This window comes from Kogia breviceps, chromosome 18, assembly GCF_026419965.1.
Source record: "Kogia breviceps isolate mKogBre1 chromosome 18, mKogBre1 haplotype 1, whole genome shotgun sequence".
In the NCBI taxonomy this organism is placed as follows: Eukaryota; Metazoa; Chordata; class Mammalia; order Artiodactyla; family Physeteridae; genus Kogia; species Kogia breviceps.
This window is the reverse complement of record NC_081327.1, coordinates 30,279,014-30,386,042: the sequence shown is the minus strand read 5'-3', so window position 1 is coordinate 30,386,042 and position 107,029 is coordinate 30,279,014. Positions and strand designations below refer to the sequence as shown.

At 38.6% G+C, this 107,029-nt stretch overlaps 2 protein-coding genes across 2 annotated transcripts; one reads left to right on the top strand and one right to left on the bottom strand.

The window, feature by feature from the left end:
• Positions 1-722: 722 nt before the first annotated feature.
• Positions 723-18,458, bottom strand: NUDT21 (nudix hydrolase 21). Its single transcript, XM_059045714.2, has 7 exons — positions 18,180-18,458; positions 14,183-14,383; positions 13,257-13,320; positions 10,823-10,912; positions 6,406-6,481; positions 5,630-5,744; positions 723-4,403 (listed from the first exon to the last, which is right to left on the bottom strand). The coding sequence occupies exons 1-7, from the start codon at positions 18,293-18,295 to the stop codon at positions 4,382-4,384; spliced, it is 684 nt and encodes a 227-aa protein (XP_058901697.1). The 5' UTR covers positions 18,296-18,458; the 3' UTR covers positions 723-4,381.
• Positions 18,459-18,613: 155 nt separating this feature from the next.
• Positions 18,614-106,389, top strand: OGFOD1 (2-oxoglutarate and iron dependent oxygenase domain containing 1). The gene is made up of 13 exons (XM_059045709.2): positions 18,614-18,860; positions 20,376-20,521; positions 24,547-24,593; positions 27,524-27,624; positions 99,024-99,140; positions 99,734-99,825; positions 100,015-100,143; positions 100,662-100,775; positions 102,694-102,773; positions 103,053-103,363; positions 104,479-104,601; positions 105,035-105,093; positions 106,001-106,389. The coding sequence occupies exons 1-13, from the start codon at positions 18,707-18,709 to the stop codon at positions 106,160-106,162; spliced, it is 1,635 nt and encodes a 544-aa protein (XP_058901692.1). The 5' UTR covers positions 18,614-18,706; the 3' UTR covers positions 106,163-106,389.
• Positions 106,390-107,029: the final 640 nt, after the last annotated feature.

Below are 107,029 nucleotides of genomic sequence, written 5' to 3'. Positions count from 1 at the left end.
GTTTTTAGCTTTTCTTTCATAATTTTTCATAGCTCTTTGGTGCTATGAACTAGTAAAATTTTCAGAAAAACTACAATAACTGTATCAAGTTTTGTTCAACTTTTGTTCAGATATAAAGTCTTAAGTCTATGGTTTTATTACACATATATTCTCACGTTTTGAGTAAACTGTTTCTATTACAATAATGAAATTAAATAGCAAAGTATTGGGTTGGCCAAAAAATTCATTCGGTTAACGAATACATCGTTCAATAAAGTTCTTGGTGAAAATGAAAAATGTTTTTTATTTTTACTTAAAACCAAGTGAACCTTTTGGCCAACCCAATATTACAAAAGTAGCAAGCATGGTGTCACAGTACATCATGACCTCCAAGCAAGTTTGATTAAAAAAAACAAAACTAAAGTCAATACTCTCTTTGGAAACTGAGTCCTCAATGATATAACACAGTTAACAAAATTGCATGGCAACTTCTAAATGCCAGTGTTCAGGTTCCAAATCCAATGACCCTTTCACATTGCAGGAAACCGAATCTGCCTAAGACAACTGCCAACACACAATGGAGGAATGCAAGGGGAGGGCAACATGGATGTCCCAGGTCTTCCAGACCTTGCTGTTATGCAAGTTGTCTCTTACCTAATGTAACGGCCTCTGGCCAATGACACTGAAAAAGAACCGTGCAGGATTTCTAATGGCACGCTAAGATTAGTAGCCACACACAAAATCACAGAGTCATTCTAATTTTTTTTATTGAAATGACAATAAAATAAAAAAAGAACAGTGACCATTTTAATCAAACTTTTACTTTACAAATATAAAAATATAACCAAAACTTCAGTTTCTTTTATACATTTTTCTATAAACTTAATGCCAGAGAAATTCTCAAAGCCAAACTATAAATGATGCTTGTACGTTATGATGTGAACACAGCAACCAAAGTTTAAGTTTTTAAATGTGTTGATCTTTCCCTTAACAGAACATAATACATTTTCTCAATTTAGCTCTAGTCTTATGATACGATCCATCACTAAAATACAAATTACATCTAAACTGGCTTAATCTAGATTTACTTAGGTTTTAGACAGTTTTTTCACAAAAACAAGCTAGATAAATATAAGCTAATATTAAAATGTGTTTTATGGCTCAAGTCAAATTACAGTATTATGATTCTCATTACATATTTAGCAAAGGCAAACTGCTTCAAATGAGTCCAGTTTAACCCAAATAATGAGTAATGTAAAACGTGTGGAATAATTATAGGAAATCAAACCTCATGCTTATATAAGCTGACTTGTATTACAGTCAAAACCCACTAAGCCTTCTCTGACAATGGGACATACAAAATTTTGCACTTTGAACCAGTCTTAGTGATGGGCACATACTGTTCCAAACACTATGAACTAGTGAAAACATCAAGTTTGAGGAACTCCAACATGGAAGAGGTACTCCAAGAATTTCATCTCAAAAAATGAAGTCATTAAAAACCTGAGAGTGTAAGAGTCGCACCATTTAAGAAAGGGAATTTTAAGCTGATTGCCTGCTGGCCTGCTGAATTTGGAGGACCTCTACCTCTCACTTCTAATTAACCATGTAAGAAAACATACTGCCTAGTTTGGGTATGTTTTATCCAAATAAAATGCTAACTTAACAGAACCCTTAAATATAAAAAACAATAACTGAACCATACAATGCTAATTACAAGGGAAGACAATGATAAAAAGTAAAAAGTCTTAACTACTGTTAAAAGTATAAATTCATACACAGAATTATCATAATGCTATTTTAAGTATTATCTACTTCTAAAAAATCACAAGTCTTCATCACATAGAAAAAAATAGATTTCACTTTTCTTCAAAGGGATGTCAATCCTAAATATGATTTAAAACATTTGAGTAAAACTTTTTAGTTTTTCCCTCAACCTACTGAATATCTTCCAATGCCATTTAGTAGTCTTATATAGAATATTCACTACTTAATTACTCAGGGAAAAGAACACAGCATATATTGTAATTATACAATGCAAAAGTGGGCTCTCATTTACAAACAAACCTGGAACATAGAAGGCATTCAAAGATATAAGTTAATCAAGAACTCATTTAAAAACTAGTATTTATTATGTAGAGAATTGGAATGCACATTTTAAGACTGTTGGTTCTTGAAGAAGTGTGATAAGAACTTACCTAACCAAAGTGTTAAACAGTACCCTTGTACCCTCTTTCTAATGGAATACATCAAATTTGAACTTCCCTAGTTCTACTATTTTCATCAGGAAATTTAACAAGAGAGCATTGGGATACAACTATAACTAACCAGTTCAAATACAAGTTTTAAAAATTTGTGTTTGTGTTATGAATTTTACCCTCAAAACCAGATCTATTATATTCCAAAGTTACTAACTCAGCCAACTTACTGTTTTTCTCACTTAAGCCCCAGGGTATGGATGACTGACTAAAGCACTTATACAACTGGGAAGTAATGCTCAAGAAAGAATTTCCAGGTCAAAGCTTAAGTTATAAAAGGACACAAGTGGCCTCGAATCAGATGACTCTTCAACTCAAACACTCCTTACTGACAGCACTTTATAAATCACACCAAGAAAAAGTCTGCCTCTCCTCACTCTCCCCAAATGGCAGGAGCTAACACACCTCCAAGTCATCACTGCAGCTTTTCACTTGGATTCCAGAAACAATCATGGAAGGTGGGCTAGATCGAGCCATCTCCATCTCTGCCTTCCCCAATCTTGTAGGATTCATCAGTGAGCTCACCAGTAAAATTACAGTTAAGTTAGAAACAAGTGAATGTAAACCAGAAAGGCAGGACTGTTACCCTTGAAGGAGGACGACTATCCACAAAACTATGGGCTTTTTCAAAGGAGAACTCTGGTCATTTTTGGTCCTGGAGACCAGTGCTCACCTACTACTAAGCATGGGCACAGTTACAGTCGCTATTAGATACGTAATTGTGTGAAGATTTGACGGGACCTCTACTAAATAAACTTGAATGTTTATAAATATAATTGCTCAATTGCTCTTGGTCTGATTTTCTCAAGTCTAAATAGGGAAGAATGTATGATGTATCTTTCACATCACCCAATATTCAGGAGAACAGCCCTGTGGTCAGTACCAGAAAGACATACAACTAACCAAAAAGTCATTTCTATCTATTAAAAACATTAACTGTGTCAATCTCTTTTAATTAGCTGCATCTTATAAGATTTCCTCTACATTAAACCTACAGTCAATCATTTGTAATAAGACATACACAATATACCATTAAGCAATAACACAACCAGCAAACTCTTTTGCCTTAAGATTTTTTTTTAATTCCATCAAATTTGATCCTAATTTAGCAGTGTTTTTAAAAGATTTTTAAATTTGGTATTTTTCTCTTAGGCTGACAAAATCTAATTCTGATTCAGATCATTCCAAAATATTTTTGAAAAGGCTTTGTGTCACTTGTTAAAACCAAATTTTCATCTCTTTCACTGTAACTTCACGTCAATTGAAATAACTTTACAATCCAAGAGTTCAAAACGTAACAGACCCACTTTTAGAAACTTCTTTCAACCTTCACAGATCACCATTTTACCACGGTTGTAAGAATAACTAAGATACATAAATGCCAACAGCACAAATGTTGGAATTTGTGCATTATGGGGGAAGGCTCTAATGAGTGCTGGATCTCTTTTTATACCAATGCCCAAAACTTTCCCCAGCCTAGTCAATTTTAATAATTTCCCGTCTGTTTAATTAGGATCTGTTGTTTGTGAAGTAAGATCTGGTGATACCGGTATAAAATGTACTAGTCAGTAATACACTGGGAGTTCTGCTGTAATACAACTCATTAAGCGTGTACAACTGGTACAGAAGTTGCACCTTGGACTCACTCAAGCAAATCTAGCTCCCAAAAGTAACAGAAGATCCTCATCACAATGATCTATAACACGGTCTTGGAGTATACCCACAAGAATGGTATCGGAGCAAGGGTCCCACAAACTTTATTGACCTAAACCTGCCATTGTCTCTTAACATTCACCTGCCTAGTGGGGGAAAAGCAATCCTTGCCTGTAAGAATTTTACAAGTTTAATGTGAAATTAAAAAACAAAACAACAAGAAAAAAACAAATAGAAAGAAGTCCACTTTCTTTAATGTTGTACAAAAAAGTATGAGTAGAACCAAAAGTAAATTAAACATTATCACATTTGCTTACACCACAATCGAGTTTTTCACATTAACTTTACTATTCAAACAACAGAAAGCAGGTGGTAATTTAGGGACTGGGGAAGAGATAAAACCAAAAGAACTTTTCTAGCATGTTTATTCTACACTGTGTATAGCTGTGCTCACAGAGACGGCTTCCCTTACTTCTCTGCTGCGCAGGAATTCAGTTGTATATAAAATTGAACCTGAATTTTAAAAAGAACAATATCTTTATTAAAAACAGTATTATTTACATAGTTTCTACCTTAGTTGATAAAGAAACTTATTTGGACATTTCAACCCTCCCCTGACATTTTGGGCATTTTCTACACAGAGACACCCTTTTCTTCCACCTGTCACATCTTACACATTAAATAACAGTATCCCTGAATACTTAAAATTTATAAAACTTTTAAGAGTGTAAATTTGATTAATTATCCACTTTCCTTGAGGGAAGGAAAAGTTTTTATACCTCATTGTATTCTGACCACTCAGCACAATTCCTGTTACCTGATAGGTAGTGTTTAAATAAATGAATAATATGACTTTTTTCATATCCCATACTTCAACGTGTAACCCATCAGCAGACCAAAGCAGAGGAGCAAAAGATGAAGTCTGATTTCTGTGCCAAAATAGAAAGACCAATTTCATACTAAACAAGCTTTCATAGAAGGCCAAAATCACTACTGAAATTGTTTTTAAACTAACATTTATTAAGCACTTACCAGGTGCCTGGCATTATTCTAAGCACTTTATATGTGTTATTTCATTTAGTCCTCACAATTCTATGAAGCTGGGACTACCATCCCCATTTACAGATCAAGAAAACAGGTAAAATAATTTGTCAAAGGTCACATTGCCAGGAGGCAATGAAGATGGAATTCAAATCCAAACCCTGACTGTAGAATGCATATTATTAACCACTATGTTATTCTGATTGACTCAAGGACCTCAACCAGTACAAGTCAATTTAAAAAACAAAACAACACACATTTTTCATCACTCCATCTGCCTTAAAAAATATATAAAAGTAAAAATAAAATTCCATGTAAAAATTCAGGACGACTTAATCCCACATGCCCCAATTTGGGCCTGAATAGATTTCCAAATTTTATCCTCATTTTTATTATACATTGCTGACTATTATTTTACCATCTCTTCTTTGAATGAAGACTTCAAAGTTAACTGTAGAGAATATCAGATTTGGGGAAGAACAGATGCACAAATACCAGAATGTCATGCTGCAACTTAGGGTCTGAGGACACAGTCATACTTAATCTTTGGCTTAATCTGCACAACACCTGAGGATCCATCTACTGTCTTAGTGTCCTTGAAGACCAAAATTTATGAAGTGTCCCTCCTCAAGTGGCTTGGATTATTTTAAATCTGGCAGTTTAGACTAATCAACCACAAAACATCCAACTTTCCATACCTGCTCAAAAGCTGGGGGAGACTAGAAATGATGGGTCCATATCCAGGTGCATTGTCATACAGTTCAAACAGTGGTGCAGCTACCAGCTTGTAATTTTTAGGGACTGCAAACAAGGCTAAAATAAGATAAAACAGTATTCATTTTCTATATTTTCTTATATAATCACTGCTTCTACTTCACTAGTAAAGTAATAACCAATTTTACATTTGAGAAACTTGTGAGGAAAAAGATAACTCCCATTAACACACTTTGGTTGTGTCTTTTAAGCAAAGTTCATAGTCACAGCTTTGAAACTGACTCTCTAAAGAGATCTATGCTGTTAACAACCAAGAGCACCTTATGAGTGCTGGCCCTGGGAGAAGGGGAAGAAGACCCCTGAGCTTCTAATTTATTTTGAATTCCATTTTAAAAGTATCCAAAAAATGAATTATTTGTTAATATGCACAACAGAGCTAAAGACTATGTTAAAAAAAAGTCAATTCATCTGTCTCCTAAAATTATCAGTTTATCACAATGTGAAAATCAATACAAGCAGCTAAACAGTTATTAAAAATACTATAATCTGGTATTTTAGGCTCTAGTTACTTACTTTTCCCTGTAACATGACTGGCAGATCCAAGAAAAACTAGGTAATTCTGTATAAAAATGGTATGTGCTTTTAGTTTAACGATAAATCGCCAAGTTCAAGGAACTTGGGAAAAACACAAATAGAAGTATCCTTGAAATTACACTGCAGAAGTTTTTAGATGGCTGCCTTCAAAAACAAAATAACTTACCCTTCTCTTGAAGCTGAACCAAAAACAACTTCTTATGTTCCTTAGGTTTTGTAATATGTGCAGGAATATATGGATACTAAAATAACAAGAAAACAGTATGTAGTTTCCAAGACATCCCTGATACCTCCCATGCCTCCACTGACCAACTTCCCCTGTTTCAGACATTAAGCTCAAATATCAGCCCTCTGAGACCAAGTTCCTCATAACCCCAACACAATATTAACAGGTATACCATGGCTTCATTTATTTCTTACATGTTTACTCCCCAATATACTGTAAACTGCTTGGAGAAGAATAATCCTTTCTAGTCTTCCCTTTACCAGGATCTGGTACCTAACAGATGTACTAATAAATAAATGCTTTAATAAATATAAAATATCAAGTAGTAAACCATTCAACTGTTCAAGACAATTAAATGTGTACACATAGGATTTATTGCTTGAGAAGTTTAAACACAATGAAGTCTGATATTGATTTTCTAATAAAAGTTGTCTTTTAAAAATATATCACTAAGTTAAATTTTCTAGAATCTTGACGTGGACATGTTTACTATATTAAAAGTTTAAATACAGCCCGTGAGGTATTTAACAGGACATTCCTCCCCACAACAGCCACAAACGCACATGGGACACATGCTGCAGGAACACCAGGTGAGCCTTCTTTGTCAGCTGGACAAAGTCAAATTGCTTGTGAAAAATGAGAAAATATTTTGAAGAATTTAAAGGGATGAAGAGAATCAGAGAGAGAAGGTTGTTACCTGAGAAAGAAGAATTTTAACACAGAGAATTTTAAAAGTCTAAGATAGAGACTTCTTTTTGTTCTACTGTGTGCGTATAATGAAAACCTCTCCTACATCTCCCCATAATACATTCAGAAAAATCTACTTTTCTTTTGGAGTACTGAAGGGCAGGGGAATTAAAAAGTGCTGAAAATAGGCGTAATGCGAAAGGAGGATAAAAACAGTGGCTGCCAAAAGGAGGTATTATCACCCCCATTTTATGTAAGGAACTTGTGCAGAGAGGCTAAGTATCTTTCCCATGATGACACAGCTAAGCAGTGATGCCAGGATTCAATTGAATCTATCCAACTCTCATCTAACTATAAAAGCCTATGTTATTTCCCACTATGCTGTCCCAATGGCACCCAACCAGTACTCTGGCTAGAATAATTATGTACCAGAGCCATCCCTAGGGTATAATGAATCAAGACAGTTATCCTAGACTTTGGAGGTACCCTACACTATCATGAAAACCAGGCACATTGGCAGCAACAAAGGGACAAAGAAGTGAGAAGAGCCTGAACAGCACAGTGAGACCTGTGGTTCACATACAACAAAAGTTTCCAAACCATGGCCAAACCAGTGACCAGCATTACCCCAATTTTCTTCTACTCGAGGCTATATGTTCCTTTTCATTTAAGCCTTTCTTTTCCGTTCCTCATCTTGGTGTTTAAGCCAACTGCACTTTATACAAAAAGACAAGGGACATGCTGTGATGCTCTTTTCCCACTGACACCTAACCAATACCCTAAATTTACTAAATAAACACACAATCCTTATGTCATATCTTATGCTAACAGAGCCAAGCTTAGGGTTCAGTGAATTAAGAGAACTGTCCTAGAACCGTGGTAGGGGAGGTGAATGAGGGTATTCAGAAAAGTAGCCTGAAAAATGTTGGTATTATTACTGAGCATTTTCCAGTTAGATCAAGGAATGTTCAAGAAACCGAAAAAAGTTTATAATAATTGTTCTATCTATCTTTGGACCAGGAACGTCACTATTTCCAGAAGAAATTATACTTTCCTAACGCCAAGACAATCCTCGGGGGGTGAGCACGAGCACCAGCTTCCACAGCGCCCGCAGCTGCACCAGAGTCAGAAAACAACAAACACAAGAGTCTTCTGCTTGGCTAATATTCTGTTCAATTCTTGACCTGGAACATCTTATCATGCAAAGAAGTTATCAAAGGCATAGAGCCTTGTCAGAAGAATTCAGGATCCAACTTACAAAGGCTTCCATTAGTCAAAGATAGGAAAATTTGAGCATTAGTAACATTATCAGTCATTACAATGGATTAAAACACATCAAATATATTGAAACCCATTAGGTCAAACGACACTTCAAAAAGGTCACCAAAAGACATGCTTTTTGTGCTTCTCATCAGTTTCTCATCCCACCTCAAATTTCAGGGAGGCTATGCTTTAAAGTGTCAAAAAGCTCCCTTGCTTGCTTCCAACGTCCCACTCTTGCTTTTCAGCCTCAAAGCATTTCCAAAGCCCTGGAAATTCTCTCAACCAGTGATAAGTCTCAACATGAAAGTGCAAGGGAGTTACTACAACCCTCATCCAATGGGGGATGGAAGTCCCTGGCCTTCCATCCTTCCAACAGACAATTCTGAGGTGCATCCCACATGGTTCCTCATGGTCCTTAGCAGGATCAATCCAGTTACCCACACCTGTAATAAGATCAATTATGTACCCTTAAAAAAAAAAAAAACTTCTGCTGCTTCTGGTCTCCCTTTCCCTGCACTCTGCTGCTTCCTGGGATCACATCCCAAACAAACTACCTGCACCCAAGTCTTTGTCTTAGTCTCTTTTTGAATAAAGTCATGACTTTGGAGGATGCTAAGAAATTAACTCATTCTTCTGAACACCGGTAAGTAGAGGAAAAGAAGCATCTATTTTTTCCTACACAAACTATACCTCAGGGTAACAAATAATTGGTAAGTTTTTCTTTACATAAGGAACACAATCCTGATGAATTAATAGATCTAGGAAACTATTACCCATGAGATACTAACATTACAAAAAGAAACAACCAGACATTAGAAAATTCCTGATGGAAGTAAACAATACCACCTGTGGTAGCCAGGCTCCAAGATCACCCTCAATGATCCCTGTCTCATGGTATCTCCTCCCACAATGTACTATGTTGGTCTGTGTGACCAATAGCATACAGCAGAAGTGATGGTATGTCACTGCGAAGATAAGGTTATAACAGACTGGGATGCCAGCTGTCTTACTTGGAGTTGCCCTATGGAGATGCTCTCACAAAAACTGAGGGAGGCCTTCAGTCAGCAGCCAACAAGGAACTGAAGCCTTCAATCCAACAGCCCAGGAGGAACTGGGGGTATGCTGACAAATACATGTGTGAGCTTGGGATCAGATAATTCAGCTTCAGTCCAGCCTTGAGATAATGCAATCCCGGCCAAGAACTTGACCATAACTTAGCTGGGTGACAGAACCACCCAGCTAAGCAGCTCCCAGATGCCTTACCCTGAGAAACTAAGATAATAAAGTCTGTTGTTTTAGGCTGCTAAGTTTTGGGAAAATACATATACAGCAATAGATAAATAATATACCACCTATGACAAGCCTTGTACCCCCTTCACAAAAAAACTGAACCCAAATCCAGTCTCGTGATATAACTAACCAATTTATATAGGACATGGAGGAGAAAGCTATGTGCTCAATAATAACAGGGGAATGCAATCAGCAATGGAAACACTAAGGACTTTAAATGGCCTGTCTCCATCAACAAATAAATTACAAGGAAAAAAAGAAAGACAGGGAGCCAACCTACAGAAGAAAAAGAGACTTAAGAGACTATCCTAGGGACTCCCCTGGTGGTGCAGTGGTTAACAATCCACCTGCCAATGCAGGTTTCGGAACACAGGTTCGAACCCTGGTCCAGGAAGATCCCACATGCTGCAGAGTAACTAAGCCTGTGCGCCACAACTACTGAAGCCAGTGCACCCTAGAGTCCGTGAGCCACAACTACCGTGTGCTACAACTACTGAAGCCCACGCGCCTAGAGCCCATGCTCCGCAACAAGAGAAGCACAATGAAGACCCAACGCAGCCAAAAATAAATAAATAAATAAATAATTTTTTTGAAAAGAGACTATCCTAATTCAAACAAATTATAAAAATAAAATTTGAAACTATCAGGGATATGTGAACAGTGACTACACATTTAATGATATTATGAAATTATTTATTTTTAGTATGATAATGGTAGTACTGTGGTTATGTTTTTAAAAAGATCCTTACTTTTTAGAGATGCACATTAAAATATTTACAACTGAAATTATATCTAGAATTTGCTCCAACATAACCCAAGATGAGGGAAGCAGGAATAGAGCAGTCAGGGGAGGGATAGGGTTGGTGAAGTCTGACCATGAGTTGTTAACTGCTGAGGGTGGATGATAGGTAATAAGGTTTGTTTACTTTTACTATTATACTTTTATATATATTTGAAATTTTCCTTTAAGAGAAAAAATGCTTGACTTCTTAAATTTAAATTAAGGAGGGAAGAAAGGAAATTTCAAGTCAAATTCTACTATGATCTTTTTAAATGGCTGGAATTAAATCAGCTTCCTACTTCCCCAAATGCCCAGAAAATGTAACTGAACACTAACCTGAGGAGGTTCAAAATTTGGTCTCCACCAGTTACCAATGCAGTCATCAATAACCCAGTCTTGCAGGACTCCATCTTGACGACCCAATATCTGTCAAAAAGAAATGATAGAGCCAGTAAACAACTAAATATACATAGCCATGAATATCCTTCTTCAGTGAAGAAAATATCTTTGGCAGCACTCCTAATGGAGACTAACGGCTAATATGCCTCCCACATGGATTTCCTTTCTATAATTTGTTTATTATTTATTATCTGTGTTACTCTGCCCAAGACAAACTATTAGTTCAAAATTTGCAGTCTAGCATCAATATAACCATGGAGGACCAACACATCTGTTCTAAAGGTGATCAATTACCTACACCAGCCAACGGCATACAAGTTTTTTCTAGAATCAACTGTAGCTTTTGTAAATCACCTATCTAACCAACCTATAGAAATAAGTGCGCAAAATTCACAATTTTCTTTTCTATAAATATGTATAACGTAAGATTAAGGTTATTTTAATCAAAGCTATATTCTATATGTTTTAATTGGTCAAAAATTCATAATGAGAAAGAATAGTTCCTTGTCCCACTTCACCATTCCGACTGGCTATAACTTTTAACTCTTAGCTGTTTTCCCCCAATATTTGCCTCTATTTTTAAAAGCATTCTTCTTGTTTTTAAATAGACAGTTTATCTCAGTTTTACATTTACAGAAAAGTTGAAAAGATTGCACAGAGACTTTCCATATATCCCATACCCGGTTTTCCCTATTTTTAACATCTTACATGAGGATAGGACATTTGCCACAACTGATGAACTAATACTGATACCTCCTTATTAACTGAAGTTTGTATTTTAATCAGATGACCTTAGTTTTTACCTAATGTCCTTTTTTCAGTTCCAGAATCCCATCTAGGATATCACATTATATTTGCATTTCTCCTCAGGCTCCTCTAGACTGTGAGTTTCTCAAACTTTCCTTATGTTTTATAACCTTGACAGTTGTGAGGAGTACAAGTTAGGTATTTTGTACAATGTCCCTCCATTAAACTGGTAGAAGTCTGTAAGTCTCCCTATTCAGGATGTAAACTTTCATGTATTCTCCCTACCTCAACTTTTTCATTGTTCAGTGTTTTCTGATTCAATCTCTACAGAGAATTAATCAGCAGCCAGTCTTTGCCTAAATGTACAGAGTGGGGAAGACGATCTAGGTATATAAATAATCCTATACAGACTGCCAGTCAATTCAGTTTTCAGTCCATGCATGCCCCCTCTTTCACTGGCACTAGGCACCTCCAATTCCTTGGCCTTTCTGGTGTTCTACAGTGCTGGGTCCTAGACTTGCCCTTCTGCTGGGCTGAGGTTTTGGCTAAGTCAGTTATGATTTGCTCATCTGCTTTCTAGCAGATGAAAGCTCATCTGCTTTCTAGCTTCTAACAGTTTTTTCTTGCTGCTATCTCATTTTGCACTCCCTCAATCCTACTGGATTTTTATCTTTCTAAAACCCCTTTACTACTTGTCGGTAGAGTTATGAGAAAAAGCTGAGGTAAGCAGGTAGGTTCAATCTACCATATGTAAATGGAAGTCCAAACACAGCACAGTATTTAAGAGTTGTAATGCATTTAAAAAATAAGAAAAAGACAAACCAATAGGTCAAAGTGGTAAAATTACAGGTGATTTTAGTTTTCTCTCTCCTACTTTCTGTATTTGCCAGGGCTGTTGTACAGAATATGTATTAGTTTTGTAACTAAGGGGGTGGGGGGATTGCATGCTAAAAAAGAAAAATATTTAATAGAAAACAGCTTACAATCTCAAAAACCTCCAACATCTATACGCATTTGGCCCCAAGTCTTTAGAGGCAGACATTAGAACAACTTCTAAGAAGTAGCACAACTTGGGCAAAGCCAAAAAGATATGGGCAAAAATGAAAACAGGTATATAACAGGAATCATTCCCTTGTCAAAATTCTATTGACACCTACTCTGGAATAAAACTACCTGCATTCAAATCTCCAGCTTCATGACATACTAGTTGTATAACATCAAGCAAGTTACTTGAACTCTCTGTGCTCTAATTTCCTTATCGGTAAAACAGAATTAATAATAGTACCCATTTCCTAGTGCTGTTATGATGAGTAAAGGAATTAGCGCATGTAAAGCACTTAAAGTGCTTAGCAGTCAGTACTCAGTAAATGTTGTTTTATTAACCATTATTGCTGTATCTACAATATCACTGTAAAATAATGTTAAGATAAAGTAAGTATAAGTTCAACTTGCAGAAAATAAACATTGTACTAATACTCTCAGGTTTAAGTTTTATTTATTGAAAACTAAATAGTTAAAATAAACTCATCCTTTTCAAGATATAAAAAAACCTGACTATGCATTAAGTTGATGGTATTTAAATGAGCATTAATGAAACCGTCAAAGTGGTTAAATAGAAAAATACCTCCGTCATTAAGCGTTTTAGTCCTTCAACTTCATCTTCTCCTGGGTTAAGCTCACCACCAGGTCTGTATAAAGGTTAAGAATTTCAGCTTTCAACTTAATACAATTTGGGGATAACAGAAAGAACCCAATATAATTATTTCTATCAAGTAACTGCATAACACATTTCAGTATCACATGATAAGGCAATCAAAGCAAACAAATGTCAAATGGAGGGGGAGAATGTGCTAGAAAACTGAATTCATAACGTTAAGTCACCAGACTAACAGTACACAAACCCTAGTTTTAAATAGACAAAATAGGTACCACAACATAAACATCACATAATTTCTGGAAACCAGTCCATCCCAATCTTTTCTCTCTGGAAGTTATCTGGTGATAATGGAGTCGAGAAACGCCCAGAGAGCAGTGGACCCACATTCTCTAGATCTGAAGAATGGGGCATTTTCCAAGATTTCCAAACTATGTATTTGGGAACTCTCTTTTTGGTACAATCTGGTCAAATAGTTGTGGACTAAACACGTATTGAGAGATTTATGAGCTTAAATGAGAAAACTAAACAATTATCTATAAAAATGTAACCCATTTTAAGAATAGGAAACACTATTCATCCTAAGCAGGAAATAATATCAATTGTTCTTAGTAATGCTACAAAGACACCTAGAAATTGAACTTAGACTCATTTGTTTCATAGGGCTCCTATCAAGCTCAGTCACTAACATCAACAATACACAGAAACATGCAGATTTGTACTTAGGCAATAAATGAGCACTACACTGGAGAAAAAAAAGCTTTTGAGTTTCTCTTTCTAAAGACTCCATTAACAGCAGTGTTTGTTGAGATAAATGACTAAAAGCTAAAACTGTATTCCAAAGCTGCAGAGAACAGCAATCCTATTAAAAGTTGTTAATTTCCAATGACACTTACAGTTTAAAGAAAGTTGTTCCCAGCTGTAGCAGTAACACATGGGGTAGCCGGTGCTCATGGACAATCAAAACCCCTTCTACAGTCCTCCTCATGCCAATTTTATCAAATTCCTCCCTCATGCGCTGAAATCTGGCTGCAACGGAGCTGTCCTTCTCATAGAGGGGCTCTTTTGTACCAAAAGTGTAATTGGTAAGAGGGTACCTGTGATCCAAAGACAAACATCAGAGAACTGTAGAACATAATTTACCAGGACAGATACCAATCACATATAAGGAAACCATGGTAAAAAGCTTATATATTACACTCAGAGACAATAGGATATGTCCAAAGTTAAACAACTAGTTAATAAGACAGTGGAGACTAGAATCTAGCTCTTTGGACTCTAAGGCCAGAGTTTTCATTAGATCAAGCTGCTACTTCATACTTGAACTTCCAAGCACAGATGACAGTATCCTTAAAGCCCTTAAATGCTTAGAGGAGTGGCTATCTGAATAACTGGTAATCCTCTGGTTTTAGATCATAGATGCTACACTAACACTGCCAACCTGGCTAATGCGCCCTTGGGTTCCTCTACTAATCTAATCATAAATTCTATTAACTATGGGTGCTAATGGCTAATCTCTTTTTTTCTACAAGCTGAGCCACCACTTTCCATCATCTCCTCAGTTATTTTCTATCTCTCCCAGTCAAGTATCTTGAGACTTTTCTCATACCTTTCTTCTTCAGATGAACTTTTCTTTCCCTTCTAAGCCTTATAGCCTTTTGCATTTATTCTATTCAGTATCCTTATTCTTCCTTTCCCCTCATTTGAATCTTTTGCCCACTAGATGTAATCTGAATAGTCTCTCCTCCTTTATCAATAATTCAAAATACGACTTATATTGAAGACAGTTTTCTTCTTGCCTAGTAAGATTTTTTCCTTAAAGATAGTTTAAAAACTCATATTTGTATTTCATCACAGGTACTACCTTGTAACCCCTCAATCATAAGACTTACAATAAGAAGTAAGCATTTGATTAAGAATGCTTTGGCCACACCTGTCTGTCCCCAATGCATTTAGTCTACCAAAACACCTTGCATTAGAAATCAACAACCGCATAACTAATCCACTTAGTTATTCTTGAAAGGGGAACAAATCAAGGTTGCCAAAACTTAAAAAATTACTTTAATCCCAGAAGCCAAATTCTAGGCATAAATGAAGCAGCTCTAAAATAACTAAAATGAACTATTTCCAAGATGCTTTAAAGATTTTAAGAATTTCCCCAGTAGACTCAATGCTAAATCTAACATCTTCATCACTAGCAGCAGCAATCCCACACAGCACTGTGTGCCCTGCAATTAAAAAAAAATGCTTTATATATATTAACATTTAGTTCTCACAACCTGAGTTAGAAAGAATTAAAGACAGCTATAACACATCTCTACTGTAAAAGCCAGCTCTCCCATCAAGAGATGCCATCAAGATGAAATGTAAGAATTTTCAGCTATGAAATGAGAATGCCAGCCCAGACGAATCTGTAGTATTCCCATCATACTGTGAGCTTTGTAAAGAAGGGACTACACGTTACTTCCTCACCACTGTATACCCAGTATTATTCCCGGTGCCGACTACAAAGTAAGCATTCATGCAATATCTCATACAATACTTCCTAATAAAATATATTGGAGAGAGAACTTGTTTTCAATTCAGACCATTACTCACCCACATGAACTGAGTTCACAACACAATCATTTCTGAATATGTGTTTATATAGGAGAGGAAAAGTACTGCAAATCCATTAACCCATAACTTCAATGGAGCAAACATTAAAACATTTTCACCGTTAGTTCCATATGATGGCTTGATGCAAATTGATCCAATAATCAAGGTAAATCAAGGGAAAATTGTGAGTCCTAATTCTAATTACCAGTGAAAGTAATCCAAAAGCTGTGCTTTCCATCAAAAACTCTAGAAACAATAAATGCTGGAGAGGGTGTGGAGAAAAGAAAACCCTCTTGCACTGCTGGTGGGAATGTAAAATGATACAGCCACTATGGAGAACAGTATGGCGGTTCCTTAAAAAACTACAACTAGAACTACCATATGACCCAGCAATCCCACTACTGGGCATATACCCTGAGAAAACCATAATTCAAAAAGACTCATGTACCAAAATGTTTCTTGCAGCTCTATTTACGATAGCCAGGACATGGAAGCAACCTAAGTGTCCATCAACAGATGAATGGATAAGGAAGATGTGGCACATATATACAATGGAATATTACTCAGCCATAAAAAGAAATGAAACTGAGTCATTTATAATGAGGTGGATAGACCTGGAATCTGCCATACAGAGTGAAGTAAGTCAGAAGGATAAAAACAAATACCGTATGCTAACACATATACATGGAATCTAAAAAAAAAAAAAAAAAATGTCATGAAGAGATTAGTGGTAGGATGGGAATAAAACACAGACCTACTAGAGCATGGACTTGAGGATATGGGGAGGGGGAAGGGTAAGCTGTGACGATGTGAGAGAGTGGCAGGGACATATACACACTACCAAATGTAAATTAGATAGCTAGTGGGAAGCTGCAGCATAGCACAGGGAGTTCACCTCTGTGCTTTGTGACCACCTAGAGGGGTGGGATAGGGAGGGTGGGAGGGAGGGTGACACAAGAGGGAAGAGTTATGGGAACATATGTATATGTATAACTGATTCACTTTGTTGTAAAGGAGAAACTAACACACTATTGTAAAACAGTTATACTCAAATAAAGATGTTAAAAAAAAAAAAAAAAGCTGTGCTTTCACATTTTTTAAAGAACATTTACCCTTTCCCATTTCATGGGAATATTATGAGGATTTTTCTAAAGACATCATAGGAAATTAAAATGCTATTATGTTAGTGTAATAGCTAAAGATATTAACTTGTATACTATCTACTAGTTCCAGATTTCATAAACCCAACATTTTTATTTCCTAAATTTCCAGTACCTGCTTTGTCAAATAAAACAACAATAACCATCTTTTCAATTTTAAATCGCTTTTGAGGAAAGACAGTTCATTTATTTGAATATAAAATAGAGAAATTCCTAAAGTGTCCTACCAAAACACCAGTATCAGTAAATCCTTGCACCCTTTAAATACTGACCAGCATAAACTGGCCGTTTTCTTCCATTAGGGTCAGCACCACGGTGCCTCACAAACTTTCATAAGTGATTAAAAAAAAAGCACACTGATAATTTCTTGAGCAAGACACAGCCCGAATGTCAATTCCCTGTCACAGCGAGGTTACTTTTGAGAGTGGCTTCGAAATGCAATGGCTTTAAGAGCTTAAACAGAAAGATGCTGAAAATAAACACAGCCCGCAATGGGATCTCTGGAGCTACATTTTGGTCCTCGCCACGGTCTGAAAGCCCAAACACAATGAAAGCACCAGCCCCCTCTCAAGCTGGGCCCTCCTGGGCGCTTGGATGCTGTCGCTGCGGCAGGGAAGACACGTGAACGCATAGGGGGAAGCCAGATAGTCCTGAGCAGACGAATAAAATGTGTATTCAGGAGCTGAAACGCAATAAAGCAACAGAGGAAAAAAACTAAACCTGAGCGTTATAGCTAGATCTCGAAAGCTTACTATTAGAGCAAAGCGAAAACTGCAAAAGCGATGCTACATTATACCACTCATGCCAAATAAAAACACACAAAACGATGCCATACACGCGATGTTGAAGGATAAACACCACGGTTTGCGGCCGCTTATCTCCGGGGAGGTAAGGAAAGAATGAATTTAGAGCAAACAGGGTTTTCCTACAATGACTGAATGCAGGGGCATGGGAACAAGCCATCTTTCCAGAAAGGGAAAACCCTCTCAACTAGGACTCTAGCCCCGTGGTGCTGGAGGTCGAAGAAGCGGAGTCCCCCGATGGCGCGCCAGAAGGAGAGGACTGGAGTCTTTAGGGGCGCTCACGACGAAGGGGATGCCGACAGGACAGCGCGCGAGGGCCAGGCCGCACTTACAGGTTGATGGTGCGCTCCAGGGTGAGGGGCTTAGTCTGCTGGATGTACTTGTTGCCGAACTGGTTGACCCCGCGGGGCCAGCCGGTCTGCGAGCGATTGGGCGGCACCACGGACATGCTGGCGAGCTCGGGCACTAGTGGCGAGGGGAAAAGGAGAGGCAGGGAGACGTTCCGTGTGCGGGTAGCCGTTATCTGCGTCCCACTCAGCAGCCACCACCCGCCATTAACAAGAAACCGCCCGAGGAGGCGTACTCACGCCGGAAGTGCAACCGGAGCCTCTGGCGGCAGGAAGTAGAGAGGCGGTGGCCTGCCCGACCGAGCAAAATCGATCCAATCGCCGCTGGGATGGCCACAATATCTGGAGCTCCCATTGGTAATTTGGGTATGGGTTCCGCCTCCTTTTACTTTGGTACTTCCTATTAGATAGCGGTGGAGAAACACGGGAAATGAGGCATTCTGGGAATTGCAGTTTCCGTAGGAAAAGAGCCGCTAGATTAGCGTGACGTGGGTCTTGCAGCTTGCGAGGAGATGAGTGGTAAGCGGCCTGCTGAGCCCGTTCCGGGCCGGGCTGGGAAAAAGGGAAAGAAGGAGGTGGTGGCGAAGTTTTCGGATGCTGTCACGGAGGAAACCTTGAAAAAGCAGGTGGCTGAGGCCTGGAGTCGCAGGACGCCATTCCGCCACGGTAAGAGGGTGCTGTGAAGGGGGAGGCGCAGCGCCGGGTCGGGGGCCTCTGAAAAAGTCCTGGCTCTGTAGCCGGTTCCTGAGCAGCGAAGCCACAGGGGAAGAGGCTCTTGGAGAAAGCGTGACTTTGCCACGCTCCGACTCTCCTGCCTGGCCTGCTGTCCCTTTTCCAAGTTCAGTTTGGATTTAGAAACCCGTAAGAGGAAGAAATGAAGGCCAGGGAGTTTCGGGAAGTACAGGGCATGCAAGTTCATGGAAATTCTGGAATTAGAGGTGAGGTAGAATCTTCTTCACTGATTGTGCTTCGTTGGGCAATGGGTTCAGCTCCTTACTATGTAAAGTAGGATAACTAATAGTATTTCCCTCGGAAAGATGTTGACTGTGATTAATAAGCTAATGTATGTATGCATCAATACATATTTTTCTGAGTAAGGACCAGTAAATATTTGGACACATAGTCGAGTGGCTTTTGCGGTTTTCCTCCGAAGGCAACGCTCGTTTGTCCCGTGATAGCGTAGCCAGAGCTCTTGTTGGGAGCTGCCAGATAGTAGGCACCTGAGCTTACTCAGTTTTGCCGGCCTGTAGTTCAACAACGTGACCCATGAAGGTAAACATGGTTTTGACCAAAGGAAGGAACCTTCATGAAATGATTCCAGCCTCAGCTTCAAATATCACCTTATAGGATAAGAACTCTGCTTAATGCATCATGCTTTCCCTTTTAAAGTTTGCCATGATTTTTGTTTCAGTGGTCGAGTGCTTTAAGAGATGAGTCCTTGGTGTCCCAGATGCACATAGAAAGTGGTAGCTTAGTGTTTGGAGTGTAAGCTCTGGACACTCAGGGACTTTTCAGTTTCCTTATGTGTGGGATGGAGATAGTGATGACGTCTACCTTAGAACTGTTGAGAAGATTAAATGAGATAATGCATGTTAAAGTACCACTGTGCCTGGCAGCTGGTGGGAGGTGGTGGTGGTTTGTATTAGAGGGGTACATAATCTATCACACCAGAAGCAGTGGGTAAAACGTTGAGGTAAAACTCAAAGAGTTAAGAGGAGGTTATGCCTGACCTGATTTTTTTTTAAGAAGTATGTATTTTATAACTTCCTCTAGCAGTAACTTAGGCAAAGAAAAAGGGTTGAAGAAAAACTGGCTGCCAGTACTGTTATTCTCGTTTTTAATTTGCTACTCTAATTTGAAGTTTTGGGGGAAACGAATTAAGACTCTAAAATACATTCAGTTGAATAAGCAATCGCTGAACTAAAAAACCCCAAAAAGAGCAGAAATCTTAATTTAGTGACATCGTTTGTACTTATCTTAAGGACTAATATTTTTAAGCACAGTACCTTTAAAAAGTAGTATTAAGTGGGGGGGGGGAAGAGCTTATAATTCTTCCCCAAAATCTTAAATTTTAGGTGCTAGATTTCTGAAAATTCACGACCATCCCTTTTGTATTCTCTCTACTGCGCTGCTCACAGGTCAAAAATACAAAAGTCATAGATAATGCTTTCCTCCCCACAGAAGCCATTGTCATGGACATGGACCCCTTTCTTCACTGTGTGATCCCAAACTTCATCCAAAGCGAAAACTTCTTGGAAGGACTTCAGAAGGAACTTTTGAACTTGGACTTCCATGAAAAGTATAATGATTTATATAAGTTCCAGCAGGTATTTATGGCCCTTTCACATTAGCTTTTCCACTTCAGAAATTCATTTTCTATAAAATCATTGAATACCTTTAGACTTGAGGTTTTAGTTTGGGTTTGCCACTGAGGGTCCTTGCCTTGACGTTGTTAAAAGCATTCATTTATTTAACATAAGCTGAGTGTTAACTTTGTGTTTGGTGCTTTAATTATTATATGGAAGTCTTTGCCAGTTCCTGCCCTGAAAGCCTTTAAAATCTAAAATAATAGAGGTGATAGTGATAGTGAAAGATAGTCAGAAAATACAATAAGCCGGTAAGTAAATACATTATAAACAAAAAGGATAAGTACATTTTGGGGAGTGGTATAATGTTGGAAGGTAATAACCATTTAAATTTTTGAGTTCATGTCTTTGTTTTAGGTGGCTTGCTATATTGCAGTATGTCCTGCAGAGAGTTAGATCTATTCTTTTTAAATCGGTGGACAGTTGAATTTGGCAGAAAAGACTGTTTCAAAGTCAAGGCTGGTTTTCCTACTCTTAGAAGACAGGCCCAGTCTAGGTATAAAAACACACAGGTTATTGGTTTCCCCAGTTTGGGGGATATCTTTTAGTACATAGCATACATCACTCTTAGAAATTGTTTTAGAACCTCAAGGACATCAGCCTTTAAAATCACAAAAAATAAAATAAAAGTGAAGATTAAGAACTATTTTGTTTTCTTTCCATTTCCCACTGATTCTTTTTATCTGGGATAAAAGAGTAACAAATTTCTGTGTCTTGCATTTATTCTTTTACACTAGAGCTGGTTGTGTCCCCCAGTCTGTCTGTCTTTAGGCCTTATACATGATTGAATTAACCAAGTTAGGTTAAATACACAAATGTTGTTACTCTTAACAATTCAGAAAATCTAATGAAAAATAACTTTTATCCATAGTAAAGTTGTATAGGTTAATTAAAAACCATAGTTGTGTGCCTTTGTAATTATATCAGCTTTGATAACACTAGGCCTCTTTTGTTGATTTGGGGCTGTATGCATCTCTGATTACTGAAATTGAGAAATCAAAGTGGTTTTTACTTAATGCAATTTGGTAGATGAAAATACTTCTAATTGTGAAGTCAGTGAGAGGCAAAATAATAGAAAGGGCCCTGGGTAATGAGAGGAAAAAGAAGCAGCTGTTACTTTAGATCCCCATGGGTGCTTGATGAAACTCTGCTGTGAATAATTTTTACTATGCTCACTTTGGGACTGAACTTCTTCATCCTAAGACAGTAAATATAAAACCTGATTTCAGTCTCCTGTCCCATAAAACTTCACTTATATCCCTTTTTCTTTGTTTGTGCTGTGAATTGACTTGATAATTGGGTCTATAACAACTTCCAGTCCTCCTAACCAAGTTTGTCATTAGGAATAGCCTGATACTCTGTATTTTAAAGCAAGCATTACTGAGTGCATGCTTTATGCCATGCTAAGTGCTTTATATTTATTAATTCATTAAATCCTTATAATGATACATTACTGTTCCTGTTTCACAGATAAACTACATCAGGTTTTCCTTCTCTTCTGGATCATTCCCTTCAACATACCAAAAAAAAGAAAGAAAGAAAGCTGTTAGTTCTTTTTCTCTTAAGGAAAAAAATGCTGTTGACCTAACTTTCCCCTTCAGCTATCACCCCATTCCTCTGCTCCTCTTGACAGTAGCATTCCTTCTGAGTTGTCTGTAGTGTCTCAAATTCCTCTTCTGTTTTCTGTTAAGCCCACTTTATTAGGCTTTCACCTGTTACCACTGAAACTACTTGTCAAGGTCACTCACAACTTCCACATTAGTAAATCCAGTCATCAGTCTTCAGGCCTGGTTTTACCTGACTCTCGGCAACATTTGACCTACTTTGTTACTCCTCCTTCCTGGAGACTCTCCCCTGACCCCCGCTTACTTTCAGGAAACCATGCTGTCTTCATTTTCCTTCTACCTCACCGGTGAGTCCTTCTTAGTTCCCTTCGGTAGGTCTTCCTTTTGTACCTGGCTTCTTAATGACAGAGTACTCTGCGGCTCAGCCTTTGGATCACTTCCAAACAGATTGCAGAGTCTCATGGCTTTTCCTCTACTCTAGGATATTGATGAAGTATCTCACACTTTCCAAAACTAAACTCCTGATCTTCTCCCCCTAAATCTGCTCCACCTGCAATTTTCCCCATCTCAGTTCACGACAATCTTTCCAGTGGCTGAGGCCAAAAACCTTGAGGTTATCCTTGATTCCTCTCTCACACCTCATCTCGAGTCCATTGGGAAATCCTGTGGGCTCTACCTTCAGAATATATTCAGAAAAGCCCACTTCTTTCCACTTCCACTGCCAACACCTGATCCAAGCCATCTTTTTCTCTCACCAGGATTATTCTCTTAGCATATTAACCAGTCTCCTTGCTTCCACCCTTGCCCACCTACAGCCATTGTGTTCTTTTAAAATGTTAATGGAGGGACTTCCCTGGTGGCACAGTGGTTAAGAATCCACCTGTCAATGCAGAGGACACGGGTTCAGTCCCTGGTCCAGGAAGATCCCACATGCCGTGGAGCAGCTAAGCCCATGCACCACAACTACTGAGCCTGAGCTCTAGAGCCCACAAGCCACAACTGCTGAGCAGCAAGCCACAACTGCTGAGCAGCGTGCTGCAACTACTGAAGCCCACGTGCCTAGAGCCCGTGCTCTGCAACAAGAGAAGCCACCACAATGAGAAGCCCGCACACCACAATGAAGAGTAGCCCCCGCTCGCCACAGCTAGAGAAAGCCCGTGTGCAGCAATGAAGACCCAATGCAGCCAAAAATAAAAATTAATAAAGTAAAAAAAAAAAATGTTAATGGACCCAAGAGAATTGAAAACATTTGTTCACATAAAAGCTTGTACATAGACGTTTGTAGCAGCATTATCTATAATAGCCAAAAAATAGAAACACCCAACATCTGTCAACTAATGAATGGATAGACCAAATGTGGTGCGTCTATACAATGGAATATTATTCAGCCAGAAGGAATGAAGTACTAAGTACTGCTGCAACATGGATGAACCTTGAAAACATACTCAGCGAAAGAAGCTATAGACACAGAACGCCACATACAGTGTGATTCCTTTTATATGTAATGACCAGCAAAACATATATAGAGACAGAGAGTAGATTAGTGGTTGCCAAGAGCTGTGGGGAGGGGGGGTGGGATGGGGAGTGACTGCCTTATAGGTACAGAGTTTCTTTTTAGTGTGATGAAAATATTCTGGAATTAGTGGTGATAGTTGCACAGCAGGTGAATATGCTAAAAATCCACTGAATACACACTTTCAGGTGGTTAAAATGGTAAATTTTATGTTATGTGAATTTTATCTCAGTTTTTAAAAATTAAATGGAATCATATTATTCCTTTGCACAAAATCTCCAAAGGTTCTCATTTCTCTGAGTAAAAGCCAAAGTGGTTCTAAGGCTCCCATTGCATCTTTGGCCCCTTCTCCTGCTGCTCTCCCCCAAATCGCTGTTGCAGCTGCAGAGTCTCCTGCAATTTCTTGAACAGGCCAGGCATTCTTCACACTCAGGACCTTGAATCCACTTTGCTGAGATACTCCCTTTGTACACCTCCCAAATTCCTTCAAGCCTTTGCTTCACCTCAGTGAAGTCTAACCTGGCCACCAAATTTATAATTGCAAACCCTTCCCCACTCTCAGCACTTCTGGTCCCTCGTACTCTGCTTTATTTTCCCTTGACATTTGTCACCTTTTTTTATACTGATAATCGACTTATGTTTGTTGTCCCTCTCCGTCAAGAATATAAGCTCCACTGTAATAACTATGTAAGTATTTGTTGAATGAATAAGGCACAGAGAGGCTAGGTAACTTGCCTGAGTCACAGAGCTGCCAAATGGAGGGGCCATACCTCAAACCCAGGCAGTTTGGCTTCAGAGTCCAGGCTCTTAACAACAATGCTGTACTGCCAGAGTGTTCCCTAAACTAGTCTCCTCTGTGTGTCTGATTTATGAAGGAAATCCTTTTTTTTCTTTTTTTCATGATCAAGTCTGATGATCTGAAGAAGAGAAGAGAGCCTCACATCTGTGCTTTAAGGTAAACAAGCGCTCATATTTGTTGGGTGCATAATATGTGCCAGACAGAGGAGTAAGTGCTTTAAATGTTATGTCATACAACCTTTGTTGGCGTTATTGTCCCCTTTTGTGGAGGAGGAAACAGATGCTGAGAAATTAAGTAATTTCTTCAAAGTTAACTAGGTAAAAATTGAGGGAACTAAGATATAAACCTAAGTCTGTCTGATTCCAGGGCCCAAGTTCTCAATGATAAAATGTTCAACCGTTAGTAATCAAGGAAACAAATTAACGCTGGAGATACCATGTTTCACATGTTAGTTTGCAAGTATTTAAAACAAAAACTCCAGTGTTGACAGAGGGGTAGATACCTTTATACAGTGCCGCAATCTTGAAGATGGTTTTTAAAGGTGTATCAAAACCTTTAAAATGATGCTTGTCTTTTTGTAGTGTAATTCCACCTATAAGAATTTATCCTGAGAAAATAATTAAGGGTGTGCGCAAAAATTCTATACAAGATTGTTTATTGTGATGGTGTTTCTAACAGTGAAAAATCACAAATGCCCACCCATCAAGATTTATATAGCTAATGGTACAAAACGAAGTGAAAAACTATACAATCGTTGAATATGATGTGACTTTTTTTTTTTGGCTGCGTTGGGTCTTTGTTGCAGCACGCAGGCTTCTCATTGCAGTGGCTTCTCTTGTTGCGGAGCACGGGCTCTAGGCACACGGGCTTCAGTAGGTGTGGCTTGTAGGCTCTAGAGCACAGGCTCAGTAGTTGTGGCACACAGGCTTTGTTGCTCAGTGGCATGTGGGATCTTCCCGGACCAGGGATCGAACCTGTGCCTCCTGCATTGGCAGGTGGATTCTTAACCACTGTGCCACCAGGGAAGTCCCAATATGTGTGACTTTTAACACATGAGTATGGTAAAGTTATTTCATCATTCTAATATACTTTTTATGTGTGTGTATTTTAACCTCTGAGACTCAGTGTCTCACACAATTATTGTTGTATCCTATTTTTTGAAGTGATGTATAAAATGATGATACTTTTGCAGGCAAAGGCATATTAGACTAGATGAAATAAACTTATCAAGAGAAAAGAAGTTAAAATAGCACACATGGTGGATCCCATATGAAAAAAGAGACATATATTTGGATACCTACGTGTGTACAAAGGAAAAGACTTGGAAGGATGGAATGTTTAAATCTGGCTAGTAGGACTACAGGTTTTTTAAAGTTTCTTTTTACTTATAATAGGGGTTTTGCCTAGTTTTGCTACAGTAAGCCCATGTTACTTTGTAATAGCTGTTTTTCATCTATACAGTACAAGTTATATTTTCTCATTCTTTTTTCTCTGCAATATTTCCATAAATGGTAGCAGTCTGCAGAGTTTATTTCTTCTAAATCCTGAAGTATTGCTCACTTGTTAACTGTGACTCATAATATTTCATATTTATTTTAGACCTTTTTTCCCCCAAGACCATGCTTTAAAGCACTATCTCATTAGTTCATACCACACCTCTGGTAAGCATTTCTTTCCTATGGGACTGAATTACATTCTGTATCCAATGTGTAACAGCCAGATGGTATGAGAGATGGAATTCCTTGGTCTTTACCAAAAGGTGATCTTTTTATTTCCCAGTTGGGTTCTGTGATTTCTCTCATGAATACAATTAACAAATGAGAATGACAGCAGAAAATAACCCTGTCGTGACACTTTCACAGGTAACTAGAGAAAGAGCTTTCTATGGAATAAATTTGTGGAAGCTGATGTTACCAGTAACAGAGGGAATGAAGGCTTTGATAATACTAGTTACATAAAACATCAAGATTCAAGATTTTGCAAAAATGTTGACCACCTACATTACCTGAAGCCTGGTTTAGCAGTTTGCTATGCTGACCTATTATGTCTAATTTGCAACTCTGCCTATAAGAGTTACATGGCACTTTTGTTTGGACTAACCAAGCACAATATTTTATGGAATTTTTTGGATTGGGCAGCATATAGTGTAAAAAGATATTTGGTAATAAAGTTTCAGGGCATCAACCTGGAGACTTGGTATCTAGTTATTAACAGCACAATTGCATTTTATGGGGATTTCAGTGATGTACATTTGGACTAGAATGATCCAAAAAATACTGTCTCTTCATGTACAAAATTTGAACTAACATAAATACTTTAAGATTTTTTTAAATGTTTTTCCAGTTTTATTGAGATATAATTGACATTAAAATGTTAATTCATCAAAGTTAACATAATTTCAAAGTTGACTGCCAACTGAGTAAGTTTTAAATTGTGTTAGGGTTCTGTACAGAGCCACTTTAGCTGGTAGATGGAAATGTTCAACCATCTTTGTTTTTTTGGTATCCTGTTAATATCAGAACTTCTGTGAAAGAGTTTATTATTACACAATTAGCATAATAGTCACCATTATTTTAATCTACAACAGTGTCTCCCACCCAGGTGTTCATTAAACAACAGTGCTAGTATTGTTGCTGAAAAACAGCTCTAAAAATCAGTGACTTCAGACTGGAACATTGGTGGTCCTATGACAAAGGCCAGACCACTGTTGTGATAGGGCAATACTATAAATTTAAGAGTAAGAAAAATAAGATGAGGGACTTCCCTAGCGGTCCAGTGGTTAGGACTCTGGGCTTCCACTGCAGGGGGCACTGGTTCAACCCTGGTTGGGGGACCAAGATCCCGCATACCACATGGTGCAGCCAAAAAAAAAAAAGAAAAGAAAACAGTAGAGCAAAAATTTATTGCAGTAGAGAGATTTACATTTATTTCTCTGGGACTCCTAAACTTTGCAAGTTTAAGGTGAGGAACATTCTCAAGAATGGATCTTAAATAAACCAAAACCTCCAGGAAAAAATAGTTGTGGCATAGATCCAAATGGAACCCACATTATGATGTAACAAGTTATCTTTTGTTTACATTTCTAGGAAAATTCTGTTTGAACATTTCCGGGCTTGGCTTTCAGACATTTCGAAGATTGACCTGGAATCAACCATTGACATGTCCTGTGCTAAATATGATTTCTCAGGTAAGAAAGATTAAAATCTTGCTGTCGCTAAGATTTAAAGGCTTTAACTAAATGATGATGGGAAGACAGTTGTCAGTGTTCCAAAATCCTAGACTTCGTGTCCCTGCATAGCATGAGGGTCTTCTTAATGAGTACAATCTGACCCAGCTCACGTATAGAAATGCCCATCTTATTGGAAGGTATAAGGCAGTGGTTCTCTTTGGGAGTATGATAAAAGCTATGAACATATTGTCACCAAGCAACGGCTTGTGTGCCTGAGGCACACAAAGCCAAACTCTTGATAGCAGTGTTTGTAGCAAAATAAGGACGCCAAGCAAGGAGAATGGGCATCTCATGCTCAAAAAATGTGAACTCCCCAATGGCTTTCAGGGAAGGGTTTTTAAAGACAGGGGAGAGGGTTATTGGATGCATCATCAGCTCATGGACTTTCTTCTGATTGGTTGGTGGTGAGGGAATAGAATGATGTTTCAGGAATCTCAATCACTGACCTTCTGGTTCCAGCCAGAAGTCTGGGGTCTGTGTGCTTGTGGTCAGCACATAATTGCCATCCTCCACCTGGGTGGTGAGGGGGTTTCTTAGTTTCTGCAGAACAGCTCAAAAATATGCATCAGATTCTTATCTCTATCCCTTCAGGAGGAACTAGGCGTCCTGTGACTCTCATTTCCTAATCATTAACTGCTTGAGCCTGCTCTTTGTAACCTGGGGGAGGCCTAGGAGACTGAAGCCTTTTTTTCTATAAACAAGAAACGAGGGACACAGAGGGGTTTTTGTGCCCAGGAAGGCCTTGCAGGGTCCTGCTTGGTTTCAGTATTTTCAGAAAAAGGCCAATAATGCACATACATACCAACTTTGCATACAGTATCAGGAAATTCAGAGTGATGGTGTAAACTACTCTTAAACGTCCCAGGAAACACATATTTCCCTCAATGTCTTTTCTTTTCTTTTGAAGGTAATGAGTGAATATATTCTTAAGGAAAAAATGTCAAACAATATAGAATACAGTGTAATCCACAATAGTCCCCTTCACCTTCTCCTTGTCCCTCTTTCTCTTCAGATGTGTCCACTGTCACCAGTTTAGGGTGCATCCTTCTTGTTACCTTTCTGAGCATATTAATGTCCTTTTGATAACATGTTTGGTTTTCATCTGGAAGGAAAAGTGTTTTGTGTTGTTTTGTTTTACTAAATAAAATTCTGCTTTGGGTTTACTCTCCCACATTGTCCTAGGGAAGTACAAATTGGTAACAGCATTTTGAGGATAACTTAGACACATGAAGAGTCATATCATATGCCCTTTTTTAAACTTTTTTTTAAATTTGAAGTAATTTCAAACTGACAGACAAGAGGCAAGCATAGTACAAATAAGTTTTTTCCATTTTACCTGAGGGTAGGTTGCCCTTAGGATGCTCCATGACCCCTGAGTACTTCAGTAACTTCTACAACAAGGACACTTCAGCTATGTGACAGTAAGAAGCCATTAAAATCAGGAACTACGATTGATACATTATTCCCATCTAATCTGCAGGCTCCGTTCAGGTTCTATGATTTGGTCTTTTATAGCAAAGGGATCTGGTCTAGGATTGCACATAGCATTTAGTTGTCATGTGCCTTCAGTCTAGAACAGTTCCTCAGTCTTTCTTTGACCTTCATGATCTTGATGCTTCTGAAGATTTACAGATGAGTTATTTTGTAGAACTTCCCTCAGTTTGGGTTTGTCTGCTGCTTTCTCATGATTAGATATGTGTTCTTTTTACTGCATCTTATCAAGTGGTAGGTGGTGTGTCATATTACTAGTGATATTAACTTTGATCACTTAATTAACGTGGTGGCTGACATCAAGTTTTTGCACTGTAAACGTGTTCTTTTACTCTAAGTTAATAAGTATTTTGTGGGGAGACACTTTAAGATTATGTAAATATTCCATTTCTCATCAAACTCTGATTCACTTATTTTAGCATCCACTGATATTTCTTTTTTTTTTTTTTAGCTTACACCCAGATTGCAGAAATTTTATTTTATTTTATTTTATTTTATTTATTTATTTAAACAATCTTAAACATCTTTATTGCAGTATAACTGTTTTGCAATAGTGCATTAGTTTTTCCTTTACAACAAAGTGAATCAGTTATACATATACATATGTTCCCATATCTCTTCCCTCTTGCATCACCCTCTCTCCCACCCTCCCTATCCCACACCTCTAGGTGGTCAGAAAGCACAGAGGTGATCTCCCTGTGCTATGCGGCAGCTTCCCACTAGCTATCTAATTTACATTTGATAGTGTATATATGTCCCTGCCACTCTCTCACATCGTCACAGCTTACCCTTCCCCCTCCCCATATCCTCAAGTCCATGATCTAGTAGGTCTGTGTTTTATTCCCATCCTACCACTAATCTCTTCGTGACATTTTTTTTTTTTTTTTAGATTCCATATATATGTGTTAGCATACGGTATTTGTTTTTATCCTTCTGACTTACTTCACTCTGTATGGCAGATTCCAGGTCTATCCACCTCATTACAAATAACTCAGTTTCATTTCTTTTTATGGCTGAGTAATATTCCATTGTATATATGTGCCACATCTTCCTTATCCATTCATCTGTTGATGGACACTTAGGTTGCTTCCATGTCCTGGCTATCGTAACTAGAGCTGCAAGAAACATTTTGGTACATGAGTCTTTTTGAATTATGGTTTTCTCAGGGTATATGCCCAGTAGTGGGATTGCTGGGTCATATGGTAGTTCTAGTTGTAGTTTTTTAAGGAACCTCCATACTGTTCTCCATAGTGGCTGTATCATTTTACATTCCCACCAGCAGTGCAAGAGGGTTTTCTTTTCTCCACACCCTCTCCAGCATTTATTGTTTCTAGAGTTTTTGATGATGGCCAATCTGACCGGTGTGAGATGATAGCTCATTGTAGTTTTGATTTGCGTTTCTCTAATGATTAATGATGTTGAGCATTCTTTCATGTGTCTGTTGGCAATCTGTATATCTTCTTTGGAGAAATGTCTATTTAGTTCTTCTGCCCATTTTTGGATTGGGTTGTTTGTTTTCCTGTTATTGAGCTGCATGAGTTGCTTATAAATTTTGGAGATTAATCCTTTGTCCGTTGCTTCATTTGCACTTATTTTCTCCCATTCTGAGGGTTGTCTTTTGGTCTTGTTTATGGTATCCTTTGCTGTGCAAAAGCTTTTAAGTTTCATTAGGTGCCATTTGTTTATTTTTGTTTTTATTTCCATTCCTCTAGGAGATGGGTCAAAAAGGATCTTGCTGTGATTGATGTCATAGAGTGTTCTGCCTATGTTTTCCTCTAAGAGTTTGCTAGTGTCTGGCCTTACATTTAGGTCTTTAACCCATTTTGAGTTTATTTTTGTGTATGGTGTTAGGGAGTGTTCTAATTTCATACTTCTACAGGTAGCTGTCCAGTTTTCCCAGCACCACTTATTGAAGAGGCTGTCTTTTCTCCACTGTGTTTCCTTCCCTCCTTTATCAAAGACAAGGTGACCATATGTGTGTGGGTTTATCTCTGGGCTTTCTATCCTGTTCCATTGATCTATATTTCTGTTTTTGTGCCAGTACCATACTGTCTTGATTACTGTGGCCTTGTAGTAGAGTCTGAAGTCAGGGAGCCTGATTCCTCCAGCTCCATTTTTCGTTCCCAAGATGGCTTTGGCTATTCGGGGTCTTTTGTGTTTCCGTACAAATTGTGAAATTCTTTGTTCTAGTTCTGTAAAAAATGCCAGTGGTAATTTGATAGGGATAGCATTGAATCTGTAGATTGCTTTGGGTAAGAGAGTCATTTTCACTATGTTGATTCTTCCAATCCAAGAACATGGTATATTTCTCCACCTATTTGTATCATCTTTAATTCCTTTCATCAGCGTCGTATAGTTTTCTGCATACAAGTCTTTTGTCTCCTTAGGTAGGTTTATTCCTAGATATTTTTTTCTTTTTGTTGCAGTGGTAAATGGGAGTGTTTTCTTAATTTCATTCTCAGATTTTTCATCATTAGGGTCTAAGAATGCCAGAGATTTCTGTGCGTTAATTTTGTATCCTGCTACTTTACCAAATTCATTGATTAGCTCTAGTAGTTCTCTGGTAGCATCCTTAGGATTCTCTATGTATAGTATCATGTCATCTGCAAAGAGTGACAGCTTTACTTCTTCTTTTCCTATTTGGATTCCTTTTATTTCTTTTTCTTCTCTGATCGCTGTGGCTAGAACTTCCAAAACTATGTTGAATAAGAGTGGTGAGAGTGGGCAACGTTGTCTTGTTCCTGATCTTAGTGGAAATGGTTTCAGTTTTTCACCATTGAGAACGATGCTAGCTGTGGGTTTGTCATATATGGCCTTTATTATGTTGAGGAAAGTTCCCTGTATGCCTACTTTCTGCAGGGTTTTTATCATAAATGAGTGTTGAATTTTGTCAAAAGCTTTCTCTGCATCTATTGAGATGATCATATGGTTTTTCTCCTTCAGTTTGTTGATATGGTGTATCACGTTGATTGATTTGCGTACATTGAAGAATCCTTGCATTCCTGGAATAAACCCCACTTGATCATGGTGTATGATCCTTTTAATGTGCTGTTGGATTCTGTTTGCTAATATTTTGTTGAGGATTTTTGCATCTATGTTCATCAGTGATATTGGCCTGTAGTTTTCTTTCTTTGTGACGTCTTTGTCTGGTTTTGGTATCGGGGTGATGGTGGCCTCATAGAATGAGTTTGGGAGTGTTCCTCCCTCTGCTATCTTTTGGAAGAGTTTGAGAAGGAAAGGTGTTAGCTCTTCTCTAAATGTTTGATAGAATTCGCCTGTGAAGCCATCTGGTCCTGGGCTTTTGTTTGCTGGAAGATTTTTAATCACAGCTTCAATTTCAGTGCTTGTGATTGGTCTGTTCATATTTTCTATTTCTTCCTGGTTCAGTCTCGGCAGGTTGTGCATTTCTAAGAATTTGTCCATTTCTTCCAGGTTGTCCATTTTATTGGCATACAGTGGCTTGTGGTAATGTCTAATAATCTTTTGTATTTCTGCAGTGTCAGTTGTTACATCTCCTTTTTCATTTCTAATTCTGTTGATTTGAATCTTCTCCCTTTTGCTCTTGATGAGTCTGGCTAATGGTCTATCAGTTTTATTTATCTTCTCAAAGAACCAGCTTTTAGTTTTATTGATCTTTGCTACTGTTTCCTTCACTTCTTTTTCATTTATTTCTGATCTGATCTTTATGATTTCTTTCCTTCTGCTAAACGTGGGGTATCTTTGTTCTTCTTTCTCTAATTGCTTTAAGTGCAAAGTTCGGTTGTTTATTCGAGACGTTTCCTGTTTCTTAAGGTGTGATTGTATTGCTATAAACTTGCCTCTTAGAACTGCTTTTGCTGTATCCCATAGGTTTTGGGTCGTCGTGTCTCCATTGTCATTTGTTTCTAAGTATTTTTTGATTTCCTGTTTGATTTCTTCAGTGATCACTTCGTTATTAAGTAGTGTATTGTTTAGCCTCCATGTGTTTGTACTTTTTACAGACCTTTTCCTGTGATTGATATCTAGTCTGATAGCGTTGTGGTCGGAAAAGATACTTGATACGATTTCAATTTTCTTAAATTTGCCAAGGCTAGATTTGTGACCCAATACATGATCGATCCTGGAGAATGTTCCATGAGCGCTTGAGAAAAATGTGTATTCTGTTGTTTTTGGATGGGATGTCCTATAAATATCAATTAAGTCCACCTTGTGTAATGTATCACTTAAAGCTTGTGTTTCCTTGTTTATTTTCATTTTGGATGATCTGTCCTTTGGTGAAAGTGGGGTGTTAAAGTCCCCTACTATAATTGCGTTACTGTCGATTTCCCCTTTTAAGGCTGCTAGTATTTGCCTTATGTATTGAGGTGCTCCTATGTTGGGTGCATAAATATTTACAATTGTTATCTCTTCTTCATGGATCGATCCCTTGATCATTATGTAGTGTCCTTCTTTGTCTCTTGTAATAGTTTTTTTTTCTTTTTTTATGCTTTGATTTTATTTATTTATTTCTCTTTTGCTTTTATTTTTTATTTTTATTTACTTATTTTTAAACATCTTTATTGGAGTATAACAGTTTTACAATAGTGTGTTACTTTTTCCTTTACAACAAAGTGAATCAGTTATACATATACATATGTTCCCATATCTCTTCCCTCTTGCATCACCCTCTCTCCCACCGTCCCTATCCCACCCCTCTAGGTGGTCACAGAGCACAGAGGTGATCTCCCTGTGCTATGCGGCAGCTTCCCACTAGCTATCTAATTTACATTTGATAGTGTATATATGGCCCTGCCACTATCTCACTTCGTCACAGCTTACCCTTCCCCCTCCCCATATCCTCAAGTCCATGCTCTAGTAAGTCTGTGTTTTATTCCCGTCCTACCACTAATCTCTGCATGACATTTTTTTTTCCCTTAGAGTCCATATATATGTGTTAGCGTACGGTATTTGTTTTTCTCCTTCTGACTTACTTCACTATGTATGACAGACTCCAGGTCCATCCACCTCGTTAGAAATGACTCAGTTTCATTTCTTTTTATGGCCGAGTAATATTCCATTGTATATATGTGCCACATCTTCCCTATCCATTCATCTGTTGATGGACACTTAGGTTGCTTCCATGTCCTGGCTATCGTAAAAAGAGCTGCAATAAACATTTTGGTACATGAGTGTTTTTTTTTTTTTTTTTTTTTAACATCTTTATTTGAGTATAACTGTTTTACAATAGTGTGTTAGTTTCTCCTTCACAACAAAGTGAATCAGTTATACATATACATATGTTCCCATAACTCTTCCCTCTTGTGTCACCCTCCCTCCCACCCTCCCTATCCCACCCCTCTAGGTGGTCACAAAGCACAGAGGTGAACTCCCTGTGCTATGCTGCAGCTTCCCACTAGCTATCTAATTTACATTTGGTAGTGTGTATAGGTCCCTGCCACTCTCTCACATCGTCACAGCTTACCCTTCCCCCTCCCCATATCCTCAAGTCCATGATCTAGTAGGTCTGTGTTTTATTCCCATCCTACCACTAATCTCTTCGTGACATTTTTTTTTTTTTTTTTTTTTTTTTTTTTTTTTTTTTTAGATTCCATATATATGTGTTAGCATACGGTATTTGTTTTTATCCTTCTGACTTACTTCACTCTGTATGGCAGATTCCAGGTCTATCCACCTCATTACAAATAACTCAGTTTCATTTCTTTTTATGGCTGAGTAATATTCCATTGTATATATGTGCCACATCTTCCTTATCCATTCATCTGTTGATGGACACTTAGGTTGCTTCCATGTCCTGGCTATCGTAACTAGAGCTGCAAGAAACATTTTGGTACATGAGTCTTTTTGAATTATGGTTTTCTCAGGGTATATGCCCAGTAGTGGGATTGCTGGGTCATATGGTAGTTCTAGTTGTAGTTTTTTAAGGAACCTCCATACTGTTCTCCATAGTGGCTGTATCATTTTACATTCCCACCAGCAGTGCAAGAGGGTTTTCTTTTCTCCACACCCTCTCCAGCATTTATTGTTTCTAGAGTTTTTGATGATGGCCAATCTGACCGGTGTGAGATGATAGCTCATTGTAGTTTTGATTTGCGTTTCTCTAATGATTAATGATGTTGAGCATTCTTTCATGTGTCTGTTGGCAATCTGTATATCTTCTTTGGAGAAATGTCTATTTAGTTCTTCTGCCCATTTTTGGATTGGGTTGTTTGTTTTCCTGTTATTGAGCTGCATGAGTTGCTTATAAATTTTGGAGATTAATCCTTTGTCCGTTGCTTCATTTGCACTTATTTTCTCCCATTCTGAGGGTTGTCTTTTGGTCTTGTTTATGGTATCCTTTGCTGTGCAAAAGCTTTTAAGTTTCATTAGGTGCCATTTGTTTATTTTTGTTTTTATTTCCATTCCTCTAGGAGATGGGTCAAAAAGGATCTTGCTGTGATTGATGTCATAGAGTGTTCTGCCCATGTTTTCCTCTAAGAGTTTGCTAGTGTCTGGCCTTACATTTAGGTCTTTAACCCATTTTGAGTTTATTTTTGTGTATGGTGTTAGGGAGTGTTCTAATTTCATACTTCTACAGGTAGCTGTCCAGTTTTCCCAGCACCACTTATTGAAGAGGCTGTCTTTTCTCCACTGTGTTTCCTTCCCTCCTTTATCAAAGACAAGGTGACCATATGTGTGTGGGTTTATCTCTGGGCTTTCTATCCTGTTCCATTGATCTATATTTCTGTTTTTGTGCCAGTACCATACTGTCTTGATTACTGTGGCCTTGTAGTAGAGTCTGAAGTCAGGGAGCCTGATTCCTCCAGCTCCATTTTTCGTTCCCAAGATGGCTTTGGCTATTCGGGGTCTTTTGTGTTTCCGTACAAATTGTGAAATTCTTTGTTCTAGTTCTGTAAAAAATGCCAGTGGTAATTTGATAGGGATAGCATTGAATCTGTAGATTGCTTTGGGTAAGAGAGTCATTTTCACTATGTTGATTCTTCCAATCCAAGAACATGGTATATTTCTCCACCTATTTGTATCATCTTTAATTCCTTTCATCAGCGTCGTATAGTTTTCTGCATACAAGTCTTTTGTCTCCTTAGGTAGGTTTATTCCTAGATATTTTTTTCTTTTTGTTGCAGTGGTAAATGGGAGTGTTTTCTTAATTTCATTCTCAGATTTTTCATCATTAGGGTCTAAGAATGCCAGAGATTTCTGTGCGTTAATTTTGTATCCTGCTACTTTACCAAATTCATTGATTAGCTCTAGTAGTTCTCTGGTAGCATCCTTAGGATTCTCTATGTATAGTATCATGTCATCTGCAAAGAGTGACAGCTTTACTTCTTCTTTTCCTATTTGGATTCCTTTTATTTCTTTTTCTTCTCTGATCGCTGTGGCTAGAACTTCCAAAACTATGTTGAATAAGAGTGGTGAGAGTGGGCAACGTTGTCTTGTTCCTGATCTTAGTGGAAATGGTTTCAGTTTTTCACCATTGAGAACGATGCTAGCTGTGGGTTTGTCATATATGGCCTTTATTATGTTGAGGAAAGTTCCCTGTATGCCTACTTTCTGCAGGGTTTTTATCATAAATGAGTGTTGAATTTTGTCAAAAGCTTTCTCTGCATCTATTGAGATGATCATATGGTTTTTCTCCTTCAGTTTGTTGATATGGTGTATCACGTTGATTGATTTGCGTACATTGAAGAATCCTTGCATTCCTGGAATAAACCCCACTTGATCATGGTGTATGATCCTTTTAATGTGCTGTTGGATTCTGTTTGCTAATATTTTGTTGAGGATTTTTGCATCTATGTTCATCAGTGATATTGGCCTGTAGTTTTCTTTCTTTGTGACGTCTTTGTCTGGTTTTGGTATCGGGGTGATGGTGGCCTCATAGAATGAGTTTGGGAGTGTTCCTCCCTCTGCTATCTTTTGGAAGAGTTTGAGAAGGAAAGGTGTTAGCTCTTCTCTAAATGTTTGATAGAATTCGCCTGTGAAGCCATCTGGTCCTGGGCTTTTGTTTGCTGGAAGATTTTTAATCACAGCTTCAATTTCAGTGCTTGTGATTGGTCTGTTCATATTTTCTATTTCTTCCTGGTTCAGTCTCGGCAGGTTGTGCATTTCTAAGAATTTGTCCATTTCTTCCAGGTTGTCCATTTTATTGGCATACAGTGGCTTGTGGTAATGTCTAATAATCTTTTGTATTTCTGCAGTGTCAGTTGTTACATCTCCTTTTTCATTTCTAATTCTGTTGATTTGAATCTTCTCCCTTTTGCTCTTGATGAGTCTGGCTAATGGTCTATCAGTTTTATTTATCTTCTCAAAGAACCAGCTTTTAGTTTTATTGATCTTTGCTACTGTTTCCTTCACTTCTTTTTCATTTATTTCTGATCTGATCTTTATGATTTCTTTCCTTCTGCTAAACGTGGGGTATCTTTGTTCTTCTTTCTCTAATTGCTTTAAGTGCAAAGTTCGGTTGTTTATTCGAGACGTTTCCTGTTTCTTAAGGTGTGATTGTATTGCTATAAACTTGCCTCTTAGAACTGCTTTTGCTGTATCCCATAGGTTTTGGGTCGTCGTGTCTCCATTGTCATTTGTTTCTAAGTATTTTTTGATTTCCTGTTTGATTTCTTCAGTGATCACTTCGTTATTAAGTAGTGTATTGTTTAGCCTCCATGTGTTTGTACTTTTTACAGACCTTTTCCTGTGATTGATATCTAGTCTGATAGCGTTGTGGTCGGAAAAGATACTTGATACGATTTCAATTTTCTTAAATTTGCCAAGGCTAGATTTGTGACCCAATACATGATCGATCCTGGAGAATGTTCCATGAGCGCTTGAGAAAAATGTGTATTCTGTTGTTTTTGGATGGGATGTCCTATAAATATCAATTAAGTCCACCTTGTGTAATGTATCACTTAAAGCTTGTGTTTCCTTGTTTATTTTCATTTTGGATGATCTGTCCTTTGGTGAAAGTGGGGTGTTAAAGTCCCCTACTATAATTGCGTTACTGTCGATTTCCCCTTTTAAGGCTGCTAGTATTTGCCTTATGTATTGAGGTGCTCCTATGTTGGGTGCATAAATATTTACAATTGTTATCTCTTCTTCATGGATCGATCCCTTGATCATTATGTAGTGTCCTTCTTTGTCTCTTGTAATAGTTTTTTTTTCTTTTTTTATGCTTTGATTTTATTTATTTATTTCTCTTTTGCTTTTATTTTTTATTTTTATTTACTTATTTTTAAACATCTTTATTGGAGTATAACAGTTTTACAATAGTGTGTTACTTTTTCCTTTACAACAAAGTGAATCAGTTATACATATACATATGTTCCCATATCTCTTCCCTCTTGCATCACCCTCTCTCCCACCGTCCCTATCCCACCCCTCTAGGTGGTCACAGAGCACAGAGGTGATCTCCCTGTGCTATGCGGCAGCTTCCCACTAGCTATCTAATTTACATTTGATAGTGTATATATGGCCCTGCCACTATCTCACTTCGTCACAGCTTACCCTTCCCCCTCCCCATATCCTCAAGTCCATGCTCTAGTAAGTCTGTGTTTTATTCCCGTCCTACCACTAATCTCTGCATGACATTTTTTTTTCCCTTAGAGTCCATATATATGTGTTAGCGTACGGTATTTGTTTTTCTCCTTCTGACTTACTTCACTATGTATGACAGACTCCAGGTCCATCCACCTCGTTAGAAATGACTCAGTTTCATTTCTTTTTATGGCCGAGTAATATTCCATTGTATATATGTGCCACATCTTCCCTATCCATTCATCTGTTGATGGACACTTAGGTTGCTTCCATGTCCTGGCTATCGTAAAAAGAGCTGCAATAAACATTTTGGTACATGAGTGTTTTTTTTTTTTTTTTTTTTAACATCTTTATTTGAGTATAACTGTTTTACAATAGTGTGTTAGTTTCTCCTTCACAACAAAGTGAATCAGTTATACATATACATATGTTCCCATAACTCTTCCCTCTTGTGTCACCCTCCCTCCCACCCTCCCTATCCCACCCCTCTAGGTGGTCACAAAGCACAGAGGTGAACTCCCTGTGCTATGCTGCAGCTTCCCACTAGCTATCTAATTTACATTTGGTAGTGTGTATAGGTCCCTGCCACTCTCTCACATCGTCACAGCTTACCCTTCCCCCTCCCCATATCCTCAAGTCCATGATCTAGTAGGTCTGTGTTTTATTCCCATCCTACCACTAATCTCTTCGTGACATTTTTTTTTTTTTTTTTTTAGATTCCATATATATGTGTTAGCATACGGTATTTGTTTTTATCCTTCTGACTTACTTCACTCTGTATGGCAGATTCCAGGTCTATCCACCTCATTACAAATAACTCAGTTTCATTTCTTTTTATGGCTGAGTAATATTCCATTGTATATATGTGCCACATCTTCCTTATCCATTCATCTGTTGATGGACACTTAGGTTGCTTCCATGTCCTGGCTATCGTAACTAGAGCTGCAAGAAACATTTTGGTACATGAGTCTTTTTGAATTATGGTTTTCTCAGGGTATATGCCCAGTAGTGGGATTGCTGGGTCATATGGTAGTTCTAGTTGTAGTTTTTTAAGGAACCTCCATACTGTTCTCCATAGTGGCTGTATCATTTTACATTCCCACCAGCAGTGCAAGAGGGTTTTCTTTTCTCCACACCCTCTCCAGCATTTATTGTTTCTAGAGTTTTTGATGATGGCCAATCTGACCGGTGTGAGATGATAGCTCATTGTAGTTTTGATTTGCGTTTCTCTAATGATTAATGATGTTGAGCATTCTTTCATGTGTCTGTTGGCAATCTGTATATCTTCTTTGGAGAAATGTCTATTTAGTTCTTCTGCCCATTTTTGGATTGGGTTGTTTGTTTTCCTGTTATTGAGCTGCATGAGTTGCTTATAAATTTTGGAGATTAATCCTTTGTCCGTTGCTTCATTTGCACTTATTTTCTCCCATTCTGAGGGTTGTCTTTTGGTCTTGTTTATGGTATCCTTTGCTGTGCAAAAGCTTTTAAGTTTCATTAGGTGCCATTTGTTTATTTTTGTTTTTATTTCCATTCCTCTAGGAGATGGGTCAAAAAGGATCTTGCTGTGATTGATGTCATAGAGTGTTCTGCCCATGTTTTCCTCTAAGAGTTTGCTAGTGTCTGGCCTTACATTTAGGTCTTTAACCCATTTTGAGTTTATTTTTGTGTATGGTGTTAGGGAGTGTTCTAATTTCATACTTCTACAGGTAGCTGTCCAGTTTTCCCAGCACCACTTATTGAAGAGGCTGTCTTTTCTCCACTGTGTTTCCTTCCCTCCTTTATCAAAGACAAGGTGACCATATGTGTGTGGGTTTATCTCTGGGCTTTCTATCCTGTTCCATTGATCTATATTTCTGTTTTTGTGCCAGTACCATACTGTCTTGATTACTGTGGCCTTGTAGTAGAGTCTGAAGTCAGGGAGCCTGATTCCTCCAGCTCCATTTTTCGTTCCCAAGATGGCTTTGGCTATTCGGGGTCTTTTGTGTTTCCGTACAAATTGTGAAATTCTTTGTTCTAGTTCTGTAAAAAATGCCAGTGGTAATTTGATAGGGATAGCATTGAATCTGTAGATTGCTTTGGGTAAGAGAGTCATTTTCACTATGTTGATTCTTCCAATCCAAGAACATGGTATATTTCTCCACCTATTTGTATCATCTTTAATTCCTTTCATCAGCGTCGTATAGTTTTCTGCATACAAGTCTTTTGTCTCCTTAGGTAGGTTTATTCCTAGATATTTTTTTCTTTTTGTTGCAGTGGTAAATGGGAGTGTTTTCTTAATTTCATTCTCAGATTTTTCATCATTAGGGTCTAAGAATGCCAGAGATTTCTGTGCGTTAATTTTGTATCCTGCTACTTTACCAAATTCATTGATTAGCTCTAGTAGTTCTCTGGTAGCATCCTTAGGATTCTCTATGTATAGTATCATGTCATCTGCAAAGAGTGACAGCTTTACTTCTTCTTTTCCTATTTGGATTCCTTTTATTTCTTTTTCTTCTCTGATCGCTGTGGCTAGAACTTCCAAAACTATGTTGAATAAGAGTGGTGAGAGTGGGCAACGTTGTCTTGTTCCTGATCTTAGTGGAAATGGTTTCAGTTTTTCACCATTGAGAACGATGCTAGCTGTGGGTTTGTCATATATGGCCTTTATTATGTTGAGGAAAGTTCCCTGTATGCCTACTTTCTGCAGGGTTTTTATCATAAATGAGTGTTGAATTTTGTCAAAAGCTTTCTCTGCATCTATTGAGATGATCATATGGTTTTTCTCCTTCAGTTTGTTGATATGGTGTATCACGTTGATTGATTTGCGTACATTGAAGAATCCTTGCATTCCTGGAATAAACCCCACTTGATCATGGTGTATGATCCTTTTAATGTGCTGTTGGATTCTGTTTGCTAATATTTTGTTGAGGATTTTTGCATCTATGTTCATCAGTGATATTGGCCTGTAGTTTTCTTTCTTTGTGACGTCTTTGTCTGGTTTTGGTATCGGGGTGATGGTGGCCTCATAGAATGAGTTTGGGAGTGTTCCTCCCTCTGCTATCTTTTGGAAGAGTTTGAGAAGGAAAGGTGTTAGCTCTTCTCTAAATGTTTGATAGAATTCGCCTGTGAAGCCATCTGGTCCTGGGCTTTTGTTTGCTGGAAGATTTTTAATCACAGCTTCAATTTCAGTGCTTGTGATTGGTCTGTTCATATTTTCTATTTCTTCCTGGTTCAGTCTCGGCAGGTTGTGCATTTCTAAGAATTTGTCCATTTCTTCCAGGTTGTCCATTTTATTGGCATACAGTGGCTTGTGGTAATGTCTAATAATCTTTTGTATTTCTGCAGTGTCAGTTGTTACATCTCCTTTTTCATTTCTAATTCTGTTGATTTGAATCTTCTCCCTTTTGCTCTTGATGAGTCTGGCTAATGGTCTATCAGTTTTATTTATCTTCTCAAAGAACCAGCTTTTAGTTTTATTGATCTTTGCTATTGTTTCCTTCACTTCTTTTTCATTTATTTCTGATCTGATCTTTATGATTTCTTTCCTTCTGCTAAACGTGGGGTATCTTTGTTCTTCTTTCTCTAATTGCTTTAAGTGCAAAGTTCGGTTGTTTATTCGAGACGTTTCCTGTTTCTTAAGGTGTGATTGTATTGCTATAAACTTGCCTCTTAGAACTGCTTTTGCTGTATCCCATAGGTTTTGGGTCGTCGTGTCTCCATTGTCATTTGTTTCTAAGTATTTTTTGATTTCCTGTTTGATTTCTTCAGTGATCACTTCGTTATTAAGTAGTGTATTGTTTAGCCTCCATGTGTTTGTACTTTTTACAGACCTTTTCCTGTGATTGATATCTAGTCTGATAGCGTTGTGGTCGGAAAAGATACTTGATACGATTTCAATTTTCTTAAATTTGCCAAGGCTAGATTTGTGACCCAATACATGATCGATCCTGGAGAATGTTCCATGAGCGCTTGAGAAAAATGTGTATTCTGTTGTTTTTGGATGGGATGTCCTATAAATATCAATTAAGTCCACCTTGTGTAATGTATCACTTAAAGCTTGTGTTTCCTTGTTTATTTTCATTTTGGATGATCTGTCCTTTGGTGAAAGTGGGGTGTTAAAGTCCCCTACTATAATTGCGTTACTGTCGATTTCCCCTTTTAAGGCTGCTAGTATTTGCCTTATGTATTGAGGTGCTCCTATGTTGGGTGCATAAATATTTACAATTGTTATCTCTTCTTCATGGATCGATCCCTTGATCATTATGTAGTGTCCTTCTTTGTCTCTTGTAATAGTTTTTTTTTCTTTTTTTATGCTTTGATTTTATTTATTTATTTCTCTTTTGCTTTTATTTTTTATTTTTATTTACTTATTTTTAAACATCTTTATTGGAGTATAACAGTTTTACAATAGTGTGTTACTTTTTCCTTTACAACAAAGTGAATCAGTTATACATATACATATGTTCCCATATCTCTTCCCTCTTGCATCACCCTCTCTCCCACCGTCCCTATCCCACCCCTCTAGGTGGTCACAGAGCACAGAGGTGATCTCCCTGTGCTATGCGGCAGCTTCCCACTAGCTATCTAATTTACATTTGATAGTGTATATATGGCCCTGCCACTATCTCACTTCGTCACAGCTTACCCTTCCCCCTCCCCATATCCTCAAGTCCATGCTCTAGTAAGTCTGTGTTTTATTCCCGTCCTACCACTAATCTCTGCATGACATTTTTTTTTCCCTTAGAGTCCATATATATGTGTTAGCGTACGGTATTTGTTTTTCTCCTTCTGACTTACTTCACTATGTATGACAGACTCCAGGTCCATCCACCTCGTTAGAAATGACTCAGTTTCATTTCTTTTTATGGCCGAGTAATATTCCATTGTATATATGTGCCACATCTTCCCTATCCATTCATCTGTTGATGGACACTTAGGTTGCTTCCATGTCCTGGCTATCGTAAAAAGAGCTGCAATAAACATTTTGGTACATGAGTGTTTTTTTTTTTTTTTTTTTTTTAACATCTTTATTTGAGTATAACTGTTTTACAATAGTGTGTTAGTTTCTCCTTCACAACAAAGTGAATCAGTTATACATATACATATGTTCCCATAACTCTTCCCTCTTGTGTCACCCTCCCTCCCACCCTCCCTATCCCACCCCTCTAGGTGGTCACAAAGCACAGAGGTGAACTCCCTGTGCTATGCTGCAGCTTCCCACTAGCTATCTAATTTACATTTGGTAGTGTGTATAGGTCCCTGCCACTCTCTCACATCGTCACAGCTTACCCTTCCCCCTCCCCATATCCTCAAGTCCATGATCTAGTAGGTCTGTGTTTTATTCCCATCCTACCACTAATCTCTTCGTGACATTTTTTTTTTTTTTTTTTAGATTCCATATATATGTGTTAGCATACGGTATTTGTTTTTATCCTTCTGACTTACTTCACTCTGTATGGCAGATTCCAGGTCTATCCACCTCATTACAAATAACTCAGTTTCATTTCTTTTTATGGCTGAGTAATATTCCATTGTATATATGTGCCACATCTTCCTTATCCATTCATCTGTTGATGGACACTTAGGTTGCTTCCATGTCCTGGCTATCGTAACTAGAGCTGCAAGAAACATTTTGGTACATGAGTCTTTTTGAATTATGGTTTTCTCAGGGTATATGCCCAGTAGTGGGATTGCTGGGTCATATGGTAGTTCTAGTTGTAGTTTTTTAAGGAACCTCCATACTGTTCTCCATAGTGGCTGTATCATTTTACATTCCCACCAGCAGTGCAAGAGGGTTTTCTTTTCTCCACACCCTCTCCAGCATTTATTGTTTCTAGAGTTTTTGATGATGGCCAATCTGACCGGTGTGAGATGATAGCTCATTGTAGTTTTGATTTGCGTTTCTCTAATGATTAATGATGTTGAGCATTCTTTCATGTGTCTGTTGGCAATCTGTATATCTTCTTTGGAGAAATGTCTATTTAGTTCTTCTGCCCATTTTTGGATTGGGTTGTTTGTTTTCCTGTTATTGAGCTGCATGAGTTGCTTATAAATTTTGGAGATTAATCCTTTGTCCGTTGCTTCATTTGCACTTATTTTCTCCCATTCTGAGGGTTGTCTTTTGGTCTTGTTTATGGTATCCTTTGCTGTGCAAAAGCTTTTAAGTTTCATTAGGTGCCATTTGTTTATTTTTGTTTTTATTTCCATTCCTCTAGGAGATGGGTCAAAAAGGATCTTGCTGTGATTGATGTCATAGAGTGTTCTGCCTATGTTTTCCTCTAAGAGTTTGCTAGTGTCTGGCCTTACATTTAGGTCTTTAACCCATTTTGAGTTTATTTTTGTGTATGGTGTTAGGGAGTGTTCTAATTTCATACTTCTACAGGTAGCTGTCCAGTTTTCCCAGCACCACTTATTGAAGAGGCTGTCTTTTCTCCACTGTGTTTCCTTCCCTCCTTTATCAAAGACAAGGTGACCATATGTGTGTGGGTTTATCTCTGGGCTTTCTATCCTGTTCCATTGATCTATATTTCTGTTTTTGTGCCAGTACCATACTGTCTTGATTACTGTGGCCTTGTAGTAGAGTCTGAAGTCAGGGAGCCTGATTCCTCCAGCTCCATTTTTCGTTCCCAAGATGGCTTTGGCTATTCGGGGTCTTTTGTGTTTCCGTACAAATTGTGAAATTCTTTGTTCTAGTTCTGTAAAAAATGCCAGTGGTAATTTGATAGGGATAGCATTGAATCTGTAGATTGCTTTGGGTAAGAGAGTCATTTTCACTATGTTGATTCTTCCAATCCAAGAACATGGTATATTTCTCCACCTATTTGTATCATCTTTAATTCCTTTCATCAGCGTCGTATAGTTTTCTGCATACAAGTCTTTTGTCTCCTTAGGTAGGTTTATTCCTAGATATTTTTTTCTTTTTGTTGCAGTGGTAAATGGGAGTGTTTTCTTAATTTCATTCTCAGATTTTTCATCATTAGGGTCTAAGAATGCCAGAGATTTCTGTGCGTTAATTTTGTATCCTGCTACTTTACCAAATTCATTGATTAGCTCTAGTAGTTCTCTGGTAGCATCCTTAGGATTCTCTATGTATAGTATCATGTCATCTGCAAAGAGTGACAGCTTTACTTCTTCTTTTCCTATTTGGATTCCTTTTATTTCTTTTTCTTCTCTGATCGCTGTGGCTAGAACTTCCAAAACTATGTTGAATAAGAGTGGTGAGAGTGGGCAACGTTGTCTTGTTCCTGATCTTAGTGGAAATGGTTTCAGTTTTTCACCATTGAGAACGATGCTAGCTGTGGGTTTGTCATATATGGCCTTTATTATGTTGAGGAAAGTTCCCTGTATGCCTACTTTCTGCAGGGTTTTTATCATAAATGAGTGTTGAATTTTGTCAAAAGCTTTCTCTGCATCTATTGAGATGATCATATGGTTTTTCTCCTTCAGTTTGTTGATATGGTGTATCACGTTGATTGATTTGCGTACATTGAAGAATCCTTGCATTCCTGGAATAAACCCCACTTGATCATGGTGTATGATCCTTTTAATGTGCTGTTGGATTCTGTTTGCTAATATTTTGTTGAGGATTTTTGCATCTATGTTCATCAGTGATATTGGCCTGTAGTTTTCTTTCTTTGTGACGTCTTTGTCTGGTTTTGGTATCGGGGTGATGGTGGCCTCATAGAATGAGTTTGGGAGTGTTCCTCCCTCTGCTATCTTTTGGAAGAGTTTGAGAAGGAAAGGTGTTAGCTCTTCTCTAAATGTTTGATAGAATTCGCCTGTGAAGCCATCTGGTCCTGGGCTTTTGTTTGCTGGAAGATTTTTAATCACAGCTTCAATTTCAGTGCTTGTGATTGGTCTGTTCATATTTTCTATTTCTTCCTGGTTCAGTCTCGGCAGGTTGTGCATTTCTAAGAATTTGTCCATTTCTTCCAGGTTGTCCATTTTATTGGCATACAGTGGCTTGTGGTAATGTCTAATAATCTTTTGTATTTCTGCAGTGTCAGTTGTTACATCTCCTTTTTCATTTCTAATTCTGTTGATTTGAATCTTCTCCCTTTTGCTCTTGATGAGTCTGGCTAATGGTCTATCAGTTTTATTTATCTTCTCAAAGAACCAGCTTTTAGTTTTATTGATCTTTGCTATTGTTTCCTTCACTTCTTTTTCATTTATTTCTGATCTGATCTTTATGATTTCTTTCCTTCTGCTAAACGTGGGGTATCTTTGTTCTTCTTTCTCTAATTGCTTTAAGTGCAAAGTTCGGTTGTTTATTCGAGACGTTTCCTGTTTCTTAAGGTGTGATTGTATTGCTATAAACTTGCCTCTTAGAACTGCTTTTGCTGTATCCCATAGGTTTTGGGTCGTCGTGTCTCCATTGTCATTTGTTTCTAAGTATTTTTTGATTTCCTGTTTGATTTCTTCAGTGATCACTTCGTTATTAAGTAGTGTATTGTTTAGCCTCCATGTGTTTGTACTTTTTACAGACCTTTTCCTGTGATTGATATCTAGTCTGATAGCGTTGTGGTCGGAAAAGATACTTGATACGATTTCAATTTTCTTAAATTTGCCAAGGCTAGATTTGTGACCCAATACATGATCGATCCTGGAGAATGTTCCATGAGCGCTTGAGAAAAATGTGTATTCTGTTGTTTTTGGATGGGATGTCCTATAAATATCAATTAAGTCCACCTTGTGTAATGTATCACTTAAAGCTTGTGTTTCCTTGTTTATTTTCATTTTGGATGATCTGTCCTTTGGTGAAAGTGGGGTGTTAAAGTCCCCTACTATAATTGCGTTACTGTCGATTTCCCCTTTTAAGGCTGCTAGTATTTGCCTTATGTATTGAGGTGCTCCTATGTTGGGTGCATAAATATTTACAATTGTTATCTCTTCTTCATGGATCGATCCCTTGATCATTATGTAGTGTCCTTCTTTGTCTCTTGTAATAGTTTTTTTTTCTTTTTTTATGCTTTGATTTTATTTATTTATTTCTCTTTTGCTTTTATTTTTTATTTTTATTTACTTATTTTTAAACATCTTTATTGGAGTATAACAGTTTTACAATAGTGTGTTACTTTTTCCTTTACAACAAAGTGAATCAGTTATACATATACATATGTTCCCATATCTCTTCCCTCTTGCATCACCCTCTCTCCCACCGTCCCTATCCCACCCCTCTAGGTGGTCACAGAGCACAGAGGTGATCTCCCTGTGCTATGCGGCAGCTTCCCACTAGCTATCTAATTTACATTTGATAGTGTATATATGGCCCTGCCACTATCTCACTTCGTCACAGCTTACCCTTCCCCCTCCCCATATCCTCAAGTCCATGCTCTAGTAAGTCTGTGTTTTATTCCCGTCCTACCACTAATCTCTGCATGACATTTTTTTTTCCCTTAGAGTCCATATATATGTGTTAGCGTACGGTATTTGTTTTTCTCCTTCTGACTTACTTCACTATGTATGACAGACTCCAGGTCCATCCACCTCGTTAGAAATGACTCAGTTTCATTTCTTTTTATGGCCGAGTAATATTCCATTGTATATATGTGCCACATCTTCCCTATCCATTCATCTGTTGATGGACACTTAGGTTGCTTCCATGTCCTGGCTATCGTAAAAAGAGCTGCAATAAACATTTTGGTACATGAGTGTTTTTTTTTTTTTTTTTTTTTAACATCTTTATTTGAGTATAACTGTTTTACAATAGTGTGTTAGTTTCTCCTTCACAACAAAGTGAATCAGTTATACATATACATATGTTCCCATAACTCTTCCCTCTTGTGTCACCCTCCCTCCCACCCTCCCTATCCCACCCCTCTAGGTGGTCACAAAGCACAGAGGTGAACTCCCTGTGCTATGCTGCAGCTTCCCACTAGCTATCTAATTTACATTTGGTAGTGTGTATAGGTCCCTGCCACTCTCTCACATCGTCACAGCTTACCCTTCCCCCTCCCCATATCCTCAAGTCCATGATCTAGTAGGTCTGTGTTTTATTCCCATCCTACCACTAATCTCTTCGTGACATTTTTTTTTTTTTTTTTTTAGATTCCATATATATGTGTTAGCATACGGTATTTGTTTTTATCCTTCTGACTTACTTCACTCTGTATGGCAGATTCCAGGTCTATCCACCTCATTACAAATAACTCAGTTTCATTTCTTTTTATGGCTGAGTAATATTCCATTGTATATATGTGCCACATCTTCCTTATCCATTCATCTGTTGATGGACACTTAGGTTGCTTCCATGTCCTGGCTATCGTAACTAGAGCTGCAAGAAACATTTTGGTACATGAGTCTTTTTGAATTATGGTTTTCTCAGGGTATATGCCCAGTAGTGGGATTGCTGGGTCATATGGTAGTTCTAGTTGTAGTTTTTTAAGGAACCTCCATACTGTTCTCCATAGTGGCTGTATCATTTTACATTCCCACCAGCAGTGCAAGAGGGTTTTCTTTTCTCCACACCCTCTCCAGCATTTATTGTTTCTAGAGTTTTTGATGATGGCCAATCTGACCGGTGTGAGATGATAGCTCATTGTAGTTTTGATTTGCGTTTCTCTAATGATTAATGATGTTGAGCATTCTTTCATGTGTCTGTTGGCAATCTGTATATCTTCTTTGGAGAAATGTCTATTTAGTTCTTCTGCCCATTTTTGGATTGGGTTGTTTGTTTTCCTGTTATTGAGCTGCATGAGTTGCTTATAAATTTTGGAGATTAATCCTTTGTCCGTTGCTTCATTTGCACTTATTTTCTCCCATTCTGAGGGTTGTCTTTTGGTCTTGTTTATGGTATCCTTTGCTGTGCAAAAGCTTTTAAGTTTCATTAGGTGCCATTTGTTTATTTTTGTTTTTATTTCCATTCCTCTAGGAGATGGGTCAAAAAGGATCTTGCTGTGATTGATGTCATAGAGTGTTCTGCCCATGTTTTCCTCTAAGAGTTTGCTAGTGTCTGGCCTTACATTTAGGTCTTTAACCCATTTTGAGTTTATTTTTGTGTATGGTGTTAGGGAGTGTTCTAATTTCATACTTCTACAGGTAGCTGTCCAGTTTTCCCAGCACCACTTATTGAAGAGGCTGTCTTTTCTCCACTGTGTTTCCTTCCCTCCTTTATCAAAGACAAGGTGACCATATGTGTGTGGGTTTATCTCTGGGCTTTCTATCCTGTTCCATTGATCTATATTTCTGTTTTTGTGCCAGTACCATACTGTCTTGATTACTGTGGCCTTGTAGTAGAGTCTGAAGTCAGGGAGCCTGATTCCTCCAGCTCCATTTTTCGTTCCCAAGATGGCTTTGGCTATTCGGGGTCTTTTGTGTTTCCGTACAAATTGTGAAATTCTTTGTTCTAGTTCTGTAAAAAATGCCAGTGGTAATTTGATAGGGATAGCATTGAATCTGTAGATTGCTTTGGGTAAGAGAGTCATTTTCACTATGTTGATTCTTCCAATCCAAGAACATGGTATATTTCTCCACCTATTTGTATCATCTTTAATTCCTTTCATCAGCGTCGTATAGTTTTCTGCATACAAGTCTTTTGTCTCCTTAGGTAGGTTTATTCCTAGATATTTTTTTCTTTTTGTTGCAGTGGTAAATGGGAGTGTTTTCTTAATTTCATTCTCAGATTTTTCATCATTAGGGTCTAAGAATGCCAGAGATTTCTGTGCGTTAATTTTGTATCCTGCTACTTTACCAAATTCATTGATTAGCTCTAGTAGTTCTCTGGTAGCATCCTTAGGATTCTCTATGTATAGTATCATGTCATCTGCAAAGAGTGACAGCTTTACTTCTTCTTTTCCTATTTGGATTCCTTTTATTTCTTTTTCTTCTCTGATCGCTGTGGCTAGAACTTCCAAAACTATGTTGAATAAGAGTGGTGAGAGTGGGCAACGTTGTCTTGTTCCTGATCTTAGTGGAAATGGTTTCAGTTTTTCACCATTGAGAACGATGCTAGCTGTGGGTTTGTCATATATGGCCTTTATTATGTTGAGGAAAGTTCCCTGTATGCCTACTTTCTGCAGGGTTTTTATCATAAATGAGTGTTGAATTTTGTCAAAAGCTTTCTCTGCATCTATTGAGATGATCATATGGTTTTTCTCCTTCAGTTTGTTGATATGGTGTATCACGTTGATTGATTTGCGTACATTGAAGAATCCTTGCATTCCTGGAATAAACCCCACTTGATCATGGTGTATGATCCTTTTAATGTGCTGTTGGATTCTGTTTGCTAATATTTTGTTGAGGATTTTTGCATCTATGTTCATCAGTGATATTGGCCTGTAGTTTTCTTTCTTTGTGACGTCTTTGTCTGGTTTTGGTATCGGGGTGATGGTGGCCTCATAGAATGAGTTTGGGAGTGTTCCTCCCTCTGCTATCTTTTGGAAGAGTTTGAGAAGGAAAGGTGTTAGCTCTTCTCTAAATGTTTGATAGAATTCGCCTGTGAAGCCATCTGGTCCTGGGCTTTTGTTTGCTGGAAGATTTTTAATCACAGCTTCAATTTCAGTGCTTGTGATTGGTCTGTTCATATTTTCTATTTCTTCCTGGTTCAGTCTCGGCAGGTTGTGCATTTCTAAGAATTTGTCCATTTCTTCCAGGTTGTCCATTTTATTGGCATACAGTGGCTTGTGGTAATGTCTAATAATCTTTTGTATTTCTGCAGTGTCAGTTGTTACATCTCCTTTTTCATTTCTAATTCTGTTGATTTGAATCTTCTCCCTTTTGCTCTTGATGAGTCTGGCTAATGGTCTATCAGTTTTATTTATCTTCTCAAAGAACCAGCTTTTAGTTTTATTGATCTTTGCTACTGTTTCCTTCACTTCTTTTTCATTTATTTCTGATCTGATCTTTATGATTTCTTTCCTTCTGCTAAACGTGGGGTATCTTTGTTCTTCTTTCTCTAATTGCTTTAAGTGCAAAGTTCGGTTGTTTATTCGAGACGTTTCCTGTTTCTTAAGGTGTGATTGTATTGCTATAAACTTGCCTCTTAGAACTGCTTTTGCTGTATCCCATAGGTTTTGGGTCGTCGTGTCTCCATTGTCATTTGTTTCTAAGTATTTTTTGATTTCCTGTTTGATTTCTTCAGTGATCACTTCGTTATTAAGTAGTGTATTGTTTAGCCTTCATGTGTTTGTACTTTTTACAGACCTTTTCCTGTGATTGATATCTAGTCTGATAGCGTTGTGGTCGGAAAAGATACTTGATACGATTTCAATTTTCTTAAATTTGCCAAGGCTAGATTTGTGACCCAATACATGATCGATCCTGGAGAATGTTCCATGAGCGCTTGAGAAAAATGTGTATTCTGTTGTTTTTGGATGGGATGTCCTATAAATATCAATTAAGTCCACCTTGTGTAATGTATCACTTAAAGCTTGTGTTTCCTTGTTTATTTTCATTTTGGATGATCTGTCCTTTGGTGAAAGTGGGGTGTTAAAGTCCCCTACTATAATTGCGTTACTGTCGATTTCCCCTTTTAAGGCTGCTAGTATTTGCCTTATGTATTGAGGTGCTCCTATGTTGGGTGCATAAATATTTACAATTGTTATCTCTTCTTCATGGATCGATCCCTTGATCATTATGTAGTGTCCTTCTTTGTCTCTTGTAATAGTTTTTTTTTCTTTTTTTATGCTTTGATTTTATTTATTTATTTCTCTTTTGCTTTTATTTTTTATTTTTATTTACTTATTTTTAAACATCTTTATTGGAGTATAACAGTTTTACAATAGTGTGTTACTTTTTCCTTTACAACAAAGTGAATCAGTTATACATATACATATGTTCCCATATCTCTTCCCTCTTGCATCACCCTCTCTCCCACCGTCCCTATCCCACCCCTCTAGGTGGTCACAGAGCACAGAGGTGATCTCCCTGTGCTATGCGGCAGCTTCCCACTAGCTATCTAATTTACATTTGATAGTGTATATATGGCCCTGCCACTATCTCACTTCGTCACAGCTTACCCTTCCCCCTCCCCATATCCTCAAGTCCATGCTCTAGTAAGTCTGTGTTTTATTCCCGTCCTACCACTAATCTCTGCATGACATTTTTTTTTCCCTTAGAGTCCATATATATGTGTTAGCGTACGGTATTTGTTTTTCTCCTTCTGACTTACTTCACTATGTATGACAGACTCCAGGTCCATCCACCTCGTTAGAAATGACTCAGTTTCATTTCTTTTTATGGCCGAGTAATATTCCATTGTATATATGTGCCACATCTTCCCTATCCATTCATCTGTTGATGGACACTTAGGTTGCTTCCATGTCCTGGCTATCGTAAAAAGAGCTGCAATAAACATTTTGGTACATGAGTGTTTTTTTTTTTTTTTTTTTTTTTAACATCTTTATTTGAGTATAACTGTTTTACAATAGTGTGTTAGTTTCTCCTTCACAACAAAGTGAATCAGTTATACATATACATATGTTCCCATAACTCTTCCCTCTTGTGTCACCCTCCCTCCCACCCTCCCTATCCCACCCCTCTAGGTGGTCACAAAGCACAGAGGTGAACTCCCTGTGCTATGCTGCAGCTTCCCACTAGCTATCTAATTTACATTTGGTAGTGTGTATAGGTCCCTGCCACTCTCTCACATCGTCACAGCTTACCCTTCCCCCTCCCCATATCCTCAAGTCCATGATCTAGTAGGTCTGTGTTTTATTCCCATCCTACCACTAATCTCTTCGTGACATTTTTTTTTTTTTTTTTTAGATTCCATATATATGTGTTAGCATACGGTATTTGTTTTTATCCTTCTGACTTACTTCACTCTGTATGGCAGATTCCAGGTCTATCCACCTCATTACAAATAACTCAGTTTCATTTCTTTTTATGGCTGAGTAATATTCCATTGTATATATGTGCCACATCTTCCTTATCCATTCATCTGTTGATGGACACTTAGGTTGCTTCCATGTCCTGGCTATCGTAAATAGAGCTGCAAGAAACATTTTGGTACATGAGTCTTTTTGAATTATGGTTTTCTCAGGGTATATGCCCAGTAGTGGGATTGCTGGGTCATATGGTAGTTCTAGTTGTAGTTTTTTAAGGAACCTCCATACTGTTCTCCATAGTGGCTGTATCATTTTACATTCCCACCAGCAGTGCAAGAGGGTTTTCTTTTCTCCACACCCTCTCCAGCATTTATTGTTTCTAGAGTTTTTGATGATGGCCAATCTGACCGGTGTGAGATGATAGCTCATTGTAGTTTTGATTTGCGTTTCTCTAATGATTAATGATGTTGAGCATTCTTTCATGTGTCTGTTGGCAATCTGTATATCTTCTTTGGAGAAATGTCTATTTAGTTCTTCTGCCCATTTTTGGATTGGGTTGTTTGTTTTCCTGTTATTGAGCTGCATGAGTTGCTTATAAATTTTGGAGATTAATCCTTTGTCCGTTGCTTCATTTGCACTTATTTTCTCCCATTCTGAGGGTTGTCTTTTGGTCTTGTTTATGGTATCCTTTGCTGTGCAAAAGCTTTTAAGTTTCATTAGGTGCCATTTGTTTATTTTTGTTTTTATTTCCATTCCTCTAGGAGATGGGTCAAAAAGGATCTTGCTGTGATTGATGTCATAGAGTGTTCTGCCCATGTTTTCCTCTAAGAGTTTGCTAGTGTCTGGCCTTACATTTAGGTCTTTAACCCATTTTGAGTTTATTTTTGTGTATGGTGTTAGGGAGTGTTCTAATTTCATACTTCTACAGGTAGCTGTCCAGTTTTCCCAGCACCACTTATTGAAGAGGCTGTCTTTTCTCCACTGTGTTTCCTTCCCTCCTTTATCAAAGACAAGGTGACCATATGTGTGTGGGTTTATCTCTGGGCTTTCTATCCTGTTCCATTGATCTATATTTCTGTTTTTGTGCCAGTACCATACTGTCTTGATTACTGTGGCCTTGTAGTAGAGTCTGAAGTCAGGGAGCCTGATTCCTCCAGCTCCATTTTTCGTTCCCAAGATGGCTTTGGCTATTCGGGGTCTTTTGTGTTTCCGTACAAATTGTGAAATTCTTTGTTCTAGTTCTGTAAAAAATGCCAGTGGTAATTTGATAGGGATAGCATTGAATCTGTAGATTGCTTTGGGTAAGAGAGTCATTTTCACTATGTTGATTCTTCCAATCCAAGAACATGGTATATTTCTCCACCTATTTGTATCATCTTTAATTTCTTTCATCAGCGTCGTATAGTTTTCTGCATACAAGTCTTTTGTCTCCTTAGGTAGGTTTATTCCTAGATATTTTTTTCTTTTTGTTGCAGTGGTAAATGGGAGTGTTTTCTTAATTTCATTCTCAGATTTTTCATCATTAGGGTCTAAGAATGCCAGAGATTTCTGTGCGTTAATTTTGTATCCTGCTACTTTACCAAATTCATTGATTAGCTCTAGTAGTTCTCTGGTAGCATCCTTAGGATTCTCTATGTATAGTATCATGTCATCTGCAAAGAGTGACAGCTTTACTTCTTCTTTTCCTATTTGGATTCCTTTTATTTCTTTTTCTTCTCTGATCGCTGTGGCTAGAACTTCCAAAACTATGTTGAATAAGAGTGGTGAGAGTGGGCAACGTTGTCTTGTTCCTGATCTTAGTGGAAATGGTTTCAGTTTTTCACCATTGAGAACGATGCTAGCTGTGGGTTTGTCATATATGGCCTTTATTATGTTGAGGAAAGTTCCCTGTATGCCTACTTTCTGCAGGGTTTTTATCATAAATGAGTGTTGAATTTTGTCAAAAGCTTTCTCTGCATCTATTGAGATGATCATATGGTTTTTCTCCTTCAGTTTGTTGATATGGTGTATCACGTTGATTGATTTGCGTACATTGAAGAATCCTTGCATTCCTGGAATAAACCCCACTTGATCATGGTGTATGATCCTTTTAATGTGCTGTTGGATTCTGTTTGCTAATATTTTGTTGAGGATTTTTGCATCTATGTTCATCAGTGATATTGGCCTGTAGTTTTCTTTCTTTGTGACGTCTTTGTCTGGTTTTGGTATCGGGGTGATGGTGGCCTCATAGAATGAGTTTGGGAGTGTTCCTCCCTCTGCTATCTTTTGGAAGAGTTTGAGAAGGAAAGGTGTTAGCTCTTCTCTAAATGTTTGATAGAATTCGCCTGTGAAGCCATCTGGTCCTGGGCTTTTGTTTGCTGGAAGATTTTTAATCACAGCTTCAATTTCAGTGCTTGTGATTGGTCTGTTCATATTTTCTATTTCTTCCTGGTTCAGTCTCGGCAGGTTGTGCATTTCTAAGAATTTGTCCATTTCTTCCAGGTTGTCCATTTTATTGGCATACAGTGGCTTGTGGTAATGTCTAATAATCTTTTGTATTTCTGCAGTGTCAGTTGTTACATCTCCTTTTTCATTTCTAATTCTGTTGATTTGAATCTTCTCCCTTTTGCTCTTGATGAGTCTGGCTAATGGTCTATCAGTTTTATTTATCTTCTCAAAGAACCAGCTTTTAGTTTTATTGATCTTTGCTATTGTTTCCTTCACTTCTTTTTCATTTATTTCTGATCTGATCTTTATGATTTCTTTCCTTCTGCTAAACGTGGGGTATCTTTGTTCTTCTTTCTCTAATTGCTTTAAGTGCAAAGTTCGGTTGTTTATTCGAGACGTTTCCTGTTTCTTAAGGTGTGATTGTATTGCTATAAACTTGCCTCTTAGAACTGCTTTTGCTGTATCCCATAGGTTTTGGGTCGTCGTGTCTCCATTGTCATTTGTTTCTAAGTATTTTTTGATTTCCTGTTTGATTTCTTCAGTGATCACTTCGTTATTAAGTAGTGTATTGTTTAGCCTCCATGTGTTTGTACTTTTTACAGACCTTTTCCTGTGATTGATATCTAGTCTGATAGCGTTGTGGTCGGAAAAGATACTTGATACGATTTCAATTTTCTTAAATTTGCCAAGGCTAGATTTGTGACCCAATACATGATCGATCCTGGAGAATGTTCCATGAGCGCTTGAGAAAAATGTGTATTCTGTTGTTTTTGGATGGGATGTCCTATAAATATCAATTAAGTCCACCTTGTGTAATGTATCACTTAAAGCTTGTGTTTCCTTGTTTATTTTCATTTTGGATGATCTGTCCTTTGGTGAAAGTGGGGTGTTAAAGTCCCCTACTATAATTGCGTTACTGTCGATTTCCCCTTTTAAGGCTGCTAGTATTTGCCTTATGTATTGAGGTGCTCCTATGTTGGGTGCATAAATATTTACAATTGTTATCTCTTCTTCATGGATCGATCCCTTGATCATTATGTAGTGTCCTTCTTTGTCTCTTGTAATAGTTTTTTTTTCTTTTTTTATGCTTTGATTTTATTTATTTATTTCTCTTTTGCTTTTATTTTTTATTTTTATTTACTTATTTTTAAACATCTTTATTGGAGTATAACAGTTTTACAATAGTGTGTTACTTTTTCCTTTACAACAAAGTGAATCAGTTATACATATACATATGTTCCCATATCTCTTCCCTCTTGCATCACCCTCTCTCCCACCGTCCCTATCCCACCCCTCTAGGTGGTCACAGAGCACAGAGGTGATCTCCCTGTGCTATGCGGCAGCTTCCCACTAGCTATCTAATTTACATTTGATAGTGTATATATGGCCCTGCCACTATCTCACTTCGTCACAGCTTACCCTTCCCCCTCCCCATATCCTCAAGTCCATGCTCTAGTAAGTCTGTGTTTTATTCCCGTCCTACCACTAATCTCTGCATGACATTTTTTTTCCCTTAGAGTCCATATATATGTGTTAGCGTACGGTATTTGTTTTTCTCCTTCTGACTTACTTCACTATGTATGACAGACTCCAGGTCCATCCACCTCGTTAGAAATGACTCAGTTTCATTTCTTTTTATGGCCGAGTAATATTCCATTGTATATATGTGCCACATCTTCCCTATCCATTCATCTGTTGATGGACACTTAGGTTGCTTCCATGTCCTGGCTATCGTAAAAAGAGCTGCAATAAACATTTTGGTACATGAGTGTTTTTTTTTTTTTTTTTTTTTTAACATCTTTATTTGAGTATAACTGTTTTACAATAGTGTGTTAGTTTCTCCTTCACAACAAAGTGAATCAGTTATACATATACATATGTTCCCATAACTCTTCCCTCTTGTGTCACCCTCCCTCCCACCCTCCCTATCCCACCCCTCTAGGTGGTCACAAAGCACAGAGGTGAACTCCCTGTGCTATGCTGCAGCTTCCCACTAGCTATCTAATTTACATTTGGTAGTGTGTATAGGTCCCTGCCACTCTCTCACATCGTCACAGCTTACCCTTCCCCCTCCCCATATCCTCAAGTCCATGATCTAGTAGGTCTGTGTTTTATTCCCATCCTACCACTAATCTCTTCGTGACATTTTTTTTTTTTTTTTTTAGATTCCATATATATGTGTTAGCATACGGTATTTGTTTTTATCCTTCTGACTTACTTCACTCTGTATGGCAGATTCCAGGTCTATCCACCTCATTACAAATAACTCAGTTTCATTTCTTTTTATGGCTGAGTAATATTCCATTGTATATATGTGCCACATCTTCCTTATCCATTCATCTGTTGATGGACACTTAGGTTGCTTCCATGTCCTGGCTATCGTAACTAGAGCTGCAAGAAACATTTTGGTACATGAGTCTTTTTGAATTATGGTTTTCTCAGGGTATATGCCCAGTAGTGGGATTGCTGGGTCATATGGTAGTTCTAGTTGTAGTTTTTTAAGGAACCTCCATACTGTTCTCCATAGTGGCTGTATCATTTTACATTCCCACCAGCAGTGCAAGAGGGTTTTCTTTTCTCCACACCCTCTCCAGCATTTATTGTTTCTAGAGTTTTTGATGATGGCCAATCTGACCGGTGTGAGATGATAGCTCATTGTAGTTTTGATTTGCGTTTCTCTAATGATTAATGATGTTGAGCATTCTTTCATGTGTCTGTTGGCAATCTGTATATCTTCTTTGGAGAAATGTCTATTTAGTTCTTCTGCCCATTTTTGGATTGGGTTGTTTGTTTTCCTGTTATTGAGCTGCATGAGTTGCTTATAAATTTTGGAGATTAATCCTTTGTCCGTTGCTTCATTTGCACTTATTTTCTCCCATTCTGAGGGTTGTCTTTTGGTCTTGTTTATGGTATCCTTTGCTGTGCAAAAGCTTTTAAGTTTCATTAGGTGCCATTTGTTTATTTTTGTTTTTATTTCCATTCCTCTAGGAGATGGGTCAAAAAGGATCTTGCTGTGATTGATGTCATAGAGTGTTCTGCCCATGTTTTCCTCTAAGAGTTTGCTAGTGTCTGGCCTTACATTTAGGTCTTTAACCCATTTTGAGTTTATTTTTGTGTATGGTGTTAGGGAGTGTTCTAATTTCATACTTCTACAGGTAGCTGTCCAGTTTTCCCAGCACCACTTATTGAAGAGGCTGTCTTTTCTCCACTGTGTTTCCTTCCCTCCTTTATCAAAGACAAGGTGACCATATGTGTGTGGGTTTATCTCTGGGCTTTCTATCCTGTTCCATTGATCTATATTTCTGTTTTTGTGCCAGTACCATACTGTCTTGATTACTGTGGCCTTGTAGTAGAGTCTGAAGTCAGGGAGCCTGATTCCTCCAGCTCCATTTTTCGTTCCCAAGATGGCTTTGGCTATTCGGGGTCTTTTGTGTTTCCGTACAAATTGTGAAATTCTTTGTTCTAGTTCTGTAAAAAATGCCAGTGGTAATTTGATAGGGATAGCATTGAATCTGTAGATTGCTTTGGGTAAGAGAGTCATTTTCACTATGTTGATTCTTCCAATCCAAGAACATGGTATATTTCTCCACCTATTTGTATCATCTTTAATTCCTTTCATCAGCGTCGTATAGTTTTCTGCATACAAGTCTTTTGTCTCCTTAGGTAGGTTTATTCCTAGATATTTTTTTCTTTTTGTTGCAGTGGTAAATGGGAGTGTTTTCTTAATTTCATTCTCAGATTTTTCATCATTAGGGTCTAAGAATGCCAGAGATTTCTGTGCGTTAATTTTGTATCCTGCTACTTTACCAAATTCATTGATTAGCTCTAGTAGTTCTCTGGTAGCATCCTTAGGATTCTCTATGTATAGTATCATGTCATCTGCAAAGAGTGACAGCTTTACTTCTTCTTTTCCTATTTGGATTCCTTTTATTTCTTTTTCTTCTCTGATCGCTGTGGCTAGAACTTCCAAAACTATGTTGAATAAGAGTGGTGAGAGTGGGCAACGTTGTCTTGTTCCTGATCTTAGTGGAAATGGTTTCAGTTTTTCACCATTGAGAACGATGCTAGCTGTGGGTTTGTCATATATGGCCTTTATTATGTTGAGGAAAGTTCCCTGTATGCCTACTTTCTGCAGGGTTTTTATCATAAATGAGTGTTGAATTTTGTCAAAAGCTTTCTCTGCATCTATTGAGATGATCATATGGTTTTTCTCCTTCAGTTTGTTGATATGGTGTATCACGTTGATTGATTTGCGTACATTGAAGAATCCTTGCATTCCTGGAATAAACCCCACTTGATCATGGTGTATGATCCTTTTAATGTGCTGTTGGATTCTGTTTGCTAATATTTTGTTGAGGATTTTTGCATCTATGTTCATCAGTGATATTGGCCTGTAGTTTTCTTTCTTTGTGACGTCTTTGTCTGGTTTTGGTATCGGGGTGATGGTGGCCTCATAGAATGAGTTTGGGAGTGTTCCTCCCTCTGCTATCTTTTGGAAGAGTTTGAGAAGGAAAGGTGTTAGCTCTTCTCTAAATGTTTGATAGAATTCGCCTGTGAAGCCATCTGGTCCTGGGCTTTTGTTTGCTGGAAGATTTTTGATCACAGCTTCAATTTCAGTGCTTGTGATTGGTCTGTTCATATTTTCTATTTCTTCCTGGTTCAGTCTCGGCAGGTTGTGCATTTCTAAGAATTTGTCCATTTCTTCCAGGTTGTCCATTTTATTGGCATACAGTGGCTTGTGGTAATGTCTAATAATCTTTTGTATTTCTGCAGTGTCAGTTGTTACATCTCCTTTTTCATTTCTAATTCTGTTGATTTGAATCTTCTCCCTTTTGCTCTTGATGAGTCTGGCTAATGGTCTATCAGTTTTATTTATCTTCTCAAAGAACCAGCTTTTAGTTTTATTGATCTTTGCTACTGTTTCCTTCACTTCTTTTTCATTTATTTCTGATCTGATCTTTATGATTTCTTTCCTTCTGCTAAACGTGGGGTATCTTTGTTCTTCTTTCTCTAATTGCTTTAAGTGCAAAGTTCGGTTGTTTATTCGAGACGTTTCCTGTTTCTTAAGGTGTGATTGTATTGCTATAAACTTGCCTCTTAGAACTGCTTTTGCTGTATCCCATAGGTTTTGGGTCGTCGTGTCTCCATTGTCATTTGTTTCTAAGTATTTTTTGATTTCCTGTTTGATTTCTTCAGTGATCACTTCGTTATTAAGTAGTGTATTGTTTAGCCTCCATGTGTTTGTACTTTTTACAGACCTTTTCCTGTGATTGATATCTAGTCTGATAGCGTTGTGGTCGGAAAAGATACTTGATACGATTTCAATTTTCTTAAATTTGCCAAGGCTAGATTTGTGACCCAATACATGATCGATCCTGGAGAATGTTCCATGAGCGCTTGAGAAAAATGTGTATTCTGTTGTTTTTGGATGGGATGTCCTATAAATATCAATTAAGTCCACCTTGTGTAATGTATCACTTAAAGCTTGTGTTTCCTTGTTTATTTTCATTTTGGATGATCTGTCCTTTGGTGAAAGTGGGGTGTTAAAGTCCCCTACTATAATTGCGTTACTGTCGATTTCCCCTTTTAAGGCTGCTAGTATTTGCCTTATGTATTGAGGTGCTCCTATGTTGGGTGCATAAATATTTACAATTGTTATCTCTTCTTCATGGATCGATCCCTTGATCATTATGTAGTGTCCTTCTTTGTCTCTTGTAATAGTTTTTTTTTCTTTTTTTATGCTTTGATTTTATTTATTTATTTCTCTTTTGCTTTTATTTTTTATTTTTATTTACTTATTTTTAAACATCTTTATTGGAGTATAACAGTTTTACAATAGTGTGTTACTTTTTCCTTTACAACAAAGTGAATCAGTTATACATATACATATGTTCCCATATCTCTTCCCTCTTGCATCACCCTCTCTCCCACCGTCCCTATCCCACCCCTCTAGGTGGTCACAGAGCACAGAGGTGATCTCCCTGTGCTATGCGGCAGCTTCCCACTAGCTATCTAATTTACATTTGATAGTGTATATATGGCCCTGCCACTATCTCACTTCGTCACAGCTTACCCTTCCCCCTCCCCATATCCTCAAGTCCATGCTCTAGTAAGTCTGTGTTTTATTCCCGTCCTACCACTAATCTCTGCATGACATTTTTTTTTCCCTTAGAGTCCATATATATGTGTTAGCGTACGGTATTTGTTTTTCTCCTTCTGACTTACTTCACTATGTATGACAGACTCCAGGTCCATCCACCTCGTTAGAAATGACTCAGTTTCATTTCTTTTTATGGCCGAGTAATATTCCATTGTATATATGTGCCACATCTTCCCTATCCATTCATCTGTTGATGGACACTTAGGTTGCTTCCATGTCCTGGCTATCGTAAAAAGAGCTGCAATAAACATTTTGGTACATGAGTGTTTTTTTTTTTTTTTTTTTTTTAACATCTTTATTTGAGTATAACTGTTTTACAATAGTGTGTTAGTTTCTCCTTCACAACAAAGTGAATCAGTTATACATATACATATGTTCCCATAACTCTTCCCTCTTGTGTCACCCTCCCTCCCACCCTCCCTATCCCACCCCTCTAGGTGGTCACAAAGCACAGAGGTGAACTCCCTGTGCTATGCTGCAGCTTCCCACTAGCTATCTAATTTACATTTGGTAGTGTGTATAGGTCCCTGCCACTCTCTCACATCGTCACAGCTTACCCTTCCCCCTCCCCATATCCTCAAGTCCATGATCTAGTAGGTCTGTGTTTTATTCCCATCCTACCACTAATCTCTTCGTGACATTTTTTTTTTTTTTTTTTTAGATTCCATATATATGTGTTAGCATACGGTATTTGTTTTTATCCTTCTGACTTACTTCACTCTGTATGGCAGATTCCAGGTCTATCCACCTCATTACAAATAACTCAGTTTCATTTCTTTTTATGGCTGAGTAATATTCCATTGTATATATGTGCCACATCTTCCTTATCCATTCATCTGTTGATGGACACTTAGGTTGCTTCCATGTCCTGGCTATCGTAACTAGAGCTGCAAGAAACATTTTGGTACATGAGTCTTTTTGAATTATGGTTTTCTCAGGGTATATGCCCAGTAGTGGGATTGCTGGGTCATATGGTAGTTCTAGTTGTAGTTTTTTAAGGAACCTCCATACTGTTCTCCATAGTGGCTGTATCATTTTACATTCCCACCAGCAGTGCAAGAGGGTTTTCTTTTCTCCACACCCTCTCCAGCATTTATTGTTTCTAGAGTTTTTGATGATGGCCAATCTGACCGGTGTGAGATGATAGCTCATTGTAGTTTTGATTTGCGTTTCTCTAATGATTAATGATGTTGAGCATTCTTTCATGTGTCTGTTGGCAATCTGTATATCTTCTTTGGAGAAATGTCTATTTAGTTCTTCTGCCCATTTTTGGATTGGGTTGTTTGTTTTCCTGTTATTGAGCTGCATGAGTTGCTTATAAATTTTGGAGATTAATCCTTTGTCCGTTGCTTCATTTGCACTTATTTTCTCCCATTCTGAGGGTTGTCTTTTGGTCTTGTTTATGGTATCCTTTGCTGTGCAAAAGCTTTTAAGTTTCATTAGGTGCCATTTGTTTATTTTTGTTTTTATTTCCATTCCTCTAGGAGATGGGTCAAAAAGGATCTTGCTGTGATTGATGTCATAGAGTGTTCTGCCCATGTTTTCCTCTAAGAGTTTGCTAGTGTCTGGCCTTACATTTAGGTCTTTAACCCATTTTGAGTTTATTTTTGTGTATGGTGTTAGGGAGTGTTCTAATTTCATACTTCTACAGGTAGCTGTCCAGTTTTCCCAGCACCACTTATTGAAGAGGCTGTCTTTTCTCCACTGTGTTTCCTTCCCTCCTTTATCAAAGACAAGGTGACCATATGTGTGTGGGTTTATCTCTGGGCTTTCTATCCTGTTCCATTGATCTATATTTCTGTTTTTGTGCCAGTACCATACTGTCTTGATTACTGTGGCCTTGTAGTAGAGTCTGAAGTCAGGGAGCCTGATTCCTCCAGCTCCATTTTTCGTTCCCAAGATGGCTTTGGCTATTCGGGGTCTTTTGTGTTTCCGTACAAATTGTGAAATTCTTTGTTCTAGTTCTGTAAAAAATGCCAGTGGTAATTTGATAGGGATAGCATTGAATCTGTAGATTGCTTTGGGTAAGAGAGTCATTTTCACTATGTTGATTCTTCCAATCCAAGAACATGGTATATTTCTCCACCTATTTGTATCATCTTTAATTTCTTTCATCAGCGTCGTATAGTTTTCTGCATACAAGTCTTTTGTCTCCTTAGGTAGGTTTATTCCTAGATATTTTTTTCTTTTTGTTGCAGTGGTAAATGGGAGTGTTTTCTTAATTTCATTCTCAGATTTTTCATCATTAGGGTCTAAGAATGCCAGAGATTTCTGTGCGTTAATTTTGTATCCTGCTACTTTACCAAATTCATTGATTAGCTCTAGTAGTTCTCTGGTAGCATCCTTAGGATTCTCTATGTATAGTATCATGTCATCTGCAAAGAGTGACAGCTTTACTTCTTCTTTTCCTATTTGGATTCCTTTTATTTCTTTTTCTTCTCTGATCGCTGTGGCTAGAACTTCCAAAACTATGTTGAATAAGAGTGGTGAGAGTGGGCAACGTTGTCTTGTTCCTGATCTTAGTGGAAATGGTTTCAGTTTTTCACCATTGAGAACGATGCTAGCTGTGGGTTTGTCATATATGGCCTTTATTATGTTGAGGAAAGTTCCCTGTATGCCTACTTTCTGCAGGGTTTTTATCATAAATGAGTGTTGAATTTTGTCAAAAGCTTTCTCTGCATCTATTGAGATGATCATATGGTTTTTCTCCTTCAGTTTGTTGATATGGTGTATCACGTTGATTGATTTGCGTACATTGAAGAATCCTTGCATTCCTGGAATAAACCCCACTTGATCATGGTGTATGATCCTTTTAATGTGCTGTTGGATTCTGTTTGCTAATATTTTGTTGAGGATTTTTGCATCTATGTTCATCAGTGATATTGGCCTGTAGTTTTCTTTCTTTGTGACGTCTTTGTCTGGTTTTGGTATCGGGGTGATGGTGGCCTCATAGAATGAGTTTGGGAGTGTTCCTCCCTCTGCTATCTTTTGGAAGAGTTTGAGAAGGAAAGGTGTTAGCTCTTCTCTAAATGTTTGATAGAATTCGCCTGTGAAGCCATCTGGTCCTGGGCTTTTGTTTGCTGGAAGATTTTTAATCACAGCTTCAATTTCAGTGCTTGTGATTGGTCTGTTCATATTTTCTATTTCTTCCTGGTTCAGTCTCGGCAGGTTGTGCATTTCTAAGAATTTGTCCATTTCTTCCAGGTTGTCCATTTTATTGGCATACAGTGGCTTGTGGTAATGTCTAATAATCTTTTGTATTTCTGCAGTGTCAGTTGTTACATCTCCTTTTTCATTTCTAATTCTGTTGATTTGAATCTTCTCCCTTTTGCTCTTGATGAGTCTGGCTAATGGTCTATCAGTTTTATTTATCTTCTCAAAGAACCAGCTTTTAGTTTTATTGATCTTTGCTATTGTTTCCTTCACTTCTTTTTCATTTATTTCTGATCTGATCTTTATGATTTCTTTCCTTCTGCTAAACGTGGGGTATCTTTGTTCTTCTTTCTCTAATTGCTTTAAGTGCAAAGTTCGGTTGTTTATTCGAGACGTTTCCTGTTTCTTAAGGTGTGATTGTATTGCTATAAACTTGCCTCTTAGAACTGCTTTTGCTGTATCCCATAGGTTTTGGGTCGTCGTGTCTCCATTGTCATTTGTTTCTAAGTATTTTTTGATTTCCTGTTTGATTTCTTCAGTGATCACTTCGTTATTAAGTAGTGTATTGTTTAGCCTCCATGTGTTTGTACTTTTTACAGACCTTTTCCTGTGATTGATATCTAGTCTGATAGCGTTGTGGTCGGAAAAGATACTTGATACGATTTCAATTTTCTTAAATTTGCCAAGGCTAGATTTGTGACCCAATACATGATCGATCCTGGAGAATGTTCCATGAGCGCTTGAGAAAAATGTGTATTCTGTTGTTTTTGGATGGGATGTCCTATAAATATCAATTAAGTCCACCTTGTGTAATGTATCACTTAAAGCTTGTGTTTCCTTGTTTATTTTCATTTTGGATGATCTGTCCTTTGGTGAAAGTGGGGTGTTAAAGTCCCCTACTATAATTGCGTTACTGTCGATTTCCCCTTTTAAGGCTGCTAGTATTTGCCTTATGTATTGAGGTGCTCCTATGTTGGGTGCATAAATATTTACAATTGTTATCTCTTCTTCATGGATCGATCCCTTGATCATTATGTAGTGTCCTTCTTTGTCTCTTGTAATAGTTTTTTTTTCTTTTTTTATGCTTTGATTTTATTTATTTATTTCTCTTTTGCTTTTATTTTTTATTTTTATTTACTTATTTTTAAACATCTTTATTGGAGTATAACAGTTTTACAATAGTGTGTTACTTTTTCCTTTACAACAAAGTGAATCAGTTATACATATACATATGTTCCCATATCTCTTCCCTCTTGCATCACCCTCTCTCCCACCGTCCCTATCCCACCCCTCTAGGTGGTCACAGAGCACAGAGGTGATCTCCCTGTGCTATGCGGCAGCTTCCCACTAGCTATCTAATTTACATTTGATAGTGTATATATGGCCCTGCCACTATCTCACTTCGTCACAGCTTACCCTTCCCCCTCCCCATATCCTCAAGTCCATGCTCTAGTAAGTCTGTGTTTTATTCCCGTCCTACCACTAATCTCTGCATGACATTTTTTTTTCCCTTAGAGTCCATATATATGTGTTAGCGTACGGTATTTGTTTTTCTCCTTCTGACTTACTTCACTATGTATGACAGACTCCAGGTCCATCCACCTCGTTAGAAATGACTCAGTTTCATTTCTTTTTATGGCCGAGTAATATTCCATTGTATATATGTGCCACATCTTCCCTATCCATTCATCTGTTGATGGACACTTAGGTTGCTTCCATGTCCTGGCTATCGTAAAAAGAGCTGCAATAAACATTTTGGTACATGAGTGTTTTTTTTTTTTTTTTTTTTTAACATCTTTATTTGAGTATAACTGTTTTACAATAGTGTGTTAGTTTCTCCTTCACAACAAAGTGAATCAGTTATACATATACATATGTTCCCATAACTCTTCCCTCTTGTGTCACCCTCCCTCCCACCCTCCCTATCCCACCCCTCTAGGTGGTCACAAAGCACAGAGGTGAACTCCCTGTGCTATGCTGCAGCTTCCCACTAGCTATCTAATTTACATTTGGTAGTGTGTATAGGTCCCTGCCACTCTCTCACATCGTCACAGCTTACCCTTCCCCCTCCCCATATCCTCAAGTCCATGATCTAGTAGGTCTGTGTTTTATTCCCATCCTACCACTAATCTCTTCGTGACATTTTTTTTTTTTTTTTTTTTAGATTCCATATATATGTGTTAGCATACGGTATTTGTTTTTATCCTTCTGACTTACTTCACTCTGTATGGCAGATTCCAGGTCTATCCACCTCATTACAAATAACTCAGTTTCATTTCTTTTTATGGCTGAGTAATATTCCATTGTATATATGTGCCACATCTTCCTTATCCATTCATCTGTTGATGGACACTTAGGTTGCTTCCATGTCCTGGCTATCGTAACTAGAGCTGCAAGAAACATTTTGGTACATGAGTCTTTTTGAATTATGGTTTTCTCAGGGTATATGCCCAGTAGTGGGATTGCTGGGTCATATGGTAGTTCTAGTTGTAGTTTTTTAAGGAACCTCCATACTGTTCTCCATAGTGGCTGTATCATTTTACATTCCCACCAGCAGTGCAAGAGGGTTTTCTTTTCTCCACACCCTCTCCAGCATTTATTGTTTCTAGAGTTTTTGATGATGGCCAATCTGACCGGTGTGAGATGATAGCTCATTGTAGTTTTGATTTGCGTTTCTCTAATGATTAATGATGTTGAGCATTCTTTCATGTGTCTGTTGGCAATCTGTATATCTTCTTTGGAGAAATGTCTATTTAGTTCTTCTGCCCATTTTTGGATTGGGTTGTTTGTTTTCCTGTTATTGAGCTGCATGAGTTGCTTATAAATTTTGGAGATTAATCCTTTGTCCGTTGCTTCATTTGCACTTATTTTCTCCCATTCTGAGGGTTGTCTTTTGGTCTTGTTTATGGTATCCTTTGCTGTGCAAAAGCTTTTAAGTTTCATTAGGTGCCATTTGTTTATTTTTGTTTTTATTTCCATTCCTCTAGGAGATGGGTCAAAAAGGATCTTGCTGTGATTGATGTCATAGAGTGTTCTGCCCATGTTTTCCTCTAAGAGTTTGCTAGTGTCTGGCCTTACATTTAGGTCTTTAACCCATTTTGAGTTTATTTTTGTGTATGGTGTTAGGGAGTGTTCTAATTTCATACTTCTACAGGTAGCTGTCCAGTTTTCCCAGCACCACTTATTGAAGAGGCTGTCTTTTCTCCACTGTGTTTCCTTCCCTCCTTTATCAAAGACAAGGTGACCATATGTGTGTGGGTTTATCTCTGGGCTTTCTATCCTGTTCCATTGATCTATATTTCTGTTTTTGTGCCAGTACCATACTGTCTTGATTACTGTGGCCTTGTAGTAGAGTCTGAAGTCAGGGAGCCTGATTCCTCCAGCTCCATTTTTCGTTCCCAAGATGGCTTTGGCTATTCGGGGTCTTTTGTGTTTCCGTACAAATTGTGAAATTCTTTGTTCTAGTTCTGTAAAAAATGCCAGTGGTAATTTGATAGGGATAGCATTGAATCTGTAGATTGCTTTGGGTAAGAGAGTCATTTTCACTATGTTGATTCTTCCAATCCAAGAACATGGTATATTTCTCCACCTATTTGTATCATCTTTAATTCCTTTCATCAGCGTCGTATAGTTTTCTGCATACAAGTCTTTTGTCTCCTTAGGTAGGTTTATTCCTAGATATTTTTTTCTTTTTGTTGCAGTGGTAAATGGGAGTGTTTTCTTAATTTCATTCTCAGATTTTTCATCATTAGGGTCTAAGAATGCCAGAGATTTCTGTGCGTTAATTTTGTATCCTGCTACTTTACCAAATTCATTGATTAGCTCTAGTAGTTCTCTGGTAGCATCCTTAGGATTCTCTATGTATAGTATCATGTCATCTGCAAAGAGTGACAGCTTTACTTCTTCTTTTCCTATTTGGATTCCTTTTATTTCTTTTTCTTCTCTGATCGCTGTGGCTAGAACTTCCAAAACTATGTTGAATAAGAGTGGTGAGAGTGGGCAACGTTGTCTTGTTCCTGATCTTAGTGGAAATGGTTTCAGTTTTTCACCATTGAGAACGATGCTAGCTGTGGGTTTGTCATATATGGCCTTTATTATGTTGAGGAAAGTTCCCTGTATGCCTACTTTCTGCAGGGTTTTTATCATAAATGAGTGTTGAATTTTGTCAAAAGCTTTCTCTGCATCTATTGAGATGATCATATGGTTTTTCTCCTTCAGTTTGTTGATATGGTGTATCACGTTGATTGATTTGCGTACATTGAAGAATCCTTGCATTCCTGGAATAAACCCCACTTGATCATGGTGTATGATCCTTTTAATGTGCTGTTGGATTCTGTTTGCTAATATTTTGTTGAGGATTTTTGCATCTATGTTCATCAGTGATATTGGCCTGTAGTTTTCTTTCTTTGTGACGTCTTTGTCTGGTTTTGGTATCGGGGTGATGGTGGCCTCATAGAATGAGTTTGGGAGTGTTCCTCCCTCTGCTATCTTTTGGAAGAGTTTGAGAAGGAAAGGTGTTAGCTCTTCTCTAAATGTTTGATAGAATTCGCCTGTGAAGCCATCTGGTCCTGGGCTTTTGTTTGCTGGAAGATTTTTAATCACAGCTTCAATTTCAGTGCTTGTGATTGGTCTGTTCATATTTTCTATTTCTTCCTGGTTCAGTCTCGGCAGGTTGTGCATTTCTAAGAATTTGTCCATTTCTTCCAGGTTGTCCATTTTATTGGCATACAGTGGCTTGTGGTAATGTCTAATAATCTTTTGTATTTCTGCAGTGTCAGTTGTTACATCTCCTTTTTCATTTCTAATTCTGTTGATTTGAATCTTCTCCCTTTTGCTCTTGATGAGTCTGGCTAATGGTCTATCAGTTTTATTTATCTTCTCAAAGAACCAGCTTTTAGTTTTATTGATCTTTGCTACTGTTTCCTTCACTTCTTTTTCATTTATTTCTGATCTGATCTTTATGATTTCTTTCCTTCTGCTAAACGTGGGGTATCTTTGTTCTTCTTTCTCTAATTGCTTTAAGTGCAAAGTTCGGTTGTTTATTCGAGACGTTTCCTGTTTCTTAAGGTGTGATTGTATTGCTATAAACTTGCCTCTTAGAACTGCTTTTGCTGTATCCCATAGGTTTTGGGTCGTCGTGTCTCCATTGTCATTTGTTTCTAAGTATTTTTTGATTTCCTGTTTGATTTCTTCAGTGATCACTTCGTTATTAAGTAGTGTATTGTTTAGCCTTCATGTGTTTGTACTTTTTACAGACCTTTTCCTGTGATTGATATCTAGTCTGATAGCGTTGTGGTCGGAAAAGATACTTGATACGATTTCAATTTTCTTAAATTTGCCAAGGCTAGATTTGTGACCCAATACATGATCGATCCTGGAGAATGTTCCATGAGCGCTTGAGAAAAATGTGTATTCTGTTGTTTTTGGATGGGATGTCCTATAAATATCAATTAAGTCCACCTTGTGTAATGTATCACTTAAAGCTTGTGTTTCCTTGTTTATTTTCATTTTGGATGATCTGTCCTTTGGTGAAAGTGGGGTGTTAAAGTCCCCTACTATAATTGCGTTACTGTCGATTTCCCCTTTTAAGGCTGCTAGTATTTGCCTTATGTATTGAGGTGCTCCTATGTTGGGTGCATAAATATTTACAATTGTTATCTCTTCTTCATGGATCGATCCCTTGATCATTATGTAGTGTCCTTCTTTGTCTCTTGTAATAGTTTTTTTTTCTTTTTTTATGCTTTGATTTTATTTATTTATTTCTCTTTTGCTTTTATTTTTTATTTTTATTTACTTATTTTTAAACATCTTTATTGGAGTATAACAGTTTTACAATAGTGTGTTACTTTTTCCTTTACAACAAAGTGAATCAGTTATACATATACATATGTTCCCATATCTCTTCCCTCTTGCATCACCCTCTCTCCCACCGTCCCTATCCCACCCCTCTAGGTGGTCACAGAGCACAGAGGTGATCTCCCTGTGCTATGCGGCAGCTTCCCACTAGCTATCTAATTTACATTTGATAGTGTATATATGGCCCTGCCACTATCTCACTTCGTCACAGCTTACCCTTCCCCCTCCCCATATCCTCAAGTCCATGCTCTAGTAAGTCTGTGTTTTATTCCCGTCCTACCACTAATCTCTGCATGACATTTTTTTTTCCCTTAGAGTCCATATATATGTGTTAGCGTACGGTATTTGTTTTTCTCCTTCTGACTTACTTCACTATGTATGACAGACTCCAGGTCCATCCACCTCGTTAGAAATGACTCAGTTTCATTTCTTTTTATGGCCGAGTAATATTCCATTGTATATATGTGCCACATCTTCCCTATCCATTCATCTGTTGATGGACACTTAGGTTGCTTCCATGTCCTGGCTATCGTAAAAAGAGCTGCAATAAACATTTTGGTACATGAGTGTTTTTTTTTTTTTTTTTTTTTTAACATCTTTATTTGAGTATAACTGTTTTACAATAGTGTGTTAGTTTCTCCTTCACAACAAAGTGAATCAGTTATACATATACATATGTTCCCATAACTCTTCCCTCTTGTGTCACCCTCCCTCCCACCCTCCCTATCCCACCCCTCTAGGTGGTCACAAAGCACAGAGGTGAACTCCCTGTGCTATGCTGCAGCTTCCCACTAGCTATCTAATTTACATTTGGTAGTGTGTATAGGTCCCTGCCACTCTCTCACATCGTCACAGCTTACCCTTCCCCCTCCCCATATCCTCAAGTCCATGATCTAGTAGGTCTGTGTTTTATTCCCATCCTACCACTAATCTCTTCGTGACATTTTTTTTTTTTTTTTTTTAGATTCCATATATATGTGTTAGCATACGGTATTTGTTTTTATCCTTCTGACTTACTTCACTCTGTATGGCAGATTCCAGGTCTATCCACCTCATTACAAATAACTCAGTTTCATTTCTTTTTATGGCTGAGTAATATTCCATTGTATATATGTGCCACATCTTCCTTATCCATTCATCTGTTGATGGACACTTAGGTTGCTTCCATGTCCTGGCTATCGTAAATAGAGCTGCAAGAAACATTTTGGTACATGAGTCTTTTTGAATTATGGTTTTCTCAGGGTATATGCCCAGTAGTGGGATTGCTGGGTCATATGGTAGTTCTAGTTGTAGTTTTTTAAGGAACCTCCATACTGTTCTCCATAGTGGCTGTATCATTTTACATTCCCACCAGCAGTGCAAGAGGGTTTTCTTTTCTCCACACCCTCTCCAGCATTTATTGTTTCTAGAGTTTTTGATGATGGCCAATCTGACCGGTGTGAGATGATAGCTCATTGTAGTTTTGATTTGCGTTTCTCTAATGATTAATGATGTTGAGCATTCTTTCATGTGTCTGTTGGCAATCTGTATATCTTCTTTGGAGAAATGTCTATTTAGTTCTTCTGCCCATTTTTGGATTGGGTTGTTTGTTTTCCTGTTATTGAGCTGCATGAGTTGCTTATAAATTTTGGAGATTAATCCTTTGTCCGTTGCTTCATTTGCACTTATTTTCTCCCATTCTGAGGGTTGTCTTTTGGTCTTGTTTATGGTATCCTTTGCTGTGCAAAAGCTTTTAAGTTTCATTAGGTGCCATTTGTTTATTTTTGTTTTTATTTCCATTCCTCTAGGAGATGGGTCAAAAAGGATCTTGCTGTGATTGATGTCATAGAGTGTTCTGCCCATGTTTTCCTCTAAGAGTTTGCTAGTGTCTGGCCTTACATTTAGGTCTTTAACCCATTTTGAGTTTATTTTTGTGTATGGTGTTAGGGAGTGTTCTAATTTCATACTTCTACAGGTAGCTGTCCAGTTTTCCCAGCACCACTTATTGAAGAGGCTGTCTTTTCTCCACTGTGTTTCCTTCCCTCCTTTATCAAAGACAAGGTGACCATATGTGTGTGGGTTTATCTCTGGGCTTTCTATCCTGTTCCATTGATCTATATTTCTGTTTTTGTGCCAGTACCATACTGTCTTGATTACTGTGGCCTTGTAGTAGAGTCTGAAGTCAGGGAGCCTGATTCCTCCAGCTCCATTTTTCGTTCCCAAGATGGCTTTGGCTATTCGGGGTCTTTTGTGTTTCCGTACAAATTGTGAAATTCTTTGTTCTAGTTCTGTAAAAAATGCCAGTGGTAATTTGATAGGGATAGCATTGAATCTGTAGATTGCTTTGGGTAAGAGAGTCATTTTCACTATGTTGATTCTTCCAATCCAAGAACATGGTATATTTCTCCACCTATTTGTATCATCTTTAATTTCTTTCATCAGCGTCGTATAGTTTTCTGCATACAAGTCTTTTGTCTCCTTAGGTAGGTTTATTCCTAGATATTTTTTTCTTTTTGTTGCAGTGGTAAATGGGAGTGTTTTCTTAATTTCATTCTCAGATTTTTCATCATTAGGGTCTAAGAATGCCAGAGATTTCTGTGCGTTAATTTTGTATCCTGCTACTTTACCAAATTCATTGATTAGCTCTAGTAGTTCTCTGGTAGCATCCTTAGGATTCTCTATGTATAGTATCATGTCATCTGCAAAGAGTGACAGCTTTACTTCTTCTTTTCCTATTTGGATTCCTTTTATTTCTTTTTCTTCTCTGATCGCTGTGGCTAGAACTTCCAAAACTATGTTGAATAAGAGTGGTGAGAGTGGGCAACGTTGTCTTGTTCCTGATCTTAGTGGAAATGGTTTCAGTTTTTCACCATTGAGAACGATGCTAGCTGTGGGTTTGTCATATATGGCCTTTATTATGTTGAGGAAAGTTCCCTGTATGCCTACTTTCTGCAGGGTTTTTATCATAAATGAGTGTTGAATTTTGTCAAAAGCTTTCTCTGCATCTATTGAGATGATCATATGGTTTTTCTCCTTCAGTTTGTTGATATGGTGTATCACGTTGATTGATTTGCGTACATTGAAGAATCCTTGCATTCCTGGAATAAACCCCACTTGATCATGGTGTATGATCCTTTTAATGTGCTGTTGGATTCTGTTTGCTAATATTTTGTTGAGGATTTTTGCATCTATGTTCATCAGTGATATTGGCCTGTAGTTTTCTTTCTTTGTGACGTCTTTGTCTGGTTTTGGTATCGGGGTGATGGTGGCCTCATAGAATGAGTTTGGGAGTGTTCCTCCCTCTGCTATCTTTTGGAAGAGTTTGAGAAGGAAAGGTGTTAGCTCTTCTCTAAATGTTTGATAGAATTCGCCTGTGAAGCCATCTGGTCCTGGGCTTTTGTTTGCTGGAAGATTTTTAATCACAGCTTCAATTTCAGTGCTTGTGATTGGTCTGTTCATATTTTCTATTTCTTCCTGGTTCAGTCTCGGCAGGTTGTGCATTTCTAAGAATTTGTCCATTTCTTCCAGGTTGTCCATTTTATTGGCATACAGTGGCTTGTGGTAATGTCTAATAATCTTTTGTATTTCTGCAGTGTCAGTTGTTACATCTCCTTTTTCATTTCTAATTCTGTTGATTTGAATCTTCTCCCTTTTGCTCTTGATGAGTCTGGCTAATGGTCTATCAGTTTTATTTATCTTCTCAAAGAACCAGCTTTTAGTTTTATTGATCTTTGCTATTGTTTCCTTCACTTCTTTTTCATTTATTTCTGATCTGATCTTTATGATTTCTTTCCTTCTGCTAAACGTGGGGTATCTTTGTTCTTCTTTCTCTAATTGCTTTAAGTGCAAAGTTCGGTTGTTTATTCGAGACGTTTCCTGTTTCTTAAGGTGTGATTGTATTGCTATAAACTTGCCTCTTAGAACTGCTTTTGCTGTATCCCATAGGTTTTGGGTCGTCGTGTCTCCATTGTCATTTGTTTCTAAGTATTTTTTGATTTCCTGTTTGATTTCTTCAGTGATCACTTCGTTATTAAGTAGTGTATTGTTTAGCCTCCATGTGTTTGTACTTTTTACAGACCTTTTCCTGTGATTGATATCTAGTCTGATAGCGTTGTGGTCGGAAAAGATACTTGATACGATTTCAATTTTCTTAAATTTGCCAAGGCTAGATTTGTGACCCAATACATGATCGATCCTGGAGAATGTTCCATGAGCGCTTGAGAAAAATGTGTATTCTGTTGTTTTTGGATGGGATGTCCTATAAATATCAATTAAGTCCACCTTGTGTAATGTATCACTTAAAGCTTGTGTTTCCTTGTTTATTTTCATTTTGGATGATCTGTCCTTTGGTGAAAGTGGGGTGTTAAAGTCCCCTACTATAATTGCGTTACTGTCGATTTCCCCTTTTAAGGCTGCTAGTATTTGCCTTATGTATTGAGGTGCTCCTATGTTGGGTGCATAAATATTTACAATTGTTATCTCTTCTTCATGGATCGATCCCTTGATCATTATGTAGTGTCCTTCTTTGTCTCTTGTAATAGTTTTTTTTTCTTTTTTTATGCTTTGATTTTATTTATTTATTTCTCTTTTGCTTTTATTTTTTATTTTTATTTACTTATTTTTAAACATCTTTATTGGAGTATAACAGTTTTACAATAGTGTGTTACTTTTTCCTTTACAACAAAGTGAATCAGTTATACATATACATATGTTCCCATATCTCTTCCCTCTTGCATCACCCTCTCTCCCACCGTCCCTATCCCACCCCTCTAGGTGGTCACAGAGCACAGAGGTGATCTCCCTGTGCTATGCGGCAGCTTCCCACTAGCTATCTAATTTACATTTGATAGTGTATATATGGCCCTGCCACTATCTCACTTCGTCACAGCTTACCCTTCCCCCTCCCCATATCCTCAAGTCCATGCTCTAGTAAGTCTGTGTTTTATTCCCGTCCTACCACTAATCTCTGCATGACATTTTTTTTCCCTTAGAGTCCATATATATGTGTTAGCGTACGGTATTTGTTTTTCTCCTTCTGACTTACTTCACTATGTATGACAGACTCCAGGTCCATCCACCTCGTTAGAAATGACTCAGTTTCATTTCTTTTTATGGCCGAGTAATATTCCATTGTATATATGTGCCACATCTTCCCTATCCATTCATCTGTTGATGGACACTTAGGTTGCTTCCATGTCCTGGCTATCGTAAAAAGAGCTGCAATAAACATTTTGGTACATGAGTGTTTTTTTTTTTTTTTTTTTTTTAACATCTTTATTTGAGTATAACTGTTTTACAATAGTGTGTTAGTTTCTCCTTCACAACAAAGTGAATCAGTTATACATATACATATGTTCCCATAACTCTTCCCTCTTGTGTCACCCTCCCTCCCACCCTCCCTATCCCACCCCTCTAGGTGGTCACAAAGCACAGAGGTGAACTCCCTGTGCTATGCTGCAGCTTCCCACTAGCTATCTAATTTACATTTGGTAGTGTGTATAGGTCCCTGCCACTCTCTCACATCGTCACAGCTTACCCTTCCCCCTCCCCATATCCTCAAGTCCATGATCTAGTAGGTCTGTGTTTTATTCCCATCCTACCACTAATCTCTTTGTGACATTTTTTTTTTTTTTTTTTAGATTCCATATATATGTGTTAGCATACGGTATTTGTTTTTATCCTTCTGACTTACTTCACTCTGTATGGCAGATTCCAGGTCTATCCACCTCATTACAAATAACTCAGTTTCATTTCTTTTTATGGCTGAGTAATATTCCATTGTATATATGTGCCACATCTTCCTTATCCATTCATCTGTTGATGGACACTTAGGTTGCTTCCATGTCCTGGCTATCGTAACTAGAGCTGCAAGAAACATTTTGGTACATGAGTCTTTTTGAATTATGGTTTTCTCAGGGTATATGCCCAGTAGTGGGATTGCTGGGTCATATGGTAGTTCTAGTTGTAGTTTTTTAAGGAACCTCCATACTGTTCTCCATAGTGGCTGTATCATTTTACATTCCCACCAGCAGTGCAAGAGGGTTTTCTTTTCTCCACACCCTCTCCAGCATTTATTGTTTCTAGAGTTTTTGATGATGGCCAATCTGACCGGTGTGAGATGATAGCTCATTGTAGTTTTGATTTGCGTTTCTCTAATGATTAATGATGTTGAGCATTCTTTCATGTGTCTGTTGGCAATCTGTATATCTTCTTTGGAGAAATGTCTATTTAGTTCTTCTGCCCATTTTTGGATTGGGTTGTTTGTTTTCCTGTTATTGAGCTGCATGAGTTGCTTATAAATTTTGGAGATTAATCCTTTGTCCGTTGCTTCATTTGCACTTATTTTCTCCCATTCTGAGGGTTGTCTTTTGGTCTTGTTTATGGTATCCTTTGCTGTGCAAAAGCTTTTAAGTTTCATTAGGTGCCATTTGTTTATTTTTGTTTTTATTTCCATTCCTCTAGGAGATGGGTCAAAAAGGATCTTGCTGTGATTGATGTCATAGAGTGTTCTGCCCATGTTTTCCTCTAAGAGTTTGCTAGTGTCTGGCCTTACATTTAGGTCTTTAACCCATTTTGAGTTTATTTTTGTGTATGGTGTTAGGGAGTGTTCTAATTTCATACTTCTACAGGTAGCTGTCCAGTTTTCCCAGCACCACTTATTGAAGAGGCTGTCTTTTCTCCACTGTGTTTCCTTCCCTCCTTTATCAAAGACAAGGTGACCATATGTGTGTGGGTTTATCTCTGGGCTTTCTATCCTGTTCCATTGATCTATATTTCTGTTTTTGTGCCAGTACCATACTGTCTTGATTACTGTGGCCTTGTAGTAGAGTCTGAAGTCAGGGAGCCTGATTCCTCCAGCTCCATTTTTCGTTCCCAAGATGGCTTTGGCTATTCGGGGTCTTTTGTGTTTCCGTACAAATTGTGAAATTCTTTGTTCTAGTTCTGTAAAAAATGCCAGTGGTAATTTGATAGGGATAGCATTGAATCTGTAGATTGCTTTGGGTAAGAGAGTCATTTTCACTATGTTGATTCTTCCAATCCAAGAACATGGTATATTTCTCCACCTATTTGTATCATCTTTAATTCCTTTCATCAGCGTCGTATAGTTTTCTGCATACAAGTCTTTTGTCTCCTTAGGTAGGTTTATTCCTAGATATTTTTTTCTTTTTGTTGCAGTGGTAAATGGGAGTGTTTTCTTAATTTCATTCTCAGATTTTTCATCATTAGGGTCTAAGAATGCCAGAGATTTCTGTGCGTTAATTTTGTATCCTGCTACTTTACCAAATTCATTGATTAGCTCTAGTAGTTCTCTGGTAGCATCCTTAGGATTCTCTATGTATAGTATCATGTCATCTGCAAAGAGTGACAGCTTTACTTCTTCTTTTCCTATTTGGATTCCTTTTATTTCTTTTTCTTCTCTGATCGCTGTGGCTAGAACTTCCAAAACTATGTTGAATAAGAGTGGTGAGAGTGGGCAACGTTGTCTTGTTCCTGATCTTAGTGGAAATGGTTTCAGTTTTTCACCATTGAGAACGATGCTAGCTGTGGGTTTGTCATATATGGCCTTTATTATGTTGAGGAAAGTTCCCTGTATGCCTACTTTCTGCAGGGTTTTTATCATAAATGAGTGTTGAATTTTGTCAAAAGCTTTCTCTGCATCTATTGAGATGATCATATGGTTTTTCTCCTTCAGTTTGTTGATATGGTGTATCACGTTGATTGATTTGCGTACATTGAAGAATCCTTGCATTCCTGGAATAAACCCCACTTGATCATGGTGTATGATCCTTTTAATGTGCTGTTGGATTCTGTTTGCTAATATTTTGTTGAGGATTTTTGCATCTATGTTCATCAGTGATATTGGCCTGTAGTTTTCTTTCTTTGTGACGTCTTTGTCTGGTTTTGGTATCGGGGTGATGGTGGCCTCATAGAATGAGTTTGGGAGTGTTCCTCCCTCTGCTATCTTTTGGAAGAGTTTGAGAAGGAAAGGTGTTAGCTCTTCTCTAAATGTTTGATAGAATTCGCCTGTGAAGCCATCTGGTCCTGGGCTTTTGTTTGCTGGAAGATTTTTAATCACAGCTTCAATTTCAGTGCTTGTGATTGGTCTGTTCATATTTTCTATTTCTTCCTGGTTCAGTCTCGGCAGGTTGTGCATTTCTAAGAATTTGTCCATTTCTTCCAGGTTGTCCATTTTATTGGCATACAGTGGCTTGTGGTAATGTCTAATAATCTTTTGTATTTCTGCAGTGTCAGTTGTTACATCTCCTTTTTCATTTCTAATTCTGTTGATTTGAATCTTCTCCCTTTTGCTCTTGATGAGTCTGGCTAATGGTCTATCAGTTTTATTTATCTTCTCAAAGAACCAGCTTTTAGTTTTATTGATCTTTGCTACTGTTTCCTTCACTTCTTTTTCATTTATTTCTGATCTGATCTTTATGATTTCTTTCCTTCTGCTAAACGTGGGGTATCTTTGTTCTTCTTTCTCTAATTGCTTTAAGTGCAAAGTTCGGTTGTTTATTCGAGACGTTTCCTGTTTCTTAAGGTGTGATTGTATTGCTATAAACTTGCCTCTTAGAACTGCTTTTGCTGTATCCCATAGGTTTTGGGTCGTCGTGTCTCCATTGTCATTTGTTTCTAAGTATTTTTTGATTTCCTGTTTGATTTCTTCAGTGATCACTTCGTTATTAAGTAGTGTATTGTTTAGCCTCCATGTGTTTGTACTTTTTACAGACCTTTTCCTGTGATTGATATCTAGTCTGATAGCGTTGTGGTCGGAAAAGATACTTGATACGATTTCAATTTTCTTAAATTTGCCAAGGCTAGATTTGTGACCCAATACATGATCGATCCTGGAGAATGTTCCATGAGCGCTTGAGAAAAATGTGTATTCTGTTGTTTTTGGATGGGATGTCCTATAAATATCAATTAAGTCCACCTTGTGTAATGTATCACTTAAAGCTTGTGTTTCCTTGTTTATTTTCATTTTGGATGATCTGTCCTTTGGTGAAAGTGGGGTGTTAAAGTCCCCTACTATAATTGCGTTACTGTCGATTTCCCCTTTTAAGGCTGCTAGTATTTGCCTTATGTATTGAGGTGCTCCTATGTTGGGTGCATAAATATTTACAATTGTTATCTCTTCTTCATGGATCGATCCCTTGATCATTATGTAGTGTCCTTCTTTGTCTCTTGTAATAGTTTTTTTTTCTTTTTTTATGCTTTGATTTTATTTATTTATTTCTCTTTTGCTTTTATTTTTTATTTTTATTTACTTATTTTTAAACATCTTTATTGGAGTATAACAGTTTTACAATAGTGTGTTACTTTTTCCTTTACAACAAAGTGAATCAGTTATACATATACATATGTTCCCATATCTCTTCCCTCTTGCATCACCCTCTCTCCCACCGTCCCTATCCCACCCCTCTAGGTGGTCACAGAGCACAGAGGTGATCTCCCTGTGCTATGCGGCAGCTTCCCACTAGCTATCTAATTTACATTTGATAGTGTATATATGGCCCTGCCACTATCTCACTTCGTCACAGCTTACCCTTCCCCCTCCCCATATCCTCAAGTCCATGCTCTAGTAAGTCTGTGTTTTATTCCCGTCCTACCACTAATCTCTGCATGACATTTTTTTTTCCCTTAGAGTCCATATATATGTGTTAGCGTACGGTATTTGTTTTTCTCCTTCTGACTTACTTCACTATGTATGACAGACTCCAGGTCCATCCACCTCGTTAGAAATGACTCAGTTTCATTTCTTTTTATGGCCGAGTAATATTCCATTGTATATATGTGCCACATCTTCCCTATCCATTCATCTGTTGATGGACACTTAGGTTGCTTCCATGTCCTGGCTATCGTAAAAAGAGCTGCAATAAACATTTTGGTACATGAGTGTTTTTTTTTTTTTTTTTTTTTTAACATCTTTATTTGAGTATAACTGTTTTACAATAGTGTGTTAGTTTCTCCTTCACAACAAAGTGAATCAGTTATACATATACATATGTTCCCATAACTCTTCCCTCTTGTGTCACCCTCCCTCCCACCCTCCCTATCCCACCCCTCTAGGTGGTCACAAAGCACAGAGGTGAACTCCCTGTGCTATGCTGCAGCTTCCCACTAGCTATCTAATTTACATTTGGTAGTGTGTATAGGTCCCTGCCACTCTCTCACATCGTCACAGCTTACCCTTCCCCCTCCCCATATCCTCAAGTCCATGATCTAGTAGGTCTGTGTTTTATTCCCATCCTACCACTAATCTCTTCGTGACATTTTTTTTTTTTTTTTTTTTAGATTCCATATATATGTGTTAGCATACGGTATTTGTTTTTATCCTTCTGACTTACTTCACTCTGTATGGCAGATTCCAGGTCTATCCACCTCATTACAAATAACTCAGTTTCATTTCTTTTTATGGCTGAGTAATATTCCATTGTATATATGTGCCACATCTTCCTTATCCATTCATCTGTTGATGGACACTTAGGTTGCTTCCATGTCCTGGCTATCGTAACTAGAGCTGCAAGAAACATTTTGGTACATGAGTCTTTTTGAATTATGGTTTTCTCAGGGTATATGCCCAGTAGTGGGATTGCTGGGTCATATGGTAGTTCTAGTTGTAGTTTTTTAAGGAACCTCCATACTGTTCTCCATAGTGGCTGTATCATTTTACATTCCCACCAGCAGTGCAAGAGGGTTTTCTTTTCTCCACACCCTCTCCAGCATTTATTGTTTCTAGAGTTTTTGATGATGGCCAATCTGACCGGTGTGAGATGATAGCTCATTGTAGTTTTGATTTGCGTTTCTCTAATGATTAATGATGTTGAGCATTCTTTCATGTGTCTGTTGGCAATCTGTATATCTTCTTTGGAGAAATGTCTATTTAGTTCTTCTGCCCATTTTTGGATTGGGTTGTTTGTTTTCCTGTTATTGAGCTGCATGAGTTGCTTATAAATTTTGGAGATTAATCCTTTGTCCGTTGCTTCATTTGCACTTATTTTCTCCCATTCTGAGGGTTGTCTTTTGGTCTTGTTTATGGTATCCTTTGCTGTGCAAAAGCTTTTAAGTTTCATTAGGTGCCATTTGTTTATTTTTGTTTTTATTTCCATTCCTCTAGGAGATGGGTCAAAAAGGATCTTGCTGTGATTGATGTCATAGAGTGTTCTGCCCATGTTTTCCTCTAAGAGTTTGCTAGTGTCTGGCCTTACATTTAGGTCTTTAACCCATTTTGAGTTTATTTTTGTGTATGGTGTTAGGGAGTGTTCTAATTTCATACTTCTACAGGTAGCTGTCCAGTTTTCCCAGCACCACTTATTGAAGAGGCTGTCTTTTCTCCACTGTGTTTCCTTCCCTCCTTTATCAAAGACAAGGTGACCATATGTGTGTGGGTTTATCTCTGGGCTTTCTATCCTGTTCCATTGATCTATATTTCTGTTTTTGTGCCAGTACCATACTGTCTTGATTACTGTGGCCTTGTAGTAGAGTCTGAAGTCAGGGAGCCTGATTCCTCCAGCTCCATTTTTCGTTCCCAAGATGGCTTTGGCTATTCGGGGTCTTTTGTGTTTCCGTACAAATTGTGAAATTCTTTGTTCTAGTTCTGTAAAAAATGCCAGTGGTAATTTGATAGGGATAGCATTGAATCTGTAGATTGCTTTGGGTAAGAGAGTCATTTTCACTATGTTGATTCTTCCAATCCAAGAACATGGTATATTTCTCCACCTATTTGTATCATCTTTAATTTCTTTCATCAGCGTCGTATAGTTTTCTGCATACAAGTCTTTTGTCTCCTTAGGTAGGTTTATTCCTAGATATTTTTTTCTTTTTGTTGCAGTGGTAAATGGGAGTGTTTTCTTAATTTCATTCTCAGATTTTTCATCATTAGGGTCTAAGAATGCCAGAGATTTCTGTGCGTTAATTTTGTATCCTGCTACTTTACCAAATTCATTGATTAGCTCTAGTAGTTCTCTGGTAGCATCCTTAGGATTCTCTATGTATAGTATCATGTCATCTGCAAAGAGTGACAGCTTTACTTCTTCTTTTCCTATTTGGATTCCTTTTATTTCTTTTTCTTCTCTGATCGCTGTGGCTAGAACTTCCAAAACTATGTTGAATAAGAGTGGTGAGAGTGGGCAACGTTGTCTTGTTCCTGATCTTAGTGGAAATGGTTTCAGTTTTTCACCATTGAGAACGATGCTAGCTGTGGGTTTGTCATATATGGCCTTTATTATGTTGAGGAAAGTTCCCTGTATGCCTACTTTCTGCAGGGTTTTTATCATAAATGAGTGTTGAATTTTGTCAAAAGCTTTCTCTGCATCTATTGAGATGATCATATGGTTTTTCTCCTTCAGTTTGTTGATATGGTGTATCACGTTGATTGATTTGCGTACATTGAAGAATCCTTGCATTCCTGGAATAAACCCCACTTGATCATGGTGTATGATCCTTTTAATGTGCTGTTGGATTCTGTTTGCTAATATTTTGTTGAGGATTTTTGCATCTATGTTCATCAGTGATATTGGCCTGTAGTTTTCTTTCTTTGTGACGTCTTTGTCTGGTTTTGGTATCGGGGTGATGGTGGCCTCATAGAATGAGTTTGGGAGTGTTCCTCCCTCTGCTATCTTTTGGAAGAGTTTGAGAAGGAAAGGTGTTAGCTCTTCTCTAAATGTTTGATAGAATTCGCCTGTGAAGCCATCTGGTCCTGGGCTTTTGTTTGCTGGAAGATTTTTAATCACAGCTTCAATTTCAGTGCTTGTGATTGGTCTGTTCATATTTTCTATTTCTTCCTGGTTCAGTCTCGGCAGGTTGTGCATTTCTAAGAATTTGTCCATTTCTTCCAGGTTGTCCATTTTATTGGCATACAGTGGCTTGTGGTAATGTCTAATAATCTTTTGTATTTCTGCAGTGTCAGTTGTTACATCTCCTTTTTCATTTCTAATTCTGTTGATTTGAATCTTCTCCCTTTTGCTCTTGATGAGTCTGGCTAATGGTCTATCAGTTTTATTTATCTTCTCAAAGAACCAGCTTTTAGTTTTATTGATCTTTGCTATTGTTTCCTTCACTTCTTTTTCATTTATTTCTGATCTGATCTTTATGATTTCTTTCCTTCTGCTAAACGTGGGGTATCTTTGTTCTTCTTTCTCTAATTGCTTTAAGTGCAAAGTTCGGTTGTTTATTCGAGACGTTTCCTGTTTCTTAAGGTGTGATTGTATTGCTATAAACTTGCCTCTTAGAACTGCTTTTGCTGTATCCCATAGGTTTTGGGTCGTCGTGTCTCCATTGTCATTTGTTTCTAAGTATTTTTTGATTTCCTGTTTGATTTCTTCAGTGATCACTTCGTTATTAAGTAGTGTATTGTTTAGCCTCCATGTGTTTGTACTTTTTACAGACCTTTTCCTGTGATTGATATCTAGTCTGATAGCGTTGTGGTCGGAAAAGATACTTGATACGATTTCAATTTTCTTAAATTTGCCAAGGCTAGATTTGTGACCCAATACATGATCGATCCTGGAGAATGTTCCATGAGCGCTTGAGAAAAATGTGTATTCTGTTGTTTTTGGATGGGATGTCCTATAAATATCAATTAAGTCCACCTTGTGTAATGTATCACTTAAAGCTTGTGTTTCCTTGTTTATTTTCATTTTGGATGATCTGTCCTTTGGTGAAAGTGGGGTGTTAAAGTCCCCTACTATAATTGCGTTACTGTCGATTTCCCCTTTTAAGGCTGCTAGTATTTGCCTTATGTATTGAGGTGCTCCTATGTTGGGTGCATAAATATTTACAATTGTTATCTCTTCTTCATGGATCGATCCCTTGATCATTATGTAGTGTCCTTCTTTGTCTCTTGTAATAGTTTTTTTTTCTTTTTTTATGCTTTGATTTTATTTATTTATTTCTCTTTTGCTTTTATTTTTTATTTTTATTTACTTATTTTTAAACATCTTTATTGGAGTATAACAGTTTTACAATAGTGTGTTACTTTTTCCTTTACAACAAAGTGAATCAGTTATACATATACATATGTTCCCATATCTCTTCCCTCTTGCATCACCCTCTCTCCCACCGTCCCTATCCCACCCCTCTAGGTGGTCACAGAGCACAGAGGTGATCTCCCTGTGCTATGCGGCAGCTTCCCACTAGCTATCTAATTTACATTTGATAGTGTATATATGGCCCTGCCACTATCTCACTTCGTCACAGCTTACCCTTCCCCCTCCCCATATCCTCAAGTCCATGCTCTAGTAAGTCTGTGTTTTATTCCCGTCCTACCACTAATCTCTGCATGACATTTTTTTTTCCCTTAGAGTCCATATATATGTGTTAGCGTACGGTATTTGTTTTTCTCCTTCTGACTTACTTCACTATGTATGACAGACTCCAGGTCCATCCACCTCGTTAGAAATGACTCAGTTTCATTTCTTTTTATGGCCGAGTAATATTCCATTGTATATATGTGCCACATCTTCCCTATCCATTCATCTGTTGATGGACACTTAGGTTGCTTCCATGTCCTGGCTATCGTAAAAAGAGCTGCAATAAACATTTTGGTACATGAGTGTTTTTTTTTTTTTTTTTTTTTTAACATCTTTATTTGAGTATAACTGTTTTACAATAGTGTGTTAGTTTCTCCTTCACAACAAAGTGAATCAGTTATACATATACATATGTTCCCATAACTCTTCCCTCTTGTGTCACCCTCCCTCCCACCCTCCCTATCCCACCCCTCTAGGTGGTCACAAAGCACAGAGGTGAACTCCCTGTGCTATGCTGCAGCTTCCCACTAGCTATCTAATTTACATTTGGTAGTGTGTATAGGTCCCTGCCACTCTCTCACATCGTCACAGCTTACCCTTCCCCCTCCCCATATCCTCAAGTCCATGATCTAGTAGGTCTGTGTTTTATTCCCATCCTACCACTAATCTCTTCGTGACATTTTTTTTTTTTTTTTTTTAGATTCCATATATATGTGTTAGCATACGGTATTTGTTTTTATCCTTCTGACTTACTTCACTCTGTATGGCAGATTCCAGGTCTATCCACCTCATTACAAATAACTCAGTTTCATTTCTTTTTATGGCTGAGTAATATTCCATTGTATATATGTGCCACATCTTCCTTATCCATTCATCTGTTGATGGACACTTAGGTTGCTTCCATGTCCTGGCTATCGTAACTAGAGCTGCAAGAAACATTTTGGTACATGAGTCTTTTTGAATTATGGTTTTCTCAGGGTATATGCCCAGTAGTGGGATTGCTGGGTCATATGGTAGTTCTAGTTGTAGTTTTTTAAGGAACCTCCATACTGTTCTCCATAGTGGCTGTATCATTTTACATTCCCACCAGCAGTGCAAGAGGGTTTTCTTTTCTCCACACCCTCTCCAGCATTTATTGTTTCTAGAGTTTTTGATGATGGCCAATCTGACCGGTGTGAGATGATAGCTCATTGTAGTTTTGATTTGCGTTTCTCTAATGATTAATGATGTTGAGCATTCTTTCATGTGTCTGTTGGCAATCTGTATATCTTCTTTGGAGAAATGTCTATTTAGTTCTTCTGCCCATTTTTGGATTGGGTTGTTTGTTTTCCTGTTATTGAGCTGCATGAGTTGCTTATAAATTTTGGAGATTAATCCTTTGTCCGTTGCTTCATTTGCACTTATTTTCTCCCATTCTGAGGGTTGTCTTTTGGTCTTGTTTATGGTATCCTTTGCTGTGCAAAAGCTTTTAAGTTTCATTAGGTGCCATTTGTTTATTTTTGTTTTTATTTCCATTCCTCTAGGAGATGGGTCAAAAAGGATCTTGCTGTGATTGATGTCATAGAGTGTTCTGCCCATGTTTTCCTCTAAGAGTTTGCTAGTGTCTGGCCTTACATTTAGGTCTTTAACCCATTTTGAGTTTATTTTTGTGTATGGTGTTAGGGAGTGTTCTAATTTCATACTTCTACAGGTAGCTGTCCAGTTTTCCCAGCACCACTTATTGAAGAGGCTGTCTTTTCTCCACTGTGTTTCCTTCCCTCCTTTATCAAAGACAAGGTGACCATATGTGTGTGGGTTTATCTCTGGGCTTTCTATCCTGTTCCATTGATCTATATTTCTGTTTTTGTGCCAGTACCATACTGTCTTGATTACTGTGGCCTTGTAGTAGAGTCTGAAGTCAGGGAGCCTGATTCCTCCAGCTCCATTTTTCGTTCCCAAGATGGCTTTGGCTATTCGGGGTCTTTTGTGTTTCCGTACAAATTGTGAAATTCTTTGTTCTAGTTCTGTAAAAAATGCCAGTGGTAATTTGATAGGGATAGCATTGAATCTGTAGATTGCTTTGGGTAAGAGAGTCATTTTCACTATGTTGATTCTTCCAATCCAAGAACATGGTATATTTCTCCACCTATTTGTATCATCTTTAATTCCTTTCATCAGCGTCGTATAGTTTTCTGCATACAAGTCTTTTGTCTCCTTAGGTAGGTTTATTCCTAGATATTTTTTTCTTTTTGTTGCAGTGGTAAATGGGAGTGTTTTCTTAATTTCATTCTCAGATTTTTCATCATTAGGGTCTAAGAATGCCAGAGATTTCTGTGCGTTAATTTTGTATCCTGCTACTTTACCAAATTCATTGATTAGCTCTAGTAGTTCTCTGGTAGCATCCTTAGGATTCTCTATGTATAGTATCATGTCATCTGCAAAGAGTGACAGCTTTACTTCTTCTTTTCCTATTTGGATTCCTTTTATTTCTTTTTCTTCTCTGATCGCTGTGGCTAGAACTTCCAAAACTATGTTGAATAAGAGTGGTGAGAGTGGGCAACGTTGTCTTGTTCCTGATCTTAGTGGAAATGGTTTCAGTTTTTCACCATTGAGAACGATGCTAGCTGTGGGTTTGTCATATATGGCCTTTATTATGTTGAGGAAAGTTCCCTGTATGCCTACTTTCTGCAGGGTTTTTATCATAAATGAGTGTTGAATTTTGTCAAAAGCTTTCTCTGCATCTATTGAGATGATCATATGGTTTTTCTCCTTCAGTTTGTTGATATGGTGTATCACGTTGATTGATTTGCGTACATTGAAGAATCCTTGCATTCCTGGAATAAACCCCACTTGATCATGGTGTATGATCCTTTTAATGTGCTGTTGGATTCTGTTTGCTAATATTTTGTTGAGGATTTTTGCATCTATGTTCATCAGTGATATTGGCCTGTAGTTTTCTTTCTTTGTGACGTCTTTGTCTGGTTTTGGTATCGGGGTGATGGTGGCCTCATAGAATGAGTTTGGGAGTGTTCCTCCCTCTGCTATCTTTTGGAAGAGTTTGAGAAGGAAAGGTGTTAGCTCTTCTCTAAATGTTTGATAGAATTCGCCTGTGAAGCCATCTGGTCCTGGGCTTTTGTTTGCTGGAAGATTTTTAATCACAGCTTCAATTTCAGTGCTTGTGATTGGTCTGTTCATATTTTCTATTTCTTCCTGGTTCAGTCTCGGCAGGTTGTGCATTTCTAAGAATTTGTCCATTTCTTCCAGGTTGTCCATTTTATTGGCATACAGTGGCTTGTGGTAATGTCTAATAATCTTTTGTATTTCTGCAGTGTCAGTTGTTACATCTCCTTTTTCATTTCTAATTCTGTTGATTTGAATCTTCTCCCTTTTGCTCTTGATGAGTCTGGCTAATGGTCTATCAGTTTTATTTATCTTCTCAAAGAACCAGCTTTTAGTTTTATTGATCTTTGCTATTGTTTCCTTCACTTCTTTTTCATTTATTTCTGATCTGATCTTTATGATTTCTTTCCTTCTGCTAAACGTGGGGTATCTTTGTTCTTCTTTCTCTAATTGCTTTAAGTGCAAAGTTCGGTTGTTTATTCGAGACGTTTCCTGTTTCTTAAGGTGTGATTGTATTGCTATAAACTTGCCTCTTAGAACTGCTTTTGCTGTATCCCATAGGTTTTGGGTCGTCGTGTCTCCATTGTCATTTGTTTCTAAGTATTTTTTGATTTCCTGTTTGATTTCTTCAGTGATCACTTCGTTATTAAGTAGTGTATTGTTTAGCCTCCATGTGTTTGTACTTTTTACAGACCTTTTCCTGTGATTGATATCTAGTCTGATAGCGTTGTGGTCGGAAAAGATACTTGATACGATTTCAATTTTCTTAAATTTGCCAAGGCTAGATTTGTGACCCAATACATGATCGATCCTGGAGAATGTTCCATGAGCGCTTGAGAAAAATGTGTATTCTGTTGTTTTTGGATGGGATGTCCTATAAATATCAATTAAGTCCACCTTGTGTAATGTATCACTTAAAGCTTGTGTTTCCTTGTTTATTTTCATTTTGGATGATCTGTCCTTTGGTGAAAGTGGGGTGTTAAAGTCCCCTACTATAATTGCGTTACTGTCGATTTCCCCTTTTAAGGCTGCTAGTATTTGCCTTATGTATTGAGGTGCTCCTATGTTGGGTGCATAAATATTTACAATTGTTATCTCTTCTTCATGGATCGATCCCTTGATCATTATGTAGTGTCCTTCTTTGTCTCTTGTAATAGTTTTTTTTTCTTTTTTTATGCTTTGATTTTATTTATTTATTTCTCTTTTGCTTTTATTTTTTATTTTTATTTACTTATTTTTAAACATCTTTATTGGAGTATAACAGTTTTACAATAGTGTGTTACTTTTTCCTTTACAACAAAGTGAATCAGTTATACATATACATATGTTCCCATATCTCTTCCCTCTTGCATCACCCTCTCTCCCACCGTCCCTATCCCACCCCTCTAGGTGGTCACAGAGCACAGAGGTGATCTCCCTGTGCTATGCGGCAGCTTCCCACTAGCTATCTAATTTACATTTGATAGTGTATATATGGCCCTGCCACTATCTCACTTCGTCACAGCTTACCCTTCCCCCTCCCCATATCCTCAAGTCCATGCTCTAGTAAGTCTGTGTTTTATTCCCGTCCTACCACTAATCTCTGCATGACATTTTTTTTTCCCTTAGAGTCCATATATATGTGTTAGCGTACGGTATTTGTTTTTCTCCTTCTGACTTACTTCACTATGTATGACAGACTCCAGGTCCATCCACCTCGTTAGAAATGACTCAGTTTCATTTCTTTTTATGGCCGAGTAATATTCCATTGTATATATGTGCCACATCTTCCCTATCCATTCATCTGTTGATGGACACTTAGGTTGCTTCCATGTCCTGGCTATCGTAAAAAGAGCTGCAATAAACATTTTGGTACATGAGTGTTTTTTTTTTTTTTTTTTTTTAACATCTTTATTTGAGTATAACTGTTTTACAATAGTGTGTTAGTTTCTCCTTCACAACAAAGTGAATCAGTTATACATATACATATGTTCCCATAACTCTTCCCTCTTGTGTCACCCTCCCTCCCACCCTCCCTATCCCACCCCTCTAGGTGGTCACAAAGCACAGAGGTGAACTCCCTGTGCTATGCTGCAGCTTCCCACTAGCTATCTAATTTACATTTGGTAGTGTGTATAGGTCCCTGCCACTCTCTCACATCGTCACAGCTTACCCTTCCCCCTCCCCATATCCTCAAGTCCATGATCTAGTAGGTCTGTGTTTTATTCCCATCCTACCACTAATCTCTTCGTGACATTTTTTTTTTTTTTTTTTTAGATTCCATATATATGTGTTAGCATACGGTATTTGTTTTTATCCTTCTGACTTACTTCACTCTGTATGGCAGATTCCAGGTCTATCCACCTCATTACAAATAACTCAGTTTCATTTCTTTTTATGGCTGAGTAATATTCCATTGTATATATGTGCCACATCTTCCTTATCCATTCATCTGTTGATGGACACTTAGGTTGCTTCCATGTCCTGGCTATCGTAACTAGAGCTGCAAGAAACATTTTGGTACATGAGTCTTTTTGAATTATGGTTTTCTCAGGGTATATGCCCAGTAGTGGGATTGCTGGGTCATATGGTAGTTCTAGTTGTAGTTTTTTAAGGAACCTCCATACTGTTCTCCATAGTGGCTGTATCATTTTACATTCCCACCAGCAGTGCAAGAGGGTTTTCTTTTCTCCACACCCTCTCCAGCATTTATTGTTTCTAGAGTTTTTGATGATGGCCAATCTGACCGGTGTGAGATGATAGCTCATTGTAGTTTTGATTTGCGTTTCTCTAATGATTAATGATGTTGAGCATTCTTTCATGTGTCTGTTGGCAATCTGTATATCTTCTTTGGAGAAATGTCTATTTAGTTCTTCTGCCCATTTTTGGATTGGGTTGTTTGTTTTCCTGTTATTGAGCTGCATGAGTTGCTTATAAATTTTGGAGATTAATCCTTTGTCCGTTGCTTCATTTGCACTTATTTTCTCCCATTCTGAGGGTTGTCTTTTGGTCTTGTTTATGGTATCCTTTGCTGTGCAAAAGCTTTTAAGTTTCATTAGGTGCCATTTGTTTATTTTTGTTTTTATTTCCATTCCTCTAGGAGATGGGTCAAAAAGGATCTTGCTGTGATTGATGTCATAGAGTGTTCTGCCCATGTTTTCCTCTAAGAGTTTGCTAGTGTCTGGCCTTACATTTAGGTCTTTAACCCATTTTGAGTTTATTTTTGTGTATGGTGTTAGGGAGTGTTCTAATTTCATACTTCTACAGGTAGCTGTCCAGTTTTCCCAGCACCACTTATTGAAGAGGCTGTCTTTTCTCCACTGTGTTTCCTTCCCTCCTTTATCAAAGACAAGGTGACCATATGTGTGTGGGTTTATCTCTGGGCTTTCTATCCTGTTCCATTGATCTATATTTCTGTTTTTGTGCCAGTACCATACTGTCTTGATTACTGTGGCCTTGTAGTAGAGTCTGAAGTCAGGGAGCCTGATTCCTCCAGCTCCATTTTTCGTTCCCAAGATGGCTTTGGCTATTCGGGGTCTTTTGTGTTTCCGTACAAATTGTGAAATTCTTTGTTCTAGTTCTGTAAAAAATGCCAGTGGTAATTTGATAGGGATAGCATTGAATCTGTAGATTGCTTTGGGTAAGAGAGTCATTTTCACTATGTTGATTCTTCCAATCCAAGAACATGGTATATTTCTCCACCTATTTGTATCATCTTTAATTCCTTTCATCAGCGTCGTATAGTTTTCTGCATACAAGTCTTTTGTCTCCTTAGGTAGGTTTATTCCTAGATATTTTTTTCTTTTTGTTGCAGTGGTAAATGGGAGTGTTTTCTTAATTTCATTCTCAGATTTTTCATCATTAGGGTCTAAGAATGCCAGAGATTTCTGTGCGTTAATTTTGTATCCTGCTACTTTACCAAATTCATTGATTAGCTCTAGTAGTTCTCTGGTAGCATCCTTAGGATTCTCTATGTATAGTATCATGTCATCTGCAAAGAGTGACAGCTTTACTTCTTCTTTTCCTATTTGGATTCCTTTTATTTCTTTTTCTTCTCTGATCGCTGTGGCTAGAACTTCCAAAACTATGTTGAATAAGAGTGGTGAGAGTGGGCAACGTTGTCTTGTTCCTGATCTTAGTGGAAATGGTTTCAGTTTTTCACCATTGAGAACGATGCTAGCTGTGGGTTTGTCATATATGGCCTTTATTATGTTGAGGAAAGTTCCCTGTATGCCTACTTTCTGCAGGGTTTTTATCATAAATGAGTGTTGAATTTTGTCAAAAGCTTTCTCTGCATCTATTGAGATGATCATATGGTTTTTCTCCTTCAGTTTGTTGATATGGTGTATCACGTTGATTGATTTGCGTACATTGAAGAATCCTTGCATTCCTGGAATAAACCCCACTTGATCATGGTGTATGATCCTTTTAATGTGCTGTTGGATTCTGTTTGCTAATATTTTGTTGAGGATTTTTGCATCTATGTTCATCAGTGATATTGGCCTGTAGTTTTCTTTCTTTGTGACGTCTTTGTCTGGTTTTGGTATCGGGGTGATGGTGGCCTCATAGAATGAGTTTGGGAGTGTTCCTCCCTCTGCTATCTTTTGGAAGAGTTTGAGAAGGAAAGGTGTTAGCTCTTCTCTAAATGTTTGATAGAATTCGCCTGTGAAGCCATCTGGTCCTGGGCTTTTGTTTGCTGGAAGATTTTTAATCACAGCTTCAATTTCAGTGCTTGTGATTGGTCTGTTCATATTTTCTATTTCTTCCTGGTTCAGTCTCGGCAGGTTGTGCATTTCTAAGAATTTGTCCATTTCTTCCAGGTTGTCCATTTTATTGGCATACAGTGGCTTGTGGTAATGTCTAATAATCTTTTGTATTTCTGCAGTGTCAGTTGTTACATCTCCTTTTTCATTTCTAATTCTGTTGATTTGAATCTTCTCCCTTTTGCTCTTGATGAGTCTGGCTAATGGTCTATCAGTTTTATTTATCTTCTCAAAGAACCAGCTTTTAGTTTTATTGATCTTTGCTACTGTTTCCTTCACTTCTTTTTCATTTATTTCTGATCTGATCTTTATGATTTCTTTCCTTCTGCTAAACGTGGGGTATCTTTGTTCTTCTTTCTCTAATTGCTTTAAGTGCAAAGTTCGGTTGTTTATTCGAGACGTTTCCTGTTTCTTAAGGTGTGATTGTATTGCTATAAACTTGCCTCTTAGAACTGCTTTTGCTGTATCCCATAGGTTTTGGGTCGTCGTGTCTCCATTGTCATTTGTTTCTAAGTATTTTTTGATTTCCTGTTTGATTTCTTCAGTGATCACTTCGTTATTAAGTAGTGTATTGTTTAGCCTCCATGTGTTTGTACTTTTTACAGACCTTTTCCTGTGATTGATATCTAGTCTGATAGCGTTGTGGTCGGAAAAGATACTTGATACGATTTCAATTTTCTTAAATTTGCCAAGGCTAGATTTGTGACCCAATACATGATCGATCCTGGAGAATGTTCCATGAGCGCTTGAGAAAAATGTGTATTCTGTTGTTTTTGGATGGGATGTCCTATAAATATCAATTAAGTCCACCTTGTGTAATGTATCACTTAAAGCTTGTGTTTCCTTGTTTATTTTCATTTTGGATGATCTGTCCTTTGGTGAAAGTGGGGTGTTAAAGTCCCCTACTATAATTGCGTTACTGTCGATTTCCCCTTTTAAGGCTGCTAGTATTTGCCTTATGTATTGAGGTGCTCCTATGTTGGGTGCATAAATATTTACAATTGTTATCTCTTCTTCATGGATCGATCCCTTGATCATTATGTAGTGTCCTTCTTTGTCTCTTGTAATAGTCTTTATTTTAAAGTCTATTTTCTCTGATATGAGCATTGCTACTTCAGCTTTCTTCTGATTTCCATTTGCATGGAATATCTTTTTCCATCCCCTTACGTTCAGTCTGTATCTGTCCCTAGGTTTGAAGTGGGTCTCTTGTAGACAGCATATATATGGGTCTTGTTTTTGTATCCATTCAGCCAGTCTGTGTCTTTTGGTGGGAGCATTTAGTCCATTTACATTTAAGGTAATTATCGATATGTATGTTCCTATTACCATTTACTTAATTGTTTCGGATTGTTCTTGTAGGTCTTTTCCTTCCTTTGTGTTTCTTGCTTAGAGAAGTTCCTTTAGCAGTTGTTGTAGAGCTGGTTTGGTGGTGCTGAACTCTCTCAGCTTTTGCTTGTCTGTAAAGGTTTTAATTTCTCCATCAAATCTGAATGAGATCCTTGCTGGGTAGAGTAATCTTGGTTGTAGTTTTTTCTCCTTCATCACTTTAAATATGTCCTGCCACTCCCTTCTGGCTTGTAGAGTTTCTGCTGAAAGATCAGATGTTAACCTTATGGGGATTCCCTTGTGTGTTATTTGTTGTTTTTCCCTTGCTGCTTTTAATATGTTTTCTTTGTATTTAGTTTTTGACGGTTTGATTATTATGTGTCTTGGTGTGTTTATCCTTGGGTTTATACTGTATGGGACTCTCTGTGCTTCCTGGACTTGGTTGACTATTTCCTTTCCTGTATTAGGGAAGTTTTCAACTATTATCTCTTCAAATATTTTCTCAGTCCTTTTCTTTTTCTCTTCTTCTTCTGGGACCCCTATAATTTGAATGTTGGTGCATTTCATGTTGTCCCAGAGGTCTCTGAGACTGTCCTCAGTTCTTTTCATTCTTTTTTCTTTCTTCTGCTCTGCAGTAGTTATTTCCACTATTTTATCTTACAGGTCACTTATCTGTCCTTCTGCCTCAGTTTTTCTGCTATTGATCCCATTTAGTGTATTTTTCATTTCATTTATTGTGTTGCTCATCGTTGCTTGCTTCCTCTTTATTTCTTCTAGGTCCTTGTTAACTGTTTCTTGCAATTTGTCTATTCTATTTCCAAGATTTTGAATCATCTTTACTATCATTATTCTGAATTCATTTTCAGGTAGACTGCCTATTTCCTCTTCATTTGTTAGGTCTGGTGTGTTTTTATCTTGCTCCTTCATCTGCTGTGTGTTTTTCTGTCTTCTCATTTCGCTTATCATACTGTGTTTGGAGTCTCCTTTTTGCAGGCTGCAGGTTCGTAGTTCCCGTTGTTTTTGGTGGCTGTCCCCAGTGGCTAAGGTTGGTTCAGTGGGTTGAACAGGTTCCCTGCTTGGGGGGACTAGTGCCTGTGTTCTGGTGGATGAGGCTGGATCTTGTCTTTCTGGTGGGCAGGTCCACGTCTGGTGGTGTGTTTGGGGATATTGGTAGCCTTATTATGATTTTAGGCAGCCTCTTTGCTAATGGATGGGGCTGTCGACCTGTCTTGCTCTTTGTTGGGGATGGGGTGTCCAGCACTGTTCGTTGCTGGTCCTTGAGTGAAGCTGGGTCTTGGTGTTGAGATGGAGATCTCTGGATGATTTTCGCCGTTTGATATTGCGTGGAGCTGGGAGGTCTCTTGTGGGCTAGTGTCTTGAGGTTGGTTCTCCCACCTCAGAGACACAGCCCTGGTGCCTGGCTGGGGCGCCAAGAGCCTTTAATCCACACAGCTCAAAATAAAAGGGAGAAAAAATAGAAAGGAAAGAAAAGGAAGGAAGGAAGGAGGGAGGGAGGGAGGGAAGGAAGGAAGAAATGAAGGAAGGAAAAAAAGGAAGGAAGGAAGGTGGAGAGGAAGAAAGGGAGGAAGGAAGAGAGGAAGGAAGGAAGGAAGGGAAGGAGGGAAGAAAGGAAGAAAGAAAGGGAGAAGACAAAATAAAGTAGTATAAAGTATAGTTATTAAAATAAAAAATAATTATTAAGAAGAAAAATTTCTATTAAAAAAAAGAAAAACGGGTCAGTCTAACCCTAGGACAAATGGTGAAAGCAAAGCTATACAGACAAAATCTCACACAGCAGCACACATACACACTCACAAAAAGAAAAAAAGGGGAAAATAATAGTATATCTTGCTCCCAAAGTCCACCTCCTCAACTTGGGATGATTCGTTGTCTATTCATGTTTTCCCCAGATGCAGGGCACTTCAAGTTGATTGTGAAGCTTTAATCCGCCACTTCTGAGGCTGCGGGGAGAGACCTCCCCCTCTCCTCTTTGTTTGCACAGCTCCTGGGGTTCAGCTTTGGACTTGGCCCCGCCTCTGCGTGTAGGTCGTCCGAGGCGTCTGCCCTCTGCTCAGACAGGACGGGGTTAAAGGAGCAGTTGATTCGGGGGCTCCGGCTCACTCAGGCTGGGGGTAGGGAGTGGCACAGGTGTGGGGCGAGTCCGCGGCGGCAGAGGCCGGCGTGACGCTGTACCGGCCCGAGGCACACCGCGCGTTTTCCCGGGGAAGCTGTCCCGGGACCCCGACAGTGGTGGGCTGCACAGGCTCCCGGGAGGGCCGGTGTGGAGAGTGACCTGTGCTCACACACAGGCCTCTTGGTGGCAGCAGCAGCAACTTTAGCGTCCCACACCCGTCTCTACTGTCCGTGCCGACAGCCGCGGCTTGCGCCAGTCTCTGGAGCTCCTTTATGCGGTGCTCTTAATCCCCTCTCCTCGCGCCCAGGAAGCAAAGAGGGAAGAAAAGGTCTCTTGCCTCTTCGGCAGCTCCAGACTTCAACCGGACTCCCTCCCAGCCAGCCGTGGCGCACTACACCTTCAAGCTGTTTTCACTTTGCCAACTCCAGACCTTTCCCTGGGATCCGACTGAAGCCTGAGCTTCAGCTTCCAGCCCCCGCCCGCTCCGGCAGGGGAGCAGACAAGCCTCTCAGGCTGGTGCATGCTGGTCGGCACCGATCCTCTGCGGGAATCTCTCCACTTTGCCCTCTGGCTGAGTTGTCTGCTGCAGCTCCGGAGCTTCCCCCTCCGCCACCCGCAGTCTCTGCCCGCGAAGGGGCTTCTAGTGTGTAGGAGTCTTTCCTCCTTCACAGCTCCCTCCCACTGGTGTAGGTCCCGTCCCTATTCTTTGTCTCTGTGTATTCTTTTTTCTTTTGCCCTACCCAGGTATGTGGGGAGTTTCTTGCCTTTGGGGAGGTCTGAGGTCTTCTGCCAGCGTTCGGTGGGTGTTCTAGAGAAGTTCCACGTGTAGATGTATTTCTGATGTCTCTGTGAGGAGGAAGGAGATCTCCGCATCTTACTCTTCCGCCATCTTTAAGCCGTCTCCCACTGATATTTCTTACTACAGTTATTACTATGCAGGTTGCCAAATGGTGATTTCTTTCCTAATAAAATCATTTCTTTATTAGTTGTCATTCTACTGTAAAGAAAACCTTTCCCTCTCCCCAGTTACTCATTTGTTTATTTATGTCAGTGTGAATTTAAGGATTACTATTTATGTAATGGTTACTGTCATTATGTTGATGCACATATTGTCCCTGATTTGATCAAGAGGAGCCCCTTTAAGCTGACTTCTGTGTCCTTTTAGTATGTCCTCATGTTAACTGAAACAAACTCGGGTTGCTCACAATGCACAGCAAAGCCAATCTCCTGAAACCATGTTGTGGTGAGGGAAAGTACAGTTTATTCCAGGGCTCCAGACAAGGAGAACGGGCCACTTGTGCCCAAAAGACCAAGCTCCCCGATGGGTTTTAGGGAAGGGTTTTTAAAGGCAAGGTGAGGGAGAGGGTCACAGGGTGCGTGATCAGCTTGTGCACAGTTCTCTGATTGGTGCATGGTGAGGTCACAGGGGTCAGCATCCTCAGTCTTCAGGTTCCAGCCGTTCTGGGGGCTACATGCTCGTGGTCAGCTTTTCTCATCTTGTGGTGGGGGGGGGGGTCTGGTATCTATAAAACAGCTTAGGAATGTGTGTCAGACTTACCTTTACCATTGAAGCAGAACTGGGAGTCCTTGTGACTGACTTATTAAGTTATGGCTACTCTCATCTGCCTGCCCTATCTTTATTTCTGCATTCTTTATTCCTCAATTAGCTGCTGGGGACTGCTCTTTGCTTCACATGGAGGGCCTAGGAGGTCACAGCTTATTTCCATAGCCTCTTTTTCCAATCAGCAATAAACAGGGGACACCAAGAGGTCTGTTGCTGAGAAGGCCCCTATGTGGGTTTCACTCACTTTCAGTCATCATTCTTATTATATCTTACTTCCTAGCAAAACAAGATTTTCCAGGATTATCTTATATTTCCTGTGCTCTAGACAAGTCACATTGATTCCTCTGGTTTCATTTCCATACCATAGGGTTCATTGTAGATTTCTCCTTTTCCATATTTGCAATTCCATTCTTCAATCTTGAGAAATCTGCCTTCCATTACTTTCAATATGTTTGTTTATTAAAACAATCCCTCCGTGTGGAATGATCTCACTTCACCTATAGCATCCCCTCCGCTCTCCCACCTTGCCTGGTTGCCTATCTTGCTGAGTCCTAGAATAACTACGCAGCCATTAAAAGAGATGACAGAAAAGACATTTGCCATGTAATAAAAGAAAAAAAGGCCACAAAACAACCACTGTAGGATGCTATTTTTTAAAAAGCAAATACATGTATGTTGAAAAATACTGGAAGAATATATGTAAAAATTTTAGTAGTGATTGTCTCAGTCTATATATGTGTTCTTCAGCGTTTTTAGAGTTTTCTATATTGACAGTTTTATTTCTGTAATTATAAAAGAGGAGAAATGTCATTTTAAAGCTGGAGGAGCTGACGTTATGGAGGAATAGCAGGTGGACTGATAGCTCAGAGTCAGATGTCCGCTGCTCACTGCCGCACAGGGACATTACGGTGTGCGCTGAACTATTGCAGATGCCCTGCTCTGCCATGACGACGAGCTGGAAGGACGCCGGATTGCCTTCATTCTTTACCTGGTTCCTCCCTGGGACAGGAGCTTGGGGGGTACCCTGGACCTGTACAACGTTGACGGTAAGACAAAGGCGTGCTTTTCAACACCAGCAGCCACTTCTGGGTCCTTATGCGCTCTGTCTGTGCTCCTCGGGAGATGGAAGCTTTTCATTATAGTGGCAACCGCAGGGGGAATAATTGCCAGCCCTGACAGCCACCTCTCCTGAGTTGTGCCTGAAATAATCATTACTCCAGAGATAAGTTAGAGCCGAGTTAAGATGAGGAATAGTCAGACCCTGCTTCTGAATGCTGGCCATGGGAGGGTAGAGAACATGTGCAGCCACCCATGACTATGAATCTGCCAGGACCAGTGCCTCTGATGGGAGGTCAGGGTCTTTTTTATTTTTTTAAATGACTGACGCCAGAGCTTGACTCCAGAAAACGTTCAGAACCTTTTCCAGCCTTCATCAGTAATAGAGGATGGTGGAGTAAGAACAGATATCACCTAGCAGGACTATATAAGAGAAACAGATGGAAGGGAGTGGCATATGGGGACCTGGAGGGGACAATTAGCTATCCTTAGAAATTGGCGAACCGTCAAGGTGAAACGAGGCGGCCTGGAAATGGTTAATGGTGATGAAGCACATTGACGGATGTGTTCTCTCCCCACGCAGAGCACTTTCAGCCGAAGCAGATTGTCAAGTCTCTTATCCCTTCGTGGAACACACTGGTTTTCTTTGAAGTGTCTCCAGTATCCTTTCACCAGGTAAAGACTGTGAGCCACAAATACATAGTGGGCCAAAGAGCATGCTTTTCAGTCACCCGTTCTCCGGTTGGACTGTCCAGCCAGGTTGTTTTCACACCTAGTGTGAAGGGTCCTGAAATTAGTGAGCCTTGGCTGGTAATCTTCCCCGCTGGTCTTTGCATTGATGTGCTGCTGGTCTTGTCCTTTCAGGTTTCCGAAGTCCTGTCTGAAGAAAAGTCGCGTTTGTCCATCAGCGGCTGGTTTCATGGTCCTTCACTGACCAGGCCTCCCACCTACTTTGAACCTCTTGTACCTCGGAGCCCTCACATCCCACAAGATGTAAGAAGAAATTCCTATTGCTGGGATTCTCGTCTTAGAAAAGCTGTGGCATATCATTTGCTTTTCTGGTTTTAAAAGTGGCTCATCCTGATAACAGAACTAGGCTTTGAGCTTGCCTTTCCACCCTTCTTAGATACACTTTTTTTTTTTTTTTTTTGTGGTATGCGGGCCTCACTGTTGTGGCCTCTCCCGTTGCGGAGCACAGGCTCCGGATGCACAGGCTCAGCGGCCATGGCTCACAGGCCCAGCCGCTCCGCGGCATGTGGGATCTTCCCGGACCGGGGCACGAACCTGTGTCCCCTGCATCAGCAGGCGGATTCTCAACCACTGCGCCACCAGGGAAGCCCTAGATACACTTTTGATAGTGTCTTTCTAAGGCAGAGCTTTCCAGAACTTTATTTAACAAGGAGAAAATTATAAAGTGAAGATTTGCATATATTTTACTAGTGTAAAATGACGTCAGAACAAAAGCAGTAGGAATTACTAACTCACCCTTTGCATTTGCTGTTTCTTTGTAGCATGAAATTTTGTATGATTGGATCAACCCTACTTATCTCGACATGGAGTACCAAGTTCAAATTCAAGAAGAATTTGAAGAAAGCTCTGAAATTCTCCTAAAAGAGTTCCTTAAGGTAGGTCAGCAAATTCTGTCCGATATACCACATTTGGCATGCAGCCTTGCTTCCTGGGTGGGTGAAGAGGCATCACTAAGAGTTTTTGTTGCTTTTTGTTTTGTTCCTGGTTAGCATGTTTATTACGTCCTCTTCTTCAAATATAGAAATGATGATAATAGCTAACATTGGTATCAGTCGTTCGTTAGTGCGTCGAGTCCCTTGGGTATTCCCCAGTTCTCTAGAATCTTAATCACACACACATTTTTTTTTTTTTTTTTTTTTTAATTTTTGGCTGCACTGGGTCTTCACTGCTGCATGTGGGCTTTCTCTAGTTGCGGTGAGCAGGGGCTACACTTCGTTGCAGTGTGCGGGCTTCTCATTGCAGTGGCTTCTCTTGTTGCGGAGCACGGGCTCTAGACACACAGGCTGTAGAGTGCAGGCTCGGTAGTAGTGGTGCACGGGCTTAGTTGCTTCCCAGACCAGGGCTCGAACCCGTGTCCCCTGCATTGGCAGGTGGATTCTTAACCACTGTGCCACCAGGGAAGTCCCACACACACACTTCTATATTGGGGATGAGTGGTGTGTAGTTCCCATCCTAGTCATTTGATGACTGTGGTACTTATCAGTTACTTTTAAATAATGGAAAGATTACTGATTAACAAATTAGTAACAAATGTTTGAGAATGATGAGGTAGCACATTATAGTGGAGAGAGAACTAGGTTAGAAGTTAAAAGACTTTATTTTCATTTTTATTTTTTTTCAAATTTTATTTTTGGCTGCGTTGGGTCTTCGTTGCTGTGCGTGGGCTTTTCTCTAGTTGCAGAGAGCGAGGGCCACTCTTCCCTGCGGTGCACAGGCCTCTCACTGTGGTGGCCTCTCTCGTTGCGGAGCACGGGCTCTAGGCCCACGGGGTCAGTAGTTGTGGCTCGTGGGCTCTAGAGTACAGGCTCAGTAGCTGTGGCATGTGGGATCTTCCCGGACCAGGGATTGAACCCGTGTCCCCTGCATTGGCAGGCAGATTTCCAACCACTGTGCCACCAGGGAAGCCCTAGAAGACTCTATATTCACGTCTTGGCTCTATGGTTTTACTGACCTGAGCAAATTACTAAGGTCTCACTTTTATTTCATCATCAGTTAAACTGGAATAATACTTGCCCTGCCCGTCTTGAAGAGTTGTTGTGAGGGTCAAATGAGATCACGTATGCTGAGTGTGTTTTTTCCCAGTTGACCCTGGGTCCCATGGAATCACAGTCCCAAGAGTTGGTGCCTCCTTGAAAAAAAGGTTGAGAGACACTACATTACTGCCTCTCTCTCTGAATTATATAGCTGACAATAGCATATTAAGGAATTTGAGAAGTATTAATAGTAAATAAACTTGTTTAACCCTATTTAATTCAGCTCACCTAAACCATCCTTTGGGATCCTCTTTCCTGTTTTACAACTGATAGGATTACTGTTTGTAGAATACTCCTTGGGAAACTGCATTAAACAAGTACTTATAAAGGCTCTTATGGAGAATATTTTAATAGATTAATCAGCTTCTTGTACTATACTGGACTTTCTAAGTTTATAATGCTGATTAAATCAAGGGAATGAGCTGAGGCCTAAAGAATCTCTATTATTATATAGACATTTTCATTATAATAAATGCAGGAATTTGAGAGGTTTAGCAATTTGATGTAAGACCTACAACTACTTAAGGAAATGGCCCAAATTGACACTAAAGTGATTTGGCTAAAGCATGCTGACGATTTATCCAGTCTTTGCTCTGGCTTCAGCGTATCAGGACTGGGGGAGGTTGTGTGAAAGGGATGAGAGTCACCTGGCCCTTTTAGGAATCAGCCAGTATGATGCCTCAGAGCTGTTGTACCTGCAAGACCAGTGTGGGATCATAGGGATATCTGCTAACTGCTGCTTTATTTGCTCACTTTCCAGCCTGAGAAGTTTGCAGAGGTGTGTGAGGCTTTGGAGAAAGGAGATGTGGAATGGAGCAGCCGAGGTCCCCCTAACAAAAGGTAGAACCCATCATCCAAGACATTTGCTTCTGCATTCAACACCTGCCTGTTTGTCTGCAAGGCTCACCTCCAATAATAGGGCATTTGTCCTGATGATGTTTTGTTCCCAGGGACATCCAGTAGCAGGCCCTAACAAAACCTCATTATTGTAACAACTTGGACGTTAGTAAGCTATGCAAGGTTTAGGGAGAGAGATACAAAGCTAATGATCAGCTTTCATCCCATGAGTAATATTACATCTGTGGTTTTGATGAACACCTTGGCATCGCTGCTTTCCAGGTTTTACGAGAAGGCTGAGGAGAGCAAACTTCCTGACATCTTGAAGGACTGCATGGCATTATTTCGCTCCGAGGCAATGTTCTTGCTACTCTCCAACTTCACAGGCCTGAAACTTCACTTCTTGGCCCCTTCAGAAGAAGGTGAGCTTGAGGACAAAAAAGAGGAAGCAGCAGCCTCTGCTGCTGATAACACTGAAGAAGGACCTAGCCGCAGTTCTGAGCCAGAGAGCAGGCGGGCGGCCATCAGCAACAGCAGTCAGCAGAGCAACGAACAGACCGACCCAGAGCCAGAGGAAAACGTTACAAAGAAAGGTAAGTTGCTGTTACGTTCTGTCTTCTTTTACTATTAGGTATTCACGATTCAGTCATTTATTCATTCAACAAACATTTCTTAAGCACCTACTATATGCTAGGCCCTATTTCTGGAGCTGGAGAAGACAGACAGACAAGGTCTCTGCTCTCCCTGGGCTTATAGTCTATTGATAGTAGGAGAGGACAGAGATTAAAAGATACACGAACAACAGAAAACGTCAAATGAAGATAGTTGCTCTGCAGGAAATCTGAATAGGGTTATGTGCTGAGGAGTGACTGGGTGGCCTCTTAGGTGAATGGGCAATCTGGACCAGCCTGCCTGAGGAACTGTCATCCAAGCTCAGATCTGAATGACAAGAAGGATCTGCTAGAACAGCATTCTGGGTAGGAAGAACAGCTAGTACATTTTATTAGGCTAACAGTAGTACAAATGGTGGAGAGAGGACTGGCTTTACCTAAACCTACTCTAAAACACAAGAACATAAGAGGAAGGTGAGTGGTTCTTTCTGCTAAGAACCAATATCAGCCTGAGAAAAACTTGCTTGAATTTGGATAAATAGGTAGAAATAAATTATTAAAAGCAGAGGACGTTTAATCATCTACAAACAAGATGGAATGGACACATGATATTAAACTAGTAGAATGTACAACACCAAGAGCAAACCCTAATGTAAACTGTGGACTTCAGTTAATAATGCATCACTATTGCTCAGTTGTAACAAATCACACTAAGGCAAGATGTTAATAATAGAGGAAACTGATGGGGAGGGTCAGGGGTTGTATGTGGCAGGAGTAGAGGAACTGTACTTTCTGGGAAATTTAATTTTTCTGTAAACTACTCTAAAAAGTAAAGTTTATTTAATAATCATGTTATTTAAAAGAAAATTTCTGGCAGCTAAATATATACTCCATCTGAAAATCATGGTAAAGAGAAAGTCAACTTTTTTTCATTATAAGGCTTATATATTTAATACTATAATGGACCAATAGGTCAGCTGAAGGTTTATGGAAATGGTTTCTCTTTAGTGCTATAACTATTCCTAATTACCATTTTTTTGCAATCTACAGTGGTATCAAGGTTATTTTTTTCCGGCCTTCTGTTGTTTTTTTCTTAGAATCAAGTGTTCCCACATGCCAGGGGGAACTGAGGCATTGGAAGACTGGTCACTACACTTTAATCCATGACAACGGCAAGACTGAATTTGCCCTGGACTTACTTCTCTACTGTGGCTGTGAAGGTAAGAGGGACAGTCTCTCCTGAGTGACCCTCTCTATCTAACTGAACCAGTTCACAAGTAATTTGCCTTGGCCAGGATCTCAGATCACAGGAGCTCTGCTGGAAGGGATCTTATGGGTCATGAATTTCAGTCATCTCCCAACTATTTGTATCTGTGACCAAGGTATAGGAGATGAACTAAATCATAATTTCCATCTAATGAACCCCCCAGCACTTTTATTTAATTGTCCTTCTAGGTGTATTTTATATTTAGTTGTTAGTTTTCAGTTCTTATTCAGTGTTGTTTGAATGATAAATTCAGGCTCATAAGTCAGAGTTGGTTCTACTGAACTCCCAGATCCCCATTTTAAGCAGCATGAGATCAATGATTCAAACAGATGATGTAACTCTTGCAGTGAGAGCTTTCTGAATGCTCTTTGTTTTCCCTTCATAAGGCTGGGAGCCAGAGTATGGTGGCTTTACCTCCTACATTGCCAAAGGAGAAGATGAAGAGGTAAGTTGCTTCTGATAGGAAACCATCCTTTTTTAGTATTTGAAGACACTTTCATTCTTCAGAGACCCAACTTTTATGACCTTCTGCCAGTGTCTTTAGCTGATAAATCCACATTGGTCTGTCTGGCAGTGGTTCTAATTTCTAGTAGAAAGTACTCAGCATGGAATAAAGAGGCTAAAGGTTAATCACTAAGCATTCTACCCAACTAAAAGAAATTCCAAATAAATTAAGAGTCAGGTAGTGCATTCCCATGAATCTTTCAATGTAGTAAGAAATAAATGCATGAGGTAAAACTTTTCTGGGTATGTACTGGAATGGGGACTATTGGAAAATGTCTGGACAGCAAGATCAATAGCTCCTCCTAGTAAAGGATACTTTTTTTTTTTTTTTTGGTGCTAGGTGGGCCTCTCCCATTGCGGAGCACAGGCTCGGGACAAGCAGGCTCAGCGGCCATGGCTCACGGGCCCAGCCGCTCCACGGCATGTGGAATCTTCCCAGACCGGGGCACGAACCCGTGTCCCCTGCATCGGCAGGCGGATTCTCAACCACTGTGCCACCAGGGAAGCCCTAGTAAAGGATACTTTTAAAGGATCCTCTATCGCCGGAGGCTGAGTATTTGATATGGAACCATTTGTTTAAGAAAAGAGGTGAGGGGCTTCCCTGGTGGCGCAGTGGTTGAGAGTCCACCTGCCGTTGCAGGGGACACGAGGTCGTGCCCCGGGAAGATCCCACATGCCGCGGAGCGGCTGGGCCCATGAGCCATGGCCGCTGGGCCTGTGCGTCCAGAGCCTATGCTCCGCCACGGGAGAGGCCACAACAGTGAGAGGCCCGCATACTGCAAGAAAAAAAGAAAAGAGGTGAGGATAATCTCCGTGTTCTGATGTATCACTGTATTTGCCTATTTCAGCTGCTAACAGTGAATCCAGAAAACAATTCTTTGGCATTGGTCTACAGAGATAGAGAGACTCTGAAATTCATCAAGCATATTAACCACCGAAGCCTAGAACAAAAGAAAACTTTCCCAAACAGAACAGGTTTCTGGGACTTTTCATTTGTCTATTATGAATAAGGTTGGGCAAAGCTGGAAAGAGGAGACCCTTCCTCAGTACTGGGACATCTGGAAGAGTTAGGCATCTAGCGAAGGAGAGCTACAAGGTGACCAATCTAGACCTTGAGCTTGGAGGTAGGTACTTATCTCTTGATGTAAAATAAAAAGGGGTTTTGTCTTTTTCTTTAACATTCAGTTCATTTTCCATATTGGCTTCTTCAGTGATTAAAAAACAGTATGTGGTAAAATATACGTGACATAAAATGTATCTTTTTTAAGTGTACAGTTCAGTGATATTACGTACATTCACATTGTTGTGCAGCCTTCACCACCATCCATCTCCAGAACTCTTCCGTCTTTCCCTACTGTACCTCTGTCCCCCTTAAATAGTAACTCTGTACTTCCCCTCCCCCCAGCCTTTGGCAACCACCATTCTACTTTCTGTCTCTATGAATCTGACAACTCATATTCCTCATAAGACAAATAATAGACAAGTAATAGAATGTCTGTCCTTTTGTGACTGGCTTATTTCACTCCACATAAAATCTTCAAAGTTCATCCATGTTTCCAGTGATTGACTTTTTAAAAAAAATATGGACTCGTAAATTTATGAGTGCAGATTCTGTCCTTCCCAATTTCACTGGTTTAGAAGATTACAGAACCTTACACCCTGTTCATTCTGGGCCCATTGCACTTCCTCCCACTGCCTATGGCTTTGTTCCACTGTGACTCTCTGTGGACTGTATAGACTAGGCGATGTGTAGTCTGTTCCCTTGGGAAAAGCCTGGCCTAAAACCACGTGGCCACAAGAAACTTCTGGTCGGTAAAGAAGCTGTGCAGTAGTTTTCAGGTGCCCACTGCTCTTCCATCCTAGGGTTGTGCCTCCAC

Excerpts from the sequence above, each read along its gene's own strand:
- NUDT21 (XM_059045714.2), bottom strand. The coding sequence starts at position 18,295 with ATGTCCGTGGTGCCGCCCAATCGCTCGCAGACCGGCTGGCCCCGCGGG. Across the intron at positions 14,384-18,179 it reads CTGGAGCGCACCATCAACCT|GTACCCTCTTACCAATTACA; the intron begins GTAAGTGCGGCC and ends TTTGGATCACAG. Across the intron at positions 5,745-6,405 it reads GGTTCAGCTTCAAGAGAAGG|CCTTGTTTGCAGTCCCTAAA; the intron begins GTAAGTTATTTT and ends ATCTTATTTTAG.
- OGFOD1 (XM_059045709.2), top strand. The coding sequence starts at position 18,707 with ATGAGTGGTAAGCGGCCTGCTGAGCCCGTTCCGGGCCGGGCTGGGAAA. Across the intron at positions 24,594-27,523 it reads CCTCACATCTGTGCTTTAAG|GAAAATTCTGTTTGAACATT; the intron begins GTAAACAAGCGC and ends TTACATTTCTAG. Across the intron at positions 100,776-102,693 it reads TCCTAAAAGAGTTCCTTAAG|CCTGAGAAGTTTGCAGAGGT; the intron begins GTAGGTCAGCAA and ends CTCACTTTCCAG.